Below are 144,179 nucleotides of genomic sequence, written 5' to 3' on the forward strand. Positions count from 1 at the left end.
GCAGGAAACATTAACAGAAGAGAACTCAGAAACAGCAGTGCCAGATTTCTTGATGCAGGGGACTCTTTTTTGTTTATTTTGAGACAGAGTTTCTCAATGTAGTTTTGGTGCCTGTCCTGGATCTCACTCTATAGACCAGGCTGGCCTCAAACTCACAGAGATCCACCTGCCTCTGCCTCCCAAGTGCTGGGACTAAAGGTGTGTTCCACCACCGCCTGGCTGGGGACTTATTTCTTTATATCTTAGAATTTTGGATCATTTGGGATGTCTTGAGGTTTTAAGACTTGGGACATGTTTCAGATATGGGGAACAATGGGCACAGGGACATGGAACTTCAAGTTGGGAACATACTTGATATCTTGAAAACTTGGAATAGAAAACACCAAGTGTGCATGGGAAGATGGACATTTTGAGACAGGAGGAAGAAATCCCATGTGGAGTAGCAAAGGAGATACCACATCATGAGTTTTTATGTGAGCAGGTGGCATACAGGAGTGTTGGTGGGGTCTGCACATACCTAGACATCCACTTCTGTGCAACAATTGATGATGGATTTTAATTTTACTGCTGCAGCTGAGAAATCCTCTATGATCTTCAGAACTATATATCCAATGGGATATCTGAAATTTATCTTTGCAGACATTTAGCACACATCTCAACAAAGCCCCAGATTGGAAAGCATCCATATATCCTCCTCATATACGTCCTTGTATCAACAGAGAGTGCATCTGTCCATTTGAACCAGAATTCCTCAGGGATCCTCTTTTGCCATCAGTTTGTGTCCTGAAAACACTTTTCAAATCCCGTTCCTTCTTTGTTATGTCATCTTTGTCACCCCAAGATCACCTTTCACTCAGCCTCCTTATTGTGGAAGAAGGTGGAAAGGCATAGCTGGTAACTAAACAGGAGCAAATGGAAAGTGGAGGACCCAGGGGCTCTTTAATATATCCAAGGCACAGCCATTTGAGGGGCTTCCAGCATTAGACTTCTCTCATCTAGAATGGATAAAGGTGTTGATTTTCCTTTCTCTGAGCCATGATTTGTCTTTCCCTGTCATTCAATTTTTTTGAGATACCACCTCACTGTGTAGTCTTGGGTGTCTTGGTACTCTGTAAGTAGACCAGGCTGGCTTTAAACTCAGAGATCCATGTGCCTTTGCTTCCCAAGGGGTAGGTTGAAAGGCTTGGCCACTGCTGTGCCTGTCTGTCATTCAGTTCTTTGTCATTGTCATGGAATGACTTTAGCAGTCACCTACATGACTGCCAGTGCCCATGTTAACACCAGCTAAGTAAGATCCCAGTGTTAGGTAGGGGGCCAGCAAACAATGTTCATACATGGTTCAGGTTCCTGCTTGTGTTCCTGACCAAGCTCCCTCAAAGACAGAGCGTGACCTAGAAGTCTAAGATAAATCACCGGTTCTCTCCAAGTTGGTATTGGTCATAGCATTTCATTACAGCAACAGAAAAGAAACTAAATAGTGATCAACATATTTAGACACTTGCTCAAGTGCACTATGTTCTGATGGCTATTAATTTTATTGCAGCAATGGAAGATACCGCATGAGCCTGGATTGTGTAGCTAAAGGAATATTTGACATCTCTCAGCTCAGATACCTTGTACCATCTCAACAGAGTTACTAGTTGGCAAATATCCAAACATCTATCTTATCTTCAAGTCCCAATTGAGGAGATGTTATCGATTCTCTTGCAGATACTTTTTTCATTTTTTATTAAGAATTTTTCTATTCACTTTACATACCAACCACAGATCCCACTTTTTCCCTGTTCCCACACCCCAGCTTTCCCCCAAAACCAAACCCCATACCCATAATTCCCAAATCAAGGTCTCCCATGGGGAGTCAGCAGAGCCTGGGACACTCAGCTGAGGCAGGTCCAAGCCCTTTCCCACTGCACTAAGGCTGCTCAAGGTGTCACATTATAGGCACTGTGCTCCAAAAAGCCTGCCCATGCACCAGGGTTGGATCCCAATCCACCTAAATAGTTCAAGCTAAACTGTCTCCCATATCCAGAGGGCCTAGTCCAGTCCTATGGGGGCTCCACAGCTATTAGTCCACAGTTCATGGGTTTCCACTAGTGTGGCTGGTCATCTCTGCATATTTTCCCATCATGATCTTGACGTCCCCCTGCCCACAGAATCCCTCTTCTCTCTCATTGATTGGATTCCCAGATCTCAGCCTGGAGCCTGGCTGTGGATCTCTGCATCTGCTTTCATCTGTCACTGGATAAAGGCTCTATGATGACAGTTAGGGTATTCACTAGACCAGTCACCAGAGTAGACCAGTCCAGGCACCCTCTAGATCATTCTTGCAGATATTATTTATTGTAGCTTGAGTTTTCCTGCCTGGCCCACAGTCAGGACAAATCTCTCTCATCTGCCAGTCCCACAGCCGCTCAAACCCGACCAAGTAAACACAGAGACTTATACTGGTTACAAACTGTATGGCCATGGCAGGCTTCTTGCTAACTCTTCTTACAGCTTAAATTAATCCATTTCCACTAATCTATACCTTGCCACATGGCTCGTGGCTTACCAGCATCTTCACATGCTGTTTCTCATCGTGGCGGCTGGCAATGTCTCTCAGACTCAGCCTTCCACTTCCCAGCTTTATTCTCCTCCTTGTCCCGCCTATACTTCCTGCCAAGCCAATGGCCAATCAGTGTTTTATTTATTGACCAATCAGCAACAAATTTGCCATACAGAACATCCCACAGCAATTTATTGGTTCCCTTGGATAATTTCCACATGGGTCTTCACCATATCCCATCCTTTCTTAAAACGTCCCTTAGACTCCTTGCCCATCATGCCAACCTCACCTTTCCCCTACTATCACGGTCACTAGTTGTCTCTCCACTCTCTTCTGGCCTCTCACGTCCATTTATCACCCAGTAAGTTCAGGCAAAACTTAATTTTATTAAAAGTATTTTTGGGATTATAATATCATTATAACATTTCCCCCTAACCATTCTTCCCTCCAAACCCTCTTATATGTGCCCTCCTTCAAATTCATGGCCTGTATCTTCACCAATTTTTATTATGGTTATATATATATATGTCTAAGTATAACCTGTAAGTCTGTAGGATGTTATTTGTATGTATGTTTTCAGTGTTGACTTTCTGCCACTGGACAATCAGTTGATGTGTTCTTCCCTCTGAAATACCACCTGTCTTGCTCTCGTTCTTCCTAGTTGTCTAGCTCTTTGTCTAGCACATAGAACTTTATATTAGTGTGTATTCATTGTACAAAGTGATGCTTTCCTTCAAGCATATCCTGAAATTTGACTTGTGTTCAACCCATGCTCATATGCTCTTGCTGTGTGTGATAAAACAGGTGGGAAGAGAAAGTAAGCTGGAGATGGTAAGAAGGAGTGTAGAATGCCACTTTTGGACACGATACATTCATCCCATTATGAACTCAGTGAAACTGCACTGGCCACTGAGTCTGTGTCAGACTGAGCTTGTCAACAGACAACTCTGATTGGGAGGAAGGGCTCAAGAGTTCCTGACACTTCCCTGCTGAACTAGTCACCACTGGTAGATTCTGGAATTTGGAGCATCACTGCCATTGATCGTGTAACCGTTTGTGAACCTACTAGTCTTCCACGGAGAGTTTCACACTCATGGTCACACAGATGGCCCTGGTCAAACATATTGGATCTCAAAACTAAAGAAAATCAAACACATGATTATAAAAAAGCAACGTATGGAGAGGATGATGGTGGGTAGAGGCAGCAGGGAGACAGTGAACTACAGGAAGTCAGAATAATCAGAATGCATTGTCCAAGAATCAAGTATGGAGAGACATCTGGTACTGATCCAACTGACCAGATGATTGCTGTGTGTATTGTGAAATTGAAGACAAGAGACATATTTGCAGAAGTGTGTACTTTCACTTTGTAAATGCAAACTGGGTGCTAAGTAGTTAATTGTTGGGGTTGCACCACAGATTCTAGTGAATATACAAGAACCAGAGAAGCCCCAATAATATTATCCTAGTGATCAGCACCAACTCAAATCTATATAGTCTGTCACGATTTAGGTACAGCTTCAGCATGCATCTCTTTTTGTGCTTTGTTCCAAAGAAAAATGATCCTTGCTTGAGTCTGACACTGTAGAAAGTACAGTAGCTGCATTTCGATATCTAATTTGGCCATAGCTCATCCAACCAAAAAGCCTCCTTCACTTTCCATACAATTCTGTGTATTTGTCAGAAGGGGTCTTTCTATAACTCATGTAGAGATGTATTTGATTCTGAGACCAAAATGTCACGGTCTTTTAAAATACAGCCAAAAAATTGATATTTGTTGACATAAACACTTTAAAGTTTGCTTTTTTTTTCTCCACAGAATTTCCTAATCTGTTAGATAACAGTTTAGAGAATTTCATCCGGCTTATCATGGCTATCATCATCCTGTTGGGCCTTGGGGCTCTATTGCTGGATGCTTGGAAGAGCAGAAGAGAGCCCATGGGGCCTTCAGGAGCCCTAAGCTGAGAGCCTAGCTACCCCTTCCCAGATCTCATCTAAATGCCGGTGCCGGGGACAATTGTAAGCCTTGCCATAGTGCCTGCCTGAGTTAAGTTTCTGTTGTCCAGTATTGAGCCACTAACTAGAAACTTTTGACATGCCTGGACAAGTCCTGAGTTATTAGAAAATAACATTTCCTTGTCTTTCTGCTATACTGACCATTAGTAACAATGTTTTGTAGTTGGGTTGCTTGGCAACTCAACAGTCCCCTGATCTTTCCCCAAAGAAAGCTTCCTGGTCTGCTTACTATAAAACCTGCCTGAGAAAAATAAAATTTTGCAGCTTGATCAGAATACTGTCTCGCTGTCATTTCTTTGTGTCTCTTGTCCCTTTTGTCCCTTTCATTCGCCATCCCCCCTTCTAGGGTCTCTGCTGAAGATCTCGCTGGCCAGACAACTGGCGCCCAGCATGAGGCTCAAGGATGTGGAGGAGCACTGAACATTGTCACACACCTTGGCAGGCCTGCCTAACAGTTGGACCACTGTGGAAAACGGCTCCATGGGCAAGGTCCGGTCAGTGATCGCCACAGAAACGCCTGGCCGTGAGACAGATCCGGAGGAATTGCAACAAGACGACGACGCAATGTAAGTTTACCACGGGACAAGCATTTGTTTAGTAAACAGGATTTGTTTATTTCGGGACTGAAACAGTCTCTCAAGACACGAGGAACTAGGGTAAAAAAGAAAGACTTAAAAAATTTCTTGACTATGTTGGAGATGTCTGTTCTTGGTTTCCCCAAGAAGGGACCATAGATGAAAAGCACTGGAGACAGGTTGGTGACTGTTTAAATGATTTTTACCAGACCTTTGGTCCTGAAAAGGTCAAGGATCAGCATGCATCTATGACCAAACAAAGGGAGGCCCTTGTTGGCTCCCTGAGAGATTAGTTAAACAAGTCAACTCTAACCAATCACCCAGGGAAAAGGATAGCCCCTGAGGTCGTTTCCCTTTCCCTCTCCTTTTTTACAGATGCTGATGAAGAAAAAGCTGGGAGAATTTTCCTGGATATTCTGGATCTTGCTGCTGCCTGTACCTTCTTATCAGGACCAGAGACCAGTCAACACATCCCCGTTTGCATGGCGTTTTTATTTGACTGAAAATTATACTAATTATGCTAAAACACAGACCTTTGGTCACCTATTGGCTACCACTGATTGCCCCTTGCAAGGCTGTCAGAATCCCGTTTTACTCAACTTTACTGATTTCCATAATTCCCCCGGCAAGGTGGCTCCTGCTATCCGTTTTTTTGTATGATCAGACTGTCCACAATTGCAAAACTTACTTGAAGAGAAAAGCATAGAATGCCCCTATTCTTACTGCAAAATTCACGATGCCATTCCTCCTGCTAAGGGACAGGTAATTGAGAGAGAATGGAATGGCCCTAAATTTTATAAGACATCTACAGGATATTCCCTAGTGGTTTGGGACCTGTAGGACTCACGATGGACTAGTCCAGTAGAAGGAGCCATGTACACGGCCTGAACAGCCACATGGCCTAGCTCCAGACATTACATTTGACACTCTTATGTACAAGTACAATCTACAGTCCATCATAATATCCTTATACAAGAAAAAAATTTAATGGCACAACTATCATCCCCCTCTTCTCCATTTTCTTGGCTTTCCTTCCTCTGAGAAGGCCTTATGTTTGCCAGTGTTACTGGCATTGGGAATCTCTCACAGTGTTTTTTTATGTAAGGCCCTGGGGCATCCTCCCCTGATAGCAGTACCCCTGCTGCGGATGCTTAATTGCACCACCACTGATAATTCCCATGGCTTCCACTCCACCCCTGAAGTACCCTTGTTACTTGATCAAGGCTGCTCCAAGTTTGATTTTTGCTTTTCCAGTGTTTCCCTTCCCTCTTGCAACCAGACCGTATTATTCAATCATCCCCCTCCCCCCCCCCCCCCCCGCCCCCGCCCTTACCCTCCCTCCAGAGGCAGTTAACCTCCCTTGCACTGGTTGTCCTACAAAACCGACGGGCCTTGGACCTGCTGACAGCAGAAAAGGGTGGGACATGCCTTTTTCTGAGGGAAGAATGTTGTTATTATATTAATGAGTCTGGAATGGTAGAAACCCAGATAAACAAGCTACATAAACTTAGCCTAGAGCTACATAAGCAGCAATTTTCTGCAGCAGCAGATGACTGGTGGAGATCATCGATGTTCTCCTTTTTAATGCCTTTTGCAGGACCATTAGTCAGCCTTTTGTTATTTGTAACTTTGGGTCCCTTTATAATTGGCAGGCTAATCCAATTCATCAAAAAACAAATAGACTCCCTGGCATCAAAACCATAGGTTCATTACCATCGGCTTGAAATGCTGGATGAGGATGTGATCCCTATGATATTTCTCAGTCCTCTTCTCTTTTCTGAGCAGCATAAAGTCTGAACCTATGCTTATTGGCATCAGCCAGTATGGACACTGCTGGGTACAAGGCCAAGCACTGCAGGGGAAGGCTGATTTAATAGCCCTTGGTTTGGATTCCCTGAGAGACAAACCTGACTTGCATAGAGGTTGGTATCTAGAGGCACCAAAATGCCCAAGCCCTCTCCTTCCCAAAAGGTATTCTTTTTCTCAAGCCCGCAGTGGCTCTAGGAGGAGTCAGGTCTCTAGCTAGAGTTTTCCTGCCTGGCCAGAGTCAGGACAAATCTCTGACACCCACCAGTCCCACAGCTGCTCAGACCCAACCAAGTAAACACAGAGACTTATATTGCTTACAAACTGTATGGCAGTGGCAGGCTTCTTGCTAACTGTTCTTATATCTTAAATTAATCCATTTCTATGAATTTATACCTTACCACATGGCTCGTGGCTTACCGGCATCTTCACATGCTGCTTGTCATGGCGGTGGCTGGCAATGTCTCCCTGCCTCAGCCTTCCGCTTCCCAGGACTCTCCTCTCTCCTTGTCCTGCCTACTTCCTGCCTGGCCACTGGCCAACCAGTGTTTTATTTATTGACCAATCAGAGCAATTTGATATACAGACCATCCCACAGCACAGGTCAATGTCTCCCCCAGCCGGTTAAGGTCCACCACCTCAGGTGGGCACACTCCCTCATAAAATAAAATAAGGGGAGGAGATGCCAAGGACAATTTTAAGAGCCATGCCACATTGCCTACCTGAGTTAAGTTTCTGTTGTCCAGTATTGAGCCACTAACCAGAAACTTTTGACATGCCTGGACAAGTCCTGAGTTATTAGAAAATAACTTTACACTTCCTTATCTTTCTGCTACACTGACCATTAGTAACAATGTTTTGTGGTTGGGTTGCTTGGTTGGGTTGCTTGGCAACTCAACAGTCCCCTGATCTTTTCCCAAAGAAAGCTTCCTGGTCTGCTTACTATAAAACCTGCCTGAGAAAAATAAAAGTTTGCAGCTTGATCAGAATACTGTCTCTCTGTCAATTTTTTGAGTCTCTTGTCCTTTTCATTCGCCATTCCCCCTTCTAGGGTCTCTGCTGAAGATCCCGCTGGCCGGGACACACCGACAGTGAAGAGTCTAGGAGGAGTTGTGATCTCTCTGCTGAGTATTCAGGGCTTGGAGATGTGGTGCAACATCTGTGATGTGACTCGAACTTCCCAATTCTGTGTGGTTTTGTAGGAGTGGTCCCACAAGTAGTAGATTCCTGTTTCTCTCTTTTGTCTCCTGTGGGACATCTCTGTGTAGTGGCCATCCCTCATTTCTTATTTCTCTGCATATGATTGCTTTCCTGTTCATATTCCCTGTGAGCTTGTGGACATCCTACTTTGGAATGTGGTTGAATTGAATTGTTGACTTGAGCATAGTCATGCCATGGATGACCATGATTCTAGACACATGGGAATGCCAAAGTGTTCCTCTGGCCCTTGTGTAGATATTGATAGTGAGTGTAGTAAGTATTATTTCAACTTCCTCTTCCATGATGACTGCAGCATTGGACTTCTCCAAGACCTCCTATTGCCATGCTAACCCATCCCCTCCTCCTGCCCTATATAACATCAGCAACTAAGTGAGTTCCCGGTCTGCTTGTGCACCTCCAACAGAGTATGAACTGTCCACCTGATCCCAGCTTTGATTCTTTCATTTGCGTCTTTCTTTCTTAATGTCATTTTCCCTAGTCAGAGTCTCAAACTCAGCTTCATGTGCTGCATCTCTACCCCATTTCATGCAAAGAGTCCCCTACTCTGTCTTGTTTTCTTACTATGCTCCTCTACTACTGACCCTGTGAGCAACATCCATCCTCCGGTGTGTGTTTCTTTCTCAAGCACAGCACCTATCTTCTTTCTTTAGATTTATCTTTTGATCAGAAAATGTGTTTAGTTGAGATATTTTATTACATCTGTGGCATTGGCCTTTAGACTGATCCCTTTCCTGTACCTCCTTGCTCCTCTAGCTCATTTTCTTCCTACCTCCACTGGTATCTTAGGACATACACTCCATCATCTCTCCTATTTCTCCCTCCCCTAAGATCTTTGAGATTTACATACAATCAATTTTGATCACATTTAATTCCTACTAGAGGAGAATAATTCCATGTGTAGGGTAACTCTACTTACACATTTTTATATGGATATGTGTACATATACATGCACACATGTCTATATACATGCCTATATACACAAAATATTTAGCAAGCTTATAAAATAGTTGATTTCCATGTGGCTTTTAAAAACATCCTTATTGTTAGCTATCTGCTCCCCTGCTCTGCTTCTGCCATTTGTTCCCATCCTCTACCTGGTTAAACCTCCCTCCTCTTTCCTCCATATTCCCCTTTAATATCACCTGTGTTCTACTGTGCTGTCTCCTTTAACATTTTTCTTTCTTTACTCTACCAATGGCCCCTTTCTTGTTTTCTGGATTCTTCAGGTACTTCAAAATAAATACACACAAATTTAAATACTCCGCACTGAGATCCACCTGTGAGTGAGAACATGCAACATGTGTCTTTTCGGGTCTGCCTTGCTTCACTCAGTTTACCACCTTCTACTGCACACTTGCAATTTGCAGTTTTTTTTGCAGCTGAGTAAAATCCAATTGTCTGCAGGCATCTGTGTTAGTCACTGTTTTATCGCTGTGAAGGGACAACATGACCAAAGGAACTCTTAAGAAGGGGAGCTTTTCATTGGTGGCTTACTTACAGTTTCAGGGGTTTAGTCCATTGTCATCCTGGCACAGAAGCATGGTGGTACACAGGGAGACGTGGGAGCAGCAGTGGAGAACTACATCCTCATCTGTATGCAGAGAGGGAGACTCTGGGCTTGGCCTGGGCTTTCGAAACCTCAAAGCCTACTCCATACTTCCTCCCACAAGGCCATATCTCCTTATCCTTTCAAACAATGCTGCTTCCTGGTGACTGAGCTTTCAAACTTATGAGCCTATGCTGACTGTTTTTTTTTTTAATTTTTAAATTTTTTGCCTGCATGTAAGTCTGTGTGAGAGTGTCAGATCTTGGAGTTACAGACAGTTGTTGGCTGCCATGTGGGTGCTGGGATTTGAACCCGGGTCATTTGGGGAAGCAGTCAGCGCCCTTAACCGCTGAGCCATCTTTTCAGCCCCCTAAGCTGACTGTTTTTATCCAAACAGCACATTCATTCCCTTGTCTTGGCATTTGTCCACATGCCTGTCACTGTGGCTGTGCAAAGCTGCAGCATTCTGACCTTGTGATCACAATTCTCCAGCACCTTTTAAGTTTCGTTTTCAGTGGTTCTCATGATGTGTTATGGGAGTTTCCTTATGCCTTTTCTTTGGGAAATTTTGTGTAATTTTTAAAGGATGAAATTGTATAAAATGGCAGACTCTTTTCTGAAAATTGTTAATTTTCCACTTATTTTACATCCTGACTAAAGTTTCCCCTTGCTCTGCCCTCTTGTACCCACCCCCACCTGCTCTACACCCCTATCCACTCCTCTTCAGTCTCCATTCAGAAAGGGGCAGGCCTCCCATGGGTGTGAACAAAGCGTGGCATATCAAGTTGAGACAGGACCAAGCTCCTCCCCCTGCATCAAGGCTGGGCGAGGCAACCCAGCATGGGGAATGGGTTCCCCAAAGCCAGCTCATGCACCAGGGACAGGTCCTAGTTCCACTGGTAGGAGTCCCACAAAAAGACTAATCTATACAAGTGTCACACACATGCAGAGGGCCTAGTTTGGTCTCATGCTGGCTCCCTAGCTGTCAGTCCAGAGTTCCTGAGCTACCATGAGTATTGAGGACTCTGTGGGTCCAGCCCCTCAATAGTTCCCTCCCAGGGTCTGGGAAGAATCTACAATCAGCTGATAGTTAATCTTTGAGGAAAAGACGTGGATCTATGTACACGAAACTCCTTGGTCCATACACGTTATTATTCTGTGTCAGTTCTCTCTCTACAAGCTTCTATTCTGCCCTCATTTTTAGCTCCTTTCTTGCCTGATTTCTCTCTACATTTATCTGCTGTCCCCTCTAGGTTCTATCTAAATTCCTTCATCTTAGTACTGCCCCTTTCTAGGTTCTCATCCGTCTAGTTCTTTCCCATCTCAGCTCCTCTCCCATCCCCTTCTCTCTCATCTTGTTCTTCCTCATCTTGTTCTTCACCATCTGGCTCTTCCTCAATTCCATCTCATTTCTCTAGTACTCTCTTCTAGCCCTTCAATCTAGTTCTTCCCTGTCTCAGTTTGTTCCTCTTAAGTTCTTACCCAACTAGGTCTTCCATTCTCTTTTCTCTTCTCTGTCTCCTTATTCTCTCAGTTCTCTATGTTCCTTCTAAGTCTCCCTGGTTATAAACCCAAGCAATAGCAATCCTCTGGCTGAGCACGGTCCCCAGGCTTGAATTCTATGGGGTCATAAGAATTGTCCTCAGGCAGTGACCACCAGGCTTTCTTTTACAATTCAAAATGGGAGTGGTAAAAGAGGAGGTCAACTGAGTGCTAATGTCCCATTAGTACATCAAAAAGGGGATCTGTGTGCTCAGTCTACTTTCTAAGAGGTGGTTAGGTAATAAGTTAGGGGTCTATTAGTAAGGGTGTATAAGAAAGGAGGGTCTCACCCTACATTGCACAAGAAATAAAGCTATCCGCTTGACCTAGGAGACAAGTGTTGTTTCGTTTGGCCTTGGATGCTTGATAGGCATTTTAGATAAATACACTGTTACAAATTCTTTGAAGCACACATGGAAATCATTTTAGGAACCAGCTAATATATATATAAAAGCTAAAATTTCACCAGGACTTCTTAAGCCATGGCTTGACCTTTGGAGAAGTCCTTGACTTTTCCAAGTAGTAGCTTTTGTGGTAGTAGCTGAATTCCACTACGTTTTCCTGCAGCTTGCAGCACATGACCTGAGGTCAGCTGTCTCTGTAGGTTCCCCCATCATGATCTTGACCCCCCTGGCTCATACAATCCCTCCTCCCTCTCTTCAACATGACTCCAGGAGCTTGACCTAGTACTTGGTTTTGTATCTCTGCATCTGCTTCCATCAGTTACTGGATAAAGGCTCTCTGATGACAATTAGGGTAGTCACCAATCTGATTACAGGAGATCAACTGTTCAGGTACCCTCTCCACTATTGCTAGGAGTCTTGGTTGGGGTCATCCTTATGGATTCCTGAGAGTTTCCCTGGCACGAGGTTTCTCTCTAACCCTGAAATGCACTCCCCCACGTCAAGACATCTCTTTTATTACTTTCCCCCTCCATCCCACCCCTAACCTGCCCACCTCAATCTCTCATGTCCCCATCCTTCCCATACCCACCCCTTCACCTTGTGTATCCCCAGTTTACCCAGGAGATCTCTTACATTTTTTTGATTTTTGTTTTTTGTTTTTATTTTTTTCTTTTCTTTGTTTTTTGAGACAAAATTTCTCTGTGTAGCTTTGCACCTTTCCTGGAACTCACTCGGTAGCCCAGGCTGGCTTCGAACTCACAGAGATCCACCTGCCTCTGCCTCCCGAGTGCTGGGATTAAAGGTGTGTGCCACCACCGCCCAGCTTGTTTTTGGTTTTTTGAGACAGGGTTTCTCCTTGTAGCTTTGGCACCTTTCCTGGAACTCACTCTGTATCCCAGGCTGGCCGCAAACTCAGAGTTCCACCTGCCTCTGCCTCCCAAATGCTGGGATTAGAGGTGTGCACCACCACCGCTCAGTGATCTCTTACATTTCTTGTTCCCAGGGAAATCCATGAATCCCTCTTTAGGTCTTCCTTGTTACCTAGCCTCTCTGGGGCTGTGGATTGTAGCCTGGTTATCCTTTACTTTATACTAACTATATCATGAATGAGTACATACCATTTTTGTCTTTCTGGATCTGGGTTACCTCACTCAGGATGATTTTTTTCTTGTCCCATTCCTTTGCCTGCAAATTTCATAATGTAGTTTTTTTTTACAGCTGAGTAGTATTCCATGGTGTAAATGTACCACATTTTCTTTATCCATTCTTAGGTTGAGGGACATCTAGGTTGTTTCCAGGTTCTGGTTACTATGAATAATGCTGCTATGAACATAGTTGAGCATGTATCCTTGTGGTATGATTGAGCATTCCTTGGGTATATGTCCAAGAGTGGTATGGCTGGGTCTTGAAGTAGATTAATTCCCAATTTTCTGAGAAACTGTCATACTGATTTCCAAAGTGGCTGTACAAGTTTTCACTTTCACCAACAGTGGAGGAGTGTTCCCCTTGCTCCACATCCTCTCCAAGAAAAGCTGTCATTAATGTTTTTGATCTTAGCCATTCTGATATGTATAAGATCTCAGAGTTGCTTTGATATTGCATTTCCCAGATGCCTAAGGATGTTGAAAAGTTCTTGAAGTGTATCTCGGCCAAAATGGCAACCTCTTTAAATAAAATAATGCTTTGGAAAAATTCCCCACCACTGTGGAACCATATAGCATGATGACTGTGCACACAAGACTCCCAATTGTGTCTTCTCCAATTACACCAAGAACAGAAAAGTTAAAGATTTACTAACTGGACACACCTGACCACAAAATGAAAAGCATATTATCTAGAATGGTATGTTATAATGGAAAAAGAGTAAGACAGCATGACTTCTCTTTTGGGAGCGTATGAGGGGGATGGGCCCAAATGGCAAGACTAAGACCAAAAGGAAGACAATCAGGAAAACAGCTCAGTTCTTATGCTGCATCATGCTTCTTGGGGAATGGATATTGCTCTTAAATTGTAGTGGAGTCTCTGATCCCAGAGGAAGTCCTTTGCTCAAGGTCAGGCATTTGGAAAGGGCCTCCATTCCTTCAGGGGCTTGAGGAAATTTCCTGTTCCTAAAGCAGTAATTCTCCTTACCTCTGGCAGGAGGAACTTGTGGCCCTTCCATTGATGTAAGAGAGTGCCTGGTGGAGTAGCTGAACTTGAGAATACAATAGGCATTTAGATACTTGCTGAACTGATTGCTTTTGCCTCAGGAAAGATGTTGTAATACACTGAAGTCGGCTTTCAATATTGCCTGTGGCTAAACTATTGTGCAACTATAGAGTATAAAAGCGTAGCTTTTTTTTCCCCAATAAATGGGCAGCCATCCTGATTCCCCCATCAGATCCTGTCAATCTTCTCTTTCCCTTTATGGATACCACACGTCCTCTTTGGGAACCTGAACCCCACTGGAGCTGGACTTCTGCATTTTCTCCACAGGCTTGTAGCCATATCATAGTTCAAAAATGCATTCAATCCAACTTCAAAGGTCCTCACAGTCTTTAACAGTCTCAACATTGTTTAAAAGTCCAAAGTTCAAAGTCTCTTCTGAAACTCATGGCAATCTCTTAACTAAACCCCTTGTAAAGTCTAAATAAAAAAATCAGATCATATACTTCCAACATACAATGGCACAGAATACACATTAACATTCCCAAAGAGAGAAAAGGGACCAGAGTGAGGAAATACTAGATCAAGGCAAGAATTAAAACCAGCAGGACAAACCCCAAAAGTCCTTAATTTATCCTCAGGCAGATTATTTTGGACAAGGGCTAAAAACCACATTCTTTGACAAAATATCACAAGAATGGTCTCTAGGTCACCACTTAATAATGTTCTTCCTCTCTGAAACTTCTTGATCTGGGTTCCCATAACTCCAAACCACCCTCAGCATGGTCTTCTATGCTCTTAGAAGTATGGACCATTTAGCATGCTTTAAACATTCAATTGCTTTCCTAATCCAAAGTTCCAAAACCCACATCCTGCCTACAAGTGGTATGGCCCATCACGTCACAGCAATACCTCTCTCTTGGTACCAACTTCTTGTCATAGTCACTGTTCTATTTCTATGAAGAGACACCACGACTAAGGCAACTCTTATCAAAGAAAATGTTTAATTGTGGGCTTGCTTACAATTTCACAGATTTTGGCAATTATCATGGCAAGAGTCATGGCTGCAGACAGGCTTTGTGCTGGAGCACTAACTGAGAGCTACATCCTGATCTGTAGGCAGAGAGGGAGACTCTGGGCTTGGCATGGGATTTTTTTTTTTGGTTTTTCGAGACAGGGTTTCTGGTTTCTCTGTGTAGCTTTGTGCCTTTCCTGGAACTCGCTTTGGAGACCAGGCTGGCCTCGAACTCACAGAGATCCACCTGGCTCTGCTGGGATTAAAGGCGTGCACCACCACCGCCCAGCTTGGCATGGGATTTTGAAACCTCAAAGCCCTTGTCCTGTGGCACACCTCCTCCAACAAGGTCACAGCTCCTAATCCTTTCTAATAGTGTCATTCCCTGATGATCAAGCATTCAAACCTTATGATCATAGGCTTACTCAAACCACCACAGTGCCAGATTTTCATCATATGCACATCAGTGGATGCAGCTCTAGGATGTTTCCATGCCCTAGGTATTGTGAATAAAGTAGCTACAAACATGGAAGACTGTGTGTCTCTGTAGTAGGAAATAGAATCTTTTGGGTATTTGCCAGGATCAGTGTGTTTGGGTCATATGGTAGAACTTATTGTAGTTTTCTAAGGAACTACCACTGTGTTTTCCATAGTTGCTGAGCTAATTTTAGTTCCATCAACAGTAGATAAAGGTCTCAAATTCTCCAAATATTCAGCAACATTTGTTGTCTTTTTCTTTCTTAGTTTAAAAAGCATTTTACTCATTATTAATGGCACAGTAGACATGTGAAGGTCAGAAAACAGCTTCCTTCAATTAGTCCAGTTATCCCATCTTGTTGAGGCAGAGTGGCCCCTTGTTTTGGTCACTGATCACTCTACAAAGTGGTCTAGACAAATGCCAGCTGGCTTGGGAAGTCCTGACAAATTCTTGGGTCTCCACCACCTAACTTGCCAAAAAAGCAAGGAGAGTACAGATAGAAGCTGCTAGACCTGTCTTTATGTCAGTTCTGAGAATCAAACTGACATCACTAGACTTTCATGTTAAGTACTTTGTTCATATGGCTATCTCGCAGTCTCAATTATTTTTTCTTTCATTGAAAATAGATTTTCTTCTCATATAATATATCCTGATCATGGGTTTCCCTGCACTTGTTTCTCCCTGTTAACTCACACCTGCCCTCCACTCAGGATCTACTTCCTTTCTGTCTCTCCTTACAAAAGAACAGGCTTCTAAGTGATAACAGCCAAACAAGACTAAATAAAATGTAATAAGATGAAGTAAAAATTATCATATCAAAGTTGGACACAGCAATCCAACAGGAGGAGAAGAGTCCCAAGAGCAGGCACAGAGTCAGAGACCCTACTTGTTCCTACAATCTGAGGGTCCAATAAAAAATACTAAGCTAATAGGTATAAGACATACACAGAGGTCCTGGTGCAGACCCATGTAGGCCCTTTGCTGCTTCAGTCTCTTTGAGCTAATATGTCCCTTGCTTAGTTGATTCAGAGGACTGTGTTCTCATGGTATCCTCCTTACTCTCTGGCTTCTGCAATCTCTGCAGAATTCTAAGAACTCTGAGGAGAATGATTTAATGGAGACCTCCCATTTTGACTTTCTTTCCAAATAATGTTTCACTGAGGATCTCTGCATCTGTTCCCATTTGCTTCTGGAGGAAGCCTCTCTGATGGTGACTGGATAAGGCACTGATCTATGAGCATGGAAGAATATCATCAGGAGTCATTGATTTTTTTTGTCTAGTAGTGTTTGGTTTGCCCTAGGTCTTTGGGTTATCTATCTCTGGTTCTTGGCTATCCTAGCAGTTTTGAGTATGAATTCTTTCTCATGGAGTGGGTCTTATGTCAAATCAGACATTGGTTGACCATTCCCACAAGTTCCGTGCCACTGTGTCTCTAGCATATTTTTAAGGCAGGACAGATTGTAGGTCAAAGGTTTTGTGATTGGGTTGTTGTCCATATTTCTCTTTGTGCAGCATGCAGAGTACCTTCTCTCACCAAAGACACTAGAACATAGGGGTAAAGTCTTCATGTAGGCAGCAGCTCGACCTCTCCATGTTCAATGTGCTATGTAGATGTTGTCCTTGGCAATGGGGCTCTGTGGTCAGTTTGCAGAGGGCAACCCTCTGTCTTAGTATCAGCATGGGTTAATTTCAAGATGTCCGTGGGACCTCCCAGGCCAACAACTCAACTGAATGCAACCCAGTGCTACCACTTGGGAGCCTTGCCTGGTTAGATTCTGTATCCCCTAGTAATAAAAGTACTCATTATAATCACCCTCATAGATTCCAGGAAGCTTTCACTGCATTAGGTTACCACAACACATCCAAATTCACCTCTCCACCATTTCCAGAGGTCTCTTCCCACTCTCTTTTTTTCTATCCCTTCTCCCTGTACTTGACCTCTCTTGCTCAGTCTCAATCCATCCCCAGTCTACCTGTAAAATCTGTTCTGTTTCCCTTCCCCATAATCCTCTCCCTCCAGAGTCCTCCTCTTTACGTAACCTCTCTGGGTCTATGGATTGTGGCTTGAATATCCTTTACTTAAAGGCTAACACCCTCTTATAAGCAAACGCACACATATTTGTTTTTATAGGTCTGTATTATCTTCCTAAGGATAATTTTTTCTAGTTCCATCCATTTGAGTACAATTTCATGATGTCACTTCTTTTTAAACATTTGAGTAATACTCCATGGTGTAAATGTACCACATTTTCTTTATCCGTTCTTTGGTTGAGGGACATCAAGGTTGTTTCCAGTTTCTGGCTATTATGACTAAGGCCTCAGGGAACATGGTTGAACAAGTGTAGCTGTGCTAGGATGGAGTGACTTTCAGGTATAAACCCAAGAGCAGTATAGATGGGTCTTGAGGTAGATCGATTCCCAATTTTCTGAGAAACTGCCATATTGATTTTTATACTGGCTATACAAGTTTGTACTCCTACCAGCAATGGAAGAGTGCTCCTCTTGCTCCACATTGTTGACAATATGAGCTGTCACTTATGTTATTGTTCTTAGCTATTCTGACAGGTGTGAGATAGAAATCTCAAAGTCATTTTGATTTGTAATTCACTGATGGCTGAGGATGTTGAACACTCCTTTAAGTAATTCTCATCTATTTGTGATTCTTTTGCTGAGAATTCCCTGTTTAGATATGTATCCATTTTTAAAAATTGGATTATTTGTTTTTTTGATATCTAGTTTATTGAATTCTTTATGTATTTTAGATATTAGTCCTTTATCAGATGTGGAGTTGATAAAAATCTTTTCCCATTCTGCAGGCTGCCACATTGTCTATTGCCAGTTACTTTTGTCTTTCAGAAACATTTTAGTTTGTGAGGCCCCATTTATTTATTTGTTATTTTTATTGAAAATAGATTCTTCTCTTATGCAATACATCCCGGCCACAGTTTCCACTCCCTCCACTATGTCTCCCTCTCCTCCAACTCCTATCTTCCCCAAATCCACTCCCCTCCTGTCTCCCTTCAGAAAAGAGCAGGCCTACAAAGAGCTAACAACCAAACATGATAAAACAAGACAGAAGAATACAAGGCAAAAGCACTTATATCAAGGCTGGACAGGGTAACACCATAGGAGGAAAGAGTCCGCAGAGCAAAAAAGACCTACTCCCATTGTTAGGAGTCCCACAAAACACCAAGCTAACACACACAACATAATGCAGAGGACCTGGTGCAGACCCTTACAGGCCCCAAGCTTGATGCTTCAGTTTCTGTTAGCACAACTGAATCCAGCTTAGTTTATACAGTGGGCTGTGTTCTCCTGGAGTCCTCCATCCCCTCTGACTCCTACAATCATTCCTTCCCCTCTTCTTCAGGGTTCTCCAAGCTCTGAGATGAAGGACCCAATGGAGACCTTTGATTTAGACTCTGTCTGCATAATGTCTGACCTTGGGTCTCTGCACCTGCTCCCATGTGCTGCTGAAGGAAGTTCTCTGATGATGACTGATCCCTACTGCTCCTGTTCCCAGACATCCCCCTCCACCCCAAAATCTATTTTATTTCACCTTCCCAGGGAGATCCATGTGTCCACTTATTAATAATTGACCTTAGTACCTGTGTTATCAGTGTTCTGTTCAGGAAGTCATCTCCTGTGCCAGTACATTCAAGGCTATTTTCCACTTTCTCTTCTATCAGGTTCAGTGAATCTGGGTTTATGTTGAGGTCTTTGGTCCACTTGGACTTGAGTTTTGCACAGGGTGGTAAATATTAGATTGATATTTACAATGTGAATTTTTCTACATGGTGATATCCATCTAGACCAGCACCATTTATTGAAGTTGCTTTCTTATTTACATTATATGTTTTTTGTGTCTTTATCAAAAATCAGGTGTCCATAGGTGTGTGAACTTAACATATTGTCCTTTGCTTCAATTCCATTGATCAACCTTTCTGTTTTCATGCCAATATCATATGGTTCTTATTAATATAGCTCGGAGTACAGTTTGAAATTGGGGATGGTAATACCTTGAGCAGTTTTTTTATTGTTCAGGTTTGTTTTAGCCATCCTGGTTTTTTTTTTCATATGAAGTTGAGAATCATCCTTTCAAAGTCTGTAAAGAATTAAGTTGGAATTTTAATGAGGATTGTACTATATCTGTAGAGTTGCTTTTGGTAAGATGGCCATTATGATTATGTTAATCCTACCATGTTAATCCTACCGATTCATGATCATAGGTGTTCTTTACATCATTTGATATAATCTTCATTTTCTTTCTTCAAAGACTTGAAGGTTTTGTCATACAAGTCTTTCACTTGCTTGGTTAGAGTTACCCCCTTTCACCAAGATATTTTGTAATATTTGAAACTATTGTGTTAGGAATCATTTCCCTGATTTCTTTCTCAGTCCGTTTGTCATTTATGTGAAGGATAGATACTGATTATGTTTGAGTTAATCTTGCATCCAGCTACTTCACTGAAAGTGTTTAGCAGTTTTAGGAGTTCTGTGGAATTTTTAAAAATTAAAAAAAATTTTCGGTCACTTATGTTTACTACCATATCATTTACAAATAGTGATTCTTTGACTTCTTCCTTTCCAATTTGTTTCCCCTCAATGCTCTAGCTAAAACTTCAAGTACTTTATTCAGTAGATATGGAGAAAATGGACAGGCTTTTTTTGTTCTTGATTTTAGTGGAATTGCTTTGAGTTTCTCTCCATTTCATTCGATGTTGTCTATAGGCTTGCTATAAATTGCATTTACTACATTTAGGTATGTCCCTTGTATCCCTAATCTCTCTAATAATTTTATCATGAAGAGGTGCCCCGGCCAGCGGGGTGTCAACGGGGGCGACCCACCTGTGGGAGAGAATGAGAGGGACGGGGGGGGGGGGGGAGACACGAAAGGACGACAGCAAGACAGTGTGTTCTGATCAAGCTGCAAATTTTATTCTCCTCAGCAAGGCTTATATAGCATGGGAGGGGGCAGGAAGGAGGGAAGGGGTGCACGACGTGCCATACGTGCAGGTGAAGGGGGACGTGCAAGTCGTGAGGCTGCTAGGTGGTAAGGTCACTGGTCAGGGCCCATTGTTCTGTTGCTATGCTACCTGACCTGCCTGACCTGTTCCTTATCTTTGGTTTAGGGTAGGGGCTTGTTCTCTGGCTTAGCTAGTACTTTTCCATGGTCCATGTTTGGTCCCTGACAAAGAGGTGTCAGATTTTGTCAAAGAATTTTTCAGCATCTAAGGAGATGATAACGTCTTTTTTTTCCTAAGGTGTGTTTATTGTTGGATTGTAATTACTGATTTTCATATATTCAACCATCCCTCTATCTCTGGGGTGAAGCTGACTTGATCATGATGAATGATCTTTTTGATGTGATCTTGGATTCTGTTTGTAGGTAATTCATTGAGTATTTTTGCATCTATGTTCCTAAGGGAAATTGTTCTGCAATTCTTTCTTTGTTGAGTATGTATATGTTTTGGGTATCAGGTTAACTGTGTCCTTACAAAATGAACTGGGCATTCTCTCTCTCTCTCTCTCTCTCTCTCTCTCTCTCTCTCTCTCTCTCTCTCTTCTTTGGTTTTGCTGGTATGAGAATATTTATTTCTTATGTTTTCATGGATGTAGTAAACCTCCATAGGTTGAAAGTTTTTTCCTAGCACTTTTTATAAGGCTGGATTTGTAGATAGATATTAAATTTGACTTTATCATGAAATATCTTATTTTCTCCATATATAGTGATTGAAAGTTATGCTGGGTATAGTAGTCTGTGCTGATATCCCTGGTCTCTTATAATCTGCAAGACATCTGTCCTGGCCCTTCTAGCTTTTAGAGTCTCCATTGAGAAGTTGGGTATAATTCTAATAGGTCTTCCTTTATACATTACTTGAGCGTTTCCCCTTGCATCTTTTACTGTTCTTTCTTTGTTCTGAGTGTTTAGTGTCTTGGTTATAATGTAGTGAGGACACTTTCTTTTCTGGTCCAATATATTTGCTGTTATGTATGTTTATTGTACTTTATAGACATCTCCTTCTTTAGGTTAGGAAAAGCCTTCTACGATTTTGTTGAAAATATTTTCTGTGCCTTTGATCTGAGATTCTTCTTCTTCCTCTAATCTTATTATTCATAGGTTTGGTTTTTTTGTAGCATCCCAGATTTTTTGGATGTTTTGTGTCATGGAATTCTTAGATTTCACATTTTCTTTGACCAACATATCCACTTCTCTCTTGTCTTCAATGCCTGAGATTTTCTCTTCCATCTCTTGTATTCTGTTGGTAACGCTTGCCTCTGTAGTTCCTGCTCACATTCTTGCATTTTTACATTTCCAGGATTCCATTTGTTTGTGTTTTCTTTATTGCTTCTATTTCATTTTTCGGTCTTGGACAGCTTTATTTGTTTCCTTCAGCTGTTTTTGTTTCTAGCTTTCTTTAAGAGATTTATTCATTTACTCCAAATTTTGTTTGTGTTTTCCTCAAGTTTTTTAATGGATTCATTCATTTCCTCTTTAAAGTCTTCTATCACCTTCATAAAGTTGTTCTCTAAAGGTCTTTTTCTTGTGCTTTAACTATGTTGGAATATTCAGGGCCTACTGTGGTAGGATAGCTGGACTTTAGTGGGGACATATTGTCCTGGCTGGTGTTTGTTTTTTGTTTTTTTTGAGACAGAGTTTCTCTGTGTAGTTTTGGAGCCTGTCCTGGATCTTGCTCTGTAAACCAGGCTGGCCTCGAACACACAGAGATGCGCCTGGCTCTGCCTCCCTAGTGCTGGGATCAAAGGCGTGCACAAACCACCACCCAGCTGGTGTGTTCTTACACTGGTGTGTAAGCAACTAGGTTTAGGGTGATTACAGGTCTAGGTGCTGATTTCTGGGTTGTCTTTTTGGGTGTGTGTTTTGTTCCTTAGTTTCTATTTTCCCTCTGTATTTTTGGAGAGTGTGATGGCTGTGTGTTGACTCTTTTTTCCTGGCCTGCTCAGTGGTATCTTCACAGGGAAGACCTGCTGGTGTTGAAGGCTGGGATAATGGGATGAATTGGGGGAAGGAAGTTTGTTGGAGCGGGTCCTTAGGGATGGGTCAGAGAGGAAAGAGAGAAGACCACAGTCGGTTTCCTTCCATGGGGCTTAGGATAAAACTGGGGGGATGGGATCTCAGGAGTACTAGGAGAGGTGTGGGTCTGCCTTCATCCTAGTTATTGCTCTGGGAGGAGAGATGCCCTTGGGTTAGCAGGGGACACCTTCTGGGTTGCTGTCTGTAATAAAGCAATGAGTGGGAAGAGGGTGGTTAGAAGGGGGAAGATGATCTCTGGGATCCATGGGATATGTGAAGGGGCCTGCCAAGCATGCTTTGCTGTAGAACTGGGGGTGAGACTGGGGATTGGAAATGGGGGAACAGAGAGAGAGAGAGAGAGAGAGAGAGAGAGAGAGAGAGAGAGAAAGACAGAGAGACAGAGAGACAGAGAGAGACAGAGAGACAGAGAGACGGACAGAGAGATGGACAGAGAGAGAGACAGAGAGAGAGAGGGAGAGAGAGACAGAGACAGAGAGAGAGAGAGAGAGAGAGAGAGAGAGAGAGAGAGAGAGAGAGAGAGAGGAGAATGTGTATTGCGGTCTACTTGATTTTCTGGCAGGCATGGCTTGTGGTTTAGTTTGGGGCTATGTGCTGGATTTGGGGGCTGTTACCTTGTTCTGTTAGGCCTATGTGTTCCCAAGGAATGACTTTTGTTTTCTTAATCAGCCATTTTGACTAGAGTAAGATGAAATTCCAGAGTGGTTTTAATTTGAATTTCTGTTATGGCTAAGGATGGCAAAAAATTTTGAAAATATTTCTTAAGCAAATATATTTCTTCTTCTGAGAACTTACTTTTGTATTGTCAGTCAGTTGTAGGCACTTGGCTGTGTAGTTAGATGGCCAGGGGAATTTACTGAGAGCACCCACATACTACAGAAGCCTTGATTCCCAGCATCTTCCCTGGTCCTCCCCTCCCATCTTCCATGTTGTCAGACTTGATGTCTGCCTGCATCCATCCAGAATAATCTAACTGTTCTAGTAGATTCTGCATTTGGGCTCAGTGTTTTCTGGGTGCATCACATTGTTTTCTCTGAAACACTGGTCACAAGACTCTTATATAGAATTTGGTTTCAGCAGGAAACAGCATCACTCCTATCCATAATGTCTTTGAGAATTTAAAACCACTACAGAAAGTATATAGAGGAAGCATTGCCTAGCCCAGAGCTTTGGTATAGAATTGAGGTGTCAGAGACAAGTCTTGAGCAAGAGCATATCCTCTTTCTGTTTTTTACTGGATGTCCTCATCCTTGACAGGGGTTCCGGGTTGCAGTCTGGTCTATACCATGGGTGTGTCCTGCTGTGCAGATGGTATCACCAGTTCTGTTTGCTGTTTATGTGGAGATCTGGCATGAGGTTCTGCTATGGTCCTTGGCGCTGCTCTTCTTGGACTTGGTAAGTGAGACAGGAGTCATTATTTTTAGTCGGAGTGGTAATGAATACAGAATCCCAGATTTTTAACCTGGGCTGCTCTCATAGAACTCTCCCTCTCTGAAGACCTGGCCTGGTGCATCAGAAGAGTCCTCCATGGCCTCAGCCTGTCTATCTTTCTTTGGTCTTTTGATCTGAGCTCTGGGGTCGGGATCAGTGTATAACAGGACAGATTTCTCTTATCAGATCTTTTGTTTTATTTTCAGGGTTTTTAATGGCACAAAAGATTTGGGCACAATATGGTGAGTCTGTTCTCTCTTTTAGCCATGGGAAACTGAGTTTGGCTGGGAATAACATGGGAGGAGCTTGAAGTCTCTTGAACAGATCCTGAGATGGGATTTTCTTTGGCAGCCACTGGCACACTTACTTATGATTCGTCCTTACTATTGCAGCCATCTTTGGGGTGGGGATTCTTGACTGTGCTCCAGTAATGCCCACATGAGATCTGGCTCAAAGCATTTGGAAACAAAGGGCACAGAGGGGGTGACAGTCACACACATGTTTCCTCCTGAGGATACAGACATTTGCTTTCAATTAGTTTTCCTTTTCTTCCCATCTCTTCTCACCTGGGCTGTGTCTGGCTTTCTTACTGAGTTCTGCCCTTGGGGAGACACATCATCCATCTGACAGAGTCCAAGTAAATGCTGTCTAATGTGGGTGCAGCACAGGTGGGGTTCATTTGTTTCCAGAGGCTCCCAGGTTTTGTGTGATATTAGAGGTGGGTGTAGAAATTGAGTTTTACATGGAAGCAGGAGAGAAAGTAAGACATAGGTCAGTGACTATTATTTTTGAGACAGGGTTTCTCTGTAGCTTTGGAGCCTGTCCTGGATCTCACTCTGCAGACCAGGCTGGCCACAAACTCACAGAGATCTGCCTGGCTCTGCCTCCCGAGTGCTGGGATTAAAGGCGTGCTCCTCCACTGCCTGACTATAGGTCAGTGATTTAATGGGATTTCATTCCAGGGAAGTGGGAAGGCTGGGTAATAAGAATAGCAACCGGCAGGGTTCATTTCTGGCCTGGTGGGAGATGAAAGAAGCCACTGACAGCACTAAGCTTTTCTTTCTTTCTTTCTTTCTTTCTTTCTTTCTTTCTTTCTTTCTTTCTTTCTTTCTTTCTTTCTAAAAAGGATATAGCATTTGAAATTTTATTTATTTAACATTTTTTTCATTTATTAACATACCAATCACAATTTCCTCTCCCTTTTCTTCTCCCGTTCCCTCCCCCAACCTCCCATTTACCCCCTTTTCTTGCACTCCTTCTCTGAAAGTTATTCTCACACTGTTTGGGAACAGTAAAGATGATTAGGCCTTTGGAACTGTGGCACAATATCAATTCTGAAAACAGTGAGACTTCTCTCTGGAGGTGTGCTGGTTAGTTTTCTTTCAACATGGCACAAGCTAGAGTCATCTGGGAAGAAGGAACATCAGCTGAGGAATTGCCCTCACCATATTGGCCTGTGAGCATGTCTGTGGGGCATTTTCTTGATTAATAATTGTTGTGGGAGCTACTCTATAGCTCCTTGGGAACCTGGCCCTCCTGACATCAGTTGACTAGCTCTCTTTTCCTGTGTCTCCCCAGGGCCACCACCCCAGCCTTCCATCTGGGCAGTTCCAGGATCTGTGATTTCCACAGGCAGTGCTGTGACCATCTTCTGCAGGATTCCTCCAGGAGTGACCATAGTGCGTCTAATCCATGATGAAAAGTGGCTTGATTGCACCCCACAGGGAGCCCAGGATGTGTGTGAGTTCAGTCTGCAGAAAATGATACACAGCAATGCTGGGGTTTACCACTGTGAATACTTCATGGGAGGTGAATGGTCACGAGTCAGTGACAAACTGGAGCTGGTGGTGACAGGTGAGTAACTTCCCAAGAACACTGTTCTTCAGACTCAGTCTTTGATGCCTACCTCACTGAACCACGTATTCCCCACCACAGGCCCTGCCCTGTATCTCTGCTCCCATATATGGATCTCTCCTCTCCCCTCTCCTCTCCTCTCCTCTCGTCTCCTCTCATTTCCTCCCCTCCCCTCCCCTCCCCTCTCCTCTCCTCTCCTCTCCTCCCCTCTCCTCCCCTCCCCTCTCCTCTCCTCCCCCTTCCCTCCTCTCCTCCTCTTCTCTCATTTAATCCTTTCCTTTTCAATTTCCATTTTTCTTGATTTTTTTGAGATAGGTTTGCAGACATTTCAGTAAGGCCTTGAACTTGCTGTGTATCCAAACATAATCTTGAATTTATGTTTCCTCTTGTCTACTTTCCTAGTACTAGCATTGTTAACCTGGACAATGACAACATTCATATGGTGATGGGCATAGAGCACAGGGAACTGTGTATATTAAGGAAGAATTCCACCATCTATGATTCATCCCAAGACCCTCTGTTTTGGTTTATGACCCTCCCTCTGTGCTGACCTTGTTCTAGGCTCCCTCCAGAATGGTGATTATAGCCCCTAAGGGCTGGAGTTCATGGAAACTGACAGCAGCCTTCTGTCATACATAGATGGTCTCTATGGTCTTTGTTCATGGAAAATAATACAAACATACTTTATGATCTGTATAGATCGGCAATGGATGAGTTTCCTTTCCTCTTTATCTTTTCTTCTCTCTGGTCAGACTCTGTGAGTTGTAGGCTTATCTTTCATCATTTTTTAAACAACAGGGCTGTACTGTCTGGTTTTGTGTCAACTTGACACAAGTTAGAATCATCAGAGATGAAGGAGACTCTGTGGAGAAAGTGCCTCCATAAGATCCAGTTGTCAGGCATTTTCTCAGTTAGTTATCATGGGGGAGGACCCAGTACATGGTGGGTGGTGCCATTCCTGGGCTGGTGGTCCAGGGTTCTATAAGGAAGCAGGCTGAGCAAGCCATGGGAAACAAGTCAGTAAGCAGCACCACTCCATGGCCACTTCATCAGCTCCTACCTCCATGATCCTGCCCTGTTTGTGTTCCTGTCCTGACTTCCTTTAGTGATGAACAGTAATGGTGAAGGGGAAGCCAAGTAAAACCTTTCCTCCCCAACTTGCTTTTTGGTAATGGTCTTTCATCACAGCAACAGAAGCCCTAACTAAGACAAGGGTCTTTTTGTAAATTTTTTGAGACAGAGTCTCACCATGTAACTCAGTCTGGCCTTGAAACCTTGATATAAAACAGGTTGTTTTTAAACTCACAACAATCCACCTGCCTCTGCCTCCAGAGTGTTAGGATTAAAGGCATGTGCCATCATGACCAGGTAATAACAGAGCCTTTTTCTTCCAGGTGTTTACAAGAAGAAGCCATCCCTTACTGTTGATTCAGGACCTCAGGGATTCTCAGAAATTAATGCAACAGTCCACTGCCACTTCCTTGATTACTTTAATATCTTCATCCTCTGCAGAGATGGAAATGCTTCCTTTCCCCAGAACTGCTCACAGCAGGACCACAACACATTCTTCATCTCCCATGTGAGCCTGGAGCCCCTGAGGACCTATAGATGCTTTGGCTCTTACAAACAAAATTCCTACTTGTGGTCACTGCCTAGTGACCCCCTTGTGTTTCCAATCCCAGGTAAGTATGTCTGGTTTTTGTTCCTCATCTCTGTGCTTAGAGAGTCCTCAAGGGATGCCATGTGAGATATGTCAATTCCACTGTATGTCTCCTGTGTACTGTATGTTGCACACCACACTGCTATTCTGACTGGAATTGCTCCATTTGCATTATGGACTCTGAACATTATGTGTTAATTATATTATTTTGGGGTATATTCAAGAATATTCATCTGGGCAATAGAAGTCCTAACCTATCCATAATGAGAACCATTCTTAAAGATGGTGTTCCACTTGATTGCTGACTATTATCCTCCATGTCACTTTCTGAGTTGTGTGTGTGACAAATATATCACTATCCGACGGTGACAGAACAATTGGAATAGTATCTACTAGTTTCTCCATTAAAGGTGATTTTTTAGATCTCAAGAGATCATCTGTTTTTTCTTTTGCCTTTTAGATTATGATATAATATGTCATTCCATCCCTCCTTTTTCTTCCTCTAAACTCTCCCATGTACCCCCTTGTTCTCTTTCAAATTCATGGCTTCCTTTGATATTAATTGTTGTTATATGCATATATGTATATGTATATACATGTATATATTTCTAATACACCCTCCTTAATCTGTATAATGTTGTTATATGTTTCCAGAGATAACTATTTGGTATTTGATACCCAACTGGTGTTCTCCTCCCCAGGGAAGACCATTTCTCCCACTCTCAGAATTCCTAGTTCCCTGTAGTTATTTATGTAGGGTCGAGGCCTCCTGGGCTTTCTCCCATCCACTTTCACATGTCTGCATTTTGACTTGTTGTGTTTGTAATGGCATATGTGATGTAATGTAATGTGATGTAATGGCATATGTGATGTAATGTAATGTGATGTAATGTAATGTAATGTGATGTGATGTGTAATGGTCTTCATCTGTTGTGTCATGAAGTTTCCTTGATGAGGGATGAGTACTACTCTCATCTGTCCCACCAGCCTTTGTCATCATAGTGCCCCCTCTGAACAGCCATCCGTCCAGTGGAGAATGCAGGAAACATTAACAGAAGAGAACTCAGAAACAGCTGTGCCAGATTTCTTGATGCAGGGGACTTATTTCTTTATATCTTAGAACTTCTGGTCCTTTGGGATGTCTTGGGGTTTTAAGAGTTGGGACATGTTTCAGGTATGGGGAACAAAGGGCACAGGGACATGGAAGTTCCAGTTGGGATAGAAAACTTGGGATAGAAAACATCAAGTGTACATGGGTTAAAGATGGGAAAATGGACATGAGGAGGCAGGAGGAAGAAATCCCGTGTAGAGTAGAAAATGGGATGGCACATGATGAGTTTCAATGTGAGCAGGTAGCATACAGGAGTGTTGGTGGGGTCTGCTCATACTTAGACATCCACTTTTATGTAACATTTGATGATGGATTTTAATTTTACTGATGCAGCTGAGAAATCCTGTATGATCTTCAGAACTATATATCCAATGGGATATCTGAAATTTACCTTTGCAGACATTTAGCATGCATCTCAACAAAGCCCAGATTGGAAAGCATCCTTGCTTTCTCCTCACATAAGTCCTTGTATCAACAGAGAGTGCATCTGTTCCCTTTGAACCAGAATTCTTCAGGGATCCTCTTTTGCCACCAGTTCTCACACAGCTCATTATCAAACTGTCATTTGTGTCCTGAAAACACTTTTCAAATCCTGTTCCTTCTTTGTTATGTCATCTCTGTCACCCCAAGATCACCTTTCACCCAGCTTCTTTGTCTTTCTTCTTTCTACCCACTATTTTATATCTGTTCATCCCACAGAAAATTCACATCAAACATTTTTGTAAGTTTCTATCCATTGCACAAAGTGATGAGTTTATAATGACATGTTCTTAGGTACATCCTGTATTGTGACCATACTCACCTCTGTTACTCTTTTGTCTCTGTTCTCACTTCCACCAGTCTTTAACTCTAACCCAGTCTCTTTCTACTTATGTGATGAATATGTGTATTCTATAGTTGTATATACATACATACATATATCTATGAACAGACACAAATACAGACAGAGACACACACACATATATGTATATACGGATTCCACACAAGAGACAAAACATACACTATTTGAGTCTAATTTATTTTGCTCAATGTAAGTATCCCCATTTTCATGTTCTGGCAAATTACATCAATTAGTTCATCTTTATGTCTGAATAAATCCCCATTCTCTGTATGTCCTACTGTTCTAGTGTAGTATAGTCTTTTTATTGCTGCAGTGAAACACGTGACAAAAACTACTTAAGGAATCACAGTTTACTTTATTGCAGTTTGAGGGATGTGAGGTGCATCCATCATGGTGGGAAGGCATGGTGGCAGGAACTTGAGGCAGGTGGTCACATCGCATCAGTATTTAAGGAGCAGAGGGAGAGGCTGCCTGAGCTCAGCTACCTTTCTCCTTTTTTAACACAATGACCTGAGCCCTGGGAACAGTGTTTCTCACTTTTAGGGAGGGTGCTCCCACCTCAGTGAATCTAATCAGTCTGCTCTCTCAGAGGCAGGGCCAGAGATGAGCTGAATCTAGACTACCCCTCACAGACATGCCCAGAAGCTTGTCTCCCAGGTACATCCTGTCAACCAACACAAGTGCATTTTCTTTTTTAAAAAATGAGATTTTTTCTTTTCATTTTTTTAATTAAGAAATTTTCTGCTTATGCACCAGGGATGGATCCCCATCCCCCTGTCTGGGTGCCCCCCCAAAGTGTTAGAGCCAAACACCTGTCTTCCATATCTAGAGGGCCTAGTTCAGTGCCATGGGGGCTCCATGGCCACTAGTCTACAGTTCATGGGCTTCCACTAGTGTTGCCTGTCATCTCTGCACATCCTCCCATTATGATCTCGACGTCCCCCGCCTGGAGAATTCCTCCTCTCTCTCATCGATTGGATTCCTGGAGCTCAGCCTGACACCTGGCTGTGGATCTCTGCATCTGCCTCCATCAGTCACTGGACAAAGGCTCTATGATGACAGCTAAGTTATTCGCTACACGGGTCACCAGAGTAGACCAGTTCAGGCACCCTCTAGACCACTGCCAGAAGACCAAGGTGGGGTCATCTTTGTGGATTCCTGCAAGCCTCCCCGGCACCCTACCTCTTCCTATTCCCATGAGTTTTTTGATTAGGACCCACAAAGTATTTTCTTCAAGCATCTCTCCACATGTGCCGTTCTTCTTGGTTCTCATGGTTGCCCTCCCTCTCTGCCCTCTCCTGTGTCCCTTCTCTGCTGCCAAATGTTTTCCTTTCTCCCCATAGTTCATCCCACTTCTGCTTTTCTCTTGTTTTTAAAAATGTGAGTGGTGTGTGGTTTGTGTGTGGTGCATTACACAAGGCTGTGGGTGTATGCACACATGTGGAGGCCAGAGCAAGGTGTCAGGTGTCTTCCTCTCCCACTCTCCACCATATTTCCCTGAGATAGGATCTATCACCTAACCTGAAACTTGCTGACTTGGTTCAGCTGGCTGATCACTGGGCTCTTGAGACTCTTCTGTCCTCACCCCAGTGTTACAAGTATGTACAGCCATGCTTCCATGTATGCTTGTATGTGTGCGGATGCTGGGGATTTGAACTCATGCTACAAGTATAAGCAAGTATGCTTATCTGTTGAGCCATCTCACCAGCCTTTTGTCTTCTTTCTTTTTAATCAAATGATTTTTGTTTTGGTTTTTCAAGACAGGTTTCTCTGTATAACCATAGCTGTCCTGGAACTCACTGTGTAGACCAGGGTGGCTTCGAACTCACAGAGGTCCACCTGTCTCTGCCCCTCAAGTGCTGGCATTAAAGGCATGTGCCACGACTGACTGTCTCAATTAACTTTTAAATTAAAATTTAAATTAAAATTTCAGTCCAAGTATGATGGTGCACACACACCTTTAATCTCAGCACTCAGATCTCTGTTCACAGCCATATGTGCTAATATTACTACTGCTTTTTTCTCCACCAGGATAGTCCCCATTGCTGCTTTCCTATTTACATAATCTCATTATGCCTATCTTGAGTTCTCTTTTTCTCATGATCCCCTTCTTAGTTTCAACACACACACACACACACACACACACACACACACACATTTTTAACGGAAATTTCATATATGAGTAAAATCATGTGTTATCCTCTGTGTTTGGGTTACGTGATGTAATATAACAATTTCCAGTTTCCTCCATTTTCTTATGAGTGCCATGATTTCATTTTTCTCTCCAGTTGCATAAAGGTCCACTCTGTCTATAAACTACCTTTTCTTTATCTATTCATCTGTGTATGGACGTCTAATCTGGCCTGGTTCAATTTCCTGGCTGCTGTGACTAGTGCAGCAGTGCATGTGAGTGTGCAAGTCTCTACTCTGTTGACTTAGAGTTTTCCGCCATTTGCTAAGAGGCAAATTAAAACAAAACAAAGCAAGACAGTGCATTAGTCATTGTGTTCCAGTCACTTGGCAGGTGTTATTTCATTTAGTCTAGTCATTATAGCTTGCAATGTTTTTCAGTTTTTTTACTCTTGCGTGTCACTTTTGACCTCCAATTTTTTGATAGGAAACAGCTCCCGTGCCTTCTCCTCATTGTCTGTTCTGTATGTGGTTCTCTCAGGCTCCTGGTCAAGATTATTAGTGTATGCTCTTGGTAGACTATCTGGGAAGAGTTCTCCTTCAGCCTCAGAGGGCTGGGGGTTTCTTATTCTTTATGGACCATCTCCCCAAATGAACTTTCTTTGGTATTGTATTTGATTTGTCTCATCAGTTGGGTGTGCTGGTGCATCCCTATGATCCCAGCTTTTGGGAACCGAAGGCAGGATGTTCTCAAGTTTGAAGTCATCCTGCGATACATAGTAAGACCCTGTGTTTAAAGAGTCATAATAGACACCACGTATGTGATGAACAACACATGAATTGATTGCTTTAATTATTTCATTTTATAGGTTTCCTATAGTTTCCTAAATGCCTAGTTCTGTGTTTGGTAGAAGGTAGGCACTCAATAAATGTTTGATTGAATGAGTGAATTAATGTAACAGACATTTAATCACAGATCACTACTGTTTTCTAATTACAGGTCCATCTGTTCCCATTGTGGTTTGGGTCTCAGTTGCTGTTGCCTGCTTCCTCCTGTTCCTCCTTCTTCTCTTCATCTGCCTCTGCCGCCATTGTGCCCAACGCAGTATGTCCCAAGAGTCAGGGGGGATTAATCTGGTAGGGGCATATGGTGTGTTCTGACTGACCTTGGTCTCTCTGTAGGGGCTTCCAATGGTAAGACCAGGAGCCATGTGAAATATAAGAGGTAGGTAAATTTGGACTCTCCCAATAAATACACCCATTCATCTCCATCTAAGATTTTTTTGTCTGAGTACTGGAAATTGAAGCCAGGGCCCCTATAGCTCCTAAAAATTCTATTTATGTATCATTTCTCAGGCATACTTTAACATTTTTATTTCTTTCCACTCAGCTCCAGCACAGCCATGGACATCGAGGAAAAACATAAATGTAAGGTGGAGTGAATTTTGTTGAGGAAAGGGATGCTTGTGGGGCTTAGGAGGCCTTCAGGGAAGAGCAGAAGAGGTGGGAGGTGCCACCTTGCTGTGTGATGTTGCTGTCTTTCCCCTGAGTTCTGTTGGTCATTTCTGAAATATAAAATACAAAACTATATAGTTTAAAGGCTCCTGTGAAACAGGCCTACCTTCCCACCTTTCTTTCCAGATGGTGACTTGGAGGGTATTCAGCCTGAGGACTGTAGGAAAGTGGACACACAGGTTAGTCCTCCATACCACTCTGCCCTTCTTTTCCAGAATCCCATCTGTGTATTCTTTTCATGGTTTGTGTCTTGTGATGGCAGGTGTCTGCAGCAGAAAACTCACAGGAGGTGACTTATGCCCAACTATGCCAAGAGAACTTCAGGAAGAACATGAATCCACTTCCCTCCAATACTCCTCAGGGCACATCTACACATACTTGTGTGTATGCCACCCTCACATTATCCCAAGAGAAGAGTCAGAGCTAAGTGTTCCACTGTTTCTTCAGCACAGGGTGGTTTCATGAATGACACTTTTCACATTTTTCAAATCAAGCCATTAGTTGGAGCTCTGACGGACTCAAGTGTAGAGAAGCTTGTTAACTGCGAAGGAACTTGGAGCTCGTAAACATTGCTCAGCAAACTTCTGATTCCTTGTGATTTGCTCACTCATTGGTGTACCTGTCAGATGTGTGCTGTGGAACAATCCTTCTGTACATTGAATAGATGTTGCTATGATTGGTTTAATAGACAAGCTGACCGGCCAATAGCTGAACAGGATAAAGTTGGGTGGGAAAGCCAAACTGAGAATGATGGGATGAGGAAGGGCAGAGTCAGAAGAGTCACCCGCCAGATGGAGAATGAGTTGGACACACAAAAAAGGCATAGAGGTAAAAGTCATGAGCACATAGATGAATAGAAATGGGTTAAGTTGTAAGAGCTAGTTAGTAACAAGCGTGAGCTATTGACTGAGCATTTATAAATTATGTTAAGTCTCTGAGTCACTTAGATGGGAAGCGGCTGCCAGTTGTTTGGGAGCAGGTGGTCAGGACAGGAAAGCTCTCCCTACAGATGTGTGCAGATGAGCTTGGGATCATGTTAACTTAGTAAGACATGAGTTCCATCATCTACTGAAAGAGGCAAGCTGCATAATCTGGACTCCTGGTTATTAGTAATGTGGAATACCTCAACAGTGTGATCCTTAACCTTAGCTGTCAAGTTGATGGGTTTTAGAATCACCTAGGAGACACACCTGTAGGTGTGTCTTTCAGAGCTGTTCCAGAGATGTTTACCTGTTGTGGAAAGACATACTCTGAATCTAGGTGATATTATTTTATGGGTTGGGGTTTTATATTGAATAGAAAGGAGAAAGTAAGTGTAACATCATTATTCACTGATCTCTCTCTGTTCCCTGACTATGGCTACAGAATTACCAGCTGTATCATGCTCCTGCCACTGTAACTAGAGGCAATTTGTTCCACTGTGTCCTCACATCCATGATGGACTACACCTTCAAATTAAGTCAAAATAAACCCTTGGTGATGATTACTCTCAATTGTCAACTTGATGAGATATAGTCTCCTGGGAGACTGGCCTCTGTGCATGCTTGTGAGCGATTATTTTGATTAGGTTAATTGAGGTGGGATGACTTGCCCACTACGTTTCCTGGGTTGAGATTCTGGACTATATATGAGAAGGAGATAGTCAACTGAACACAAGTATTCATCACTTTCTTCTTTTTGGTTGTGGGTGCAATATGTTAGATGCCTTAGGCTCCTGCTGCCATGACTTCTTCACCACCTTGGATTCTCTCTCGAGTTGCTTTTTGTCAAGGCATTTTTATCACCCAAACAGAAAAAGTAACTAGGACACCATCTCTTCTTCAACTGGATTTTATCATACCCGCCAGAGCAGTAACTAATAGAGAAAATGGAGAGGCAGTTACCCAGTAGAGATTTTTCAATGAAACTTTGGGTTCCCAGGTGGGTAAAAGCACTCAGGTTTGCTTAAGGAGACCTACAGGCACCAGGGAGAAGACAAGAATAGAGAGAATTCTTGTCATCTCTTGGTACTGTGAATAATACTGAAACAAATACGGGAGTGCAGGAATCTTTATGAGGTGGTGATGTTATTTCATTTGTGCACATAGAAGAAGAGGTGATTTGCGTAACATAGTAGACAGGTCTTTTCAAATTTATTTAAGAACATTCATAGTGCTTTCCCTAAAGGCTGAGCCAATCTATGTTCCCTTCAACAGTGTACAAGGACTCTTTATTCTCCACACTCTGGTCAACCCTTTGTCACCTCCTCTCTTCGGTGATGGACATCCTAACAGGTTTGAGGTGATATCTCATGGTGGCCTTGGTTAGCATTTATAAGATGGTTAGTGATACCAAACTCCTTTCTGAATGCTTGCTGGGAAGTTTATATCTTCTTGAAGACAAATAAAATCCAGGTCTTTGTCCATTTTACTTTTTACTAAGTTTTCAGTTAGCATATAAAATAATGTGCTTTATTATGACATTTTCACACATCTATATCATTGTACTTTGCTCATACTCCCTCTTCATTATTTTCTTGTGTTTCCACCTCTATAACTGGTCCACTCTCTCACTGCTAGTAACTCTGACGGAGTGCACCAATGACTTATATGGTTATGTACAATACAAGGAGGGGTTAACTAGTCTCAGTGGAAGATCTCTGTAAGGGAGAAGTATCAATTTGAGTCATCATGAAAGAGGAAGCTGTGGCTGCTAGCTTTTCCCATGCTGGCTAAATAATTTGTAAACACTCTTACTTGGACCAGAGGAAGGCTTTGCCACCCCTATGAGCTTGACCTGGGGAAGGCTTTGCCATTTCCATGTGTCTGAGGCTTTGGGGTCCTTGACGTGGCTGTGTCCATGCCAACAATACACATTAACTCAGGACTTCATCTGTTCCCCACAGATATGATTGTATTTCATCATATTCATGTATGAAATTCTTAAAGAATAAAAATTAAAACAAAAATAAAGCTTTCAATAAGTGTTGACAAAAAAGGTAGGAAGTAGGCATGGTGATGAAATGGCTAAGGTGATATCATCTTGTCCTTATTCTATTTTGTGTCTGCCTAGAAACTCCTCAGCCTCCCTTCCCCCCACATAGCCATATCCACCTTGGCAATGCTTTTGGGACTGTTCATGACTCCGACCATGGTACAGATATATTAACTAGAATAATTGGTGTTTGTGTAGGCTAAAACATAAAACTAAAATAATTAAAAGGAAGTGTAAATCAGAAATAATTGTTGGGTTGGAGAGATGGCTCAGAGGTTAAGAGCACCAACTGCTCTTCCAGAGGTCCTGAGTTCAGTTCCCAGCACCCACATGGTGGCTCACAATCATCTGTAATGAGATCTAGTACCCTCTTCTGTATACATAATAAATAAATAATTCTTTGAAAAAAAGAAATAATTGTCATGTGGTATCTAGAAAATACAAAAAACACTCTGTAAAAACATAGGTGTTGCCCAGCCTCTCCTCAAATAGTGACGTAATTGTGATTTTTGTCTCTAAAAATGCTGTATCCCCAAGCTCTGGAATCAAGAGGGATGAGCCCTGTTCTTGGTTTCTGGCTAACAAAAGAACTCATATACTTTGAATTGGCTTCATTAGTGTGATTGTCAAGAACTATTTTTCATGGGTTATTTCAGTGACTCACATCTGCAGTCTCAACTAAAACTTGAGGTAAGAGGATTACTTCTAGATCAAGGCCAGCCTGTGCAACACAGTGACTTTCAGGTCAGTTTGGGCTAGGGAGTGAGCTCCTGAGTTGGGTCAGATGGCTCTCTGGGTAGAGGTGCGTGCTGTTAAGCCTGAAGACCTGGGTTGGATCCCTGGGATCTACACTGTAGAAGGAGAGAACTGACTCATAAGTAAGACCTTGTCTCTAAAAAATATGAAGATAGCTGATAGGGGAGAGTGGGGGAAAAGGGAGAGAAGCTGTAAGGGAAGGAATGGGAGGTAGACTTGATATAGTCACATTATATGCATGCATGAATAATAAAGAGTTGTCAAAGAGAAAAAGAATGAAAAGGAAGCTGAGAAGAAAGCTGAATGCAGGGGCAGTGGGCTGCTGTGAGGTAGTTTTGCATGGGGAGTAGAAGAATTAGAAGAAACTGAGAATGTGGAGTGGAAGTGAACTGGGGATGGTGTGGCCATTTCTGGGGAGGGAGAGATGAGTGGCACTTGGAGGTGTAGCTTAGATTCTGCTTCTGCACCTGCTAGCCTCACAGTGTGCATGCATCTTGTAAATTGTTCTTTAAGACAGGAGAAAAATGCAAGCCCATATGACCGTATTAGGGTAATGTTCAGCACCGTTGGGAATTGAAGAGGTCAAAATTATAGAACTATGTGGTGGCACATGGTTGTAATACCAGCACTTGGGAAGTGGAGGCAGGAGAATCAGGAGCTTAAGGTCACTGTTGGATACATAACATGCTTGAGGTCAGCCCATGGCACAAGAGACCCTGTCTCAAAACAGCATCACCAACAGCAGCCACAGCAGCAGCAACAACAACAGCAGATTTATTTTTTAAAATTTTATTTAAATAACTTTTTCCATTTATTTTACCTACCAACCACAGTTTCCTCTTCTCCCCCCACATCCCTGCTTCCCATCTACTCCTCTCCCCTTCCATTCCTCTTCTGTTTCCAATCAGAAAGGGGCAGGCCTCCCATGGACTTGAATAAAGCATGGCACATCAAGTTGAGGCAGGACCAAGCTCCTCCCCCTGTAGGCAAGGTAATCCAGCATGGGGAATGGGTTCCCAAAAGCCAGCTAAGTGCCAGGGACAGGTCCTGATCTCACTGACAGGAAGGAGCCTTACAAACAGACCAAGCTACAAACACGTTTAGGGGGCCTAGGTCGGTTCCATGTAGGCTTCCTAACTGTTGGTCCAGTCTGTGAGCTCCCAAGAGCTCAGGTCAGCTATCTCTGTGGATGCTCCATCATGATCACCCTGGCTCATACAATACCGCCTCCCTTTCTTCAGCATGACTGAAGAAGGCTCAGCCCAGTGCTTGGCTGTGGATATCTGTATTTGCTTCCATCAGTTCCTGGATGAAGTCTCTCTGTTGACAATTAGTCACCAATCTGATTACAGGAGAAGGCCAGTTCAGGCATCCTCTCCCTATTGCTAGAAGTCTTAGCTGGGGTCATCCTTGTGGATTCCTGAGGGAATCCTGGCACCAGGTTTTTTCCTATCCCCAAAATGGCCACCTCATCAAGATGTCTCTTTTGTTACTTTCCTCCTCCATATGCCCCCAACCTGCTTCCCACACCCAGCCCACCCAACCAGCTCCTTCAAGTTCCCATCCCTCCATACCCCTCACTCCTGCCCCCAGATTACCCAGGAGATCTCTTCTATTTCCCCTTTCCAGGGAAATTTATGCATTCCTCTTTGGGTCTTCCTCAATAGCAAAATTCTAAAGTTGCAGCAACAATGTGATTTTATTTCATATTAAGTATGTGGTGTTGCATGGCAGCCTCACATTTGTATGTTGAAATCCTGACCCTTTGTGGCTTAGAATGTGACTTTATTAGAAATACGTTGTTGAAGGTATAGTTAATATAGTTAAAATGAAGTGATATTGTAGTACTGTGGATGCCCAATCTGATATAACTGGTGACCTCATGAAAAGAAGAAGTTTGGATACAAAGCATATGTAGAACACAGAGCAAATACATACACCCCCAACAGAATTCTTTCTCACACACGCACCATACATAAAACACAAGAACACACATAGTACACATAGCAAATACATACACACATCACAAAGAACATATATGTAGATGAATTGCTAAATGGTCTTATTAAATAAAGAACACAGAACCAGATATAGGGGTGAAAACCTAAGAGATCAGAGGAATAGGAAAAGCTACAAGCTAACTTCACCTCACAGACACCTCAGTCTCCAAAGAGACCTACTTCCTGTATACCCACACCTATATGCCTTTCTGTTCTGCTATCTCATTTGCTCTTTGTCTAGCTATATCACTTCCTCTTCCTGACCAGCTCTGTCATTTCCTGTCTATCTGTACAGACCTCAATGGTTAACTAATGTTGGAATTTAAGGCATGTGCCACCACACCTGGCTCTGTTTCCAGGGTGGCCTTGAACTCACAGAGATACAGTCAGATCCCTGCCTGCCAAGTGATAGGATTAAAGGCATGTGCTATGATTGCCTGACTTCTATGTTTACTATAGTGGCTGGCATCTGCTTCCATCAGTTACTGGACAGAGCATCTTTGATGACAATTAGAGTAGTCACCAATATGATTACAGGAGAAGACCAGTTCAGGCAACCCTCTCCACTATTGCTAAGAGTCTTAGCTGGGGTCATCCTTGTAGTTTCTCGGGAGTTTCCCTGGCACTAGGTTTCTCCCTAGCCCCAAAATGGTCCCCTCTATCATGATATCTCTTTCATTGCTCCCCCCGCTCTGCCCTGCCCCCAACTTGACCAACTCAATCCCTCATGTTCCCATCCCCTCATCCCCTACCCCCACTCCCAGTTTACCCAGGAGATCTCATCCATTTCTCCTTCCCAGGGAAATTCATGAGTCCTTCTTAGAGTCCTCTTTGTTACCTAGCTTCTCTGGGGCTGTGGGCTTGGGTATCCTTTGTTTTACATCTAATATCCACTTAGGAATGCGTAAATACCATGTTTGTCTTTCTTGGTCTGGGTTAACTCACTCAGGATGATTTTTTTTTTTCTAGTTCCATACATTTGCCTACAAATTTCATGATGTCATTGTTTTCTCTGCTGAGTAGTACTCCATTGTGTATATGTACCACATTTTCTTTATCCATTCTTCAGTTGAGGGGCATCTAGGTTGTTTCCAGGTTCTGGCTATTACTAATAACGCCACTATGAACATAGTTGAGCATGTATCCTTGTGGTAGGATTGAGCATTCCTTGGGTATATGCCCAAGAGTGGTATAGCTGGGTCTTGAGGTAGAATGATTCCCAATTTTCTGAGAAACTGACCGAGGCATACTTTTCCCCAGTGTTTGCACCACATAACATTCTCTCCAGCAGGCACACAGGCTCCAACTTCTCCACATCCTCACTAGCACTTGTTATTTTTCATTTCTGATTACACATTCTGTAGTAATTTCATAAATGAATATAACATATTAGTCGTATCTATCACCACTCCTAGGACCCTTACCACACCCTTCTCCCAAATTCATGCCTCTTCTTCCCTTCTCTTCTTCTCTAAGATTTATTTTTATTTGTGTGTGTATATGCCACATGTGTGCAGGTACCTGAAGAGGCCAGAAGAGGGCATCAGATTTCGTGGAGCTATAGCTACAGGTGGTCGTGAGCCACCCAATGTAGGTGTTGGGATGTGAACTGGGGTCCTCTGGAAGAGTGGCAAGTACTCTTGACCACTAAGTCATGTCTCCAGCCACTTTCTCTCCTCTCCTCTTCCTCCTCTGCCCCTCCTCTTCTTTTTATAACCTCCTAAATCCAATTAGTGCTGCCCATCCACTGAAAGATGGGCAACCTACCACTGGTCAAACCCCTGAAGAAAGATGACTTTCCCTCCATCATCAGCCATCACCTGCCAAAAGCTCATCAATTAGGGCTGGGACAATTAAAAAATAATTATATGTATGTATGTGAGTTTGCACATATATGTGTAGGTGACATCAGATTCAGAAGAGAGCATTGGATTCCCTGGAGCTGGAGTTATATGCAGTTGAGAGCAACCCAATGTGGACGTTGGGAACTGAGTTGAGGTCCTTTGGGAGAGCAGCAAGTGCTTTTAACTGCTAAGCAATTGTTCCATCCTCCAGGAATGAGATAATTTTCACTTTTTGGAGTTATAATGATCCTAGTAGGAATATGTATTTTGGGGGGAGCATGATAAGGAAACCACCTACATAACCACTCCTTTAGGAGGGAAGGTTTTTGTTTACGCAAGATGGATAGAATATGCAGAGGCATTTGGAAGAGTCCAGGGTAGGGAGAAAAAGGAACAGACTGGCCACAGCCAGAGATAGGGAAGTGGGAATGACAGAAGATAGTGGAGGTAGCAAGAGACCGTGGGAGCGGAGGAAAAACCTTGCTGTTATATAGAGAAGAAATGGATATACAGGAGAAGGGAAGCCTGGGAATGGGAGAAGCGTCAGGATGCTAGTGTGGGGAACTTGAAATGTATAATAGGTACTTGTGAATATGGACGGTAGGAGCCTGGAGGCCAGCATGGGCTTTGATATGCAACCACAGGCATGTGTAGTGGAGAACCATATGTCTCTTTTGTCAGAGATAAGGGAGATGACTCCTTTTGGAAGACTGGAACTGTTTCACAAGTTCCTGAGGAATGCTGGCTTTTATCTAACCACCAGAAGCCGGGCCAAGAGAGTCATTTCTGGACATATGCCCAGCCCTTTGGAGTTTGGGAAACTGGAGTGTCCTTTGAACCTGACAGTATGAAGTCGGACATATGAAGTTTGGACCAAACTTTCCCCAGTGACTACAAGGAATTTTATGGGAGTCTAGGACATAGGTCATGTTCCTGCAGGCAGACGGATGGTTGCCACACAGCTGGTGAGAGGAGATAAGTAATGGCTTCAGGAGCTTGTGTGCAAGTCATCCTACTGAGGAGATGGCCCTGTCTTGATGACTGTCAGTTAGGAAAGCTAGGGCCTGTAGAATCAGGGAGGAGGGAGTTCTCCACCCTCATCACATCCTGTGCCTATGTCCCAGGCATCTACAACTTCCCTGCTTGGCCACATAGCTCAGGACCAGGCTTCAGAACCATGTCTCCAGCCCTACCTACTTTCTTCTGTCTTGGTGAGTCCTGAGGGTTGACCTGGGAAGTACTTTGAAACAATCTCCATGTACAAAGGAATGAAAAACATCTTGTCAGTGGTGAATTTCAGAACAAGATTGGGCATCTATGAGGTTCCATGTGTTGGATGGAAAAACAGAGACAAAGATAATTGTTTTGGTTTGCTTTGGCTTGGCCAGGACATTTGAACATGTGTTCCAGGGCTGGCCACATTTCCCTTCTCTATAGCAGGAACACCAGGACTGCTTCCTCTCCTCCTCCTCCTCCTCTTCCTCCTCCTCCTTTCTCCTTCCATTTAAAAACATTAATCATTTATTTATCTGTTAGTTCATTTGTGTGTGTGTGTGTGTGTGTGTGTGTGTGTGTGTGTGTGTGTGTATGCATTTGCGTACCATGGAGATCAGAGGTCATCTTATTTCCTTCCATCATGTTGAGTCTCGGGGAACTGAACTCAGGTCATCAATTTTGGTGGGAAGCATCCTTACCGACTGAGCCATCTCACTGGCCCCCTTTTTTCTCCCTCTTCATATCTTTCTGTTCTTTCTTCCTCTTGCCTTTTAGATCTTTATAGCCCTTTCCTTCTGTCTCCACTTGTGTCTTTTCTCCATCCCATCTCTCTCTCTCTTTTTTTCTTCATTTCACCTTTATTTGTTTCCATGTGGGTTTGATGATGTTTGGACTAGTTTAAAAACTTCACCTGTCTGTATGTACCCTAATAGCAGAGCACATTAGAATCGTTGCCACATGATGCGTGGTGGAGCAGCTGTTTTTCTTGTCCCCTCGTCTCTAGGCTGGTACTTCCAGGTTGCATCCTTATCTCCTTATTTTATCAGAAGAACTTCATGGCCTAAAGAGGCAGAGCAGGCAGGGGACTGTTGAGTTATGGGGAATAAGAGGCATCCTCTGAAGACAAGCAACCTGTCACTCACTCGTTAACACACTTATGCAATACTTACTATGGGTTAGACATTATTCTATGATTCTTCCCCTCTTTGTCTTAAAAAACATATAACTCATTTCATGCCCCAAAGCTGAATGAGGCAGGGACAATAATTGACCTTATTTATAGGTAAATAAACTGAAACCTGGGGAGGTAAAGCATTTTGTTGCATACCAAGGATTCAAAGACAAACTCAGAAGTTTTGCCACTACCTCTATATTTATTTTTCCAACATGAAAGACCAATTTGTTTATTCTGCTCATAAAAATAATTTATATGTATTATAAAAATTTAAATATCATGCATGTAACTCTGTTTATGGACTCTGCTCTACCTCATGGTGGGTAGGTCTTTCCTTACACTCATGCCACACTCTTATTTTAAAATTTAATTTGTCTTTATCTCCACATTTAAAAATGCTTATCTTCTTCCTTTTCTAGGTGGGAGGAGGGACCTGTCTATATTTTTTTTGTCATAAAAGATATATATATATATATTTATTTATTTTTGGTATATATATATATATAAAATTTATTTATTTTTTGGTTTTTCGAGACAGGGTTTCTCTGTGTAGCTTTGTGCCTTTCCTGGAACTCGCTTTGTAGACCAGTCTGGCCTTGAACTCACAGAGATCTGCCTGCCTCTGCCTCCGGAGTGCTGGGATTAAAGGTGTGCGCCATCACCGCCTGGCTTGATAAATATATTTATAGTGATAGAAAATAATTTTTTGATAAATGTTTGCCCATGGACTAGCTATATAAAGCTAATTAGCATATGCATTACATATATGCTAATTTTTTATTTTTGTTTTTACATCCCAACCGAAATTTCCCTTCCTACATCTCCTCCCAGTTCCTCCCTCCTTCTCTCCTCCTCCCCATTCATTCACTTCTCCTCCTTTGTTTCTCTTCAGATATGGGTGGACCTCCCATGGATATAAGCCAGCCATGGTATATCAAGTTGCAGTGAGACTAGGCACTTCCTCTTCTATTAAGGCTGGATGAGGCAATAAGTTAGGAGGAATGGATCCTGCTCTCCCTGCTACGCGTCTCACAAGAAGACCACATATATGCTAATTTTAAAAATGACGAGGACATTAAAAAGTTTCCAGAATAGTGTATTATATGTTGTTATCTCTCAGCATTGAAAATACCTGTTATAGAGTCCATACAGGCATCCTGGCTCTTCTCACCCCACTATCTACCCTAAACCTCTCCAGCTCATTAACTTCCCTACCCCAGCTTCTCATCCCTATATAACCCTTCCATTTCAGCCACGTGCTCTCTTGGTGCTCTCTTGGACCCCTCTCTCTTACCCTCTCTCTTGGTCTGCCTTTTCAACCCCCAACTCTCTTCATATGGTCCAGTTCAATCTACTGGCAATTGGCAGCGTTTAGTCTTCTACTTTCTTTCCCTGCTCTGGATGCTTCCAGATGCTTTGGGCTGCACTCTCCCTCATATCTACAACAAAAACCTTTCTCTCAACCATAAAAAACATGTTATTATTAAAAACAAACAAGCCATACACAGAGAGTGTATGACAGCACACACAAGACCTGACAAATTCAAGCCAGACAGCGTCCCATCCCTAACCAAGAAGCTCTTTACAATTGATACCCACTGGCAAAGGGAAAATCATTTTTCTCTAATGGAGTGTTACTGGGTATATCATACTCCATACTCCAGGGCAGGGTTGGCCAACACAAAATGAACTCCATGTTTTTTTTTTTGGGCTTTTTGCTTTGGTATTATTTTTGTCTAATTGCTTTTTGTTTGTTTTGACTTTTTTTGAAAGAAAAGAAAGAAAGAGCATAAAGTTGAGTGGATAGGGAGGTCAGGAGGATTTTGGAGGAATTGGGGGAGGGCAAACATGATCAAAATATACTGTATGAAGAATTATTTTAATAAAAAACCAATTAAAGTCCGGGCGGTGGTGGCTTATACCTTTAATCCCAGCTCTCAGGAGGCAGATCTCTGTGAGTTTGAGGCCAGCCTGGTCTGCAAAGCGAGTTCCAGGAAAGGCACAAAGCTACAAAGAGAAACCCTGTCTCAAAAAACCAAAAAAAAAAAAAACCAATTAAAAACTTTATTATAGGCTGGGCAGTGGTGGCACATACCTTTAATCCCAGCACTCAGGAGGCAGAGCCAGGCAGATCTCTGTGAGCTCGAGGCCAGCCTGGTCTACAGAGCGAGATCTAGGACAGGTACCAAAACTACATACAGAAACTCTGTCTCAAAAAAACCCCCTTTATTATAAAAAGTTACAATCCTCCTCTCCCAACATAACAACACACACTGAAACTAACCAGACTCAAAGACTATACAACTCAATTAACTTGTGTGTAATTAGAGTAGACATTCAGAACAGGAGCTGTGGAGCTTCACATTGGATTTTACATTTTCACTGCCAAATACACTTTTATGCTCTTGTATTAGTTAGGTTAGGGTTTTACTTCTGTGAAGTGACACCATGACCACAGAAACTCTTATAGAGGAAAATATTTAATTGGGGTGGCTTACAGTTCAGAGGTTTAATCCATTATCATCATGATGGGAACCATGGTGGTGTCTGGGCAGACATGGTGATGGAGGAGGAGCTGAGAGTTCTACATCTGGATTCTGAGGCATCAGGGAAAGAATGACATACTGGGTGTGGCTTGAGCATCAGAGACTTCACAGCCCACTCCCAGTGAGTGACACACTTCTTCCAACAAGGCCACACCTTCTAATAGTTCCACTATCTATGGGCCTACGGGGGCTAATTTTATTTAAACCACCACAGCACTTATTTACCACCCAAAACAAAAAAAAAACTATGACAGAATTAGAACTAGAAGAACAACAACTGCATGACCTGTACACACACACACACACACACACACACACACACACACACACACACATTTGTTTACACATATACATATATTATTGACTCAATGCAGGGAGGAAATGCAGGTTTTTTTTCTGAGATTGTACACACCTTGCATTCTAAGTCATCCATTTTCCTGTAAATGTTTTGATTACATTTTTCTTTAGAGTGGAATAATATTTCATTATATATTGTTATTATTGTAATCAGTATCTTGTCAATATAGCTCCTGAATTTGTCCCTGTCTGACTAAAATTTCTCCTCCTCTGACTATCATCTTCTTCAGTCCCTCCCTACCCCACCTCCTATATCCACCACTCCCTTCTCTTTGCTTTTATGAGTTCCCAAGTACATGTTCTTTACCACTAAACTTTTCTGCTAGTATTTGAATCTGTTTACTACTAGATGTGAGGCCATGGGTGAGACACTGTGGGCTGTATACAAAATAGAATAGGATGAGGGTGGCTGTGAGTCTAGACATCTGAATCTCCATCTTCGCTAAGGAAGTCAACATTTGTTTGCAGTATATATAGAGTTATTTTTTTTACAGATATAAAAATGTGAAAAGGAAAAGCTAAAAGAGCCAAGAGCTTGTGTATTAGGGGAATGGTGGGAGGAGTCTAAACAGGGTGGGGAGAAATCCTTGTTTTGACTTAAAAATATGTTTTAAGATTTATTTATATTTTCTTTTTGTATGTGTATTTACCCATTTATATATATGTGCACCCTGTGTGTGCCTGATGCTCATGGAGACCAAAAGAGGGTGTTGGATGGGAGCCACTGCACAGTGATGCTGAGAACCAAACCAAGTGTCCTGTAAGAGCAGCAAGTACTCTTAACAACTGAGCAATTTCCCCAGCCCCTTGACTTAAATTTTTTTCTTATTTCAAAAAACACACATATTTATGATAAGTGAAATAACTCAGACGAAGAAGTGCAAATATGGCATTGTGGGATATTTGTACACTGTGTGAAGATGCATTGTTGTGGTTGGTGTAATAAAGAGCTGAATGGCCAACAGCTAGTCATGAAAGGATAGGTAGGATTTCCTGGGAGAGAGAGGAAGAAAAGGAAGAATCTAGGTGCTCAAATTATGGCAGCAAGGTGCCAGGGAGACACTGAAAAGGTTGGACATATGATACAGAGTAGAGGTAACTGAGCCACATGGGGGAAAGTAGATTAATAAAAGCAGGTTAATTCAAGTTAGAAGAGCTAGCTAATGGCCAAGCTTTCATATTTAATAATAAGTCTCTGTGTCATTATTTGTGGGCTGGGGGTCTTGATGAGAAAGTACTGCTACAATATGGTGTGTTTTCTCTCATGTGGGGAACTTAGATTTAAAAGTGTGTGTGTGTGTGTGTGTGTGTGTGTGTGTGTGATTGTATGTGTTGGTTCTGATACTAGAAAGAGGATCATGAGAGAGTAGAAAGAGATCTTAAGGCATATGGGAAATAGAGAGGACAATGGAATTTACATATTAAGAAATTGGAAGGGGCAGGCCTGAAGGAAGAAATTCAACTAAAGGAGGCATAGAGGAGAGGACTGTGGGAGGGGAATGAATGAGAACACAGTATATGTATGAAGATGCCACACTGAAACCCATTATTTTGTATGTTAGCCCAAAAATTAATTAAAAATTGTTAGTGACATTTGGTACATTGACGATATGGTGCAGCTAGCACTTCTGTCTGCTTCCATGACATTCTCTCTACTCCCAAAGAAGCCCTGCACTTATTAAAGAGTCCCACCTCCCCATGGTCCCACTCCTATTATCCCACATAAGCGCCGGCCTATTTCCTGCATCCTGCATCTATGGCTTTGCCTTCTCTGGACATTTCACATGACACCATACAACATTTTGTTTGATGTGTTTAGGTCACATTCACTTCCCCCACAATCCATTTCTTTTCACTATTCACCCAACTGTGTGTGTGTGTGTGTGTGTGTGTGTGTGTGTGTGTGTGTGTGTGTGTGTTGAATTTTAAACCTATCAAGTACTTTGTGCTCCCCGTATACTCTTGAGTATTTGGGCTTCCACTGGATTATGGTCAAGTTATGGGGGGGCACCTCCTTAAAGAAAATGGACTCTCTCTCCTAGTAGCTATCAAATGCTAACGGCTCACTGTTGGGACTTCACACTCACTGTTTCTCTCCTGCCTGGGATTTGGGTTTGAGAGTTGGCTGTTTCCAGTTGAATGATGTATCTTCTGATATAGTAAAATAATTATGGTCAATAAGTACGTAGGTCAGTTGAGTGACTTGCCTAGCATTGGTGAAGCCCTGGGTTCCATCCCCAGTACCACATAAAACCAGGTGTGGTGATGTATGTATGCCTGCAATCCCAGCACTCACAGGATGGAGGCAGTGGGATCAGAAATTCAAGGTCATCTTCTGCTACAGAGCAAGTTTGAGGCCAGCCTGGCTCGCATAAACCGACACAAATGTAAGATAATTATGATACAAACTAATGCACGTGCCCAGGTGTCCACTCAAGGGAGTCTCTAGCCTCTGGTTCTCTCCCCCAGGGCTGTGTGTACTGCGAGTGATCCAAGCACAGATTGGTGAGTACATCCCGCTAGTACCCCCAAGGCTCCTCAGGGTTCAGCTAGTGAGAGGTCGGAGGGCGTGCCATGATGCAAAAAGGACGTGTTTTCATTGAAGCTAACCTAGAGGCTGTGATTCCCTTCCAAGGCTCATTCCCTAAGCCTTCGCTCCAGGCTCAGCCCAGTTCCCTGGTGGCCCTGGAGCAGTCAGTTACTCTGCGGTGCCAGGGGCCTCGGGTCGTGGATTTATATCGAATGGAGAAACTGAAATCCGAGGAGTATAAAGATCAAGACTTTCTCCTCATCCCTCGCATGAAAATAAACAATGCCGGACGCTACCGTTGCTCGTATCAGAATGGGAGTCACTGGTCTCCCCCAAGTGACCACCTTGAGCTAATTGCTACAGGTAACTGGAGGGGGAGGTGTAGCTGGAGAGTTGTCCTGTGTCCTGCCCAGTCCTGCAGCTGCTCAGACCCAAATAAACACACAGAGGCTTATATTATTTTTAAGCTATATGCCCTAATGGCTCAGGCTTCTCACTAGCTAGCTCTTACATCTTATTAACCCATTTCTATGAATCTATACTTTGCCACATGGCTTGTGGCTTACCTGTACTTTATATCTTGCTTCTCCTGGTGGCAGCTAGCAGTGTCTCTCAGCTCTGTCTCTCTCCTTCCTCTCTCTCTAGTTGGAATGTCCCGCCTAAACTTGTTTTACCTCACCATTGGCCAAACAGCTTAATTTATCAACCAATTAGAACAACATTCCATATCAAGGAGGGATGGAGTGCTGTTGGTCTTGTGGCTCTGAGGCTGCCTGGCCTTGGAGAGGGTGAAAGTGGAGCAAGTGGGTGCTAGGTGGTAAACCCCTAAGTTCCCTGGTGCTAGAGTTAGTATGAGACAAATGAGTCATTGGTCTTGTTTACTGAATACAGGGGTGGTGTCTCTGGGACAGTCATTAATCGAGACAAATAACATTTTAATGCAATACAAAAAATTAAAAAAAAATATTGTTAGAGATTTCATGCCTGCAAACAATGAAATGGGGCCATCACTGGAAAAGATTTTCCTTTCTCCAGCAGCTGTCAACTGCCAGCAACTCCTCAGTTAGGGAGGCCCCCTCCTCTCCAATGTTAAACTGGCTTGATCCTGTAGAGGTAACCATAGCTGCTGTGAGATCATGTTTGCAATGCCTTGAAGACAGCATTTTGTAAATCTTCTCTATGTTTTTAATTGTTTTTCTACTCCCTCTTCCTCCATGTGTCTTGAGCCTTAGAAAGCATGTACATGAATTTCCTGTGTAGGCCTGAGTTAGAGTGTTGTGTATTCTAGGTCTTAAGTAAACACAGAAAATGCTTTGCCTATGGAGTCATCTCCCCAGTGTGTTTCCTGTCTTTAACACAGCGTTCTTTCTTCCCAGGCATTTACAGTAAGCCCTCACTCTCAGCTCATCCCAGCTCAGCAGTCCCTCCAGGCAGGGATGTGACCCTGAAGTGCCAGAGCCCCAAAAGTTTTGATCAATTTGTTCTATACAAAGAGGGGGATACTGGGCCTTACAAGGGAACCAAAAGATGGTATGGGGCTGATTTCCTCATCACCAAAGTGACTGCTGCTCACAGTGGGACTTACCAGTGTTACAGCTTTTCCAGCTCATTTCCATACCTGTGGTCAGCCCCCAGTGACCCCCTGGTGCTTGTGGTTACAGGTAAGTGGTCCAGATACAAGGTTCTTTTCTTTGGCATATGTAATCCCTTGTCGGAGGTGTGAACAAGGAGAGAGCCTCCAGCTCCAATCAGCTTTGGAGATGTATGAGGGTCCTACAGCTGCTATAACAAATCACCACGGACTCGTGCTAGCTCACTATAACACAAATTTATTACCTTAATATTGTGAATGTCTCAAGTCTGTGAAGGGTCTCACCTCTATAAAATAAAGCTGTCAATCATTGCAGTTCCAACCACAACAGGTAAGGTATAAAACTGACCTAAAGAATGCATCAAGAAAAAAATATTCAGCCTCTCAGAGGATTAAGGACTAATAAACACAAAAAGGTGTTCCATATCACTAGCACCAGAGAAGTGCAGATTAAAAAGATTTTTGACATTCCAACTCACCCCAGTCAGAATGGTGGTCATCAAAATGCAACACAAAACAAAACTAAGTAAGAACCACTGATGAGAATGTGGACGAGTGGACTATAAAACAGTCCAGTCACTGTGGAAATCAATATAGATCTTCTCTAGCAAACTAAAAATGTATAACTCAGCCTTGTTTACCACACAGACCCTTGCACACTATCACTTAATTGTAATACTCTTTGCAACAGTTAAGTTATGGAACCAACCTACACATCCATCAACAGAGGGATGGGTAAAGAAAAATAAATGTAGTTCTTAAACAAAGGGGATTTTTTAGCCATAAAGACAAATATCACATGATTTCTCTCATTTGTGGGTCATAGATTTATATAGAATCATAAAATCATATATTTACAAACAACAGGAAAGCTGGAGCTTTCTATCCAGGGCAGCGGTTCTCAACCTGTGGGTCATGATCACTTTGGAGGTGGAATTCCTCTTTCACAAGGGTTACATAAGACCAACATAAAACACAGAAATTTCCATTACAATTCATAACAGTAGCAAAATTTCAGTTATGAGGTAGCAACAGAAAAATAATGTTATGGTTGGGGGTCACCACAATGTGAGGAACTATATTCAAAGTTCACAGTATTAGGAAGGTTGAGAACCACTAGTCTAGGGGACTAATGGGAGGGATGAGAAAGTGGAGGAAGCAGGGCAGGGAGAATCTATTCAAAGTGCATTATACACCTATACACATATGTATACAGATATACGCATTTTTGTATACATATACACAAAATGGCCTTATGTAATTCAGTATAATCAAATTAAAAAACCAATTAAGGACAACAAGAAGTTACAAAAGATCTCTGGTATAGAAAATAATCAAATTAAATAAAACAAAATGTATCATTGAAAGTTTAGTGGTAAAAATCTCTTTTGTTTCTATATTTTTTTGGGGAACACTTTGGGTCTATCAGTTTAAAGTTGATTTGGACCAGTGGGCCATTCTTTGGCCACAAAATCCTGAAAGAGAGGACCAGGTTATCAGAAGACAAAGAGGATTGAAGACAGAGAGGATAAGGAAGCTTGGGATTTAGAGGTCTTACAATACAATGCTATGGCATGTCAAGCAAACTGATTAAGAACCACATCTTATATACTATTTTCAGGGGAGAAATGGGATGAAGTCAGTAGAAACTATCATACAATGGGATAAAGTCAGCGGAAAGCTAATCAAGCTATGTTGCACAAGAGGAACATGGTATCTCAAGAGCATCACAGAGTAAGCTCACAGTAGTCTTATGACCGACAACTCCAGTCTCTTTGAGGGAAAAGCCCAGTTCCTAGGAACTGAAACCTTGACTCTTTTGAGGACCAGGCCCCCTAGTCCTGAGCAAGGACACAGAACTAGGATCCTTTTGTCCTTTCATCAGGGCCTCTGAGGAAGCCTAGGATCCATACCATTCTCTATATTTTGTCATTATATAAAGTTGCCTGGGATAAACCTAAAGGAGGAAGGATTTATTTTCATTTACAGTTTCAGAGACTTCAGTTCATGGTTGTCTGCTTCTGTGTTCCTGGGCTCATGGTAAGGCAGAAGACCTTCAAGGCAGAAAGATGTAGTAGAGCAAGGTCATTGAACTCATGGTAGCCAGGAAGGAGAATGATCATAGAAAGGGACTAAGCCAAGTTATACTCTCCAAAGACATACCCTCAGTGACTGACTTCCTCCAGTCATGCTGCACCCTTCACACTTCTCCTACCACCCAATAGCACATTCAGAATTTGAATCCATCAGTGGGTGAATCCATTGATTGTTTTGGATCTTTTTTGATGTAATAGTCTCTGGAAATGTTCTCATAGACATGCCTAGAGATGTGTGTTCCTAGTTTCTTAGGCATCCCTTGGTCCAATAAGTTGAGAGCCAAGAGATATCACACACTTATTGTATATAATAGTATAGGTACCTGGAAAGTAAAATCTGAAGGTTTTTCTTATTTGATTCTCCAAACCACAACAACTAATTATTAGATTTTATTCTTTAGCAGTTTTAATTGTCTATGACTCTATGGTAATAACACAGCCTGAATAAAAATTATTAGTTTACCAAAAAAAGAGATATAAACATATCAAAGATTATAAGACAGATGATCAGGACGCCTACTATGTCTTCTAGACAGGGAAGCTGCAACCATGAAATCTCAACAATATGGCTGCCCAAACAAGACATGCATAATGATAGTTCCAGTTGACACTGCCAACTGGGTGAAATCTCACAAGGCCCCACTTCTGGATAAGAGCTACAGGCAATAAATGGTTGCTGAGAGAGGGAGAATTCGTCTTCCCCAGGGATGAGCCTCCTGATAGGTTATTCAGTATCAAGTGGACAGCCTGAAATGCATATACATATGAACAACACTAAATGTACTCAGTAGGTTATATATTATATACACACACAAAAAACAATAATGAAGAAGAGGTCATGAATTTGAGGTGGAGCAAGGGAGACATGGGTTGAGTTAGATAGGGGAAAGTGTGGGGTGGTGGAAATGATGATACAGAACCTATGTAAGAAAATCAAAATTCTCAAAAAATTAAATAAGAAATCAGTGAACATATAACAGCATAGCAACAATTATTTTGCATTCATGAGTTGTTGAATTCTTACTTTTGCTTTGATTTTATAGAACTTAATATTTTTTCTCCTTTTAAAATTTTATTTTTTAAATTCATGGTCTTATGTATCCCAGGCTGGTTTGAACTCATTGTGTAGTGGAGGATAACCTTGAACTTCTGAGTACTGGGACTACAGGCTTGAGCCACTGTGTCTGGTTTATGATTTTTCTATAGAATAGAAACAAGAAAACATTATTAAAGAACTGAAAGCCTGAATTGTTATAGATTATAAATATGATTTAAAATAATGAATGGAATGTATCTCTGATAGGGCACATACTCAGCATGCTCAAGGCACCCAGGGTCAATTCCAAGCACCAAAAAAAAAAGAATAAATAAATAAAAGGAAAAAGAACTATCATATGACTGTCATATTCATTCCACTCTAACATTCAGACTACTGTATACTGTTTTAAATATTTACCTCCTCTCCCACCGCCTATTCCCTCTCACCCTTGATTCCTGATGCATTTCCACAACTTTACCCATGGTTCTTGTATCCACATATAATTCCTGGGGTCAAGTGCCAGTCAAGTGACAACTGACAAGTGAGGGGATAGGTGACAAGAGTCTGTGGAAGACAAAGGTAAGAAAGCAGCTGTAGAGCGCACCAGGGAGCATGCCAAGCATGCTTTTCAACCCACTGGCAATGGAAGCATCTTCATACTCACTTGCTATGTGAGAAAAATCAAGTCACAGAAATGTCTCATTATTTGCTCAGAATTCATAGTTAGCAGACTTACAAGGCACTGACTTCTCTTCTTCTGATTTCTCAGGATCCTCTGCCACTCCCAGCCAGGTACCCATGGAGGCGCCATCTCCCACAACAGGTGAGTTCAGTAGTTTCTGATGTCTGGGGAATGAAGTTCTACAATGAAGGTGCCCTCAAATGTAGTCCCCAACTTCAAGAGGTATATACTCACAGGCTTAATGAGGCCAGGAAACATTTTGGTGAAAACAATAGGCAGTCTCATAGAAGACAATGGAGCCTCTTGAACAAGAGGCTAATAACTGGTTCTCTTATGACACCTGCTTAAAACTGAGATACAATTCACATACCATGTGTCCACTATACAAACACAAACCAACCAACCAACCAACCAACCAACCAACCAATCATGACATGTGTTGGAAAGATTTAGAGCTTCTACATGACTGCAGGCGTGGGGTTTGTCAAATAGAGCATATAATTTGAAAACTAGTCTTTTAGTCTCTCTGAAGTTAAGCAGAATTATCTTGTGACCCAGTGATTCTGAAATTCTTGGGCTGGTACTGAAAAAAAATTAAAAACTTAAAAAGAAAAGAAAATTGAAAACTTACTGTCTTAGTTACATTTTTTTATTGCCATGATATTTACACTATGCCCAAGGTAACTTATAGAAAAAAGAGTTCACTTGGCCTTACAGTTTCATAGGGTGAGTCTATGGCCATCATGGTGAGGGAGTCTGGCAGCAGACAGGCAGGCATGGCACTGTAGCTGTAACTGAGCGTTTGTATTTTGATCTACAAGCATGTGGCAGAGAGAGTGTGAGCTAATTGATGTGGGCTTTTGAAGCCTCAAAGCCCACCCCCAGTGACATACCTCCTCCAACGAGGCCACACCTGCTAAACCTTCCCAAACAGTTTCATCAGCTGGGTAACAGACATTCAAATACGTGAGCCCACAGAGGGGCATTCCCATTCAAACCACCACACTTAGGTTCACACAAGCTCCTATACTTGAATGCTTATACCAGCATCATTCATACTGGCCCCAAAGTGGAAACATTTAAATGTCTATCAGTTGAGAAACGGTTCAATTCTTTGAAGCCACTGGGCTGTTTGAATTTGCTCATCTCAGCAGTTGGGCAGTGTGTGCCAGGGAACCTTAGAGAACTCAGATATCTCAGAAGGGGTCTGGAGAGTGAGGCCACTTGGGATGAAGTGTTCTTATTCTATTTCCTCATAATATTCCTGCTCAGAACTCTTAGAAGCCTCCAGGAGACCTTCTATCTTACCCACAACCAAGATATCTATAACTGGTAAGTAGGCATTTAAAGCTCAATACAAAAGGGGCACAGGGGTGGGTTTCTGTTTCCTACTAGCAAAGCCTGTAGACACTTTTCATTGAGTCAGAATTTCACGTAGCCTAAGCTGGCTTCAAACCCACTATATAGCAGAGGATGACTTCTGGTTCTTCTTGTTCTGCTTCTGGTTCTCTTGCCTTCACCTCTTGAGTCCTGGGATACCAGGCATGTGCCACATTCTCTGTTTATGTGGTGCTGGGTATCAAACTTAGGGCTTGATGCATGCTAGGCAAAGCACTTAACCAGCCAAGTTATCATTCTGACCTTCATTTATGTTTTTAATTTTATTTTTTTGTAGAAGGGTCCCACTATGTAACCCTAGCTGGCTTCAAAGTTGCTATGTGGACCAGGGTGGCCCTAGATTCACAAAGACCCATTGGCTCTGCTTCCCAAGTTCTGGGATTAAAGATGGGTGTTACCACACCAGGCCCACATTTATGTTTTATATGCACATTATACATATAGCCTAAAGGCGATTTTACATAATTATTTTTATTTAAAAAATTTGTACATACAGTATGTTTTGATCATACTCTTTCCTCTCCCCAATTCCTCCCAGACAACCTGAGTTTTGACTGAAGTCTGTCCTATGAAAATCAGGTGTGGATATTTATTCACTTGTGGCATTATGTCACTGCTTAGAAATATCAAATTTTGTAATTTCATGTTTTGTATCTCAAGATTAGCAATGCTTAATCTGTATTATTATTGCTAAGTCAACCCATTGTATAATAGTATCAGTTCCACTTGGTAGATGATAACATCGACTCACAGCTGTTGAGATACTTTCCAGAGGTCCCTTATACAGTAAGTGCTGTATGGGGAAGTCAGTCTGAGCAGCCTGACTCTATGGTTTGCATTCTTGTTAAATGCCATGGACTTCTGCCTCACAAACACATGAGAACACGTTTGTCTCCAGCAGGGGCAATGTTCTCATTTGTTCACACTTGGCCATTTTTTTCATTCTTAGAGAAGTCTATGAATATCACTGTCTCTCCAGAGGGGTCAAGCCCTCCATTTGGTAAGTGGTCCTGTCCATATCCACTTCCTTTTGTATTCCATCTATTCATTCAGAGCAGACTATTTTCCCTGTACATGGAATATGTAGATCTGTTCTCTTGGGACCTGATGCATCATGAGTAGAATATTAGCATATGGAATTCAGAAGTGATCAAGAAGATTAAATGGGAGGGTTGAAATTTTCCCAATAGTCAAATAAGGACATTTCCTCTCTCCCTCATTCTCTTACAGTTATGATCTTTTATAGGCCAGCAATATAACCAGGTGTTCGTTGTCTGAGGAGGGATTGTACTGGGATTATAGGAAGGGATCTATGAGAGCATCACTGGATAAAGAATTGGGCTTATTCACTTCTGACCCTTGGTGGGGATGGAAGGACCCTATGAGAAGGCGATGAGCATCTGAACTGTTGGAAGATAATAGAATCTCAACCAGGGATATGGAGTGGGACCTAGAGACGAGCCTTTTTAGTATCTGTTTTCAACTTTCTTCTTTTGTTTAGGTTTTTCCCACCAGCACTATGTCAAGAGGAATCTCATCCGAATATGCCTTGGTGCCATGATTATAATATTCCTGGTGGGGCTTCTGGTAGAGCATTGGCACAGTCGGAAAAAATGCCTGCCACACAGGATCAGAGCTGTGCAAAGGCCACTTCCACCCCTCCCACTGGCCTAGAAATAACATGACTTGTAGGATAGATAGGGGTTGACTCGAGGTTCATCAACATTAGAGCCCCAGACATGGATACACTCAAGAATGTGGGTGGAGAATGAGAGCAGAGGCAACAAGGTAGGATGGCGGTCCATACACCTTCTTGGTGTTTGATCAAGCAGTTGAGCCAATGTCTATGTTGCTCCAAGAACTCTACATGTGAGGGAAAAATCTAGGGGAAGTCTCTTTCCTGATACCTTGTGCATTGTGGATATCATAATAGGCCTGTGTAATGGCATTTCTTCAAGCTTCTTTAACGTGGATTCTAGGTTGATTTACCTTGCTTACAGAGCTGACCTGTTCCATCCTTTACATATCCAGTGTTCTCTGGTAGTTTGTGCTCCTCTATGGTACTCCATAGATTTAGCCTTTACCATAACCCCATCTTAAGTCACAGTTGGATAAATCTTTTACTTTTTAGAATGGAAATCTGTTCTCCAGAAAGTAGGCTAGGGTGTTACTTTTCATTAATATCTAATAATTTCTATGATCAGCATAGTCTTTTTCTTGTTTACAGCAGATATATTTCAAGACTCCAAATGGATGCCTATAAGTACCAAATCCTGTACACATGCTTTTCCTACATATATTTTGGTATTTTGACACCATTAAAAATAAGTATCTGACCAGAATCTCCGTGACATTTGATCTGCTAAACAAGATGGCTACTACATCCTCATGAGCAGGCAATCAGTGTATACACATCCAAAAGGTTGATTCATGTACTGTAATGTGATAGTACAGGATGGCATGAGAGTTTATCCTGCTACACACAATTTGAATATTTTAATTTATTTATGGATTTTTTCCACTTAACATTTTCAACCTAAGATTGATCACATGTGGTGGAAACCATATAAAGCAAGACTACACATAAGGAAGGAGACACTCTCAAAACCAAAACAAAACAAAGCACATCTATGGCTTCCTTCATATTACAGTCCTAACCTTATCTGAAAGGCCAGAATAGTCAAATCTAGAGAGATTGGAAATAATTATTTCCAGAGGCTGAGAAGGGTAGTGGAAGGGAATGCTGGAATTACTGCTTGATGAGTTTAGGACAATAGATTTTTAGTGTGATGAAGATTGTTTTGGAACTAGATAGAGGTGATTATTTTCAAACATTGTCAGTATGCTAAGAGCCATTGAAGAGTTTACTTAAAAATTCAGTAAGGCAGCTGAGAAAACTAGAGAGTGTCTATTATCCTAGTACTTGGGAGGAGAGGCAGGAAGATCTTGAGTTCAAGAATGGCATGAGTACCTATTTCTAAAACAGATACAGTCTTGTGACCAAGATAACCATAATGTACTGTCTATTTAAAGAGCACATAATGATTTTTAAATGTTTTCAATATAAAAAGGTATATTACATAATGTATATGTGTGCACCTCATAAAATGTGCAATTTTTGTTATGATGCCCATTAAATATTTATTTAGGGAAAAGATAATTTACATAAGATAATGTCTTACACACCCAAAAATCTTAAGAGGAAAACCCTTTTCTTTGGTACCCATCATCTCTACCTGGAGTAATGTCTCCAAGGAAACACGGTATTATATGGGAAATACTTGTCATTTTGCTGTCAAGTCCGGGCATCCAGCTAGGGGCTGGTTCCTTCCTGGAAACTGAAAATCCTATTTTGCTGGTATTTTCAGTCTTCAGATTAAAGTATGTGTTTCTTAGAGACAATGGAAAGGGTGGCTGGCTAGCGGTTACCATATATAGAGATTGCTATTGGGATTTTTGAGCTTATTTATTTTGTGGTGTTGTAGTTGGAACTTAAGGCTTCCCACATGAGGCAAATGGATGTAACTGGAAAAAAATCATCCTGAGCAAGGTAACCCAGACACAGAAAGACAAACAATATATACTCATTCATAAGTGGATATTAGATGCAAAGCAAAGGATAACTAGGCTACAATCCACAATTTCAGAGAAGCTAGGTAAAAAGGAGGATCCTAAGAGGGACACACATGGATCGCCCCAGGAAAGGGAAATAGTTAAGATCTCCTGGATAAACTGGGAGGGGAATAGAGGGGAGGGGATGGGAATATGGGGGCTTGGGATGGCTGAGGATTGGGAAATATGGCTTCGTTGGAACAGACTTCCATAAGCTCTGCTTATTTCCTCCAGGAAACCCCTTAACCATTCAATCTCACCAAGTCCTTGTGTCCCTCCCTAAGATGCAAACATGGATATACTACAATGTCACTGAATTGCTGAAGTGGACAGCATTATGGAAGGATGATCTTGCTATACGCCTTACCAAAGTACTCACAGTGAGAACTTCCTTCCTGGTTAACAATGTGAATAGATCCAAAAACATGGATATGCATGGTATCTGCAGTAGGGTAAAGACTTACTTTCTCAGAAGTCAGTAATGGGCTGAGGCTGGTGATCCAGGTAAATCAGTGCCATGAGAACAAACACCACTTTGCTTGCTTACCTCCAGACATTTATAACATTCATGTAGATGATAGGGATCCCTCATGCCATGTCTCAGTGTTGGGTATGGTTTGTAGATGAGTCTGAGAGTGTAACATAGGATATACATCAAGATGATGAATTAAGACCCTGATTAAAGGGCTGGAGAGATGTTTCAGCTCAGAGTTACACGTTTCAGGGAGTTACAAGTGCCTGCTGCTTTTGAAGAGGACCCAAGTTTGATTCATAACACCCAGTTCAAATGGCACAATTCTTGCCTCCACAGGCACCTGTTACATATGTACATGCACATATAGATACAAATACACACAACCATGAAAAAAACCCGTTGGTTAAAAAAAAGCTTATGGTTGGGGAGGTCATAGCCTCTAGTGTGCATCCTGCTATTGTTAGCTAAATGAGTATGCTGTCCAATTGCCCTCTAAGTTTTAAAGTTTATTCTTGTAGACCTAGACTGATCTTAACCTGGGTCAGAGAAGCTTCTTGGGTTGCACATGAATGCACACACATGCAAATGCCAGATTCACATGGGGATGTAACTCAATGATAGACAAAGTCCATAGCTACTGTGACCCACATAGCATGGATCTTAAAACCCTCACTGGGGTGGCAAGATGAATAAAGGAAAGATAGACACCCATGCAGAAAACCTGGGGTCAGATGAATGTCTGCTACCATTGGAGGGTAAAAACTACTTCCAGCAACCCAGATCATCAGTGTGTGTATGAGGTATAGCACAAGGAGAGAGGCTGACAGGTTTTGACAGGTGGTCACTGTAGACAAGCAGTTTCAGGTTGTAAATGTGATGGTTAACATTAAATGTTTTAATTGCCATGCTTGAGAGATAAACAAAAAAATTCCCCTAATATGTAAGCCTGTAGCTTGTACAAGCTTTACCCTAGCAGCCCACTTCCCTTTTCCCCAGGACATTGAAGACTGCTCTTTAATTGCAAAATTTGCTGTTCTTGCAAGATAGTTGTCAGAAGGTTAACTGCTCTTTCTGCTTTTGTAACCAAGCTTGCTTACTCTGCAAACTACAATGTAACGTTGTGGTCTTTGCCTTTATAAGGCCTGGACTGATAGGACTCAAGGCTGCATTTTGGGAGTGCTCTCAGGTGCAGTCCTGGAACCAATCAGCCCAGGTGCCAGTATTTAAATAAAAAGCCTCTTAAGATATTAAAACATATTCGTGTTCGTGGTGAGTCTGAGTGACCCCAGACTCATGAGAGTAAACATCCAGGAGGAAAAAGCTGCAGTTGGTAGTCTTCACACACACTTGTCACTCAACTGCACTTTGACTCTTTAGGAAAGCTTTGCCATCCCTCTTTTGCCTCACCTGGGTGAGTAAGCCTTCGCTAAGCCTGTGGGGCTGAGGCACTGGAGTCCTGGACATGGCCATGCCTTGGTCAATAATAGTCAGGCTTTTGCTGTCTCAGGTCTTCCTCCACTCCCTACACCTATCTGTGCACGGCCTTGGCTTGATCCCCAGCACTGCCATCAAAACATAAAAGCAGAACCCAGCATCCACTGGTAGGACTATAGAAATAGGTGTAATCAAACAATTGCCCCATTCAATTCCTGTTGTGTATTCTCCTCTACTGTTGTCTAGCAATTTCTTCTGAGATAATACCTTCCTTCTTGGAGGAAATCACTTTAAGGTGCAGGATGGTCTAAAAGGTGAAACATCCTGCCCTGTGGGGCAGATCCTTAAGCTCAGGAAGTATGCAAGCCAATGCTTCAGAAATACCCTGAATTTGATCAGATATACTAGGGCCTTTCTTCTCTAAGCATGTACAAGTGATAAAGATGCTAAGAGACACTCTCAGACCAGACGAGACCAGCTGCCTGACAGACTCTCCAACCTGTTGAGCTACCTGCAAGTTGTGCATCATGCTCCAGGTTGTCAGCTGTCTTGAGTTATCACCCACACTGGGGTGGATTTTGGTGATGCAGACATTTTTGAGTCAATGCTGCTTCTGCAAAGTAACCCCAATAAATCTCATTGGTTCACCAAGTTGGATTTTCATAGTATCCATACTTTGATCTGTCTTTTGTTCCCTATCAGGTGGTGTATAGATCAAATCTACCCAGGAATGACGTCATATATTACCCTATAATTTCTTTTCAGTTTTGTGGGAACCCATTAGTAAGCAGGACTTTACAAATGCTTTCACCTTTATTTCTCAATAAACCCGTGATATAAACATTTCACATGTAACATTGTTCAGTGACGTGTGGAATAAAGGATAAAGACATTTAGCCCAGCTACCAACAGATCAGAGAGGGTGACCAGAAGGCCTTCATCCACACCTTCAAGCCCATTACTCATTTGGAGGGTAGAGACACCAGGTGGCCTCAAAAGATAAAATGAGGCAAAGAAGATCCCTTTCTCTTAGGATCTGATTGGTCGTTGTTAATGGTCAGTTGTGGATGGCTCTTTTTCATTTCTTGGATCAGCTTCTGGATACTCAGGTTAGCGTCATCAAATTTCAACCTAGGTCACAACCAGGGGAGAAAAATGGTTGTTGCTTCAGTGAAATTCATTTAAAATTCCCACATGCCTTAAATGTCTCATGGGTCACTTTAACACTATACTGCAAGGTAGAACTGCATATTGATATTTTAAATTTTATTTGAGTGCATGGTATATGCATATGTGCCCACATATGTGTTGGTGGACTAAACTCCTGTGGCTGCATCTAGAGGCCAGAGGTTGTTATAGGGATGTCTTTCTCAATTAATTCTTTACCCTACTGTCCCCATCCTGATTTTATTTTTTTTTGTGTTTGAGTGTTTTGCCTGCATGTATTTATGTGCACTACATGGGTACCTGTGGGAGCTCAGAAGAGGCCACTGAATCCCTGGAATTGGAGTTACAGATGGTTGTGAGTCACTATGTGGATGCTGGAAACAAAACCTGGGTGCCCTGCAAGGGCAGCAAGTGTTTTCAACTGCTGAGCCATCTGTCCACCCCTGCCCCAACTATCTTGCTTTTTTTTGAGTCAGAATCTCTCACTGGCATCCTGAAATTCACCACTTTGATTAAACTGGCTGGTCAGTAAGCTGCCTGAATCTTCCTGACTCCACCCCCAAATACTGGAGTTATAGACCTGTATGGCCTAGGGCTTTCATGTGGGTATTGGTGATTCAAACTAAGGTCCTCATGTTAGCACAGCAAGAGCTTTACACACTAAATTAACTTCCTAGCCCCAGCATATTGGGTCTCATTAGCCTATGCTAGCCTCAAACTCACTCTGTAGCTGGGGATGGCCTTGCCTTTCTGATCTTCCTACCTCCATTTTCCAAGTTTACTGCCACGCCGGTTTTATGCAGTTCTGAGGATCAAATTCAAGGCACACACCAGGCAAGTACACTACCAACTGAATTACACACTCAGCCTGCATACTGATTTATTGGGGGAAAAGGTATCTGTAGTGATAAAGACACTGCAGAGCCATGGATCCTTCAGTCATGACTCTACTGTCTTTTGAATCAGTGTCTCTGACTGAAACAGGAGCTCATAGATTTGCTAGATTAAGCTGTTTATTAAGTGCTTGGGCCCTGCCTGTCTCTGCAATCCCAGCTTTGGAGAGGCAAACACATACCTTCATGCCTGGCATATATGTGGGTTCTTAGGTGCCCATGCTTGAATAGCAGTCACTTTATGAAGTAAGCTATCTCCCCAGCCACTTTTTTCTTTTGTGCTCTTTTGAAAGAGCACCTCAGACTGTAGTCTAGGAATGCTTGAAATTCAGAATGTAAGCCCAATTGTGGCAATCTTATCACAACCTCCCAAGATCCAGAAATCAGGGCTGAGCCATCACACCAGGTTCCCACTATCCTAGAAACACCATGTTAGACTTGCAGTTTACTCCCACTAATAAGACAAACATCAAACAATTATGGCTTCTTGGTCTCCCATGCAGTGTTGACTTCGTTATCCGACCCCAGTTTACCCATCAGTGCAACAGAAAGGTTAAGGAGAAGGTTGTTAAGAATGACCTCTGGATGTGGTGACCCATGCTTTTAAACCCAGCACTCAGGAGGCAGAGGCAGGCAGATTTCTGGGTTTGAGACTAGCCTAGTTTACAAAGTGGGTTCCAGGACAGTCAGGGCTATACTGATAAATCCTGTCTTGAAAAATTAAAAAGAAATATTTGGTGACCAAATGTCAATGGACAAAGCTGATTGCCAGATGTCAACCGCGAACCATTTAGTAGCACTGGGTGTCTCACTTCCACCAAAACCACCATGTAGGAAACGCTATATAGGAAATAGGAAATAGGATCCCACCTGAGTGTTTGAAGGGGGCAAACATTGTGTTTCAAGTCTTCACAGAATGTCTTGACTGCATCAGTTCCCAAGTTGTTCTGAGACAGGTCTAGAGTGTTCAGGCTCTTGTTGTTTCTGAGAGTCTCAGAAAAATCTTTGCAGTTGTTTGGAGTCATGGAGCATCCATACAGCCTTGCAGACAAAATACAAAACTTAACTCACTGCGTCTTACCCAGTACTGGATTCCTGTATTCTTCAGTAGTCACCTTCCAAGCAAGTTATGCTTGTTGGTACAATAGTGGCAGGACAGTTATGGGGGTTACCAATAGCTTTCCAATTGGATTTGAGGCTGCTACAGATGAGGCGTTTCTAGTAAACATGGTTGAAAGTTCCCTGGTGGGGAACCTGCTGTTAGTTCGCTAAACAGTCATGTTGTCAAACCATCTAAGAAATATTTGTTTATAACTACAGATCTGTGTTGCTCTCAAGTTTAGTCAGCAAAGCTTTTTTTTTTTTTTTTTTTTTTTTTTTTTTTTACAGTGAATATGGCTAATGAGGAAACTTATAACTGGTCTCAATGCTGAGAATAAACGAAGTGCTCAGCTGTGGAGGGTCATTTGCATCAACCTCTCTCTATCCAAGGCTTAGGAAACATCTTGTAAGAGGTAGATAGACTAAGAGCTGGAGCATGGAGAGGATCAACGTGAAAGGCTGTCATCTGGACAGTGCATGACTGCTGCACACATGAACTCACAGCAAACATAGTTACCTGTACAAGACCTGTACAGATCAAGCCAGTCAAAATCTCAGCATGGATGAGGGAGGGCCTCCAGAGTCCCCGCCCAGCTGATGGAAAGAGATGAAGACATGGAAGGTTGCTGATGTCTCCACACTCATGTGCATATGATCAATAGTCACTGGACTAAGGGTGATAATTTAATAATAAAATAGTAATGATAATACTATTATAACAATAACAATAATAAAAGAGAACATGAAGTTGGGAAGGAGATGGGTTAGGTCGTCTCAGGAAAGACTTGGGGGTAGTGGAAGGATGGATATGAACCAAATACATGGTATACATGTATGAGAATTTCATAGAATAAAAATATTATGTATTTAAGACATAGCTCATTTACTCAACCAATGCTATGATCATTATCCTGTATGACAAGCACATAGTTGCAAGCACTCAACAGTGAGCAACAAAAGCTTCTGCCCTCAGGGCAACACAAAATAGTGTACTCTGTAGTATGACATTTACAAGGAAAGATTATGAAAGGAAAGAATCTGGGGATGCCCGATCAAGGGCTGTGGATGGTATGAGAGAGTGAAGAGAAAGAACTGTAGCAGTTGGGATTAGTAGATCTCCAGGACAGGGAAAGGGCCTGATGTTGGCTTACCAGTGTTGTGTGAAACAGTATCAAACTGAGCATGTTGTACATGTGTATAATCACACACCATTTGGAAGGCCAAGACAGTAAGTTGGATAGATTGATGCAAGCCTAGGGTACACAGTGAGACCCCATAAAGCAAGCAGAGAAGTCAGGGCAGGTCAAGGTAACAAAGCAGAGCATAATAGAGCAAAATATGTACATGATGTATACAAAGCATAGCATCAAGACAGGCAGCATCAGTGACCCAGAGAGGGCCGTAGAAGATGAGGTCATAGGCAGAGGCCAGCCCACAGAAGATGCTCAGGTCACAGCCAGATTTTGCTTGGACCGAGACAGAAGCCACTGATGGTTTTGAGCAGAGGGATGATGTGAGTGATATAAAAGTGACCATAACAGTTATTCAATGGGACTGGAGTTTTAGCTCAGTTGGTAGAATGAACAAAGCTCCAAGTTTGATCACCAGTACCACAGTAGACTGGGCATGGTGGTGTATGCCAGTGGTCCCAGCACTTCAGAGCATCAGAAGTTAAAAGTTATTTTCTGAAACATAGTGAATTTGAAGCCAGCTTGGGATACAGGTGGGGGAGGGCTGGTGAGATGGATTGATGGATAAAGGTCAAGCCTGATGACCTGCATTGGATCCTTAGGATCCACAAGGTAGAAGGAGAGGACCAGTTCCCATTCATTGTCCTCTGACCTTCACACTTGTGTTATGGTATGCTCTAGCTCCCTTCCCCACAAAATAGAGAAGTGTAGTAAAAAAAAAAAACCTTCAAGTTTAAGAAGAATACCCACAGGAAATGAAGAGGTCAGAATGAAGCCTTGTGAAATCAACACAAGCTCCTAGATGTTGCTATGTTCGAATTCTAGATAACTGGAAGAGGGTGCCAAGGTTTCAGAATAGACTGGACTCTAAAAGAGGAATGGAGAGAGGATATCACACAAAGTGAGGAAATGATCTGTTCGGAGGGATAGTTTATACTGAAGAGTTTAGGTAGGGGAGAAAGATCAATTCCATTTTGGACAAAGACCTCAATGAACTCCAAGAAAGCAGGAAAATGGGTATGTTCAGTACAGGAAAAAGCATTCCTCCATCTGGAGTTGTCAACTGTGCAGGAGACAGAGACAAGGTACCGCAGAAATGATCAAGTGATGTGTGCATACATGGGCATGCACACAGTATTACATATATAGGATAATAGCTCAGGCCATGGGCTAAGTTTAGTCCATGATGTCGAATGGGCTCCATATAGCAAGCATTGAGCTCATGGCTTGGCAGGTGTTTAACAATGATAGTTTTTTTTCTTTATCGAGATAGCCATGTTTATAGCAGACAGACCTCATCTTATTTCCTAGAATGCGTGAGTGAGATGATGCACAAAGGAGTTAGGGCTGACTGGTGTGTAGCAATTTCCTCAAAGATAAAACATCTTGTTTTAGAGGGATGTTCATTAACACAGGATGTTAGCAAAGAGGTGAAGCAGTATGCTCTGAGAGGGGTGGTGAATGATTTCATCCTGAAGTTCCTTAAGCTCAGAAATAAAGCTCAATAGCCTTAGGGAGCCCCTGGAACTGACAGATATGCTAGGCCCTCTCCCCTCACTATGCATGTATTAGCAGCAAGGGCTGCTAGAGACACCCTCAGACCTGCTGAGCTGCCTGGAAGAGACATCCTCCAACTTGTACCAACTTGCAAAACTATACAGGTTTGCAGCATGCTTCAGGTTTCTAGCTTTCTTGAGCTACTTCCCCTGCTGGGATGTGGCTGTTTTTTGAGTCATTTCTGCTTCTGCAAATAACCCCTCACCTATATTCCTGTAAGTAACCCCAATATCCCGCTGGTTCACCAAGTTGGCCTTTGATGGTGTCCTCACTTTGGTCTGTCATAGATTCCTTACCTTTCATGATTAGACGTTGGTTCCCATCTCCCCAGGAATAGTGCCACACAGCAGATGGGTAAGTATTCATCTCTGCTGGTATGCCAACAGGGTATTATATGGAATCCTAGGCCACAGCTATGCTAGGCAAGCACTAACCACTGAGCTACACACCTATTCCCCAGAGGGCTGTCAACCACTGATACCACCACTCTTCTGCCAGCAGGTTTGTGCCACAAATCACACAGTGGCTGCTGGTTCCCTCCCTATAATCCTGAAGATGACAAATCAGGGTTCTCACCAGCCTACATTGCAACCATGATGGACTCTTAGAAGTACTGATGCCCCCCCCTACCTCCTGGGAATTTAGAGGCATTTCTTGGTTTCTGGGGAAGGGAGACAACATTTTCTTCAGTGATGCAACCACTAGTAAGGAGTTACTTACAGGAGCATGGGCATCTTATCTATGGCCAGCCATGGTTAAACTCACCAGGACACACACACACACACACACACACACACACACACACACACACACCCCTGATGTTCTGGATTCGAACTCAAGATCCCACATGGTGAGAAGAGAGAGAACCAACCCCCTCATGTTGTCCTTTTGATCTCTCTGCCCCAACCATAAGACACACAGACTAAAAATGTGATACAATACTCAACTGACTTGACTCAAGCTCTCTGTATTGTTCCTGAAGGCATCTGCTACACTTGAGAACTCCTTTGAGGTACAGATTACAGTTCAACAAGGCATAACTCACCACAGACTTTTCAAGTTACTCTGGGGTTCCTTCAACGCTTCACACAGAAACCTTGTACCTGGGGTTCTGATACAATTCTGCCCCAGATCCAAGTGCTCTAGACTCGATGCCTGGCTGAGCATCTTTGAGAGATGGCGGCAGCCTTCGCTGGTGATGTTACAGGACCACAGTCTGGAAAACCACATGCACAGGGACAAAAATTAGGAACAAAGGAACCCATTAGTTCATTCTGGGATGATGCCCTCAAACCACATCCTTCTACCTTGAGCCATGGTTTCAATTAAGCTTAGAGTTATTGGAATAAGTGAGGACATTAGAATGAAATTATAAAGTGGGTTTCCATATGGGTTTGCAAAAAAAAATCCTTAGTGTTATTTACTGTCTTGATCCTCTTTTCTATCCCACTTTCCCATTCCACTTCTATAGAGAAGTTGGAGAGCGAATATGATTAAAATACATTGTGTACATATATGAAATTCTCAAAAAGTAAGAAAATAAAATTAATTGGTATGAGAGGGAACCTCATGCCTGCTACTGTCAACCTAGGCAACTACCTGTGGCTATTAGAGGGCAAAGACTCAAGAGAGTCTATAACACTTCTTCATTAAAAGGATACACAGGATCTTGCCCTGGACTTCCCTTCTGAAGCACAGGTGAGTCCCCTAACTTGCCCCCAACCCCATCCCTGGGCACCAGCCACTCCGGGGAAGACCTGCCCAACTTGGCCCCAGGTTCTGGTCACAGGGCAGGTGCCCTTTTAGCCCCACCGGGAAGGATCCCCTTCTCTAAGACCCCTGGCAGACCCTGCAGTCTCCACGCCCTGCCCCCACGCCCATCCGCCTGAGCCCCAAGCCTCTTCCTGAGACTTAGAGGCCGGCCCCCAGCTCCCATCTTGCCCCGGACTTCCCTTCTGAAGCACAGGTGAGTGCCCTAGCTTGCCCCCAACCCCATTCCTGGGCACCAGCCACTCCGGGGAAGACCTGCCCAACTTGGCCCCAGGTTCTGGTCACAGGGCAGGTGCCCTTCTAGCCCCACCGGGAAGGATCCCCTTCTCTAAGACCCCTGGCAGACCCTGCAGTCTCCACGCCCTGCCCCCACGCCCATCTGCCTGAGCCCCAAGCCTCTTCCTGAGACTTAGAGGCCGGCCCCCAGCTTCCATCTGGCCCCGGACTTCCCTTCTGAAGCACAGCCCCACCGGGAAGGATCCCCTTCTCCAAGACCCCTGGCAGACCCTGCATTCTCCACGCCCTGCCCCCACCCCCATCCGCCTGAGCCCCAAGCCTCTTCCTGAGACTTAGAGGCTGGCCCCCAGCTCCCAGCTCCCATCTTGCCCTGGACTTCCCTTCTGAAGCACAGGTGAGTCCCCTAACTTGCCCCCAACCCCATCCCTGGGCACCAGTCACTCCGGGGAAGACCTGCCCAACTTGGCCCCAGGTTCTGGTCACAGGGCAGGTGCCCTTCTAGCCCCACCGGGAAGGATCCCCTTCTCTAAGACCCCTGGCAGACCCTGCAGTCTCCACGCCCTGCCCCCACGCCCACCCGCCTGAGCCCCAAGCCTCTTCCTGAGACTTAGAGGCCGGCCCCCAGCTCCCAGCTCCCATCTTGCCCCGGACTTCCCTTCTGAGGCACAGCACAGCACAGCACAGAGAGCTCCCATCTGGACAAGAGAGAAAGACTTCCTGAATCTGTCCGCTCTGTCTGAACCAAGTGTGCGGATAAGGCCAAGAACGAACCACAAGGAGATGGGCAGACGTCAAGGCAGAAACACATACAACAAAATGAATAGCAATACACCATCACCAGGCCCTAGCCCTCCTCCAACACCTAGACCTGAACATCAGAAATTGGAAGAAGCAGAAGAAAATAGCCTTATGAATGTCATCATGAAGAAGCTAGAGGCTCGTGTAGAGGAAAAGACAAAGAAATGTGAAGAACGCTGTAAACAACTAGAGGAAAGGGCAAACAAATTAGAAGAAATCAATAAAGTCCTGGAAGAAAACAATAAAGTACTGAAAGAAAATCAAGAAAAATCAATGAAACAAATGAAGGAAACAGTCCAAGACCTGAAAAGGGAAATAGAAAAAATGAAGAAGACACAAACAGAGGGAATGCTGGAAATAGAAAATCTGAGAAAACGATTGGGAACTTCAGATGCAAGTATAATCAACAGAATGCAAGAGATGGAAGAGAGAATCTCTAGCGTTGAAGACACAATAGAAGAAATAGATTCATCAGTCAAAGAAAACACTAAAGTCAACAAAGTCATGAACCAAAATGTCCAAGAAATTTGGGACACCATGAAAAGACCAAACCTACGAATAATAGGGGTAGAAGAAGGAGAAGAATACCAACTCAAGGGCACAGAAAATATATTCAACAAGATCATAGAAGAAAACTTTCCCAACTTAAAGAAGGAAATGCCTATGAAGATACAGGAAGCCTATAGAACACCAAACAGACTAGACCCCCCAAAAAAGTCCCCTCGCCACATAATAATTAGACAATTAAACGTACAGAATAAAGAAAGAATATTAAGAGCAGCAAAGGAAAAAGGCCAAGTGACATATAAAGGCAAACCTATCAGAATAACACCCGATTTCTCAATGGAGACTTTGAAAGCCAGAAGGTCCTGGACAGATGTAATGCAGACACTAAGAGACCATGGATGTCAGCCTAGACTAATATACCCAGCAAAACTTTCAATCAACATAGATGGAGTGAACAAGACATTCCATGACAAAGCCAGATTTAAACAATATTTATCCACAAACCCAGCCCTACAGAAAGCACTAGAAGGAAAATTCCAACCTAAGGAAGTCAGATACACCCTCGAAAACGCAGGCAATAGATAAAGCCACAGCAGTAAACCCCAACGAAGAAAAGTACACACACATCACCACCAAAAAATAACAGGAATGAACAATCACTGGACATTAATATCCCTCAATATCAATGGACTTAACTCACCTATAAAAAGACATAGGCTTACAGAATGGATACGAAAGCAGGACCCATCTTTCTGCTGCATACAAGAAACACATCTCAAATTCAAAGATAGACACTACCTAAAAATAAAAGGCTGGGAAAAGACTTTCCAATCAAACGGTCTTAAGAAACAAGCGGGTGTAGCCATCCTGATATCCAGCAAAATAGACTTCAAACTAAAATCAATCAAAAGAGATCAAGAAGGGCATTACATACTCATCACAGGAAAGATCCACCAAGATGAAGTCTCAATTCTGAACATTTATGCCCCAAACACAAGGGCACCCACATATGTAAAAGAAACATTATTAAAGCTTAAATCACATATAAAACCCCACACATTAATAGTGGGAGACCTCAACACCCCACTTTCACCACTGAACAGATCCCCCAAATTGAAACTTAACAGAGAAATAAAGGACTTAACTGATGTCATGACTCAAATGGACTTAATCGACATCTACAGAACATTCCATCCTAACAAAAAAGAATATACCTTCTTCTCAGCACCCCATGGAACCTTCTCTAAAATCGACCACATACTTGGTCACAAAACAAATCTAAACAGATACAAAACAATTGGAATAACCTCCTGTGTTCTATCAGACCACCACGGTCTAAAGTTGGATTTCAACAACAACAAAAACTACAGAAAACCTACAATCTCATGGAAACTGAACAATACCCACCTGAATCACCAATGGGTTAAGGAAGAAATAAAGAAAGAAATTAAAGACTTCCTATAGATCAACGAAAATGAAGACACCACATATCCAAACCTATGGGACACTATGAAAGCAGTACTAAGAGGGAAATTCATAGCACTAAACGCCCACATAAATAAACTGGAGAAATCTCACACTAGTAACTTAACAGCACACCTGAAAGTTCTAGAACAGGAAGAAGCAAAGTCTCCCAGGAAAAATAGATGCCAGGAAATTATCAAAGTGAGAGCTGAAATCAATAAAATAGAAACAAAGAGAACAATACAAAAAATTAATGAAACAAAGAGTTGGTTCTTTGAGAAAATCAACAAGATAGACAAGCCCTTATCCAAACTAACCAAAAGACAGAGAGAGAGCATCCAAATCAACAAAATCAGAAATGAAAAGGGGGATATAACAACAGACATTGAGGAAATCCAGAGAATCATCAGGTCATACTTCAAAAACCTCTATTCCACAAAACTGGAAAACCTAAAAGAAATGGATAATTTTCTGGATAGGTACCACATACCTAAATTAAATCAAGACCAGATAAACTATTTAAATAGTCCAATAACCCCTAACGAAATAGAAACAGTCATTAAAAGTCTCCCAACCAAAAAAAGCCCAGGACCAGATGGTTTCAGTGCAGAATTCTACCAGATCTTCAAAGAAGAGTTAATACCAATACTCTCTAAATTGTTCCATACAATAGAAACAGAAGGAACATTACCAAACTCCTTCTATGAGGCTACAATTACCCTGATTCCCAAACCAAACAAGGATACAACAAAGAAAGAGAACTACAGACCGATCTCCCTCATGAACATTGATGCAAAAATACTCAATAAAATACTGGCAAACAGACTCCAAGAACACATCAAAACAATTATCCACCATGATCAAGTAGGCTTCATTCCAGGGATGCAAGGATGGTTCAACATACGAAAGTCTGTCAATGTGATACACCATATAAACAAACTCAAAGAAAAAAACCACATGATCATCTCACTAGATGCTGAAAAGGCATTTGACAAAATCCAACACCCCTTCATGATAAAGGTCTTGGAGCGATCAGGAATACAGGGAACATACCTAAACATAATAAAGGCAATTTACAGCAAGCCAACAGCCAACATCAAATTAAATGGAGAGAAACTCAAAGCAATTCCACTAAAATCAGGAATGAGGCAAGGCTGTCCGCTCTCCCCATACTTATTCAATATAGTACTTGAAGTTCTAGCCAGAGCAATAAGACAACATAAGGAGATTAAGGGGATACAAATTGGAAAGGAAGAAGTCAAGCTTTCCCTATTTGCAGATGACATGATAGTATACTTGAGCAACCCCAAAGATTCCACCAAGGAACTGATACAACTTATAAACACCTTCAGCAACATAGCAGGATACAAGATCAACTCAAAAAAATCAGTAGCCCTCCTATATACAATGGACAAAAAAGCGGAGAAGGAAATCAGAGATACATCACCCTTTACTATAGCCACAAATGACATAAAATACCTTGGGGTAACACTAACCAAGCAAGTGAAGGACCTATATGACAAGAACTTTAAGTCCCTGAAAAAAGAAATTGAAGAAGATGTCAGAAAATGGAAAGATCTCCCATGCTCATGGATAGGCAGAACTAACATAGTAAAAATGGCAATCTTACCAAAAGCAATCTACAGATTCAATGCAATCCCCATTAAAATACCAACACAATTCTTCACAGACCTGGAAAGAATAATACTCAACTTCATATGGAAAAACAAAAAACCCAGGATAGCCAAAAGAATCCTGTACAATAACACAACCTCTGGAGGCATCACGATCCCTGACTTCAAGCTCTACTATAGAGCTACAGTAATAAAAACAGCTTGGTACTGGCATAAAAACCGACATGTGGACCAATGGAATCGAATTGAAGACCCTGACATTAATCCGCACACCTATGAACAAATAATTTTTGACAAAGAAGCCAAAAGTGCACAATGGAAAAAAGAAAGCATTTTCAACAAATGGTGCTGGCAAAACTGGATATCAACATGTAGAAGGCTGCAAATAGATCCATATCTATCACCGTGCACAAAACTTAAGTCCAAGTGGATCAAGGACCTCAACATAAATCCAGCTACTCTGAACCTGCTAGAAGAGAAACTAGGAAGTAGTCTTGAACGCATTGGCATAGGAGAACACTTTCTAAATAGAACACCAGTAGCACAGACACTGAGAGAAACAATCAATCAATGGGACCTCTTGAAACTGAGAAGCTTTTGTAGGGCAAAGGATACGGTCAACAAGGCAAAGCGACAGCCTACAGAATGGGAAAAGATATTCACCAATCCCACATCTGACAGAGGACTGATATCCAGAATATATAAGGAACTCAAGAAATTAGACATCAAAATGCCCAACAGTCCAATTAAGAAATGGGCTATAGAACTAAACAGAGAATTCTCAACAGAGGAAACCCAAATGGCTGAAAGACATTTAAGGAATTGCTCAACATCCCTAATCATCAGGGAAATGCAAATCAAAACAACTCTGAGATACCACCTTACGCCTGTCAGAATGGCTAAGATCAAAAACACTGAAGACACCTTATGCTGGAGAGGATGTGGAGCTAGGGGAACTCTCCTCCACTGCTGGTGGGAATGCAAGCTTGTACAACCACTTTGGAAATCAATATGGCGCTTTCTTAGAAAATTGGGAATCCATCTCCCCCAAGATCCAGCTATACCACTCTTGGGCATATACCCAAGGAATGCTCAACCACACCACAAGAGCACTTGTTCAGCTATGTTCATATCAGCATTGTTTGTAATAGCCAGAACATGGAAACAACCTAGATGCCCTTCAACTGAAGAATGGATAAACAAAATGTGGTACATATACACAATGGAATACTACTCAGCAGAGAAAAACAATGACATCATGAGGTTTGCAGACAAATGGATGGACCTAGAAAAAATCATCCTGAGTGAGGTATCCCAGACTCAGAAAGACAAACATGGTATGTACTCACTCATAACAGGATACTAGATGTGGAACAAGGATGACTGGACTGCTACTCACATCACCAGGGAGGCTACCTGGAAATCAGGACCCCAAGAAAGACACAGGGATCGCCCAATGACAGAGAAATGGAATGAGATCTACATGAACAGCCTGGACATGAGTGGGGGTAGTGAAGGGCGAGGGTCGAGGGAAAGAGAGCTTGGGTGAATGGGAGATTCCAGCTGGATCAACAACAGAGAGGGAGAACAAGGAATAGGAGACCATGGTAAATGAAGACCACATGAGAATAGGAAGAAACAAAGTGCTAGAGAGGCCCACAGAAATCCACAAAGATACCCCCACAACAGACTGCTGGCAATGGTCGAGAGACAGTCCGAATTGACCTACTCTGGTGATGGGATGACCAAACACCCTAATTGTCGTGCTAGAAACCTCATCCAACTACTGAGGGATCTGGATGCAGAGATCATGACTAGGCCCCAGGTGGATCTCTGGGAGTCCAATTAGTGAGAATGAGGAGAGTTTATATGAGAGAGAATTGTTGAGACCAAGGTCGGATAAAGCACAGAGACAAATAGCCAAACAAACGGAAACACATGAAATATGAACCAATGGCTGAGGGGTCACCAACTGGATCAGGCCCTCTGAGTGGGTGAGACAGTTGATTGGCCCGATCTGTTTGGGAGGCATCCAGGCACTGGCACTGGGTCCTGTGCTCATTGCATGAGTCGGCTATTTGAAACCTGGGGCCTATGCAGGGTCGCTTGGCTCGGCCTGGGAGGAGGGGACTGGACCTGCCTGGACTGAGTCCACCAGGTTGATCTCAGTCTGTGGGGAACGCTTTGCCCTGGAGGAGATTGGAATGGGAGGCGGGCTGGGGGGAAGGTGAGGGGGGCGTGAGGGGGGAGAACAAGGGAATCTGTGCCTGTATGTAGAACTTAATTGTATTGCAAAATAAAAATAAAATAAAAAAAAAAGGATACACAGTTTCCAACTGCCTTTTAAAGACTTATGCTCATAGGTAAATGCAGCTCTCATCCCTCAACAAAGAAAACATTAAAACTATAGTACCTCATGGATGAGGGCATATATCAGTGATAAGTTCCTAGCAGGAAGCCTGTACCCATTAGGTGCTTAATGAATGCTGATAATTGTTATCTCATGGCTATGTTTGGTTATCTTGGAGGGTAGTGACTTTTTCTGTGGTGAATTTTTTTTTTTGGTCGGATAGGGTCTCACTCTGTAGCTTAGGCTGTGATCCTCCTGCCTCTTGACTTCCAAATGCTGGTTTTACAGGCATAGGCCATCATGCCTGGACTGATGATAGTGCCTTCTAACATAATTAGGCTGCAAGTTCAAGACAGGGCTAGTTAGTGGGTAGGTTCCTCAAGGCTTTGGATCCCAGTGGTTGGGTATTTACACAGTGTATTGTTGGGGGTTCTTTCCTTCCATCTAACCATGAACTCAATATTTCGTCACATTTAAGTAACCAAGTAGGCATCATGGCTGCTCATAGGTATAACAAAGATTAAAAATATAGGAAACTCTGACAGCTCCCCTTCTTCCCTCCTTCCTTCCTTTCATGGTGTTGAAAATGGAACCCAGGACCTTGTACACAAATTGCATTATTTCTTTATTTTATTCTTTGGTCAACTTGACAGGAGCTAGAGTCGTCTGGGAAGAAGATACCTCAACTGAGAAAGTGCCTCCATAAGACTGGCTTGTGGGCAAGTCTGGAGGGCATTTTCTTGTCTAATGGTTGATGTGGGAGGGCCCGGCCCACCCTAGGTGGTGTCACCCATGGGCGTGTAGTCCTGGACTGTATAAGAAAGCAAAGTGAGCAAGCCAGTGACAGCACCCTTCTATGGCCTCTACATTAGCTCCTGCCTCCAGGTCCTGCCTCGACTCTACTTCATGATGGACTACAAGATGTAACAGGAAATGACCTTTCCTCCCCAGGTTGTTTTTTGTCATGGCATGTATCACAGCAACAGGAAGCAAATGAGAACAAACTGTGTTGGTGACTCACAGCAGAGCCAGTGTTTCAGTGTTGCCAGTGACCTCTCGGTTATCCAGAATAGCAGGGTTGTCAATCTAAAACAATCTTTGCAGAGTGGCCAGTGCAGCCCCATTACTCTTTGGAAATTAATTCTATGAATCTTCTCTTTGCAACAGTCAGAGACCACTGAAGACCACCACAACCAATCAAAATGCAGAGTTCTGGAGCCCTGTTCTAATGGGTATATCTTCAGCACACTCCTGCACCTGAGGCTCAGGGAAGTGCGCAGAAGAGGTGGGAAATGTTCAAAGAGGTAGAGGATCAGAGAGTTTCCTCTGAGATTGTCTCTCCTAGGAATGTCAGAAGCTACACCCATAAAGTCTCACTAACATGACTGCCCAAACATGAGCTGAATAAGGGTGATATTAATGGACAGGCAAAACTGGACAGGGAAAAGCCCATGAGGCCTCAACCCTACACAAAGAACAATAGGCAACTGAGGAAAGCTAGGAGCAGGAGAGGTTGTCTATCCCTAGGGACCACCAGTTGATTGTCCAGTGCCCAGTGGTCAGCCCTGAAAACATATCTATAAGTAACGTTATATGGTTTCAACTGTTTCAATTGGTTATGTTTAGGAATATATATATATATATATATATATATATATATATATATATATATATATATATATATATATATATGCAGTAACAATTAGTGAAAAGAGGAAAAGAGGCTATGAATTTGCAGGAGAGTGGGAGGGATATATGGGAAGGTTTGGAGGGAAGAAAGGGAAGAAAAAAATGTTGTAATGATATAATCTCAAAAATAAAAAATTATATTAAAAAAAGAAAATGGATCCTATAGACTCCAGAATGAATACCAGGGTCATATTGAACTTGTCAACAAGTTAATTCCACCTCTATCCAACCATGTATACTTTGTGTTCCATAGTGTTAAGAAGAGATTTGAAGAGGAAGTCAAGCTGGGCTTGATGGCACGTCACTTGGGAGTCTAAGGCAGGAGGATTGTTTTGAGTGAGATCCTGTCTCATAAAAATACAGAAACAATGTAAGAGCTGGAGGATGGGGAGGATGCTCTGAAATAGGATCTTCTGGACAAGGCACAGCTGTGGCACACATGAAGTCACAGCACCTGTGGTCACCCACAGAAGACCAGCTCAGCTAAAAATCCTGCATCTATGGGAGAGGGTTCCTGAGGCCCTAGCCCTAGCTAGGGGATATTGGTAGTTGATGGCTGTTGTGGGAGGGAGAGTCACTATCCTTTGGAAGCTGTCTACTTATAGGTTGTCCATGCCCTAAGTGGATGATCCCACACATGCGTGCATGTTGGCAGCACTAATTGGGCTCAGTGGGTCATACTTTACAAAAAATTAACAGAAGAACAAAAAAAAAATCCAGGCATGGTGGCACATCCTTAAAACCCAGGTGCTAGGTAGGTGGAGGATCAAGAGGATCCTCTGTATAGAGTGAGTTCAAGGCCAGCCTGAGATATGTAAGACATCTCAAACAAAAACAAAAAGGAAATCAGATCCTGAAACCAGATCTCCCTCTCAATTCACTATAGAACATTAACATCACATATTCATATTCTAAAATTGTGGGAATAATGAAGTCAGGGCTTTACTCATGCTATATATAACTGTCAGCATTAGGATGCATCCCCAGCCAAGGCCATTTCTTATGTCACTCTTGCCTGGAAAGTCATTAGCATATTTCTGGTAGTTAGAATAATCATGAATTACTTTCATATGTAGCCTACTTAAGCACATGCACACACACACACCCCTCCAATGTCTGTAGGCAGTGACTTACACCAGAGTCTGTAGTTTACACTCGGGATAGCTTAAGCTTTCACACAGGACTTTCACTCCATTATCTCCAAGAACGTTCTTGGCTAGATTGAGGTGTGTCAGAGCCTGGCTGACCATCAAAATGGAAGAGATGTCCTTGCAACAGGCTTCAGTGAGGTGACAATTCTCCAACCTGCATAGGAATCAAACACAGGATCGGCTCTACTAACAACCAGTCTGGGAAGGGAGAGGCTCACAGAGCCCCACCATTTACCTCTTAACTGTTGTCCATGGATAGACTTTAGGAGAATTACTATCCTGACTTGTGTCTCCTCCACTGAGCCCACCGGGCTTCAACACATAGCTTCAAACTCACAGACTCACAGATGGCCCTGTTTAATCTTGGTGGTCACAAAACAAAATAAATAGGTATAAATGAGAGAGATTGGTCAGGAGGATAGACTGGGAGGTGGGCGTGAGAGTGTCAGTATGCATGGTACACGTGTATTTTCAAAACTGTAAAAAAAAAAATCCATCCTAAACAAAAACCCCCAAACCAAAACAAAAAATCATACAGCTATTAAAATGGGAGAGGACATTTTCAGCTGACTCCAGAAGGTAAAATCCTCAAGTTGTTGATTCCATCACACAGTTGTGATCACATGTGGGATTTAGAATGAACGCAATCATAAGATCTTTATAAGACCAGCCAGCCAAAATCCGAGCCTGGATGAGGGAGGGGCTCATGTTACCACCCCACAGCTGAGGAGCTATTAGCAGTTGATGGATGCTGGGGGGAGAAAGAGTCAAATTTTCTTCAGGGATGTGGTTCCTGAGAGGTGACCCATGCTCTAGTAGATTGTCCAACTCCAGTCCAACTCAGTGGGTTTAAGCAAAGAGCACATGAAGTTAGGAGGGAATGGTGATGGGATGGAGGGAATTCAGAGGAGAGAAAATAGGGAATGAAATTTATCAAATGACATATATATGCATGTATGAAATTCTCAATAAAAGAAGAATGAGAAGAGCAAGATGCTTGATGCAAAGTCAAAAACTCAGAAGCAGGTATCTGCATAGGTGGACTCAAATGGACTGCCTGGTAAGTGTGGCGTCAACTATGCCTCTCCTCTCTACAGCTCAGACTCCAAAGAGATGCTCCGCAGGAAGAGAGGAGATACTTACGACACCCTCTGCAGTGTGCTGTTCGGTTGCTTCCAAGTCTTACACATCAGCCTGGCACCCTTGTCCAAGAGTTCATTGTCTGTGAGGTCCAGACATGTCAGGGATTGTCTGACTTTGATGGCCTGGAAGAAGTCATCCCATTTCTGAATACCAGTAGGATAAGAACACAGACTGTGGGAGAAACGAGAATGAGTATGTTCTGAATGGTCCAGAGAATGATGTACAATATCTGCTCTTCCAGTTGAGCGAGTTCAGCAGGTGTATAGTGAGTCAAAGTAAAAGAATAAGTTGCAAGACACAGCAAAACATCAAATCAGGCTTGTGAAAAGGTAGCAGAAACTGACTGGGGCTAGTTAGGGTGATCAGATTGTTTCTGATCAAGCCTGCTCTCCTTGGTTGAGCTTCCCGTGGATAAACTTGAGTTTTCTTTCCCATTGTAGGAATGAATGTTTTACTCCCTACTTGTTCAAGGGCACAATGTGTATACTCTTGGGCTGTTTCGTGGTCTCCCTCTCTCGGTTGAGTACGAGAATATGGTCTAGTTGCCTAGGTTCACCAAGTTTCATTCTCTCCTACACATTTTTTTAACCTAGCATGCCTTTAATACAGCCCTCATGAAGCAGAGGCAGGCGTATCTCCATGGGTTCCAGGCCAGTCTAGTCTACATAGTGAGTTCTAGGCCAGTCAGAACTACACAGTGAAATTCTGTCTCAAATTTTTATTCTTTTAATGTTTTATACACATTTATGTCACTATGTGACCTCAAACTTACAGCCCTCTTGACTCTGTCTCCTTAGTCTCATGTGACAGATTTTTATTACCTCCATTTTTTAATGTTGAAAATAAGTTATATCTTTACTTTGAATGTTTAAAGTTGATAACTGAGATATCGGTCACACAGGTAAAAAGTACTAAAGATAACAAAGAGCCTCTCTGAGCCTACACCATAACTATGTAACTAAATTAAATCAAGGTATTGTTGGCATGTTATGTAGACTGATATTTACTTCCAAAAATTACATACATTGAACTTACATAGAATTTCCTTTCATTTTAGGTATTAGCTTATTCACTTACAACCAAAAAATAAATAAAAATAAAAATTGAGTCCCAAATATTCAAGTCATAACTTTCCCTCCCAGATAATCCACTCAGGAAAAGAAAAAAAGGGTCATTTGCCATGGATGGTATTGACAGAAGTTATAATTTGTCTCATGACTTGTTTTACCTCATCTCCAAGTCCTTATGGGATGCTTGCTAAGAAGATTTATTCAAATGGGTGAATATCACATACCAGGGAAGGTAGGGGCAAAGTTTGTGGTCTTATATTGTGTTCCTGCTGCTGGTTCAAGTGGTCATGTTAGGATCCATGGATCACAGGATGGGGGTGGTGGTATCACCAGCAGAGAACATCTTAATCAAGGGTGATGCCTGAGATGGGCTTAGCTAACGCTCTGAAGAAGTCTTTCTTTGTTTGCAAGATAGGGGTCTTCACGCTTATGTTCTGAATCATGACCCAAGAAGAATGTAACTACAACCATAAGCAAATGATCTGATAGAGTTGTTACTCAGACTCTATAGAGGTTTCTTGGTCACAGGGTTGTCATGTATATTTTACACACACACACACACACACACACACACACACACACACACACACACTTTGTCCATCTTCTGGTCCATGTGCCCTAAGTGGTAGTATTTTTTTTTTGAAGAACAAGCAATCTTTCCTGCCAATTAGATTTGCTATATAGGAAGACCTGAGATAGTTTTATGTGACCAGACATTTAGGGGTGAAGAGACATTTAGGGATGAAGAGACATACCTGAGAAACTTAAGGTTGCATGCTGGATGTTTCATAACTTCACACAGCGAGGGAAGAATGGTGCTCAGGTTGTCACCTTTCAGGGTCAGATGTGAGAGGGTTTCATAACCATTAAAAATGAGGCACAATTGCTTGTATGCATTGGCTGGGGAAATGTTTTTGAGGCTGAGGAGAGGAATACAGAGAGGAGATAATGAGTGCTGTGGAGATGACTCAGTAAAAGGCACTTGCCACCAAATCTGTCAATCTCGGTTTGATCCCTGGGACCAATGTGATCAAAGGAAAGAACCAATTCTGGCACGTTGTACTCTGGCCTCCATTCACGCAGATATCGGCATCACTTGCCTCTCAACACCATCATAAATAAATGTAACAAAAACTTCTAAAGAGACGAGATTTTGACTTTCTATACCTCTACAATACATAAACAGATACAAAAGGATGCAGTACGTTTACATTTTAGCTTCCCCCTACGTTAAACTACCCCATTCTTCAAGGAATTGTTGACAGAAATTGTATTTAAGCCATACAAAATTGTTTTGTTATATGTACACTTTGTGAGATAACTGACCCAATCAAGCCAATTAACATATCCATCATCTCATACAGCTACCATTTTTTCACTTCATAGCTACAATCCTATACCCCAGAAATGATCTAGAAACATGCTGATTTTGGGCAAGATGCTCTTTTTTTTGTGCAACCATATGGTATTCTCTCCACAAGATAGATTTTAAAAAGATTTATTTTTAATCCTGTGATGATGTGTGTTATGTGTCTGTCTGTGCCTGTGGATGTGTGTGGGTATATGCATGTCTGAGTTCAGCTGCCTTCAGAGTCCAGAAGAGGGCATCAGATCCCCTGGAGATAGTGTTATAAAAACAGGTAGAACTCGAGATCATGTTGTGTGAAACACGCCATTTTCTGTTTTGTATAGGAGAATATAGGAGCTCTCTGCTCTCCTGCCAGGTGTGGCGGCATGGGTCTGTAATCCCAGCACACAGGAGGCAGGGGTATTGTCAGAAGTCTGAAGCCAACTTTGTCTACATAGGAGTTGTGGGAAAGCCAAGGCTACATAGTGAGACTCTGTCTCTAAACCACCCTCTCCCACTTACCCCAACTCTTCTCAGCAAAAATGGACTATATATTGCTACTATAGAGACATTACAGCATATGCTACTTTCCAGATCTTACTCATCTCAACTAAAGCTTTGTTTCCATTGACCAACAGTTCTCTTTAGAAACTATCTGAAGTCCTGGTTTCTTTAGTCATTTCCAACATCTACGAAAGGAGAGTTAAGTCACAAGCTATCTTCCATACAAAAGCCATCTTTTTTTTTTGGATGGGGGTGCGGAATGAAACATCCATTTTCTTTGAAGTGTTACCAGTGGATACCTTTATACAAACGCCTTGTCCTGTGGAAGACTGTGAGGTGCTCTATTGTATTTAGAGTCAGAGTTCTTGTCCAGTGCCATCTTAGTGGATGAGAGTTCTTATTCTTATACACCAAGAAAGAATAATAGGTCTCAGAGAGATGGCTCAGTGTTTAAGAGCGCTTGATACTCTGCAGAGGGCCTAACAGGGTGGCTCATACTGTCTGTTACTCTAGTTCCAGGGGATCCCATGTCCTTTTCTGATCGCCAATTGGTACCAGGAATGTACATGGTGTGTGTACATACACGCAGAGAAAAACTCATACATATCAAATTAAAGGAATTTCCCTGAAACCTTTGTGACTCACACCTTTCTCGATTTAAACCTTCTAGGCACACAATCCACAGCTGAACATTAAGGAAGACAGAAAAGTTTTTCCACACTCTGTACTCATGCATTTAAGCTATATATTTACCTTTCCCCTGTCGATATTTTAACCTGGTATCTTTCATTCCAATTTAACTCATTTGCATATTTTTTTTTTTGGTCATAGATGCACACATCTTGCCTAGTTGACTTTCCATGCTCATGCCTTAAGCACACTGTTCTCTATCTCTACATCTGTGGCTTCCAGCCTGTCACAATGCTGCATCCCCTGGGGTACTAGATTATACCTGCAGACACTGAGCTATCTCATGACTGAAGGAAGGAACTGCTGTTGATATCTGGCATGTGGAGGTCAGGGACACTGCTCACCATTTTACAATGAATAGGCCAACCTTCCTCCCTCCAACAAAGAAACACATGGCTCAAGTGCCCACTGAGGTTGGGGGACTCTGTTCTACTTAGAGACCAATGGCTGCCGAAGCCGGACTCAAACTGCCTAGGGATTTTGATTATTTTTCTTATGGTGTATGTGGACATCAAATATGTATCCTGTATTATACTGAAGTTACTGTAGGATTCTTTTCTAGGTAAAAATTAAGGTTAGGGCCACCTAAATTCATTGTATCTTGGGTACCTGGTTAGAGTCCGGGATACAAGTTTGAGGATTTCTTCTAAAATGTGAGAGCTTTGGTCATGTGCTCGGGGGATCTCTCCAAAGATCCGATCCTACTTACAGCACTTTCTGGAGACGGCAGGGAGCAGAGGACAGTTTTTCGCACAGAATCTCCAGTGAGGATCTGCTGAAGAAGCTCTTGCTGATATTCAGAAAGACCAGTTTCTCATTTGAATTAAACAAGTCACAAAAGTCTGTCCAGAAAGCTAGCAGGTGTTGGCTGTCCTGAGACCTACAAAGACAAAGAGGTTTATTTTCATTTCTACGTGTATTCATGTGTACTCACATGCCCCTTGAGATCCTCAGGCACCTTCTACCTTTTGCTTGAGGCAGAATCTTTCATGGGTTTGGCACTTTACCAAGTAGACCAGGCCAGCAGGACACAAGATTCCACCTGTCTCCACTTTGTCATCGCTGAGATTGCAGGCATGCATGACCTATTACCTAGTGCTTTTGTGTGGGCTCTGAGATCTAAACTTAGATCTTCCCACTTGCCTTGCCGTAAGTGATTTAAGGATTGAGCTCTAAGGACTGAGCCATCTTCATCGTTTCTACAGAAGTTTTTGCAATTCGTCTTTCATATCAGCATCCAAAGGGATGGTTGTTATGGCATATCCCCTATACTTTGTTCGACTCCGCTCACCTGCCTGCTTCTTTCTGGTCCCCTTTGCTCCCCAACAGTTTCCATGCAACATATATTCTACTGCCTGCATTTCTTCCTGTAAGATACCTTTCCATCTCATGACGCCTGGTCTACTTTGCTTCTCTGCTGCTGTGGTTAAACACCATGACCAAAAGCAACTTGTAGAGTAAAGGGTTTATTTGGTTTTTGTCTTCCCAGTCATAGTCCATGAACGATGGTGGGAACTCAAGGCAAGAACAGGCCATGGAGGGATACTGCTCACTGTCTTGCTCAATCTGCTTTCTTATACTACTACTCAGGACCCCTAGCTCAGGAATGAAACCACCCACAGTGGGCTGGGACCTCCCACATCATTACCAACCAGAATAAAATGTCCCACAGACTTGCTTACAAGCCAGTCTGATGGAGACAATCCCTTAATTTATGTTCTCTTCTCCTAGGTGACTGCAGTTTGGGTTCACTTGAAAAAATTTAATCAGTATAGTCTTTTGTACTTTTATAACCTAAACCTCCACATATGTATATATACACACATATACAAAAATTAAAATCTAGAATCAGTTTATTAGAGAGAACACAGTATTTGTCTGAAATCTGGCTTCTTGGCTTAATTTCCAGTTCCGTCCATTTTCTTGGAACTGTTATGATTTAATTTTTCTTTACAGAACAATGCGCTATAATCATTTGCAGTAACACAGGCAACTAGGAGACACCATGTAAAGTAAGCTGAACCAGAAGGACAAATATTGAATGTTTTAGTATATATAGCAATTTAAAAAAGACAACTTGAATATTGAAATAGTGCTTGAGGCTGAGAAAGGTATGAGGTTGCAGCAGGGTAAGGTAGAATGCATGGATTTGAAGGTTTATGATTCGTGTGTGAGTGTTTTGCCTACATGTATGTCTATGCACCATGTACATGGCTAGCCCATGGAGGTCAAAACAGGACACCAGATTCCCTGGAACTGAAGTTATAGACAATTGTAAGCATCATGAAGACCACGAAGGTGCTGGGGGATTGAACTCAGCTCCTGTGGAAGACCACTTAAGTGCTCTTAACTGTGAAACCATCTCTCCACAGACCTCAGTATACTTTTAACTTCCATCCCCAGGATGACTAATGATGTTACATACTTAGGAAAACTAGGAAAGGACCTATGAGTGGGGAAAACAAAGGGAGAGGAAAACAGAGCACATGTAATATGAGGACAGGCAAAATGATTCACTGAGAAAAGCAGCTTCCTGCCAAACCTGATGAATTTGATTTCTAGAATACACACAATTCAAGATAATTGGTTTCCTCTGAGAACAAGCTATCCAGCCTCTGCACACACATACATAGTAAGTCTAATAAAAACACATGAGATATAAAAGTGGAAGTAGAATACCCACAAGTGAAAGGGTTTAGACACAGATGGTGGGCAGGGAGATGAGGGGGTACTGGCAGGAGAATCAAGTAAAATCATGACTATGCCATAAGGAAAGTAATAAAACAATTGCTCACCAAAAGGCAGGAGACCATAGGTCTTAAGATGTTTACCTTTCAGGCTGGCATCTTTAATCATACCATCATTTTCACTTTTATTATTAAGTAGGAAGGCAGGCCAGCATGTATAACGTGTTCTACCTTGAGCTACAGAGAATGAGAGACTTCAACCTTTTACTACAAATCATTGGATGAGCTGGAGGATGCAAGTACCATTAAGATGCCAGAAAAGAAAATAGGGTTCTTACCTTTGATACTGAGCTGTGGACTCCAATACAGCATCATTTTCTGGGAAGATCCCCTTTGCCACTTGTAGGGACACTGTCTGCAGATTTTGAGAATTCTTGAGGCAAAATGAAGCATTTATGAGGTCCGTGCTGGTTTTCAAATCTAAGGAGATTTCCTCAAAGAGGGCCATGACTTCCTTCACAAGCCCCTTATCTTGAGATTCATAGAGACAGGACAAAATCTGTTGTCGATCTATCAGTAAAGGGAAGGGTTTATTTTCCCCCGACTTATACTCCAGGAGTTTCCTCTTGACCCTAATTGATATTTGGAAGTCAAAACAGGTCCCCAACTTTTGAAGTCGAGTCTCATTCAAGAGTCCAAATACAAATGGTAGCACTCCTGACAGGTTGGGGTTCTTTAATCTTGCTTCCCTAGAAAGCAATTTCTGTATACTGTATTTAGAGACATGTTTATCTTCTTTCTCAAGTTCCTGAACAAATATGATGGCAGCCATGAGCTGCTGGACACTGAGGTGGTAGAAGGTGTAGCATTGGCTCTCATCCTTCTGATCAAGGATATTCCTGCAATCAAGAAAATGCATAGAATTCGGGTTCACTTCTACTCTCAACAAGTCGTCTTTACAGACCACGTGCAGCTGTTCCAACAGAGTATCAGCAGCCAGGATACACATTTTCCTGAACGTGCTCTGGACTTGCGTTTTTAAACAGCTTTCGTAGGTTTCTGGGGAGAGGACACTGAAGAGGAAGTTCAGGAACATAGACGTCTGGGTCTGGCACGTCTGAGCAAGGTCTTCCCTCTTCCTCATCCCTTGGTCCAGACAGACGCAGAATATCGAACATGCAGAAGGAAGTGAGGCCATGTGGAAGAGAGCCTCACTGCCTCTCAGTGCACTGAAAGCTCTTAGTGCTCTTACATCATCGCTCTCCTCCGTGTCATCACCACCCTGCTCGCCGGCGGGGGCTGCAACAGAGGCGGTGGCATCGCCAAGCTCCCAAAAGCCACATGCCCTGTTGGTATACTTCAAACCTTTAAAGAATATTTGAAAGTATTCCTGCCTCTCCCGTTCCGAGAAGGCCCGAATTTCTACAAGGAAGGGCTGATCTATCATAAGGTGGATTTGCCGTAACGCCTTTGTTTGTGTGGTCACCAGCAGCGTGGCATGGGGGGCCATCTTCCTCTGCAGCAAACTGCTCAGCAGGACAACTGCAGGCTTCTCTGTGTTCCAGTCCCCACAGATGTCATGCATCAGCACTTCTGCTGGGAATTTCAGCTCATCAAAACCATCCACCACAAACAAGAAGTTTTCTCCCATGGCTAGGGACTTCATCACATACTTTCTCCACGAGGGTTTTTCCATGGTGAGGAGCTGTGCAAAAGTGCAAGGTCTAGTTTGATTAATCACCCCGCAGCTGATGTAGAAGGCACATGGGAACATCTGGGCCTGCTTGCTCTCTGACCATTGCAGCATTAGCCTCTTGACCACTGTGGTTTTGCCAGAATGTGGAGGGCCATGCAACACTATTGCATGAGCAAATGGCATTCCTGCCTTCGGATTACATAATGTCATGAGTGTCCTGTAGCTCTCAGTCTCTATGTAGAGTTTTTCATTGCATGTAGGCCAGAAGCTATATTTCCATTCATTCATGTATTTATCCAACCAGCTCTTTTTATACTTGTGTTCTTCCCCGTCAATGATAGAGAGAGGAGATAGACAGAACATAGTTGGTTATTGTGAAAAATTACCTTGTATAAAGTAGGAAAGGAAAATGAGAAACACACCTCTTAAAGACCAACTTCAATCCAAGTTCATTTCAGCAAAATGTGATTCAGAAATCTCTTTTGCAAATGTACTTTAAAAAGGGTCCAATTTGAAATAATTAAAAAAAACTTTATGTGTGGGCATGTACACATGAGTGCAGTGCACATAGATGCCAGGAGAAGGCATTGAATCCCCTGGAGCAGCAGTTACAGGTGGTTGAGAGTGGGCTGATGTGGGTGCTGGGACCCAAACTCAGGTCTTCTGCAAGAACAGTATGCATTTCTTACTGTTGAACCATCTGTCCAGTCCCTACTTATATTTTAGTCTGATGAAATAAAAAACATGGAAATTGCTTTGATGGGAAAGTGACCTCTTTGTTGAGAATGATTCGATTCTCTTCACCACTTAAAATTCTCGTACAGAGGTTGGGGAGATGGTTCGGTTGGTAAAGTTTTCCAGCATGAGGACCTGAGTTCAGTCTCTAGCACTCATGCAAAACCAAGCCTATTGATATGTACCTGTCACCGTAGTGCTATGAAGGTTGGGCTTGATGGGCAGACAGCCTAGCCAATCAAAGTTCTGGATCCAGTGGGAGACCTTATCTCAAAGATAATGTAGAGAAGGCTAGAGGAAGATGCCTAACGCCAATTTCTGGCTTCCACATGTATACAATGGGTGAGCTCATGTGTGCACACCCATGCATATACCACACCTCAAACATTCATACATGGATGTGTCCACATAAGTACACTGAATATTCCTCTGTGCTCATATCATCCTCTTCTTAGTCCTCTTTGTGGCTTGGGACATTTTCTTTTCTATTTTTAATCACAACTAACTTTTCTCCTTCCAAGATCATCTTAGTTTTTCTTAGGTTTGTGATGTCTCCCCCCAGTATTTCTAGAATTGCAAATTCTGCTCAAGTTGTAAGCTTGGAAGTATAATGGGTAGTTCATAGGGAGTAAAAAGAGTACACAGCTCTCTTACCAAGTCAGATGCCTCTGCTCTGGAGAGTTGTTGTAAGACACATTTGCTATATTCAAACTCAGTGCAACCTGAGTGTGGTGTTGCATGGTCATAATTTCATCACTTGGGACGCTGGATAAGATGAACCTCAGCTGCTAGCAATTCTAAGGTAACTTTGGCTATACAGATAGTGTTAAAAATGCTATAAGAAAACCTCAGTGCATAGGATTAAATGGAAATTCCAGTGTTAGAGGTGTGTTTCTCATAAGTTATTGGCCAGTGAGACTCTAGAGCCTTCCAAACCAGCACAAGTTTATTGCCACTACTCTTGGCTGCTAACCAGAACTAGACGTAAGACTCATATACTTTTGTGGCAAGACAAATCAAACTGACACTCATCTGGAAACTCACTCTCTGCTTGGAGCTTTCATAGTGTTGGAGAGTACTACAATGTAAGTGCTAATGGTTTTACCCAGCTGTGGATCCTGCCTGTCATAACAATGCTCTGCCAGGGCAGTGTCAGTGTGCAATAATGGCATGCAAACCAAATGCTTTCTGATTGGAATTTTAAAATGTTCTAAAAATTATTTTAAATTATGTGTATATGTGTTTATCTGAATCTAGTTATTTCCAGATGCCCACATAGGCCAGAAGCATCAGATCCCATGGAGCTGGAGAGATGATTGTGAGCCAGTAAGATGTAGGTGCTGCGAACTGAACTCAGGACCTCTGGTAGAACAGCAAGTGCTCTTAACAACTAAGCCACTTCTCCATTCCTGCTTTCTGATTGACTTGATACTGTCTCCACCGGAAGAAATTAAAATCTGGTATTATGTTGTAAACCTGGTCAAAGGTCTGAGGCTTGGGAGGACATAGACCTTCATGAGGAAGTTACTGCTGTTATTTGGCTAAATAGACACAATGTGCTTATCAATTGTTTTCTAAACATCAACCTTGATGCCCAGTTTAGTAATGCCAGTTTTGGTCAGGGAAAACTTTTACAGTTGAGTAATTGTTACTAAAGCAACATGGAACTGGTCCAAGTGCTGATTGTAAGCATGTATTGAATAATCTTCACTAAATGGGACACCTTTTTCCTCTCCTTCAGGGAACAGGGAATAATGAAGAGGAGGAGGCAAAAGAACATAGAAATCAAAGGAAAGGTAGTATCTTCTAAGGTATGACATGGCTATTGCATTTAAGTGTAAGTAATAAGCTAGTTAGTAATAAGCTTGAGCTAATGGCCATATGGTTCATAAATAATATAAGCCTCTGTGTGTTCACTTGGGTCTGAGCAGCTGCAGGACTGGTGGGAGAGAGAGAGATTTGTCCTGACCACAGGCCAGGCAGGACACAAGTAAACTTCCAACTACACCTGCATGTAAACAAAACTCCAATTTTTGCCCTAATTTTTCTCATTATCAGGGACCCAGGCAATAAAAAACCAAGATGGTTATAAAGGAACTTTTTCTTCTGTACAACTCATAAAAGTATTATGCAAAAGGGTGAAAATCAGAAACATTAGACTACGATATGAGATCTGAAATTCTGAGGAGTGCTCATCCTGAAACAGGACATTCATGTCATCACACTCTATCCAAGGATGAGGGACCATTGCAGAGGAGGGATTAGAAGGCCTGGTGATTAACTGACAAGAAAAGTGTTTGGGGGGGGCATGATAGAGAAGCTGCATGTGTGAACTCACTGTAGTTTAAACAGCATGTATGAGACTTGTTTAAGCTCTCCAGACAAAATCCCAGCATGGAGGTGTGGTGAGCGAGTTGGGGTCAGCACAAAGTCCCACCCTTAGTTGAGGAACTATTGGCAATTGAGAGCTACCAGGGGGAGGATGGAAGAGTCAGTTTTCTTACAGGGTGTGATCTCTGGTAGGTAGACTATGCTTCAGGGCGGGCTCCATACCTTTGAGTAATTGGACAGTATAAGTTTGACTCCATGGGTTAAAAACAGAGAATATGAAATTGGGAAGGTGGGGGTGGATCTTGGAACAGTTTGGGGAAGGAGGGTGAATATGATCAAAATACATTATATGAAATTCCCAAAGGATTAATGAAATTATTATTAAAATGTTAAAAAATAAGAACCCACAAAACTCTGAAGCTGTTGGAGGAGAAGAGGGCGATATCTCAAGATATGGATTCAGATAGTCACTTTCTTGAAGGTGGGTTCAGTTAATTACCCAGTGGTCAGGAAGTAAAGCCAGGATTGACAAAAGGGGCTACATAAAGTTCAAAAGTTTCTGCAATTAAGGAAACAATCAGATGACCAGTCTACAGAATAGTAGAAGAATCCTTGTTAGCTACACATATGACAAGTAATAATGTTAACAATATACAAATAGAATTCTCTTCAGTGCCACATCTAACCTCTTCACTTAGCCAGACCTCCCATCTCCTTTTCCAGGTTGAGTCTCCATGACCTCTCCATCCATATGCCTTCTCCTTAACCCACCAAATCTAGCCTGGGTCTCACATTTAATGACCCAGCCCAGTCTTGTGCCCCCTGCCTAAACTGCAACCAACCTCTAAGACTCCCTTTAGGATTCCACCAAGACTTGCTCTACCTGCCACCACCCACAGGTCTCTTCTGTTCCTCATAAAATCTTTACATCCAACCACACATCCCACCTCCTTTGTCAGGATCCAGCCCAATGGGTTTCTCTGGCCTCACCTCATCTATACCTTATCCCTATCTCACCATATCTAGCCTGGGTCCCACATCCAGTGCCCTGACTTGTGCCAGAATCTTCCTTACCTATACCTCAACCCACAGCTGCTTCTCCTGCCATATCCAACATCTCTATGCAGCCAGATCTGTGCTCACACTCCAGGCTTGAACCAGGAGGCACATCTTGGACATTCTCCCTGTCCTCTCTGTACACCTGACTTCATTCTACTCGAGCAACTTCCAAACTCTAGGCCCAAGATGCCCACTCATCCTCTCCTGCCCTCATCATAAAAATGCCAATGATATGAAAGATCAAGCTAGTATCTCCTTCTCTATCTCCTAATACCTACTACTCTTGTTGAAATGTTTGCCAGCGAGAGTTACCTAAATGAAGAATATAAAAGAACAATCGTGAATTTCAAAGAATTAAAGAACTTTGTAGAAGACACAAAGAAACTGCTCAATGAAATTAAGGAGAGATAAATTGAGAACAAATGCCTGAGTCATTGCCCCCACCCCACAGTGCAAAAGGAATATAAACATAAGGTTGATGGAAATAATTCAGGCAATTTAGGAGGACTCAAGTTGAGATGAAGATGGAATTGAAAAACCCAAAAAAATCCCAACTAGGAAACTCAAAGGAAATGCTTACAAGTAGAATGAAATCAACCAAAAGACAGAATATTAGGACTCAAAGATAAAATAGAGTCCGAGACCAAATAAGCAAGGGATATGACAAGTTAAAAACACAGAATCAAGGTTATTGATTAAGAAAACAACAGAGTCCCAGAAGCTAGGCTAGCACAAGTTCTTTCAATCTTAATGTTAGGAGAAGTGTTCACAGGTTTTGGTGTGCATCATAGCTGAAACAAAGCTTTAAATAATGACTTGAGGTTAAGATGTTTTTGTTAATGGCTTTGAGATAGGAAATCTTGGGAAACAATTTAAAGTTTAGAAAGGCACACTTTTAATAGTTGAGTGAGGAATTCATTGAAGTCAGGGAATAAAAACCATGGCAGCCTGGCTATTGCTGACTGATGTACTTTTCTTGCTAGGATGAGTTGGTGATCAAAGGTGATGATTAATTCCTTGTACCTACTTCTGCTCTCAGCTTCCTGATATAAAAAACTGTTAATGGGTATGCCCCCTGAAGATTTAAAGTAGAGCTGACTGTTTTTCATACATAAAAGTTTAGATTTGTCATTATTTTAAGACTTTTTTCTTAAGATTACCTTTTGAGAAAAGTAATAAAGTAAACAATCCTTTTTTTTTGTAACCACAAAACGCAGCCTGCCAGTCAAAGAACTGAGAAAAATATCTTGCTTGCTTACACTTTGTTAATCGATAACAAATTGCTTGGCTGTGAATGTATGTGGGTCATGCGAATAATTTGTTTCTTACCTGTAATATGTAAAATGTTTAGTCATGCAAGTAATATGAAAAAATGCTGCTTTTTACTGTATTCATTATAGTCATTCACTTAATAGAATGTAACCACATTGTAATTTTTATATCACTTGAAAGATTTTGCTGGGGTATATAAGATGTGAGAAAAAAAAGATATCAGGAAGTCGTTGAAAGAACTCATCAAAAAAAATGGAAGAAGAGAAAACATCAGGGTAGAAGTAGAGAACAGAAAAATAGAGTAGAACAAGCAACAGAAAGAATAAAAGGAAGAACTAAGCTTTGACCCTCAAGAAAGTCCTTGTGTGTCTGTTTGCCTGTTCAGTAGTAGATGACTCTGCATCTTCTCTTCAGTTTTTCTGACCTGCCAAAGGCTTGCCATTCATCAGCACCATAGGTGAGATCCTGATCTGTTGGAGGTGTGTGTGTGTGTGTGTGTGTACGTGTGTATGTGTGCTTGTGTGTTTCCCTTTTTTTGCTGGCCCCAGAGAGTTAAGTTTTACTCCCTCAGATAAATAAGTCAATTGTGTGATTAGTCTGCTGACCTCATGGCTCCCGTTCAGTTCCTGAGCTGCTAAAGGCTGGTCATTGCAGCAGCAGTGGCTCATCCGTTAAATATAACAGAAGGAGCACTCAAACTGCTTCCAGTATCATAACCAAAACTATAACAAGAAGCAATGCCAAACTGCTTCCATTATCACCTCAACACTCACATCAGATAAGGACACAACAAAAAAGAAAACTACAGGCCGATATCCCCAATGAACATAGATTCAAATGCTCAATAGGTATTTACCAGAATATAGATATACATAAAAAAGATATACACCGTGACCATGTTGGCCTTATCCCTGAAATGCAGGGATGGTTCAAAATACAGAAGTCAACAATGGAATTATCCACTTAAAGACAAAAATCACAATCATCTCAATAGGTGCAGAAAAAAACCTCTGATGAAGTCCAACATGCCTTCATGATAAAAGTCCTAGAGAATGTAAGGATAGAGGAAACATACCTCAACATCATGAAAGTGATATGAGAAACCCATAGCCAACATCACCCTAAATGGAGAAAAGCTCACTGCAATCCCACTGAAGTCAGAAATGAGACATGGATGTCCACTATCCCACTCCTCAATCTTGTGCTCAAAGTACTACCTGGGGTAATTAAACAAGAAAGAAAAATTAAAGGGATAGAAAAGTCAAACTATCCTTATTTGCAGATAACATGATACTATACATTAGAGATCACAAAATTTCTATCAGAAAACTTCTAGAAGTGCTAAAAAAATTCAGCAATGTGGCAGGATACAGAACCAACTTGCAAAAATCAATAGATTTTCTATATACCAACAATGAACAAAGAGAAATAGATCATGGACACACTTCTATTCACAATACCCTCAAGAAAATGTCTAAAAATAAACTAAGCAAAGAAGTGATGGACCTCTACAATGAAAACTTTAAACATTGGATGAAAGAGAAAATGATGCTAGAAAATGGGAAGACATCCCATGCTCATGGATTGGTAGAATATTGTGAAAATGACAATTTTACCAAAAGCAATTTACAAATTCAATGCAACCCCAATCAAAAACCTCCATCTCATTCTAGTCACAGTCAGTCCCTGGGAATCTCCACCCAACACTGCCCCAGTTGCTGGCCAGGGAATACTCATGCAGGCAGGATCCCCACCCCCCATCAAACCCTAAAATCTACAAGACCCATGCCCTACCCCAATACCCATCTGCCTGCAACCCCAGTAACTTCCTGAGACAAGGAATCTGCCAGCTCTCATTGGACCATAAGGTGAGTGACTCTTCTCCCTTCCAGAGAGTCCTGCCTCTAGGACCTAGGCCCTGGGACACAGCCAGTCCCCAGGAACCCCCACCCAACTCTGCCCCAGTTGCCGGCCAGCAGGGAAAACTCCTGTGGGCAGGATTCCCCACCAAAACCCCTCAGAAGACCCTGCAATCTACAAGACCCAAGCCCTACCCCAATACCCATTTGCCTGTGACCCCAGTAACTTCCTGAGACAAGGAATCTGCCAGCTCTCATTGAACCAAGAGAGGCTTCCTGAGACACAGAACCCACAAGCTCTGACTGGACCAAGAGCCTTGATAAGACCAAGAGTGGCTCCCTGAGCTGCAAAATCAGCTAGTTTTGGATTGGATCCAGAGTAGCTCCCTGAGATACATAATCTGCCAGCTCCAATTAGACTAAGAGCTAAGTTTGGACTTAGTGTGGCCCCCTGAGACATAGACAAAGCAAGCACAGACTGGACCAATAGTAGCTCGCTCAGACACAGGAACTTCTTGCACCTATTGGAGGAAGAGGTGGGAGGATGCCAGTGTAGAAATATATAGAACAACATAAAGAGCAATATGGCATCACAAGAACCTAGCCCTTCTAAGAGAGCAAGACCTGAACCTCACAATGTAAAAGAAGCAAAAGAAAGTAACTTTAAAAATAATATCATGAAGATGCTAGAGGCCTTTAAAGAGGAAATGAAAAATTCCCTTAAAGAAACAGAAAAATACCAACAAAAAATTGGAAGAAATCAATCCCTTAAAGAAAGCCAAAAAATCATGAAAAAGCAACGAAAAATGTGAAAGAAACAGTTCAAAACCTGAAAAGGGATATAGAAACAATGAAGAAGACACAGACAGAGGGAATGCTGGAAATAGAAAATCTGAGTAAATAAACAGGAAACACAGAAACAAGCATAACCAAGAGAATACAAGAGATGGAAGAGAGAATCTCTTATGTAGAGGACACAATAGAGTAAATACGTCAGTCAAAGAAAACACTAAAACCAAAAATGTCATAACACAAAATATCCAGGAAATCTGAGACACCAAGAAAAGGCTAAACTTAAGAATAATATGAATAAAAGGAGAAGAATACCTACTCAAAGGCACAGAAAATAAATTTGACAAAATCATGGAATAAAACTTTCCCAACTTAAAGAAGGAAATACCTATGAAGATACAAGAAGCTTATAGAACACCAAATAGAATAGACCCCCCAAAAAGTCCTCTTGCCACATAATTAAACCACTAAACATATGGAATAAAAAATTTTAAGAGCAGCAAGGGGAAAAGGCCAAATGACTTATAAAGGCAGACCCCTCAGAATAACACCAACTTCTCAATGGAGACTCTAAAAGCCAGAAGGTCCTGGACAGATGTTATGCACACTATGAGACCATGGATGCCAACCCAGACTACTATACCCAGCAAAACTCTCAATCAACATAGATGGAGTAAACAAAATATTCCATGATAAAACCAGATTTAAACAATATCTCTCCACAAATCCAGCCCTTCAGACAGCACTAGAAGGAAAAATCCAACTTAAGAAAGTTAGATACACCCATGAAAACACAGGCAATAGATAGTCCCACACCAAAAAATACCAAAGAAGGGAAATACACACACACTATCACGAAAAGATAACAGGAATTAACAATCACTGGTCATTAATATTCCTTAATATCAATGGTCTCAATTCGCCTATAAAAAGACACAGGCTCACAGAATGGATATGAAATCAGGACCCATCCTTCTGCTGCATACAAGAAACACACCTCAAATTCAAAGACAGACACTAACTCAGAGTAAAAGGCTTGTGAAAGACTTTCCAATCAAATGGACTTAAGAGGCAAACTGTTGTAGCTATCCTAATATGCAACAAAATAGACTTCAAATTATAATCAAGAGAGATTGAGAAGGACATTACACACTCATCACAGGAAAGATCCACCAAGATGAAGTTTCAATTCTGAACATTTATGTCCCAAACACAAGGGCACCCACATATGAAAAGAAACATTATTGAAGCTTAAATGACACATCAAACCTCACACATTAATAGTGGGAGACTTCAACATCCCACTCTTACCACTGGACAGATCTGCCAGACCAAAACTTAACAGAAATAAGGGACCTAACTGATGTTATGACTCCAATCAATATCTACAGAACATTCCACTCTAACACAAAAGAATACACCTTTTCAGTACCCCATTGAACCTTTTCTAAAATTGACCACATACTCAGTCACAAAGCAAATCTCAACAGATATAAAAAATTGGAATAACCTCCTGTATTCTATCAGACCACCATGGCTTAAAGTTAGATTTCAACAACAGCAAAAATTACAGTAAGCCTACAATCTCATTGAAACTGAATAATTCTCAACTGAATCACCAATGGGTCAAGGAAGAAATAAAGAAATTAAAGCCTTCCTAGAATTCAATGAAAATGAATGTACTACATACCCAAACTTATGGGACACTATAAAAGCAGTGCTAAGAGCAAAATTCATAGCACTAAATGCCCACATAAAGAAGTTGGAGAAATCACACACTAGTGACTTAACAGCACACCTAAAAGCTCTAGAACAAAAAGAAGCAAAGTCACCCAGGAGGAATAGATGCCAGGAAATAATCAAATTGAGAGCTAAAATCAATAAAATAGAAACAAAGAGAACAATACAAAGAATCAATGAAACAAAGAGTTGGTTCTTTGAGAAAATCAACAAGATAGACAAGCTCTTATCCAAACTAACCAAAAAGCAGAGAGCACATCCAAACTAACAAGAATTATCAGGCCAAACTTCAAAAACCTATACTCTATAAAACTTGAAAATATAAAAGAAATGGACAATTTTCTGGATAGGTACCACATACCAAAGTTAAATCAAGGCCAGATAAACAATTTAAATAGACCAATAAACCCTGAGGAAATAGAACAATCATTAAAGTCTCCCAACCAAAAAAAGCCTAGGACCAGGTGGTTTCAATGCAGAATTCTACTAGATTTTCAAAGAAGAGTTAATACCAATACTCTTCAAATTGTTCCACACAATAGAAACAGAAGGAACATTACCAAACTCCTTTTATGAGGCTACAGTTACTCTGATTTCTAAGCTACAAAAAGATGAAACAAAGAATTACAGAGCAATCTCCCTCATGAACATTGATGCAAAAATAATAAAATATTGGCAAATTGACTTCAAGAACACATCAAAAAATTATTCATAATGATCAAGTAGGTTTTATTCCAGAGATGCAAGGATGGTTAAATGCATAAAAATCTGTCAATGTAATACCATTTAAACAAACTGAAAGAAAAAACATGATCATTTCATTAGACATTGAGAAGGTCTTTGACTAAATCCAAAACCCCTTCATGATAAAGGTCTTGGAGAGATCAGGAATACAAGGAACATACCTAAGCATAATAAAGGCTATTTACAGCAAGCCAACAGCTAACATCAAATTAAATGGAGATAAACTCAAAGAAATTCCACTAAAATCAGGAACAAGACAAGGCTGTCTGCTCTCCCCGTATTTATTCAATATAGTACTTGAAGTTCTGGCTAGAGCAATAAGACAAAAGGCGATCAAGGGGATATAAATTGGAGAAGAAGTCAAACGTTCACTATTTGCAGATGATATGATAGTATACATAAGTGACCCCAAAAATTCTACCAGGGACCTCCTACAGCTGATAAACACCTTCAGTAATGTTGCAGGATACAAGATTAACTAAAAAAATCAGTAGCCCTCCTATATGCAAATGATAAATGGGCAAGAAAGAAATCAGAGAAACATCACCCCTTGCAATAGCCACAAATAATATAAAATATCTTGGAGTAACTCTAAGTAAGCAAGTGAAGGACCTATATGATAAGAACTTTAAGTCTCTGAAGGAAGAAATTGAAGAAGATATCAGAAAATGGAAAGATCTCCCATGCTCCTGGATAGTTAGGATTAGCATAGTAAAAATGGCAATCTTATCAAAAACAATCTACAGATTCAATGCAATTCCCATCAAAATCCTAACAGTTCTTCAAAGACCTGGAAAGAAAAATACTCAACTTCATTTGGAAAAACAGAAGACCCAGCATAGCTGTAAGAATCCTGTACAATAAAGCCACCCCTGGATCATCACCATCCCTGACCTCAAGCTCTACTATAGAGCTATAGTAATAAAAACAGCTTGGTATCGGCTTAAAAACTGACATGTGGACCGATGGAATTGAATTGAAGATCCTGACATTAACCCATATACTTCTGAAACCTGATTTTTGACAAAGAAGCCAAAACTGTACAATGGAAAAAAAGCATCTTCAACAAATGGTGCTGGCATAACTGGATGTCAACATGAAGATTGCAAATAGATCCGTATCTATAGCCATGCACAAAAGTCAAGTTCAAATGGATCAAAGACCTCAACATAAATCCAGTTACACTGAACTTGATAGAAGAGAAAGTTGGAAGTAGTCTTGAACTCATTGACACAGGAGACCACTTCCTAAATATAACATCAGTAGCACAGACACTGAGAACAATTAATAAATGGGACCTCCTGAAACTGAGAAGCTTCTATAAGGCAAAGGACACAGTAAATAAGACAAAATTACAGCCTACAGAACGGGAAAAGATCTTCACCAATCTCACATCTGACAGAGGACTGATGTCCAAAATATACAAAGAGCTCAAGAAACTAGACATAAAAAATTCAATTAAGAAATGGGCTATAGAGCTAAACAGAATTCTCAAAGGAAGAATTTCAAATGGCCAAAAGACATTTAAGGAATTGCTCAGCATCCTTAGTCATCAGGGAAATGCAAATCAAAAGATACCATTTTATACATGTCAGAATGGCTAAGATCAAAAGCACTGCAGACAGCTTTTTATGGAGAGGATGTGGAGCAAGGGGAACACTCCCCCACTGTTGCAAGCTTGTACAGCCTTTTTGGAAATCAGTATGGCGGTTTCTCAGAAACCTGGGAGTCAATCTTCCTCAAGATCCAGCTATACCCCTCTTGGGTATAAACCCAAGGAATGCTCACTCATACCATATGCTCAACTATGTTCACAGTAGCATTATTCATAATAGCCAGAACCTGGAAACAACCTAGATGCCCCTCAACCAAAACGTGGATAAAGAAAATGTGGTAAATGTGGTACATATACACAATAAGTACCACTCAGCAGAGAAAAACGACGACATCATGAAATTTTCAGGCAAATGGATAGAACTAGAAAATATTCTGAGTGAGGTAACCTAGACTCAGAAGGACAAACATGGTATGTACCCACTAATAAGTGGATACTAGATGTAAACCAAAGGATAACCAGACTACAAGCCACAAATCCAGAGAAACTAGCTAACAAGGAAGACCCAAAATGGGACACATGGATCACCCTGGGAAGGGGAAATAGATGAGATCTCCATGAGTAAACTGAAGATGAAGGGAGGGCAATGGAGGGTAGGGGATGGGGGATGAGAACCTAGGGGAATGGGATGTTCGAGTTGGAACAGGGATGGAGTGGGAAAACAATGAAAGAGATATTTAAGAGGAAGGCATCATGGGGATAGAGAGAAACCCAGTGCTAGGGAAGTTGCCAGGAATCCCCAATAATGATCCCAGCTTGAACTACTAGAAATAGTGGAGAGTGTGTCTGAACTGAAATGGCTTACCCCAGTGATCAGATCAGTGATACCCTAACTGTTATCACAGAGCTTTTCTCCAATGACTGATTGAAGCAGATATAGAAATCCAGGCAGAGCTCCAGGAGTCAAAGAGAGAGAAGAGGGATTCTATGAGCAAGTGCATCAGGATCATGATGGGGAAATGGGCACAGATGACCAAACTAAACTAGTGGGAACTCATGAAAGTTGGATCAATGGCTGTGGAGCCTGCATGGGACTGAACTAGGCCCTCTGCATGGCGAGATAATTGTGTAGCTTGATCTGCTTGGTGGGGGGTGGAGGGCGCGGGGTGGCGGTAGGATCAGAATTCATTCCTGGTGCATGAGTGGGCTTTTTGGAGCCTACTACCTATGATTGGACACCTTGTACAGCCTTGAGGCAGGGGGAAGGGCTTGGACTTGGCTCTATGGATGTGCCTCCCCATTGGAGGCCTTGCATTTTTGTGGAGGGGAGTGAGGGGTGGGTTGGGTCAGGGAGACTGGGAGGGTGGGAGTGGGAAGAGGGAGGATCTTTGGTGTGTAAAATGAAAATTTTTCTTAATAAAAAAACCCCTCCATCTCATTCGTCACAGAAACAGAAAAAAAAAAAACAAACCTATCCAAATATTCACATGGGCTTACAAAATACTCTAGATAGCCGAACAATCCAAATCAAATGAACAGGACTAGAAGAACTACTATTTCAAATCTGGAATTAAGGTCTGTTATAGAGCCATACTGATTAAAATATCAATTGGCATGAAAATAAACATGCAGACCAGTGGAACAAAACTGAAGATTCAAACGTAAGTGCACATAATTTCAGCCACTTAACATTTGACGAAGATGCCAACCCCCCCAACTCAAAACACTAAAAAACAAAAAAACCCTCAAAAACCAAAAAAAAGAAAGACTTTCAGCAAATGGTGCTGGGAAAACTCCCTGTCCACATGCAGAAGTATGAAATTAGACCCATATCTATCACCTTGCAAAAAACCTAACTCCAACTGGATCAAAGACTTACATATGAAACCTGAAACACTGAAACTGCTAGAAGAAAACATAGGCAATAGCTTACATTAAATAGGTGTAGGGAAGTTCTTTCTGAATAGGACTCCATATGCACAAGAATTAAGGCCAACAATCCACAAGGGGCACTTCATAAAACTAAAAAGCTTCTGCACAGGTAATGAAACAACCAGGTGAAGAGGAAGTCCACAGGATGTGAGAGAATCATTGCCAGCTATACATCTGTCAGAGGATTAATGTCTACACTATATAAAAACTCAAAACACAAAGAATGAAAGCAAACAAAACAAATGGCCCATTTTTCAAATGGGCCTGGGACCTGAACAGAGAATTCTCAAAAGAAATATAATGACTAAGAAATATCTCAGAACATGTTCATCATCTCTAGCAATTAGGGAAATGCAAGCTAAAACAACAGTGATTTCAAATTATCCCACTTAGAAGGGCAAAGATCAACAAAACAACTGACAACAAATGCTGGAGTAGATGCGGGGAAATGGAAATCCTCATTCAGTGTTGGTGGGATTGCCAACTGGTGTGCAACTGTGGAAATCAGTAAGGAGAATTGCTCTACCACTCCTGGGCATATGCCCAAAGGACTCGACATCCTAATCAATAGATACTTGATGAACCACATTCATTCACAATATCTAGGAAATGTAAACAACCTTAATGACTCATAATGATGAATAGATAATGAAAATGTGGTACATAAATAGTTTACTATTCAGCTGTAGAGAAGAATGAAATCATGAACTTTGCAGATAAACAAGTGGAACTAGAAAAGACAGTATTTAACGAGATAATCCAGATTCAGACAAATGTCATGTGGTCTTTCTTATTGGAGGACTCTAGCTTCAAATCTTCAGATTTGAGTGTCCATATTCTGGAGTAAGTGCAGAAACCAGGAAAGTAAAAAGGGACCATTGCTGTGGGTAGAGGGTAGTAGAGCAATATATATGGGAAATAGGAAAAGGGGTACTCTAATTAGGGCAGGGAAATATGTAAATATTGAAGGAGGCAGGGGGTAAAGCAACATTAAGGATGCCTGAAAATGTCATAAGGGATCATACCATTAACTATTTACCTACAAAACCCTATAATACACATAAGTCTGTGTAGAAATATACATCTATAATTTAAATAAAAGTTTCTCATCTGGGCTGACAATACTCCCTTCAAAAGCCAAAGATCACCTAACAAAATCCCCAGTGCTAGATATGAGAAGCCCTCTTTTGAGTTGTTGTTTAGGGTCAAAGAGACTCCAGAACTCACATAGTTTGTTATTGTTTTTGTTGTCTTCTGTGAGGTGGAAGCTAAGTTCCTATTGCTAAAGACTCTGTTCACTTTGGATATAGGGTCCGTAAGTCCCTGAGCTGAAACTGACCTGAAAATCTCCTTTCTGAGGACTAGCTTTTGCTATACCAGAAGGCGTCATGCAAGCTTCCAAAAGGAGGGATGCAACCAACAATCTCAACCCATGAATCCATGAATCCCACTCCTATGAACCACAACACTGACTAGAATGGCTTGAGAACACAAAGGCTGTAGTGGCGTTAACCTTGCTGTTAATCACTAGTTCTCTAGTTGGATTTGAAACATGCCTGAGAAGAGGGATGCCACATCTGGTGTTGGAAACCTATCCAACTACCCAGGGCTAGTGAATTCATGGATGCTGGAGGAGCACTGAAACCAACACTTTAGTAAACCAGCATAATCTCTAACTGCACTCCAAATATTTGGTCTTTTTCCCACAGGTAAGTGTAGTCCTCATCCCTTATCAAGGAAACTTCTCTTTGCAACAGATGAAGACCATTACAAAAACCACAACAAATCAAAATGCAGAGTTGTGGAGCCCTGTCCCATTTGCTACATCTAAAAAACAACTCCCACACTTAAGGCTCAGAGAACATTGACGAGGAGGTGGAAGGAGAAGAGGCAGAAGATCAAGGAGTTTTCTGTGAGAATATGTCTTCTAGGAATGTCAGAAGCTACACCTATTAGTCTTCCTAACATGATTACCCAAACAAGAGCTGAATAGAGAAAACTCCAATAAACATGCCTAAGTGGACATGGGAAAACCCACAAGGTCTCAACCTTATACAAAGACCTAGAGGTAACCAAGGAAAGCTGAGAAATTCTACACACAATAGTCCTGGTCCTCCAGGAACTGAATTCTGATTTTCTCCAGTATCCACTTTCCCCTTTTTTCTTCTGTTAGGAAGGAAGCTATCATCAACAGAACAACTGGTACATTAGAAATGATGGGACATTTGTTTTTATTGTTCCCCAAGCTTGGTTGATTTCAGACCAGGTATGAAGAGCAATCAGTAGTCCTATACAGCTGCAAAGACTATGAAACACAACATTGACATGATGACAATATACCTCTAAGGATGTAGTGATGTCATTTATAGGTTGGGCATAATCAACAGATACTCAAATGGACTTAAGTCCCATGCAACAGGAAGAATTCATGCCCGATACTGTAAACCTGTCCATGACCAGTGGCCGGAGAGGTGACAGACTCTCGAGGGGACTCTACTATGGTCATTTTACTAAACCAATATACTTTTTAACTGAATTCTAAACACTAATCCTTACAACCCACAGATTGAGTGTAGTTCTCGCCCCTCATCAAAGAAGCTTCTTTTAGCAACAGATGGAAACCATTCCAGAGATCCACAACTAGTCAAAATGCAGAGAGTAAGTGATTATAGGGGGGGGGTGCTCGGCCCCCGCAATGCAACCCCTACAACTAAGGCTCAGGGAACAACATCATAGTAGGGAGTGGAAACTGTGACTCCTGTTGTTAGTGCCCCTTAAAAATGATAGAGGAACAGAAGTCTCAACAGTATGGATGCCAAAACAAGACCAACATAATGACATCACCAGTTGACATGCCAATGTAGACAGGTGAAATTCCACATGGCCCCATACATAGATGAAGAGCTACAGGTGGTTCCTGGTTGCTGAGAGGAGAATCAGTTCTTTTTAAGTTATTCAGTCCCAAGTGGTCATCTTGATGCACATGTACATATGACCAATGTTAAATGAATTTACTAGGTTGTTTATGCATGTGTGCATGTACACATGTATATATACATGCAGCAATAATAAAGATATCAGTGGTGGTAAAGATGAAATGATAGTATACATAAGTGACCCCAAATATTCTACCAGGGAATGTTTACAGCTCATAAACAACTTCAGTGAAGTGGTTGGATAAAAGATTGACTAACAATATTAGTAGCCCTCCTATATAAATAACAGAATGAGAAAGAAATCAGGAAAACACCCTTCACATTAGCCACAAACAATATAAAATATCTTGGGGTAACTGTAACCATGCAGGTGACCTGTATGACAAAAACTTCAGGTCTTTGAAAAATTGAAGATATTAAGATGGAAAGATCTCACATGTCCATGGATCCATAGAATACATAGTAAAAATGGCCATCTTACCAAAAGCAATCTAAAGATTCAACACAATCCCATCAAAATTCCAACACAAGTCTTTACAGACCTTGAAAGGACAATTCTCTACTTCATATGATAAAATAAAAAAAAACCCAGGATAACTGAAATAACCCTGAACAATAAAAGAACTTCTGGAGGTATCATCCCTGATTTCAAGCTGTACTATAGAGCTACAGTAATGAAAACCACATGGTATTGGCATAAAAGTGGACACATTGATCAATGGAATAGAATAGAAGACCCAGACATAAATCCACACACTTATGGTCACCTGATTTTTGATAAAGAAGCCAGAAATACACAATGGGAAAAAGAAATCATCTTCAACAAATGGTGCTGGTCTATCTGGATGTCTGCATGCAGAAGAATGCAAATAGATCCATATCTATCACTCTGCACAAAGCTCATGTCCAAGTTGGTCAAAACCTCGACATAAATCCAGTTACACTGAACCTGATAGAAGAGAAAGTAGGAAAATAGCTTTAAATTCATCAGCACAGGAGACAAATTCCTAAACAGAACATGAATAGTGCAGGCATTAAGATTGATAAGAGACATCATGAAATTGGAAAGCTTCTGTAAGGCAAAGGACACTGTCTATAGGACAAAACGGAAGCCTACAGAATGGGTAAAGATTTTCACCAACTCCACATCTGATAGAGGACCAATACCCAAAATATATAAAGAACTAAAGAAACTAGACATCAACAAGCAAAATAGCCCAATTAAAATGGGGTACAGATCTAAACAGAGAATCCTCAAGAGAGGAATTGCAAATGTCTGAGAAACACCTACGGAAATCTTCAACATCCTTCGCCATCAGGGAAATGCAAATAACGTCAAGATTTCATCTAACACCTGTCAGGATGACTAAGATCAGTAACACAAATGACAGCTCTTGCTGGAGAGGACGTGAGGAACACTCCATTGGTGGTGGGAGTGCAAACTTGTACAGCCACCATAGAAATCAATACAGTGGTTCCTCAGAAAATTGGGAATGGATCTATCTCAAGACCTAGCTATACCACTCTTGAGCATATAATCAAAGGACACTCCATTCTACCATAAGGACACTTACTCAGCTATGTTCATAGTGGCCTTATTCATCATAGCCAGAAACTGGAAACACCCTAAATGTTCTTCAACCAAAGAGTGGATAAAGAAAATGTGGCATTTACACAATTAAGTTATTACTCAGCTTTCAAAAAAATGACATCATGAAATTTGCAGGCAAATGAATGGAACGAGGAAGAATTATCCTGAGTGAGGAAACCCAGGACCAGAAAGACAAACATGATATGTACTCATTTATAAGTGGATATTAATTAGCAGTCAAGGTAAATCACACTACAATCCATAGACACAGAGAGGCTAAGCAACAAGGAGGGTTCTGGAGGGGGCACATGGATCTTCCTGGGAATGGGAGATGGCATAGATTTTGTGTGTGTCTTGGGGGGCAAGGGAGATGGGAGCAGGAGCTATCAGTTTGTGGAGGGATGGATGGAGGGAGAGAGCACTATGAGAGATGACTGGAATAAGGAGGCATTTAGGGGCTATGTGGAAACCTAGTGTAGTGGAAACTTTCTGGAACCTATGAGGGTGACTCTAGCTAGGACTCTTAGTTATGAAGAATAGAGACCCTGAAGTGGCCATCTTTAGTAACCTCACAAGGCTCCCAGTGGTGGCAATGGGACACCAACCCAGCCTTAAAACCTTCAACCCACACCTGTCTTGCTTTTGAGATGTGCTGGGGAAATTGTGGCTCACAGCTTGTCAGAATGATCAATCAATGATTAGTCTACCTTGAGGCCCATGCCACAAGAGGGACCCTATGCCCAACATTGCCTGGGTGGCTGCGGACCCAAAGCTGGATGGCTCAGAGACCTAGGGATGAAGCAAACACAACTAACCAAAAAAAAGTAAATGAGATGATTCCTAACTATTCTGCTATCCTCATAGATCAGTGCCTAGCCCAGACAACATCAGGGAGGGTTCCTCCGGCAGCTGACAGGAGCAGATGCAGACCCTCCACCCAACAGAAACATTACACAGAGCTCATGGAACCTGGTGGGAGAGGGCAGAGGAAGGATTGTAGGAGCCAGAGGGGTTGAGGACACCAGGAGAACACGGCTCACAAAAATCAACTAGGCAGGGTTCAGAGGGGCTCAGAGACCGAAGAAGCAATCACAGAACCTGCATAGGTCTGCACTAGGTCCTCTGCATATATGTTGTGGTTGTTAAGCTGGGTGTTCTTGTGGGACTCTCTAACAGTGGGAAAGGGACTGTCTGACTCTTGCCTGCTCTTGGTACTCCTTTCCTCCTACTGGGTTGCCTAGTCCAGCCTCGATGTGAGGGCTTGTGCTTAGTCTTACTGTAACTTGTTTTGCCTTGTTCAGTTGAAATCCCTGGGATGCCTGTACTTTTCTGAAGGGAAATGGAAGGGCAGTGGATCTGTGGGAGAGGGAGGTGGGGAAAAAACGGGGGGAAGTGGAGTGAAGGGGTGTTAGGATATATTCAATGAGCCAAGAATAAAGAAAACATTGATTGTGAACTGGGAGAATATAAAAGTTATTCAAGAGGTCATGAATTAGAGGTGGAGAGTAAGGAACATGAAGGAGTTGGAGGTGGGGAGGGACAGGCTGGAGTGATGTAGAAACAATGCTCATATATGAAGCTATCAAAACAAAACGGTAGAGGAAACAGGATAGGGGAAGAGATTGAAGTCTTCAGCGGGAGTTGGGAAGGAGGATGTGGGCTTTGCTTACCTTACAGTAACAGTGAATGTTATAAAACTAACCTTGTGTTTCAGCTCCTTGTATGTTTCTCCTCTGGGGAAGTGGTGAATGAGCTGCAGCTCCTGAAAGAAGGGAGACATTTTTTATTTGTCATTGTATAAGATCCATGATCTGCAGAGAGCAGGACTTGGAGACAGCACAACCAACAGAGCATCAGTATTTTACACCCAGATTATACAAAAAGAATGTTAAGGAGACACTGGATGTATAAATGGAAGTCTATCAGCTTCTGACCTTGGAGTTATGCTCCTTTTCTGGTAAGAGAATTCCAACACAGCTTAGGAGGTATTCATGTGTTGCTTAGCAAGGGGCATTCATTTGGAGAAATGCATCATTAGGTTGTTTTGTGGGATCTGGTATACCACAGACTGTTCTCACATGAGTCTTGGAGGTGCAATCCAATCATATAACACAGCCTCTTGATGTAATCAAGAGATGTAGTTCCACATGAGACAGTTGAGGCTGCTGCAGGCATATCTAGAAGACAGGCTAGTGCCCCGAGAACCCCATTTACTTTTGGATTATGCATACCCCACCCTCTGTAATGTTGCACTTGGCAGGCTAGCTCCTTTACCTGAATGTACTGTTTAAATACACCTTCCTCCAGACACTGTACCTTGCAACCTCAGAAACCTCTGGCTATACCATACCACATGTGAACAAGAATCTTTGCTACCCTAGGTAATACATTTATATAGATTCTAGTCAAGTGTATTCCCAATGTATCTGCGTATGAAGTTTAGAAAGGCTGATTTGGCCTCAACTGCTTTTGAGTGCATGATCAAGAAAGCAAAATTTTGTCTTCTAGTAAGCTTTTAGGGAGAATTACCTATTCATCACCTAATGCCTATACATAATTGGACATGTAGATCATTAAAATTAGATGCTTTATGTGGATGGGACATTTACAGTAGGAAAAATGAACACATGACCTAATCTATCAAAACAGAGAACCACTCAAACTGCACCCCTTAGTAACCAGCACATCTTTCTCTTGAACCCCATAAAAGGAAGCCCTGAGAAAAACTAGGGCTCTTGAACTCTTGCAGCCTGCTGTCAATCTTGATGTTTCATTCCTCTGTATTATCACACACTATTGCTTTGCTTTGAATGCAGTCATCTTGCCTGTTTTGCAAATCTGCACGAGCCCCTATTTTTAGTTCTTTGGGTATGAGGTCAAGAACCTGGAAACATCTTCCGCAGTCCCTTATTTCTGGTAATATTGCAGATGACTCTACAGAAGTGTTTCTAAGGGGCTGAGGAGGCCGCTCAGTTGGTAAAGTGCTTTCTGGGAAAGGATGGAGAACTGAGCTCACATCTCTAGCACCTATTTAAGGTGCAGAAGCACACATCTTTAATCCCAGTGCCGGAGAGATGGAGACAGGAGGACCCACCCCAGCGACTTACTGGACAGACAGTTTAGCCAGACTGGCAGGATCCAGGTTCAGTAGAGACTTCATCTCAGAAAATGACATTAGTGCATAGAAAATGATGTAGATTGGTGCAGTGGTCAACCCTTATTAAGGAAACTTGTTTTTGTAGTAGATGATGACTAATAGAAGAATGGACCAAGGTACAGAGAATAAGATTGTGCCACTCCTACATGGGTCGCCTATTATCACATCCTCCCCCTCCCAAGGCTTAGGGATCATTGCACAAGAAGACATGGAAAGTTTGTAGGAGTCATAGTTGGTGGATGGAAACTGTTTTCTGGACAGAGCAGGGCAGTTGCATATGAATTCACTGTGGTGGAGGCAGAATATACAGGCTCAGGTTAGACAAAATCCAGCAGGGAGAGGGGAGGTGAGCACAGAATCTCGCCCCTGGCTGAGAAGCAGTTAGCAGTTGATAGTTTTGGGAAGAGGGAGAACCGATTTTCTTTTTTTTGATGTTAAAAGTCCCATTTTAATAGAGAAATTGTGCAGAAGGAAGCATGGGGATTTTCCTAGAGCCATATACACAGAATTACAACATACACAGAAGAACATGTGTGCAATGCATCTACCTGCAAATTGAACCAAGGCTCCTGGTAGGTTCATCATGTTCCAGTAGGAGGCCATATATTTAAGAGTATATGGATAGCAAAACTGTACTTGATGAGTTAAAAGAAGGGCATAAAGTTGGGCGTGTAAGGAAGGGCAGATGCATCTGAGAGAAGTTTGGGGGATGGGAGGGATGTGACCAAAACATAGGAAATTTTCTAAGAAAAAAAATGAGAAAAGTAAATAAAACAAGAGAATAAGGCAGAGAGCAGCTGAGGACAGCAGACATTGACCTCTATCTTCTGCAGCCACACCTCTATACACATGGACATGTAGGTTTACCTATGCCAGAACACACAAGGATAAAATGAATAGTATGATAAATTCATTACCATGGCACTGTGCCATGGCGCTGTGCACAAGTATATGTTCTGTACTTTAATTCTATTAGCACTATGATAGGTTTACTTATGCCAGAACCACATCTAACACATGAGGTGCTCTTTGCACCACTAGGTGAAAATGTCTCTGATGTCATCTGAGAGGAACTTTTCGGTCCCGTCATAATCTTATGGGACCACCGTCCTATGTGTCCCACCATTGAACAAAGTGTCACACAGCATGTGATGTTCCATGGTATGAGGAACAGAGGCACATAAGGTCATTCCTAAAGGCATTAACAAGCCTTGTGGAGGAACTTCCTGGAGTCTGGAATGAATAACCACAGAATAGGGTAGTGTGAGTCTCAGTGAAAGGATTTGAAACTAAACATTGGGTTGCGTGTAGGTGAGTTATGGAGCTGGAGAGAAGGCTCAGTGGATAGAACACTTGCTTTCGAGGTGTGAGGGTCTCAGTTTGGAGACCCAGAAGCCCTCAGAAAGCTGGACACAGTAGTGAACATCTGAAACTCCACTGCCCCTCTGGATGGAGACAAGAGAATCTCTGGGAGCTAATGACTCATCTATCCTGGAGCACAGCAGCAAAGAACAAGAGACCTTCTTCACATAAGTCAAAAGGAGAGGATTAACACCTGACGTTGTCCTCTTACCTCCAGATGTGGCTGTGGCACTCACAAGCCTGAACTCAAAAGAACACATGCCCATATATACATATACACACAAAGATAAAGTTAAGAGGGGAATCCAGGGAACTTTTGGAAAAATACCCGGAGGTAATTGGCACTAGCATCTGAAATTCAGGGAAGATTACACACTGAAAGCATCCATCAGCAAGATTTCAGGAGGGAACTGGCTGGCTAGAAACAAGATGACAGTAAGCAGGGACAGCACAGTATGCTGAGAAAGAGGCCAGTTAGCAATCAAGTCTGAAGGCGAGGCTCTCTGAAATGTGTTGAGTGGACACACTGGTCATGTGCAAGAGCTAGTGCTGGGATAACACTGCCATAGAAGCTGGGAGTATGCTTTTAAAGAGGCTGGGGAGATGGCTCAGTGGGTAAGAGTGCTTGTTGTGCAAGCATGAAGACCAGAGTTCAAATCCCCAGCACCATGTAAAAACCTGGGCTTGGCCATGAACACTTGCAACCCCAGTGTGGTAAGAGGCAGAGAAAAGAGGGCTAGTGTGGCTTGCTAATTCATAGGTACCTCGCCCAAGGTTCAGTAAGAGACCCAATCTCAAGAGAATAAGACAAAGAATGCCTTCAGTCCTCCTGTGGTTTCCATGTGCATGGGTATATGTGGGAGTGCATAACCCTGGATATACACAAATAAAATAAAATAAACGAATCCCAAATGAAAGGAGTCAGAGGCAGAGGCAGGCAGGCAGGCACCATATGACCTCAGTTAAATATGGAATGTACAAGATCCAGACTTAAACATGGTGGTATGTTCTTCTAATTCCAGAACTTGTAAGGTAGATGCATGAGGATTTCAAGTTTGAGACCAGCCTTGTCTGTACAACGAGACACTTGAAGAAAGGAACAAACTCATTTATCTCACAACTAAGTTCTTGGGTTCAAATGTGGGTGGTGATGGATTGCTTAATCTAGATATAACTACCACACAGATTATTTGTTGGTCAAACAATCATGGCATTGTGCACCTTGAACAAACTCAAACTTTCTCCACTAAATATTTTGAACAAACATTATCTGGTGCTGGTTTACTCAGAACATCTACCTTGTAGTAAGCACAATTCCTTAAAACTGTGTCAAATCTCAGCTCTGATAGATCTTATGATATCAGTTGATAGTTTAACACACCTCTAGAAACAGTTGGATGGTCTGGGATTAGGCACAAATGGTCATGGGACCTTCTAAATCATCTTTCATTTACTGCTGCTTTGAGCCCAAGTCATATTTTATAGTACACCAGCAATATCAAGAGAAAATTGAAAAAAATTGATACCCCAAATCCGTATGATAGTTAACAGTCAACTCAACATGGAGGGAACAAGCTGCTGGGCACATCTATGAGGGATTGTCTAGATTATTAACCTCTGAGATTGTATGGGAGGGATTGTCTTGATTACAGTTAATTAATAGGGAAAGACCCATCTTAATTGTGATGAGATGCTTCCCTGAGCAGGGTATCCTGGTCTGTATAAAATGGAGAGGACAAGCTGAGTATTGTGATGCATGTATTAGTTCATTGCTTTCTTTGTGTGAGTATGTGTGTCACGTGTGTTCATGTGCTCCAGGAGTCCAGAAGAAGGTGTAGGATTCTTGGGAGCTTGAATTACAGGCATTTGTGAATTTCCTGATGTGGGTGCTGAGGAAACCCAACTCAGGTCCTCTGGAAAAGCAGTAAATGCTCTTAAGGGCTGAACAATTACCCCAAACCCTGCTCTTTACTCCTGACAGTGGGTGTAATGTGACCACTTCTCTCAGGCACCCTGACTTTATAACTTCTCTCCCACAATGTTCTGTAACTTGAAATTATGAGTTTCTCCCTTAAGTTACCACTGTCAGGATATTTTATCACATCTACAGGAAAGGAAACTAAGATGGCCAGGGCCAGTCAATCAGCGTCCCTTCGAAGGGCCAGGTAGTAAATACTTTTTGCTTTTTAACTAGATGGCTTAGCCTGTACCTTTTAATTTCTGTGGGAAAGTAGCTACAGGTAATAAAGACAAATAGGCATGCTGTTTTCATATAAAACCTGTTTGATGACTGGTCACGGAGGCACATGGCCATAATGATAGCATCAGGGAGTCTGTGGCAGGAGGATTTTGAGTTCAAGGTCAGCCTGAGCTACATGGTGAGAACCTGTCTTAACGTCAAACATAAAACAAGCAGCATCCCATAAAAGCTGCTTAACTGACACTGAAGTTTGAACTCCACGTACCTCCCTGAAACATTTCCCTTTGTATTCTACCACTTAAAAAATACAAAAGTTGAGATGGCAAGAGAGATGAGCAGGTAAAGGCATTTGCCACTGAGGCTGATAGAGTGTGATACAGAGGCTACAAGGCAGAAGATGGGAAATTCTAACTGAGACCTACAAGTGGACCCCTGACATCAGTATGCATGCCATCTACATAAAAACAAATAAAACAGAAGTGTGGAAATTGTAGGAAGGACTCTAGACTCATGGGTTTTAGAAAAACAGATGATGAGGTCTTTATTTGGCTTTCGGGATTGCATAGTTTATTGATCTTTGCTCTAGGTCAGCTTTTGTTACTGAATGGTGATCAACTGCAGACTTGTAAGTGTTGGGGCTAAGTGATCATAGCATGATGCTCAGCTTCAAACTGACATCTATATCACCCCTTCCAAGGTTCAGGGGACATTTGCAGAAGAGAGGATGGAAAGAATGTAAGAGCCAGAGAGAAGGAGGAGTGTTGCAGGACACTGTGTTCCATGCACAACGAGGCTGTTGTGGTTATCTGCATAAGATTGCCCCCCCAACATTCCATCATGGAGGGAGCAATATTTTCCTCAGTGACGTATCCATTGGTAAGGTGCCTAGTGTCCCTGTAAATAGGAACTCTCCTATGCTTCTTTAAGCAATGCGAGTTAAACTTACTGGTTAACAAAAGAAACAACAAGAACGAAACCGAAACACAACCCTGAGAGGATTACATTCTCTAACTAGTAGATGGTTCAACACCCATGCAAATACAGTAAGTTGACTCAAAGGGCTTAAAAAAGGAAAAGATTGTATGAAATTGGGACTGGGAAATGGAGGATGTCTAAACTACAGGGAATGGAATATGGGTGGAAATGATCAAAATGCATTATGTACATATGTAAAATTTTAGACAAAAAGAACAAAGAAAAAAAAGGGAACAACACCCCACCCTAGCCTATCTCCCAGGATAAGGGACAGCTTTCTTCTCACCACCCTCATATCCTTTGGCGTTCAAGGCAGAATCTTTTTTTTTTTTTAAAGAAATCTCCAGGTCTTCAATATTCCACGAATAAAAATTATCCACAAGAAACTTACCTAATGCGAAAGGAGAATCCTTTTTACCAGGTGTTTTCAATGGTGCTTCTGAAAAAGAAAGAAGAAGAAGACATTTGCCTCTTTCAGAACCCAGATCCCAGAGGAGTTACAACACTCTCTTTCAATCCGGGTTGACTCTTATGGGGGTACCAAGTTGTTTTCTGATTGTACTTGAGGTTTATCTTGTAGGAAAGGAGCTCAGGTATGGTTCTGAGATCGTAGGTTCTAGAGAGGTGTGTGTGTGTGTGTGTGTGTGTGTGTGTGTGTGTGTGTGTGTGTGTGCCAGCATGTATGAGCAAAAGAACAACCGTTAGTGTTGGTATTCAGGCACCATATGCCAATGCAAAACTTCTGAGGCAGAGTCTTCCATTGGCCAGGAGCTCAGCAGCAAGTAGGTTAGGCTGGCTGGCCCCAGGGATCTTCTAATCTTCACCTCTCAGTTTTGGGATTATATGCATGCTATAATGCTTGGCTTTTTTGAAAAAAAGAATGAATTCTGAGGATCAGGCTCAGGTACTTATGTCATCATGGTAAGCACTTAACTGAGCTATCTCCTCATCCCTCCTCTTTTTGAGACAGTGACTTACCATATAGCCTAGGCTAGTCTAAAACTCAAAGCAATCCTCTTGCCTCAGTCTCCCCAGCACTGGGATTTCAGGAGCCATCCATCACATCTGACTTATTTCTACATATACTAACCCCTTAAGGAATTCCCTCTTTTCTAGGACACAGTATCGAATGGTCTTTGCTTACGTCCCATTTGTATTGCTACTAACATAGCAAGATCTTCACGGTTTAGCTCTTTTAAGATTTGCAGGGTGAGTCTCTCCACCCAACCAGTGGGGCAGTACTCTGTGAGAATTTCTGCTAGCTGAACTCCATTGGCCAGGTTCAATGTAATCTGGGGGATCTGTTTCAGGGCATCTGGCAGAGGATAGGTCCTTAGGACTCTCTTGAAATTGTCCAACTCAGTTTGGTCCAGTTTTTGCAGGACATCCTTCAGGTTGCTATGGGGCAGATTGGGACATTCCATCTTGACCCACAGGTAAGAGCTGAACTTCCAGCTTTACAGAACTATGGAAAGAAATGAAAAGAGTCAGCTTTCTTACCTCAAATACCATGTGCCATGGCAGAGCTATTGACACAGTTAATCCAGTTCCTGGTAGTGGTTATTTTCACGTAGAGTTCCATTCCTTGGCCTAATTTAAGAGGTTAATCTGAGAGTCTTCATCTCTTTGAAAACATGCAAGCCTCTAGAGTCATATTAGAAGTCTACAATGTCACGTCTCATGTTCCTAGGAGATCATTGATTATGTTAAGCTCACTGAGTATTAATAAGCTGATAGAATCTATGCCACAGTCTCCATAACAACCTGATATGTAGTTACCTTGTGGAGTTTATGGAGAGGTAGAGTTTTGAATCTGAGAGGTGAAAGCATGTGTACATGTTTACAGACAAAACACATGGAGAAGGAACTCTAAGTGAGAATAGAAACTAAACAGAGGCAATATAATTTTACATGGTTGCATGTTTTTAAAAACCCAGGACTCTAAAAATCAATTCCCTATAGCAGGCATTAAATATTAACAATATTAATCAAGAACTTGGGTTGAAAAAAATCACTTGAAACTCATTTGAACAGCAAGTTATTTTCATTTGCCCCTGATTCTGGAGAGGGGTAAAGTTTTATAGACAACATACATGGATTTTCAACCCTGTTCATATAGAAGAGGATGACTGTACTCATGATATAGCCTCTGCTGATGGCTTGAGGATGTATATATTTATCTCTAAGTTCACCGAATTGTTCACATTAAATATGCATCTATGTACCTTGAGTTATTTCATTCATTGCCCTCAGCTCTACTGAGTAATCAAAAAGGTATCTATTCATGTTGGATAATGTGTTTGAATATACATATAAACTGAAATATTATAATCAAATTGCTGAACATGCCCATGACCTCAAAGTAGTTTTGTGGTAAGAACATTCCAAATATAATTATCTTTTTAAAATTGAGAATAGGTTTCCCATAAAATATATTCTGATTATGGTTTCTCCTCTCCCAACTCCTCCCAGATTTTTCCCACCTCCCACCCACCCAAATCCATATCATTCCTTTCTCTCATTAGGACACAAGAAAACACTTGTAAAATAAAAAGATTAAGATACAATAAGATAAAAATAAACCAGAATAGGACAGAATGAACAAACAAAGCCAAAGAAAAGGCATAAGAAACACACAGACCAGACGCAGAGACAGGCACATCAGACACACAGAAACCCTTAAAAAAACACAAAACTAGAAACCAAAGTATGTAAGCAGAAGACCTGCAAATAAAAAACAAAAATACCCAGACACAGCGTTAACAGATTTAAAAAAAAAAAAAGCCTCCTGAAGTTTGTTTTGTGTTGGCCAACTACTGCTGGTCAGGGGCCTGCCCTTCAGTGTGGTTTGTATACCAAGTAAGACTCTGTTGGAGAAAACTAATTTTTCCATGACACACACACACACACACACACACACACACACACACACACACACACACAGAGACCAGCAGACATGAAGGGCAGACAAAGGCAGGCAGATATGGGCAGACACACAAACACACAGACCGTTGGAATGCAGCTCAGTAGAGTGCTTGCCTTGTGTGTGGAGACTGTAGGATCAATTCTCAGTTAAAAAATAAAAAGTACATTCACAGAATTAGTCTTTTAAATTATCAGCTAAGAACGCAATTGAAAAAATATGAGTAGATAGGATTCAGTGAGACCACAAGGCTATGACACAAGTTATTAGTTGACTCTTTACATAGACTAGATAGATGATACAGTTCATACAATTGAGAAGAAAGAAAAAAAGACCTGGCTAGCAGTAGGATTCTACTGAGGTGCTGGGCATGTATCTCAGTGAGTAGAGCATGGTGTTGAGCAGCAAAAAGAACCTGGGGGTTTGGTCCTCAGCACATCAAATAAATAGCTTGTAATGCCAAATGCCTTCCTTACCAAAACGCTCTAGAAAAACAAAGGCGGCTGTGTAAGAGTGTGTCAGTGTATACTGGGTAGCTGTGTGCATCACACAGAGGTACATGTACAGACTTGGGTTGGTAGGAAAGCTCACTGAGACTTCCAGGCTGTGATGCCCGAAATTCTGCTTCCCTCTCTCCTGTGTTAACAGGCTGTGGGGGAGTGGGGCAGCTCCCTGTGCTGGCCTCCTGAGGAATTGTGCTGGGAGATGACACCTGCTACTTAGGCAATGCTCAGTGCTGGCTACTGTGCCCAGGTGAATCAGATATAGGCAGGTTAAGTGAAAAGTTACGCTTGCTTAAATGTTTGAGGCACTGAAAATGCCTGATCTGGAAATACATTGAATGACAGAGGATAACCCATGCATCCAGGAGACAAATGTAAATCACATGCAGACAGTAACTGGGACAGATCATCATAGATTTGATCCTGAGGCTGAACTAAAATGAACTTAAGATGTTACTTCATCTCTATAAACAAAATGTGATGTCCTCTGTTAAGGGGAGATGTTTAGTCCAGGCATGGTGGATCATATAAGTCATATAGCTTAAGAGGCTAAGTCAGGAGGATTGCCTCGAGTTTGAGGTAGCCTGGACTACAGCAAGTCCATGTCCCAAAAAAGAAGGGGGTGAAGAAAGGTTATAAAGCAGAAGGGACTCTCAGAACAAAACTATAGCATTTTCCAGACTCAGCCGACAGCGTGGTTGACACCATGTAGGCTCAGGTGTTTCAGTTTTCTGTATCTCTGTGTTCTAAATTCCCTCAGAGAACACAAAGACCCTGGCATAAGACTTTTGCTGTGCTCAATACCACACCTTCCTCTCAGTCTCTGAACCATTGACTTTATCCTGGACCTGGGTTCCAGTGGAGGAAAAGCTGTTGTAAATCTTAAGAGTCATTGGGGAGGGCTCCTCCAAGCACAGAGAAGTTCTGAGGGATGTGGTTTAGTTGGTTAAGTGCTTGCCTAGCATGCACAAAACGCTGTATAAGTTGAGTACAGATACAAGGCTGTAATTTCAGCACACTAGAGCTAGAGGCAGGAGAATCAGTTCAAAGACATCCTTAGCTATAAGGCAAGTTGAAAACCAGCCTGGGCTTCATGAGACCCTGTTTCAAAACATCAAATTTGAGTGCAAACCCCACAACTCATAATTCTTCCTGGCAAGACGTCCAAATATTCAAAGAAATGAAGGAGGGAACCACAGAGACACTGCCCCCCAACAAAAAATTGTAAGTAGCTGGACTGTTGCTCACCTCTCCAAAGCTGGCACCTACGCAGGCTTCCAGTGCTACAGGTGTGGGAAAGCGCTTTTAAAAGTAGTTGCCTTCCCACCCAAGCCCTGTGATTGGCTCCTGGGAATCAATCCCACCACCGAGAAATTTCTATCTAGGAAAGGGATAGGTGGAGACTGATCCACACCCCAGCCCCATGCTGTTCCTAGCTATGCCAGTGGTTTGCAATTTTGGTTGCAATTAGAATTATCCATTCCAGGGTCGGGGTGGATGGGTGTCATTTCACAGTGCTGATGTACCAAGAGTCTGTTTTTAGGTTAGGTGGGTGTCAAAACATTAAAGAGCTATGAAATTTAAAGGGGACCTTAGAGGAGGAAAGACAAGAAATGGTCATGAGGGAAAAGAATGACAAGTAATTGTTTTCTCTCATATAAGAATCTAGATTTATTTATTAATTTTTTATCACATTTATGATGATGATGATGATGATGATGTGTGCACCATGTTGTACACAGGTGGAAGTCAGACATCAACCTGTGAAGTAGTTATCGTCTTTCATTATGTGGTCCTGAGGATGGAGGATTGAACTCAGGTTGTCAGGTTTGGTGGTAAGCACCCTTACTTGCTGAGCCATCTCACTGGTCCAGGAATCTAGATTTAAATGAACAAACACACAAGCACACACACACAAATGCACACATACATTTAAGATGAACTTCTGATTGAGTGTGACAACACACACCTGGAATCCCAGCAGTTAATGAAGTTGATCTAAAGTTTAAAGTCAGCTGGGTTACAAAATGAGACCCTGTCTAAAAATATCAGTCATGGCTTTCTGGTGTGTGTGTGTGTGTGTGTGAGAGAGAGAGAGAGAGAGAGAGAGAGAGAGAGAGAGAGAGAGAGAGAGAGAGAGAGAGAGAGACTAGGGGATGGAACCTAGGGCTTCATACATGCTAAGCAAGCATTCTGAGTTATAATACTAGCCTTCAAGTCATGTATTTATCAAGCTACTGAATTTCATCTGAGGATTCTTTTATAGTCAGGATCTGAAGCACATGACCCAGTCCATCATTAGAGAAGAAACTTTGTAAAAAGAATGTTAATCTCTATAACTGAGATTTTGCTTATTCTGATAGTTCTAAGATTTTTTTTTGAGTCAGGGTCTCAATATGCAACCCTCATTGTCCTGGAACTCACTATGTAGACCAGGCTGAACTTATACACACAGAGATCTACCTGCTTCTGTTTCCTTAGTGCTGGGATTAAACGAAGGCACCACCATGGCCAAGCCTGAGACTCCCTTTTGACACTGTCTCATTTTGTAGTCTGGGCTCTTCTGAACTCACCCTGTAGCTCAGGCTCACTTCCAGTTCCTGACAATCCTCTTGCCTCAGCCTCCTGAATGCAAGGCCTGACTCATACTGGCCTAGTTCTGAGACATTTGCCAAGTTCTGCAATGCTTTTGAACTTAAACTTTTCAATGATTTAGTTGAAACACATAAATTTCCCTGATGTGTTTTGGAAATTTCACACTTTTTTGCTGTTGTGTTGGTGATTAGTCCCATGGCTTTATACATGGCAGGCTGGTGTGTTGTCTCTTAGTCAAATCCCAGTCCTCAGGTGACCTCTTTTGTGGCAGAATTAAGGTAGATGGAAACTTATTATTACTCAAATCAATTTGGCCCCCTTCAGAGATTTCTTCTCCTTTGAGGATTGATTTCTTAAAAAGTCAGATGAACAATTTGGTTTCATCATACCCATCTAGAATTTTAGCATGCATGACTCCATTTTGGTTTTAGTTTGGCTTGTTGGAATCCATGGGTAGTCTTATGATTGTTATTTAACAATTTATAATTACTGTACTTGGCTACATAAAGTCACACTTCTGCAAGCATCAAATGTTCTTTGTGCACACTTCACATGACCAGCTACCACCCCATTTGTCCACAGACAGGTTTACTTCTCATCTTATGTCATTAGTACATAAGTTTCTGTATCTATAAAGGATATGCAAATAAGAGAAAACTCATTATTTTTCTTACTGAGAATGACTCAGTGATGTTAATCTGCTTATTTCTAGTTACGTCCATTTTCCTGTAAACACCTTCATTTGTGTGTGTGCATGTGTGTGTCATTCTTTGCCAACACTTAAACATATAAAGGAAAGAAATTTGGGCAAAATGGGGGAGCTGTGTTATCCCCCCCACTTCCAGCCTCAGTCACACATCTCAAGCTGCAATCTGTATTTCTGACTAGCCAGCTGCCTGTAATTTGGAGGCTTCTGCAATGCCCTCCTGTGCTCAGTTAAGTTTGCTAGATGGCTCACAGAACTCAGGCAAACTCATTATTGCACATTTACTCACTGATCACAGTGTTCTGAAGGACACAGATAACAGCCAGAGGAAGGCAGTGTAAGAGGCAAGGTGAGATTCACAAGGGTCCCCAGCCAGAGTCTCTTGCTTTCAAGGAGTTGGAGTACTCTAGTCCCTTGGCATATGGGAGTATTCTTGTTCACAGACAAGAAGATTCCTCCAGGCCCCATACTTTGGGGTGAGGGTTCTGTGAAGGCTTCTTTAGGTGGGCATGAGGGATTATACCGCTGGCCACCAGTGATCCACTTGAGTGACAGTCCTTCTTCCCTCCGTGGAGGTCAAGTGGAAGTGGGACCGGAAGTTCCACATGTGGTTGGTCCTGTGGCAAGGAGCCCTTCAGCATTGTGGTTGCCTGGGCCTATCCCCAAATCACCTTAAGTTAGGCTGAAGTGTAGCTGGACTTGCCTTTTTATCTTCGTCTTATACTCCCAAAAGTTTTCAGGAACCAAGGTCAAGTATTTTAACAAAAGATATTCCTGTTGTTTCTACTGTGGACGTTACAGAAAGTCAGGGACCATTCACAACACCCTCAATTTTTACATGGGTGGGATGTAGCGTAGTTTGCAAAGTGCTTGCTAAGCATGTGCAAGGCCTTGGGTTCGACACCCCAGCACTACATAAATCAGGCATGGTGGTGCATGCCTGTAATCCTAGCACTTCAGAGGTTCAAAGTCATCTTTGAGCATAGACACTTCAAGACCAGTCTGTGCTACATAAGACCTTGTCTAAGGAAATAAAATGTATATATTTTAAGTTTCCTATAATAGCATCCTACTATACCCAACTCAGGTGGTCTGGGAAGGGACCTGCATCTTAGAGTCACCTGGGGGTGCTGGCTGAAGATCTGACTCATCCAAACCCAACCTCATCCAATTAAGTCAAATTCGTGAAGGATGGAGCACAGGTGCTTAAGCATTTGTGGCTGATATCTATTTAATCCTGGACCATTTGTCCACTGTAGAAGCAGGGCTCCAGGAAACAGGAGGGAAGGCTGTTCCAGAGCTGAGCCCTGTGGAAGAACCTTCAGGCAGCCATGTCCTGGGCCCGACTTGTCTGCAAGCAGAGAGAGAGCCCCAGCACCGAGGAGGTCGGTACCGTGTCCTTCTGTCTGCCTCTGTGAATAGCGCTGATTGTTTGGGGTTCTAGGAGGATTTTTTTCCCCACAGACCCAAAGTTCACCCTACTCATCTACATACTTGTAATTTCATTATGTAGTTTAAATTAAAACTTATTTTTGCTTGAAAGCCATTAATCTCACAATTCATACACACACAATAACATTTTAAAGGAACTTTTAAAAAACAAATTTCATACAAGCATACATTGCATTGTGGCCATAATGGTTCCTACTCCCTGCCCCCAAATCCTAGATATACCTTCCAATTTGATATCTTTTTTTAGTACTCATGAATGTGGGGTCATCCAGTGGAGTGTGGTTGACCTACCAGGGGTCACACCCCTAAAAGAAAGCTTATACTCCCTTCCCTGGAAACTATTAACTGTCAGAAGCTCCTCAGTTGGTGTGGGACTCATGAACCCTCTTCCTGCATGTTACAGTATTGACTGACTTGATCACGGGCAGGCAACCGCAGCTGCTTTGAGTTCATTAGCGCAAAGTGATCCAGTCCTGTGGTGTCCAGAAGACAGCTTCACTGCAGTCTTCCAGGCCTCTGTGTTTTACAATTTTTCTGCCCCCCTTCCATGTTGGTTCCTGAGCCTCGAGATGGCGTGTGTGCGTAGTTGTACACTTTAAAAAGTTTTATTGACTGTAGTTTATACACTGTAAAACTCCTGTTAAGTACAGACTTGTGGCACGATGCCAGCATCACCACGGCTCAGTCTTAGAACATTTCCATCACACACAAAGCCCCTCCCCCATCCATCAGTAGTGAGCATTCATTCCTGTTGTAGGTGGGCACAGGGCAAGCCAGTCTCCCACCCCCCTTGCTTGTCTATCATTTGGGAGGTGAGACTTACATTTCAGTGGGTGCTATGGTCATGGAGGCAGAGGGAGAGTAGCCTGTGCTTATGGTGGGGGTTCATGGGTCTGTATTTCCCCTCTAAACACCCATCATGACTACATAGCAAGGGGAGCTGTGAAGCCACGTGCAGCGGCTCACTGAAAAGCAGACTCCACCTGTCCTAAGGCATCAGGCTGTTATCATGTTGTTTCCTGGTAGGAGATACTGTGCTTTATTAGCCGAGCGAAACATCTCTCAAGGCTATTGGGGTTCAACTCCTGTTTTGATCAGGGCTGACTGGCCATCATTAGTTACTCACACCTACCCCAGTTCCAGAGTAGCTCTGGCTCCTAAAGTTATATAGAAAGAGCAGTGTGTGGTTATGAGGGCCTGAGCCTGGCAGGGAGAGTAGAGATGATGGTCAAAGGCTAGACGGGATAAAGCAGTTACGTCCGAAAGTAGAGTGGTAGTTACTGTTGATGATGGAACATGTGTGTCCTTGAGAATTTGAGATTCCTCTACACACAGAGAGAGGAAATGGATGTGTTATTTCGCTTGGTTTGCTAGTCATTTAAAGTGTGTGTATCATAATTTCATGTTGCATACTTTGAAAATGAAATCCTATCTCACTATGACTGGGGTGCCAGGGAAGAACGGCCCCTTCCTCAAAGGGCAAAGTTACTCTCTCTTGTCCCTAGGGGTGTGGCTGGCTGCACAGGGGATTTTCATTTTGTGCTTTTCGAAGTTAGCCTTTTTTTTTTTTTTTTTGGTTTTTCGAGACAGGGTTTCTCTGTGTAGCTTTGCGCCTTTCCTGGGACTCACTTGGTAGCCGCTGCCTCGAACTCACAGAGATCCGCCTGGCTCTGCCTCCCGAGTGCTGGGATTAAAGGCGTGCGCCACCACCGCCCAGCTCGAAGTTAGCCTTTTACTTCTACCTTTTCTCTTAGCTTTCCCCGATTCAAATTTTGGTGAAGAACCTCCCTCCTTTTTTTGTACCGGTGGCAGCTGCAGCAAGTTCTAAGCCAGGCATCACACCTCCTGTGCTAAGTGTGTGTGCGTGTGCGTGTGCGTGTGCGTGTGCGTGTGCGTGTGTGTGTGTGTGTGTTTGCATGGCTTGGTTCTCTGGGAAGCTGTCAGCCAAACAGGCAGAAGGGGGAATTAGAAAATAAATAACTGTTTGCTGTAAGTCTCAGGGAAGTAGAATCATGGAATCAGGTTTCAGTCAGGTTTTTCCCTACTCTGGGGATTCTCCAAAGTGTGGCTTGTCTCTTGCACAGTGAGATAAACCAGCACTTGCTCTCTGTGCCTGCCTCAAGTGTTAATGGGTAATCCTTGGGTGGCCCAAAGAGAGAAACTCTACTGAGTAGCAATTAGGCTTGATACATACAAACTTCTTTTTGTGTTTGAAAGTCTGTCTTTTCAGTTAACATGCAAAATGGGTTTCATTATGGAATCTTCATAATGTCATTATACTCTGTTCTCATCAATCCCTCTCTGTAACTGCTCTTCTTCCATATCCACCCCAACCCTTCCCCCATTCTCCTGGTTCCTTTCTCTCCTAAATAGTTCCAGCTTCTGCCTTCAAGTCACATGAATTCCACTACCCTTCTTCCCTCCCTCACTTAAGATCTCTTCCTCATTTCCCATGCTGTCCTTTCTATTTTCATGAGCCCTACATGGTCACATAGATAATTTTAAATCTAGATTCCACATATTAAGAGAATATAGAAAAACAGGCAGGATTTGTCTTTATGAATCTAACTTATTTTGCTTAATACAGTAAATTCTGGTTCCATTCACTTTCCTGCCAATGTCATGATTTGCCTGCATGTATATATGTATGTATGTATGTATGTATGTATGTATGTATGTACAGCAAGTATATAACTAGTGTCTGTGGAGGTCAGAAGAGGGGGTCAGGCTCTCTGGAATTGGACTTAACAGCTGGTTATGAGCCACCAAGAGGGTCCTGGGGCCGGAATCCAGGTCTCCAGCAAGAGCAGCAAGTGCTTTTATTCTGTGAGGCATCTCTCCATCCCTTCACACTGATTTGTGTAGGTCGGACAAACCCTGCAACCTTGGATTGAGACCAGGCTGGTCTTGATATATTATTTTCTTAATGTGTTGTTCAGGGTGCAAGAGTGTTTACCAAGATTCTTCCCTCCATTGATTTATCAAAGAAATTGGTCTGTGGGTCCTAAGTTTGTTGGGCCCTTGTTTAGTTTTCATGTCTGGATAAGGCATTGAAGATTGAGTTGGTCTTGTTCTTTTCCTTCCTGGCTATCTATCTACATACATATGTGTGTGTGTATATATATATATATATATATATATATATATATATATATATATATATATATATATATATATATATATAAAAATAATTTGAAGTTGTTCTTTGACATGTTTATATGTATAAACATGCATTCTGATTACTGCCCACCCTCCTGTCCCTCATCTCCCTCCCACACACATCCTTTTTTCTTTTTCTTTTTTTTTTTTTTTGGTTTTTCGACACAGGGTTTCTCTGTGTAGCTTTGCGCCTTTCCTGGGACTCACTTGGTAGCCCAGGCTGGCCTTGAACTCACAGAGATCTGCCTGGCTCTGCCTCCCGAGTGCTGGGATTAAAGGCGTGTGCCACCACCGCCCGGCCACATCCTTTTTTCTTTTTTTAAAATTAAATTTATTTATTTTACAGCCTGACCAGTTTCCCTCCCTCCTCTCCTTCCATTCCCTCCCCCAACCTCTCCTCCACCCCCATCCATTCTTCCTCTGTTTCTGTTCAGGGAGGGGCAGGCCTCCCATGCATGTCAACAAAGCATGGCATATCAAATTGAGGTAGGACTGAGCTCCTCCCCTTGTATCAAGGGCGAGGCAACCCAGTATGAGGAATAGGTTCCCCAAAGCCAGTCAAAGCATTAGGAACAGGCCCTGCTCCCACTGCTAGGAATCCCACAAGTAGACCAAGTTACACAACTGTCACACATACGTAGAAGGCCACGGATGGCCCCATACAGGCTCCTTGGTTGTCGATTCAGACTCTATGAGCTCCTATGAACCAGGTTAGTTGTTTCTGTGTGTTTTCTTGTGATGTCCTTGACCCCTCTGGCTTCTACAATTCTTCTTCCCTCTCTTCATCAGGATTCCTTGAGTTCAGCCTAATGGTTGGCTGTGGATCTCTGCATCTGGTTCCATCAATTATTGGATAAAGGATCTCTGACAATTGGGGTAGTCACCAATGTGGTCACTCTTTTTCCTTCTTACAAGTCCCTTTTCCATATCCATGTGTTTTTTTTTTAAATTGTTGCTTTGATTGATATGGATCAATTTGTTGAACTTCTCAATTTAACGTTGGTAGAGCATAAGTAGCTAGGAATTTATCCATTTCTATTGGAAATTTTAGTTCTTTTAAAATATGACTAGAAGATCATAACTTGGTTTTTCTGATTTTTAATTGTGTTATTTGACAATTTCATGCACATCTATAATGTTCTGATTATTCCCCCACCCCCTGACCAATATTCCTGCTAATATTCCTTCATCATTCCCAGTACTCTTTCTAGGTTAAAGACTTTGACTTCTTCTCTTTTTAAGTTTTCTATGTATTCTATAATGATCCTCTGCATCTTATTGGACTCTGTATGCCTTTCCTCTTTAAAAGTTGGTAGTGGGTTAGGGAGGATTGGGAGGACTTGGGAGAGGGAACCGTCTTCAATTTTATTAATTGAATCTTCTTTATTTTGGTCAATTTGGCTAGGCATTTGTCAACCTCCTCACTACCCCCAAAGAATCAGTTCTGTTGTACAGTTTTCATCTCATTAATTCCTGCCTTGAACTTTGTTGCTTGTTATTGTATATTGCTTTGGGGTTGAACTTCTTTTTTGAAAATTTTGAGGCACGTTATGTTGAAATATTTCTGGTTCTTAAATAGAAGCATTCATTACTATAAACTTTATTAAATTTCTTTATCAGTAGTACAGAGGTTAAAAAGTAGAGCCCCATGAGCCCTGTCCCTTCCCTGACTGTTGTTTGGGCTGGTTTTATGTGGGCCCAGTGCAGGTAACTATAATGGTTAGTTAATGATAGCAGTTTTGTTGAGCCCAGAGAATGGCAGTGTGTAGCCCATTTTCCCTATCTTCTGGCTCTTACACACTTCCTGCCCCCTGCCAAACACTGCTAGAAAAAAACAGAGTTGTTCCTTGGTACACATAGGGTGCTGTCTCCTGGACCTGCTAAGACCTGAAATTGGTGGCTGCTCCTGGCCCTTAAATGAGATGGCATGGCATTTGCATATAGCTGTATAATGCCCACTCATCATATTTAAGTTATCTCCTGCCTTATCCTAGATATCCTCCTAGCATGGCTAGGATAACAGGTTGCAGCCCTACAGTCAGATAAAGCCTCTTTGTGGAGTTTCTTTTACAGCTGTGTTTTGGGAACATGATGAATAAAGATGTTACATACCTGTATCTTTTATTCAAGAAAACAATGACTCATTCAGGTATATACCTGGGGAAAACGGTCAATGTCGATGTGTATATTTTACAACAGATGAAAACAGATTTGGTGATGAGCCCTCACCATGTGTAACAATGTAAGAAGTCTTGAATATTCAAAGAATGTAATCACCATGGTAGGCAACTGCTTAATATTCAGCCACATCCCTGTTCTAGATAGTTCTTAAATTAAAAAAAATTGAGTGTCAGAGTATGTATGCACACATACTTGTGTGTAGGTGTCCACAGGGGCCAGACTATCCAATGTCCTAGAGGTAGAGTTACAAGTGGTTATGAGCCCCCACCTGATATGGGCGCTGGGATTTGGACTTGGGTCCTCTGGCAGAGCAGCAAGTACTCTTAACTACTGAATCATCTCTCCAGTTTTTAAAATAAAATTTTATTTATTGATTTTTTTCCCAGTATCAGAGCTTTATTGGGCGGGGGCAAAAGAACCAGGCCTGGGAAAGAAGCACGTGCAGAGAGCAGAGAGAGAGGGGAGGAGGAGGAGAGGGGGAGGAGAGGTTTCTCTGTGTAATAGTTCTGGTTATCCTGGACCTCATTTTGTAGACCAGGCTGGCCTAGAACTTGGAGATCTGCCTGCTTCTGCCTGTTGTGATTAAAGGTGTTTACCACCACTGCCCAGAATATTTTTCATTTTTATTCATGTGAATGTGTGTGCATCTCTCTGTGTATATACGATGTCTAGTTCTATGCCCATAGTGGCCAGAAGAAGGCATTAGATCATCTGGAGCTGGAGTTACAGGCGGTTGAGAACTGTCTGATGTAGGTACTGGGAACTGAACTCAGATTCTCTGGAGGAGAATCAATCACTCTTAACCTGCTAAGCTTCACTCCAGCCCATATTTTCTTAATTTGGTTTTTATGACATGTTGCTATCCTTAGTAGATCAATGAAATCTGGTAAGTTCTTGCTACAAGACCATTGATGTTTTATCCAATGATACTTATTTGATAACCAGCAACTCTTTTTTCTTTCTATTACCAACTTACTCTTTAACGCAGAAATCTGAGGTCCTATCCTTTGGCAATCTACAATTTCTTCAGCCAGAGTTCAATGTGAAGGCCTTTCTGGCAAACCTGAAGATTGACGAATTAAAGAAATTTAAATTTCAACTAAAGACCTTTCCAGAATTCAGAGAAGACGTACAAAAGTCCTCATGCTGTGAGGTAGATGAGGCTGATGATGTGAAACTGGCAGATATTCTGATCAAGAAATTACCAAGTGAAAGGCTGAAGTTTGTGACCCTGTCCATCTTGGACAAGATAAAGAACACAGAATTGCCTCAACTCTCAGGTGAGTGTGTTGATTGGTTGTGACAAGGGTTAAGAGTTCATGAGAATTTTCTTTAGAGATTTAGATTCATCCCTTATAGACCATAGGGTCTTTTTCATAACCATAATTTTTTTATTCTTAACTTTAGCATTATCTTCAATTATTTCTATTCATAGTAAATCAGTGAACATTTTTTCAAAAATCTGTACTTCCTTGATTGACTTTCTTTTTAATTAAGAACAAATTTTCCATTCCTTTTTACACATCAATCAAAGATCCCTCTCTTCCCCCCTATCATGGCATCTCTTTCATTGCTTCCCACTCCATCCCTGTTCCAGCTCAACCATCCATTCCCTTATGTTCTCATCCCCTGTCCCCTACCCTCCATTGCCCACCCCTCATCCCCAGTTTACTCATGGAGATCTCATCTATTTTCCCTTCCCAGGGTGATCTATGAGTTCCATTTTGGGTATTATTAGCTAGCTTCTCTGGAGTTGTGGGTTGTTGTCTGGCATAACCATAAATTTTAAAAACTGGCACATTTTTGGATCATAACAATTGCACACCTTTCTAATTTGAAAATGGCCATTTGATGATGATATATGATGCATGTGACTTTGTCACATTAAAACTTTATTGTAGGCATTTAGTGCTATACATTTCCTGCTTAGTACTGCTTTAATGTGTCCCAGACATTGTTATATTTTTACTTAAGTACAGGAATGCTTTGGTTTCTTTATTCTCATTTATACTATGCAATTTCTTTTAAAAATATCTGTTCTTTGAGAATCTCATACAATGAGTTTTGATCATATTTATCCCCCCAAACTCCTCACATATTCTACCCATGCCTTTGATCACAGCACTTGAGAGTCAAAGGTAGGTAGATCTCTGAGTTCAAAGCCAGCCTGTTCCATATAATAAGTTCCAGGCCAGCTAGTGCTACATAGTAAGATCCTTTGTCAAATTGTTTTTTCTTTATTCTTGAATATCAACCATGTGTATGAGATAAAATCACACCACATTTCCTGCCTTCACCTCCTCTGTCTCCTTCCTACCTTTCAGCTTCATGTATTTTTCTTTTTTCAATAGCCCACGAAGTCCAATTAATGTTGTCCATGTGTGCATGGGTATGGAGCCATTTTCTTTCATAAAATTCTTCTAATTCTTTGGGACTGGAGGGTTTTTTTTGCCTGCTTTCCAAAGTTTGGGAGGGTCTAGTGGTCTGATAGCCTCTTCATATTTCTCTTGTTGTAGTTTCCTTTTCTTGCTGAAAATGAGCTATAATAATGCCTCCTCCCCAGAGAAGGTATCGTCTAGCTATCCATAAACATATTCTTTATATCTTATAAAAAAACTGGCCACATAGGCAGATTATAAAGCACTATAATCCTAGTACTTGGGAGGTTGAAGCCTGCCAGTTCAAGGCCAGCCTGAGCTACATAGGAAGATCCTTTCTCAAAATAAATTGATCATGAAACATGTAATGTACTTCTCATCCCTTTAGGGCCACTGATCCTATATTCTCAGTTCATGGCAATTGTTTCTCTCCATTAAGCCTGGGAAGATAATCCATGAAACTGGTTTCTCCTTAGGCATCAAGTACATGCATATTCTGAGCTGCATGGGATTTTCTTTATAACTTCAAGTAATATGTAACCTTGAAATAGTAACCTACTATACTTGCCTTTTGATCTTCAGTACGTCATTATTGTGTTAACTAAGTAAAGACTTAACTATTGTGATTTATGCTGTGATGAGACACATCTGAAATGCCAACTCTTGTGGCTTCAAGACCTGAGGATTGCAAGTTAAAGGGTAACACTAGGTTTACATAGGATACTATATCAACAAAAGATGATAGATGTGTTGTGACTGGGCTCCCATCTTTGTTCAGCATCCCCCAATTCATGTATTGAAACTTAATTGTCAAAGAGATGGAAACTTCATGGAGGTAAGTCATGACTGTGCAATACTCATGAATGGGGGTAGCTACTTAGAAAAGAGGATGCAGGATGTCTCCCTTTGTTCATCCTGAAGCACTATGAGGCACCAAGAGGTCCATCTTTGCTCTCACCAAATAATTATGAAGTCATGGTTGTGCTAGATTATATTTTCTAGTCTCTAGAACTGAGAAAATTTTATGTTCTCCATAAATTATCCAGCCTCAGGGAGTTTGACACAGGAACGTGAATAGGCTAACATCCCCACAACCTCAAAGCTGAATTAAAAACATCTTGAGCTCTCTTTGACTTTATGGTATATGCCTTCAAGATAAAACTATATAAGAGCATAACTACCTTCATTTTCAGAGTTCACATGGTTCAAAAATATTGGAAATATACATGAACAGAGAATAAAGAATCCAGAAAGGGGGAAATGGACTGGTGTCAGCATCGCTAGGTGCTGCAATAATAGAAGGGTTTGGCTGCAATGGGCCGTCTGCTCCGGTTACACCCCTTTCTGCTCACCATCCATTGTGTCACCAAGAATGGCTTATCAGTGATGTCAGGAGCCTTTACAAGAGAAAGAACTTGGCCTCCTGGAAACCTAACAGTCTACTGTAGTGTGCTTGCGTCCAAGCACATGACATGTGTTATGGTGGTAGAAGCATATGAGCTAGAGTAGTACTTGGCATAGTTGCTGTATAACAATGCCCCAGGCCAGTGCCTTAGACTATGGAATTTTAAACTCTCGCTGCTAAGAAGACTGGCAATGTAAGATCGGGTGTTAACAGGGTTGGTTTCTTCTGAGACTGGCCTTGAGACTCAGAAGTAGGCTGCCTTGCCTTCTTGCTGTCTCCTCGTATTGCCTTTTCTTTGTGTGAATAATGGCTTTAGTCTTCTTTGCTTATATAGGTCCTATTGGCTCCATTCTTACAACCTTGTCTCATCACTGGTTGTCAATACAACCTCCTGGAGGACTTAGTGCTTACTGTAGAGGTGGTCAGATTATCCTTTGTTTTTAAAATGTATGCATGTGTGGGTCCATGTGTGTGCACACACATGCCTGTGTTGGTGTGCACTTGCTGCAGTGTGCCTGTGGTCAGAGGACAGTTTGAAGTTGATCCTCATCTTCTATCTTGTGGGTCCTAGAGATTGAACTCAGGTCATTAGCCTTGGTGGCAAGTACCTTCACCCACTGAGCCCTCTTGCCAGCCCAAGACATAGCCCAGGTTGGTCATGAGCTTGTGATCCTCCTGCTTCAACCTCTTAGCACATCTTATTGATATGTACTACACATCTGGCTCCATCCCCTTAAATAGCATGTTTCCTAATGGTTCAGAGTTTTCTTTTAAACTTACCATATACCTTAACAGGTCTCCTAGGATATAAGTCATCCCTGCCCCCCAAAACCTGAAAGACAGGTGTGAATCAAGGATATTTATTTAGGAGTGTGATTATTTGGCAGTGTGTAGATAAATACAACCAATGATTATTATCCAATGATAAAAAGGAATGGAGCACTAATGTGTGCTAAACCATGAACAAAAGCCAAAGATGGTCATCAAAAGGAAATTAGTCATAAAAGGTTTTGTTTTTAGAATTCCATTTGTACAAAGTATCCTGAATAAATGAATTTACAGAGACAGGATGGTGCTTCTTAGCTTCATGAAGGTGTAGAAAAAATGTATTACAATCACTGTATCTAGTGGGTTGCAAGCATTGGAACTAAACAATGGTAAAGCATATTGTAACAAATACTATGGAATTACATGTTATTTTCCTTTTCAGTGTTAGGGATTAAACTCGGCTCCTTGCTTATGCTAGGCAGGCACCTTATTACTGAGCTACGCCCCAATCTTGAATTCCAACCTTTAAAATACATCTTGTATGCATTTACTGTAACCAAAGAGACTGTACTAGAAGCTGCCTTTACTTAGAATAATGGCTGGTATAGGAGGTAAAAGAAACCTCATATGTCAAGCTTACATCTTTTTATTTTTCAGAGCATTTACAGACATTGGAAACAGACAACTCAGTGTTGGGAGATATAAAACGTCAGAGACAGAAGAGCTAGGTAGGTGTACAGAGTCTGTTATTATGGAACATACAACGTTAAGCCCCTTCCTGCTTTTTTCATGTCTGGATGTGTATACAGTGTTCTTGTAATTTTTATTTTTGAGAATTTCATAGCTGTATACAATGCATGTTGATCATATACATTTCCCACACCCCCTCCAATTCTTATATCCTCCAGGGTGTCTGCCTCCCAGCTTCACTTCTTATTTTTAGTTGCCTATTTAGTCCAATTAGTGATGTCCATATATGTATAGGTGTAGGGGTACCCACTGGCTATTGGACAAGCTACTCGTGGCCATGGCCCCATCCCCAAAATGTGGCTCTCCTTCCTCAGCAGCCATTACCTTGCCAATAGTGCCTCGGCAAGGGGCGGGGCCTCATCAGCTTGTTCCTCATCCATTCTGAAATGTGGACTGGCTTGATCTTGTACAAGTAACTACAGTTGCTGTGAGTTCATGAGTGCAATGGCCCTGTCATGTCCAGAAGACACTGTTTCACACTGGTTCTCCCAAACTCTGGCTCTTACAGTCTTTGTGCCCTAACTTCTGAGATGTTATCTGAGATTTTTCAGGGGAGAAGGGTATGGTATAGATGTCAAGTTTATGGTTTAGCACCCCACCATCATGTATTCTCTGCATTTTGACTACTTGAGAGTCTATGTATTAACCTCTGTCCGTTGTAAAAAAGCTTCTTGTGCTTGAGAGCTGTACCAATCTACAGGTATTAAGATAAATGTTAAGAAGGCAGTTTGATGCTATGCCCGTGTGACAAAAGAATAGAATAACTTCTCCCTATGATTGTCCCCCAAATAGCTGCTTTCCCAGGTTTACAGTACCAAGCGTTAGTTCTGTCCTGTATGACAGGCCTTAAATCCCCCCCCCCCCAGAAAGTCATTGGTTGCTCCAATAACATTCATGCCATTATTGCCACTATTGTGCCAATGGACATATTTTGTAGCATGTTTTTAAGAGGATGCCAAGTCAATCAGCAACCCATTTTTTCCTATTGAATATCAAGGAGAAAAAGATGCTACAGCTGATGCTTCACCATCTCACCCAGAAGCACAACAGATGCAAGCTGCAGTTCCTGAGGTAGGCTGCACAGTCACTGCTGTCCCCTAGGGTAACTCTTTATGGTGCTCTATGGTTGAACACATGGTGCTTTCTGTTCTCTGAGGAAGAACTCATGGTCTGTACTGTCCCATGGGGGTAAAACCCATGGTCCATGCTGCCCTCAGGAGTAGAACTCATGGTTGGTGCTGCCCCCTAGGGGGTAGAACCCATGGTCAGTGCTGGCCCCCCTGGGAATAGAACCCATGGTCAGTGCTGGTCCCCCCCGGGGGGTAGAACGCATGGTCAGTGCTGCCTGCCCCCAGGGGGTAGAACCCATGGTCAGTGCTGCCTGCCCCGGGGGGGGGGTAGAACCCATGGTCAGTGCTGCCTGCCCCGGGGGGGGGTAGAACCCATGGTCAGTGCTGCCTGCCCCGGGGGGGGGGGTAGAACCCATGGTCAGTGCTGCCCCCTGGGGGGGGGTAGAACCCATGGTCAGTGCTGCCCCCTGGGGGGGTAGAACCCATGGTCAGTGCTGGCCCCCTGGGGGGGGTAGAACCCATGGTCAGTGCTGGCCCCTGGGGGCTAGAACCCATGGTCAGTGCTGGCCCCCCTGGGGGGTAGAACCCATGGTCAGTGCTGCCTGCCCCTGGGGGGGGTAGAACCCATGGTCAATGCTGCCTGCCCCGGGGGGGGGTAGAACCCATGGTCAGTGCTGCCTGCCCCTGGGGGGGGTAGAACCCATGGTCAGTGCTGCCTGCCCCCATTGGGGGTAGAACCCATGGTCAGTGCTGCCTGCTCCCCTGGGAGTAGAACTCATGGTCAGTGCTGCCTGCTCCCCTGGGGGGTAGAACCTATGGTCAGTGCTGCCTGCCCCTGGAGGGGTAGAACCCATGGTCAGTGCTGCCTGCCCCTGGGGGGTAGAACCCATGGTCAGTGCTGCCTGCCCCCATTGGGGGTAGAATCCATGGTCAGTGCTGCCTGCCCCTGGAGGGGTAGAACCCATGGTCAGTGCTGCCTGCCCCTGGAGGGGTAGAACCCATGGTCAGTGCTGCCCCCTGGGGGGTAGAACCTATGGCCAGTGCTGCCCTCCTCCCAGGGTAGAACTCATGGCTATTTCTGGAACTTTTAAACTGGATTGGTATTGTGTATGTAACTAAAGCTGCTATGATTTCATGCGTGTAGTAGCAGCCACATATATCGAGAGGACAGTATTTCACAGGACTCCTTTCTATCCTCTGGCACTTAGATTATTTATCAATTTTCTTGTTTCTTGAACTTTGAAATTTCTCAGAAACTTTTAAGGCTAGTTTTTTGAGAGTTGGCAGTCCATGGAATGGAATTGAGGGTTTCACAAATGTTAGGAAAGTGTCTCAATACTGAGCTACACTCCCATCACTGAGAATTACTCATTTTGGTCATAGAAGAGAATTGTATTCAAGATTAGTTTTTATTATGCTTGGAGATGAGGTTGTATGTTGATCAAATATCCTGGGAGTATCTTTTTATTTAAAAAAAATTAAATTCATTTTATATACTAACCACCGATCCCCCTCTCATCCCTCTTCCCACTCCCCCTGCATTCTTCCCCCATGACCAGCCCCGCATCCCCTTCTCTGAAAGTGTAAGGCATGGGGGAGCAAAGCCTGGTACATTCAGTTGAGACAGGACCAAGCCCCTCCCCCCTGCATCAAGGCTGAGCAAGGGTGTCTCACCATAGGTAATGGGCTCCCTTGGGAGTATTTAAATAGGTGTATTTGAATAGGGAGTATTTGAAAGTATTTAAAGTTATCTTTAATAATGAAGGATAGGGGTGGACATGTGAGTTATAAGGAATGAAGATATGGTCTTCAGGGAATGGAGTCATAGTGAGCAGTTTACCCTTTCTGTCCTCTGAGAATGCCTTGCTTCTGTTTATGTCGCAGGCTAGGATCTTGTTCTGCCTCCATTCATCAATGGAATGACTTCTTGATTCTCCATATGAACCAGTTCCTGACATGTGTGGACTTCTTGGGCAACAAGCTCCTGGATGAGGGTGCCATGTTGCTGTGTATGACTCTGAAGTGTCCCAGGTGCTTCCTGAAAAGTATTTTAAAAGTGTTGTAAGTATTTTCTCTGTTTGATGTCTTTATGCCTCATGTCTAGTGACATCAGACTTGCTGAGTAACCAATATGGATCCAGCCGCTGACACAGATGCCTGCTCATGTTTGCTCTGTGGAAAGTGGTTCATAGATCTTCTTATTCCATCCCAACTATGTGATAAAGGATATGGGAATCAACAATGCTTCTTTCATTAGGAGGCAGCTGAGAAGGCCATGCATTGGAACGTGTTTTCCATCTGACCAGCTGTTCCATTCTTTTGAAGGATGGAAAACTGTCAACTCACAGAAACCTATTGCAAGGAGCTCTTTTCCTTGTTAATGATCAGCCAGAAGCTGACGCATCTGAGCCTGGCCAGGAACAACTTCGGAGATGGTGGAGTGAAAATCCTGTGTGAAGGCTCGTGCTACCCTGATTGTACACTACACATGCTGGTGTAAGTCTTCATGTCTAGTTTCTTCCCCTACACCTACCCTATACCTGCCCCTCTCCCCGCCCTCCCTCCACCCTTGCGTCCTAGGAAACCCCATATTCAGGAGCTGTGTGTTTCTGCATAGCAGAAGAATTTGATTTGATCCTCTATCACTTAGAGATAATTGTGCAGTCAATTTGCATGCTAGTTTGTGCAAGTAAACCTGGAAGCATATAGCTTGATGTAGTGTTCAACATAACTTCTCAGGGGTTAACGAGTGTTTCTTCACGTGCTTGCTCTGCGGGATAAAGCACAACAGAACCGCTCATGGAATCAAGCATATGTCAGGTGCTTTGTGGAGACTCTAACTTAACACACTTAAACCTGGGTCTGAATCTCATAGCTGCTGGACTGATGGTGTTCTATAACACTTTAAAAATACAAAATGCTGTCTAAAATGCCTAGGGTAGATTTTGGTGTTTATTTTTAGAGAGTTTGGAATCTTTAATTTCTTCTAGAGCATCTCAGATTGCCGAAATATCATTCCATTTAGATAAACTCCTCTGGGACTCAGTATAGGTAACTGACTGGGTGCTCACAACATTGTTCAGGGGCATTGAGGACATGGGATGGGAACAGTTCACAGTGAGGTGAGTTTCTGGAAAACACTGCTTCTGTTGGGATGCAATGACCAGGAAGCCTAGGTCCTGGCCCTGTTCAGTAATTGGGCAACCGAATGTTATACCACACACAGAAAATGCAGTGGTCCCATAAAGAGCATGGTGAACCTCGTTCCCTTTCTCTCTTCCAAGTTTCAGCCAAACACAATTCAATGATGCAGCCTACTTTGAAGCCAGGGTTCTGGGAAAGAGAACCTGGGTGGTGAAATCATTTCATGACTGCAGAGATGAGAAAAAGAAAAACAACACTAAAATTATAGATGCTTCTGTTCTGTTTTGACTGTGACTGAGAATTCTTAACAATTTCTGTCAGGGTTTGTATGGAACTAGAGGTGAACTAGAAGAATGATGTTTGTGTAAACAGGAACCTCCCTTGCCTTATAAGAGCAAAGGCAGCATGGAGTTGACAAGGGGGATCCACTCCCCTTTCCCTACCTACCCAACTTTGTGACCATTAACCTAAGTTTGTGTAACCTATTTGTGCCAACTGTATACTCTTGGATGTATGGTCATTCACTGGAGTATGGTCAATCCTACATAAACTGGATGTCTATCTATCTATCTATCTATCTATCTATCTATCTATCTATCTATCTATCTATCTATCTATCTATCTCAGTGCCTCATCCTGAGGTTCCAGGATCATTTTGAAAGAGGGTGCATATGAACTCAAAATGATCATTACAATATGTACAAGACCAAGTAAAGCTCAGATCAGACAAAATCCAAGCATTGGAGACTATCTTGGTTAGGGTTACTATTGCTATGGTGAAACACCACGACCAAAAAGCAAGTTGGGGTGGAGGGGGGAAGGGTTTGTCTGGTTAACACTTCCACATCACTGTTCATCACTGAAGGAAGTCGGGACAGGAGCTCACACCAAGGCTGCAGGATCCTGGAGGCAGGGGCTGAAGTGGAGGCCATGAGGGTTGCTGCTTACTGGCTTGTTCCTCATGGATTGATCAGCCTGCTTTCTTATAGAACCCAAGACCACCAGTTCAGGGATGGAACCACCAACAGTGGGCTGAGCCATTCCCGTCAATCACTAAGAAAATGCCCTACAGTCTTGTCTACAGCCAGATCTTCTGGAGGCATTTTTTTTCCAGTTGAGGCTCCCTCTTCTATGACTCTAGCTTGTGTCAAGTTGACCTAAAACTAACCAGTACAGAGGGAGATGTGGGCACGAAGTCCCACCCCGAGTTGATCAATTGACTATTGGTATCTTCTAGAAGGAAGAGTCAGTTTTCTTAAGTGAACCTTTTACTAGCTATGAGCCAAACACTTTATGGACAAGCACTTTCAGTTTGTGGGGTTTTTTTTTAATAGTTGGGTGTGAAACCTCTCATCACCTTGTGCATACTAGATAGACACTCTGCCACTGAACCATAACCCCAGTTTCTCACCACATTTCTCTATTGCTGAGATATGACTCTACCCCTTACTTGTGGATTCTAGGCAAGTGTTTCATCACTGAGTTACACCCTTAGCCCCTGAGCAAAACATTTTTTTTTTGAAATAGGGCCTTAAGTAGCTCTGGTCTGGTCCCACATTTCTTTACTGCAGGATCCCTAGAAATACTGTACAAGCCCTCAGCAGGAGATTACCCAGGAGTAAATGCTGTTATTTTTCCTGTGGATGCCCCATCAGTCCATTGCACTGTCAGGAACTTGCCACTGCTATTGCTAGCAACCTAAAGCTGGAAACTTCTGACCTGGAGTAACAGTGACCTTGGATACTTTAAAAGATAATAGTGTACCCTTGAAGACAATCAGGTATGGCCTTTCTGTTTAACCTGGTGAATTTTCCACAAAGAAATTAATGTCTTGGGGAGCTTTAAGTTGGAATACACACTATAGGATCCAAGTTTAAGGCACCTTCCAATAGCATCAGTCAAGTTAGCCTTCTGATGATATCCTCCTACTTTGGAGAAGTTGATTACCTACTCTCCAAATGTAAAAAAAAAATTCCATCCCAAGGAAAGAACATTTCCCAGAATTCTCAGTGTTAAGAATATACAGATTGATGCCTTCCAGGAGTGTCCACCCTTTTGACATAGCAGTTGACAAGGTCATGTTGCAAACTTTATAGTTAAGAATTGTACAATCAAATTATAAAAAAATCACAAAATATCTCAATATCTTAAATTTATGATGTTTTTAAATGGACTTATTTTTATTTTATGGGAATGGGTGTTTTTGCCTGCATGTCTGTGCACCATGTACATGTAGTGCTGCCAGTGAAGGCCAGCAGAGAGCATGAGATACCTTGAAAATGGGAATCATGGATGGTTGTGAGCCACCATGTGAGTTCTGGGAATTGAATCTGGGTCCTCTAGAAGAACAGTCAGCGCTCTTAACTGCGGAACCATCTTTTGATTTATGATTTTTTTGTATTGGGCTGTGTTTATAACAATCCTGAGGCACATCCTACAGAGTAGAAGCCTGCGTGTGCAGATACACACAAGTTCACACAGGTATTACATCATATCCCATTGTGACTAAGCAGTTATCTCCAAGGGAGCTCTAGGTCTCTGACTTTTAGAAACTTGTCCTACAGATGGACTTTCAACCTCAACTTATTTAAATATTCATTCTTGCATTATTTGGTTATATGCAGAGAACTCTAATATCATTATTTACTGTATTTTAGTGAGACAAATCTAAATTTAACATTTTAAGAAGACTGTGGGTGTCTGTCTGCCTTTCCGTTCAGACAGTATCTCATACTATATTCCAGGCTGTTCTAGAGCTCACTATGTAGCTAGTGCAGGCTGGCTTTGAACTTATGGCAATTCTATCACTTCAGTCTCCCAAGGGCTGACATTATAGCTTTGCGTCATCGTGCTTGACTTTAAAATTTCCAAGGACCAGGCAGTAAAGGGAATAGGCTTACTTCATAGGCAATATGCAAGCATTGTGTTTTTAATAAAGCTTTTCTTAAAAACAAAGAAACAAAATCAGGTAGGTGGCTGGCTTTCACCAGTCTGCTGTGGCTTGCTGGACTCTGCTCTGGTCCTTCATCAACTCTGCTTCCATTATTTCTAGATGGAACACTAGCAGTGATGTGAGTCCAGGATTCTGTTGTATTGCTTACTACTCATGAAGCATTTCTGATGAACAGACCATTGTCATAGCTACTCAAAAATTTCACTACTTAATTTCTTGAATGTTAAAAGTGGCCTTAACTGGTTGTATTACTTTTCAGTTGCTGTGATAAAACACTGTGGCCAAGGAAACTTATAGAAAGAAGAGTTTATTTGGACATAAGTTCCAGAGGGATAAGGGTCTATCCTGGTGAGAGGCATGGCACCAATCCACAGGATAGCAAAGAGCCAAAGAGCAAGAAGCTGAGAGCTCACATTGCAACTATGTGCAGGGAGCAGAGAGTGAGTTGGAAGTGTCAGGGTGCCATGAGGCTGTTTTTTTTTTTGTGGTGCCCTTGACTCTACTGGCTCCCCAAGCTCTGCCCAAGCCTGATGTTTGGCTGTGGGTCTCTGCCTCTGTTTCTATCAGTTGCTGGGTAAAGTCTCTCTGACAGTTGGGCTAGGTACTGATCCATGAGTATAGCAGAATATCATTAGGAATCATTTAATTGATTTTGAAAAATTAATTTTGTTTTATTTTTTTTTGCTTTTACATCCCAAAATTTCCCTTCTCTTTTTTCCCCCAGTTCCTCTCCCCATCTTTTCTCCCCCCATCCACTCCTCCTCTGCTTCTCTTCAGATATGGATAGGCCTCCCATGGATATCATCTAGCTATGGTATATCAAATTTCAGTGAAACTATGGATCTCTTCTTCTGTTAAGGTTGAATGAATAAGGTAGGAGGAATGGGTCCCCAAAGCAGGAAACACAGTCAGAGACAGCCCCTGCTCCCTCTTCTAGGAGACCCACAGGAAGACCAAGTTACACAACTGTAACAAATGTGCAGAGGGCTGAGGTCAGTCCTGTGCAGGCTCCCTAGTTTCAGTTCAGTCCCTGTGAGCTCCTATGAGCCCAGGTTAGCTGGTTCTGTGGGTTTTCTTGAGGCACCCTTGACCCCACTGGAGCATACAATCTTTCCTCCCTCTCTTCTCCAGGATTACTGGAACTCTACCTAATGTTTGACTCATCCCCCATGTTTGGTTCTATCCTAGGTCTCTAGGGTATCCTGCCTGTGGGTCCTGGCCCTCAGTGGTGAGCTCCCTCTCAGAGTATATGGGTCTCCAATTAGGCCAGTCATTAGTTGGCCAATCCCACAATTTCTGTGCCATCTTTACCCCAGCACATCTTGTAGGCAGGACAGATTGTAGGTAGACACGTTAGTGGCTGGGTTGTTGTCCTAGTCTCTCCACTGGAAGTCTTGTCTGGTCAAATCGGGAGTGTAGCCCTCCCAACAGAGATGACTGGAATAGCTGATTAAGAGAACAAATAGCACATACTATTTTTCTTACTGTTTGCAAATTTCATACATAAGTGTCTTGACCAAATTCAATGCCCCTATTCTCCCCTTTCCACATCTCCTGTGCCCCACCCATACCCCACCCCACCACTCTTCTTTCTCATGCCATGGGCTCCCTTTACACTCATTGAGCCCACTCTGTGCTGCCAATGTGTGCCTAGGGTCGTCCACTGGAGCCTATTGGGGTCAAATCCTGGAAGCAATATTGTAGATGTAACCAACCGTCTTATTAAATAAGAAACACAGAGCCGATTCAGAGAAGAAAGCCAAGAGGTCAGAACTAAGAGCCTTACCCTTCCTGCTTCAGCTATCCTGCTTCAGCCAAGAGAGCTCTCCGAAAAAGAGGCATACTTCCTGTGTGTACGTCTTTAAATACTCTAGATGTTCTGCCTTCTCATTGGTTGTAAACTAAACACGTGACTGCCTTGTCATTGCCTGTATGTACCGCCCTCCAGGTCCTTAAAGGCGTGCGCCACCACCGCCACGCACTTGCTATGGCTCTATAACTCTGACCCCCAGGCAACTTTATTTATTAACATACAATTAAAATCACATTTCAGTACAAGTAAAATACCACCACATTTCCCCTTTTCTATTTTAATAAAAAGGAAAAAAAAAGAAAAAGGTTATAACTAACAAAAGAAAAACTATATACAAAAGTACAATAACTATATACAATATATACAAATAATAAATGTCTAAACAATGTCTAGTCCATTTGTATTTGACAAATTCAGAGATGATAATTTCATTATCCTATTTTGTTAAGTCCAAAATGTATCTAATTCACTTTCTATCCTAATTAATCTTCAACTATAACTAACTAATCTTCAACTATAACTAACTAATCTTCAACTCCCTCAGAGACCCAAGAAGGAAATAATATTAGCTAACAAAAATAAAAACAGAAAGTGCATGCAAGCAACTTCCAAAAAATTTGTGAGTTGACAGAAACAGCCAACTGCCTGGACAGTCACCTGAGGTTTCTCCGCAATGCTGGGGCATCATCTTCAGCCTATATAGGCTTAGCATATCTGACAGACTCATTTGTGAAGTAGGATGTACACAAGGTCAACAGTTCAACCTCACATTGGGTGAGAGCAGTCCATGCACCAGAAACACCTGAATTCCACTAATGTCATGTCATGATTCAGGATTTTAAATTCTGGAAAATGTTGATGGTTTTTTTTAGTTCAGCTCTCCATTCTTCTTGGCTGTGTACATATGGCTTCATCTCAGCATCCCGTTCTTCTCCACATCTCTCTATCAAATGCCAGTCTACTATTGAGAGGCGTGAGCTTAGTTACTCTTCAAGAATAACTGTTTCAGCTGCTGTTCCATAGCACATCAGAAGCCATCGGCCCACTGCCTGTTCAGCTGCCTTCGAAGAAAAGGGCACTGTACCTTTTCCGAGTTGCGAAGGCCACGTCAGAGATGGTGCCATATTGTCCTGGCCTCAGAAGATGCCTTTTGATAAAGCCATAACCACGCTTGTTTAGGCAAGAATCAGTAGTCCTTTGTTTCATGTCCTGTCTGTCCATTTTGTCATCAGTTGATTCGAGGATACTTTGTTGTCCAGTGGCTAACTTTTGCCACAATGAAAGCTAACTCCATACGCAGTTTCTTCAATGCCCATATTTTCTCTGAAGTAGATTGGTACTGCCAGGAGCCGACATGTCTCATAGTCATAACAAAAAAGAAAAATTTTCTAAGTTATTAAAACATTTTAAATGCCATATTCTGTAGATCTCTGAAGGGTTTGAAGATGACCTATGTAAAATATATCTGCTCAATTTTTAAAACATATCTAATATGACTACAAGTTCTATTATAATGTCTAACTACTAACTATCATTTCTTTATATCCTAATGGTAATAATAGCATTCAAGGATCAGAAAATTGCATTGTTAAATGAACGATATAAGTACAATTAGAAATATACATATAGCATTTTCTAACAATATCAATTTCAATATATATAATTTGTATACAATATAAAACAATCCAATCCAATGTAAAGTATTTAAAACTAGTAATTGTCTTTTTCTTCTTCTTTCTTTCTTTCTTTTTTTTTTTTAATTAAGAACCTTAAATCTAATCTGCTTAGTCTTTTTCCTAACCCTTGACAACAACTTGTAACCAACCCCCCTAAACAATGAAAATTATCCCAGACCCAAAACCCATTAAAAAGACCAAAAAACCACCCACCCCACACCACCTCTTTGGGAATGTGGGCGTCGTATTCTTAAAATTGCTTCCTTCTGGGTATGGGCGAAGTTATCTTTATCCTGAAAGAAAAATTTTAGGTTAATTGTCAAATTCTAGGAAAGGTAACTATATCCTTCATTATCCATTCTGTGTATAATGCCAAAGTTCAGGGTTTATCTCAAGTCCTTATTCAAGTAGTCTTTGAGACTGGATCATCTCAGCTAGTCATCTCAAATTTGCTCTGAGCACCTTGTAGTTCAAAGCTGATCTGTAGGTGATGTTTGTCAGCTTAGTGATGTTATTATTGTCCACGTGGAATGGTTGTTGTTGTGGGGCCCCAACTTCTTCCTGGAGACTTCAGTTGGTGTTAGGCCTGGCCGTGAATTCCTGCAGAAAACTGATAAGAGACTCGAACACAAAGACATATATATGCAGCTAATTGAAGCCTTTTTTTTTTTAGAATTAATCAGTACTCTATATGACCATTCATATCTTAGCAAAGTTTAAAATGTATATATATCTATATATCTATATATATTAATCTTGTAAGTTTTGATATAAAATTTATACTTTAAGAAAAGTTTAAAGAATCAGAATAGAATCAAAGAGTTGAGATTAGTAATAGAATAGTCCCTTAATTAATTTGGCTTTTCTCCTGTCTCATAGCAGAAGATGGCTCTTTTATTCTGGCATGATACAGGGAGTTTGCATTTTCCTTTTAACAACATGCTTGAGTTTAAAGAAGGAGAGAGCCATTCTCCAACTCCAAAGTCAGCTTTAAATTTTAATTGGACTGGGACTATTAGAAGACCAATAGTGTTAAATCTTTAGAGAAAAGCAGAAACAAACATTTAGGAAGACATAAATTTTTTTAGATAATATATACCCATACGCCATTTCACTCTGCTTCCTGGGATAGATGATTTGTCCCTTTTCTTCAGTTGTCTTATTTGTCCAGTGTTCTTCAGATTCCTTAACCTTCATTCTCCTAAAAGACAAAAACAAAAACCTTTCCCCAAGACTAATTTTGGGGATGTTCCTTTTTGGCAAGTTATTATCTGATTAAATGAAAAGACATGTGTTACTGGTATAAGTTAGTTTAAATTGGATGTTCATGTTGGTTGATGAGCTATCACCTCCTCTAATTAAGAGGTTTCTCTTGTTCAAATCGAACCTTTATCAATTTTGATGGTACCCACAACTTATCTTCT

At 42.1% G+C, this 144,179-nt stretch overlaps 3 protein-coding genes across 3 annotated transcripts; 2 read left to right on the forward strand and 1 right to left on the reverse strand.

Moving 5' to 3' along the window:
* The first annotated feature begins 23,637 nt into the window (after positions 1-23,637).
* Positions 23,638-36,214, forward strand: LOC131902621 (leukocyte immunoglobulin-like receptor subfamily B member 2). The gene is made up of 9 exons (XM_059253630.1): positions 23,638-23,743; positions 23,986-24,021; positions 25,358-25,633; positions 27,028-27,315; positions 32,376-32,480; positions 32,558-32,600; positions 32,766-32,803; positions 33,017-33,069; positions 33,153-36,214. The coding sequence occupies exons 1-9, from the start codon at positions 23,713-23,715 to the stop codon at positions 33,315-33,317; spliced, it is 1,035 nt and encodes a 344-aa protein (XP_059109613.1). The 5' UTR covers positions 23,638-23,712; the 3' UTR covers positions 33,318-36,214.
* A 5,426-nt stretch (positions 36,215-41,640) lies between these two features.
* Positions 41,641-56,546, forward strand: Gp6 (glycoprotein VI platelet). The gene is made up of 8 exons (XM_059253631.1): positions 41,641-41,674; positions 48,006-48,041; positions 48,172-48,429; positions 49,443-49,727; positions 53,562-53,615; positions 54,756-54,806; positions 55,822-55,872; positions 56,374-56,546. The coding sequence occupies exons 1-8, from the start codon at positions 41,641-41,643 to the stop codon at positions 56,544-56,546; spliced, it is 942 nt and encodes a 313-aa protein (XP_059109614.1).
* A 4,839-nt stretch (positions 56,547-61,385) lies between these two features.
* Nlrp2 (NLR family pyrin domain containing 2) lies at positions 61,386-114,703 on the reverse strand. Its single transcript, XM_059253627.1, has 11 exons — positions 114,424-114,703; positions 113,671-113,718; positions 86,709-87,362; positions 85,682-86,642; positions 83,366-83,536; positions 80,870-81,034; positions 79,045-79,215; positions 77,885-78,055; positions 67,347-67,517; positions 63,324-63,494; positions 61,386-61,524 (listed from the first exon to the last, which is right to left on the reverse strand). Exons 1-11 carry the CDS (start codon positions 114,701-114,703, stop codon positions 61,386-61,388), a joined length of 3,102 nt encoding a protein of 1,033 aa, XP_059109610.1.
* Between the last annotated feature and the right edge of the window lie 29,476 nt (positions 114,704-144,179).

This window comes from Peromyscus eremicus, chromosome 1 (assembly GCF_949786415.1).
Source record: "Peromyscus eremicus chromosome 1, PerEre_H2_v1, whole genome shotgun sequence".
NCBI classification, from domain to species: Eukaryota; Metazoa; Chordata; class Mammalia; order Rodentia; family Cricetidae; genus Peromyscus; species Peromyscus eremicus.

Coding starts and splice junctions, on each gene's coding strand:
- LOC131902621 (XM_059253630.1), top strand. CDS start 23,713: ATGGTCCTTGGCGCTGCTCTTCTTGGACTTG. Junction 25,634..27,027: donor ACTGGAGCTGGTGGTGACAG/GTGAGTAACTTC, acceptor TTTTTCTTCCAG/GTGTTTACAAGAAGAAGCCA. Junction 33,070..33,152: donor GTAGGAAAGTGGACACACAG/GTTAGTCCTCCA, acceptor TTGTGATGGCAG/GTGTCTGCAGCAGAAAACTC.
- Nlrp2 (XM_059253627.1), bottom strand. CDS start 114,703: ATGGAATGTCCCAATCTGCCCCATAGCAACCTGAAGGATGTCCTGCAA. Junction 86,643..86,708: donor CTTTCAAATATTCTTTAAAG/GTTTGAAGTATA, acceptor CCTCTGTTGCAG/CCCCCGCCGGCGAGCAGGGT. Junction 63,495..67,346: donor AGTAACTTGAAAAGTCTGTG/GTGAGTTATGCC, acceptor TTTGTCTGCAAG/GCTGTATGGATGCTCCATGA.
- Gp6 (XM_059253631.1), top strand. CDS start 41,641: ATGTCTCCAGCCCTACCTACTTTCTTCTGTCTTG. Junction 41,675..48,005: donor ACCTACTTTCTTCTGTCTTG/GTGAGTCCTGAG, acceptor TCTCTCCCCCAG/GGCTGTGTGTACTGCGAGTG. Junction 48,430..49,442: donor CCTTGAGCTAATTGCTACAG/GTAACTGGAGGG, acceptor CTTTCTTCCCAG/GCATTTACAGTAAGCCCTCA.